The 109,596-nt window shown below is 40.2% G+C and overlaps 7 protein-coding genes across 9 annotated transcripts in view; 4 read left to right on the top strand and 3 right to left on the bottom strand.

Moving 5' to 3' along the window:
• Window positions 1–4,484: 4,484 nt before the first annotated feature.
• Window positions 4,485–14,233, bottom strand: LOC137276637 (cytochrome P450 2C3-like). Its single transcript, XM_067808248.1, has 4 exons — window positions 13,782–14,233; window positions 8,414–8,929; window positions 7,766–8,206; window positions 4,485–5,617 (listed from the first exon to the last, which is right to left on the bottom strand). The coding sequence occupies exons 1-4, from the start codon at window positions 14,170–14,172 to the stop codon at window positions 5,436–5,438; spliced, it is 1,530 nt and encodes a 509-aa protein (XP_067664349.1). The 5' UTR covers window positions 14,173–14,233; the 3' UTR covers window positions 4,485–5,435.
• Window positions 14,234–20,819: 6,586 nt separating this feature from the next.
• LOC137276636 (iduronate 2-sulfatase-like) lies at window positions 20,820–22,370 on the top strand. Its single transcript, XM_067808247.1, has one exon. The coding sequence runs from the start codon at window positions 20,874–20,876 to the stop codon at window positions 22,368–22,370; it is 1,497 nt and encodes a 498-aa protein (XP_067664348.1). The 5' UTR covers window positions 20,820–20,873.
• A 6,521-nt stretch (window positions 22,371–28,891) lies between these two features.
• On the top strand, window positions 28,892–62,882 carry LOC137277635 (uncharacterized). Of its 2 annotated transcripts, XM_067809464.1 has the most exons (20): window positions 28,905–28,945; window positions 29,731–29,881; window positions 31,046–31,157; window positions 32,422–32,507; window positions 32,804–32,892; window positions 35,340–35,451; window positions 44,318–44,424; window positions 45,249–45,375; window positions 46,205–46,325; window positions 49,868–49,953; window positions 50,354–50,499; window positions 50,865–50,924; window positions 51,171–51,332; window positions 52,422–52,550; window positions 53,062–53,176; window positions 53,879–54,022; window positions 54,754–54,926; window positions 57,590–57,684; window positions 59,164–59,219; window positions 61,100–62,882. In XM_067809464.1, the coding sequence occupies exons 2-19, from the start codon at window positions 29,752–29,754 to the stop codon at window positions 59,171–59,173; spliced, it is 2,004 nt and encodes a 667-aa protein (XP_067665565.1). In that variant the 5' UTR covers window positions 28,905–28,945; window positions 29,731–29,751; the 3' UTR covers window positions 59,174–59,219; window positions 61,100–62,882. The 2 variants fall into 2 exon arrangements, with proteins under 2 accessions (XP_067665563.1, XP_067665565.1); XM_067809462.1 differs by lacking the exon at window positions 59,164–59,219 and having other exon boundaries at window positions 28,892–28,945.
• A 3,666-nt stretch (window positions 62,883–66,548) lies between these two features.
• LOC137277634 (uncharacterized) lies at window positions 66,549–72,460 on the bottom strand. The gene is made up of 6 exons (XM_067809461.1): window positions 71,867–72,460; window positions 70,966–71,130; window positions 70,278–70,525; window positions 69,230–69,542; window positions 67,959–68,133; window positions 66,549–67,519 (listed from the first exon to the last, which is right to left on the bottom strand). The coding sequence occupies exons 1-5, from the start codon at window positions 72,120–72,122 to the stop codon at window positions 67,988–67,990; spliced, it is 1,128 nt and encodes a 375-aa protein (XP_067665562.1). The 5' UTR covers window positions 72,123–72,460; the 3' UTR covers window positions 66,549–67,519; window positions 67,959–67,987.
• A 788-nt stretch (window positions 72,461–73,248) lies between these two features.
• LOC137277633 (uncharacterized) lies at window positions 73,249–85,066 on the top strand. Of its 2 annotated transcripts, none has more exons than XM_067809459.1 (3): window positions 73,249–73,680; window positions 82,259–82,411; window positions 83,124–85,066. In XM_067809459.1, exons 1-3 carry the CDS (start codon window positions 73,383–73,385, stop codon window positions 83,366–83,368), a joined length of 696 nt encoding a protein of 231 aa, XP_067665560.1. In that variant the 5' UTR covers window positions 73,249–73,382; the 3' UTR covers window positions 83,369–85,066. The 2 variants fall into 2 exon arrangements, with proteins under 2 accessions (XP_067665560.1, XP_067665561.1); XM_067809460.1 differs by lacking the exon at window positions 73,249–73,680 and adding an exon at window positions 78,346–78,672.
• Window positions 85,067–87,016: 1,950 nt separating this feature from the next.
• On the bottom strand, window positions 87,017–92,937 carry LOC137276635 (uncharacterized). The gene is made up of 3 exons (XM_067808245.1): window positions 92,634–92,937; window positions 91,491–91,628; window positions 87,017–90,833 (listed from the first exon to the last, which is right to left on the bottom strand). The coding sequence occupies exons 1-3, from the start codon at window positions 92,899–92,901 to the stop codon at window positions 90,628–90,630; spliced, it is 612 nt and encodes a 203-aa protein (XP_067664346.1). The 5' UTR covers window positions 92,902–92,937; the 3' UTR covers window positions 87,017–90,627.
• A 13,445-nt stretch (window positions 92,938–106,382) lies between these two features.
• LOC137276634 (uncharacterized) overlaps window positions 106,383–109,596 on the top strand; it is an 8,956-nt gene continuing 5,742 nt past the window's right edge. The window contains exons 1-2 of the mRNA XM_067808244.1: window positions 106,383–106,528; window positions 109,266–109,340. Coding sequence (XP_067664345.1) covers window positions 106,489–106,528; window positions 109,266–109,340 — 115 coding nt within the window. The 5' untranslated portion in view covers window positions 106,383–106,488. The remainder of the gene's footprint in view (window positions 106,529–109,265; window positions 109,341–109,596) is intronic.

The raw sequence follows: 109,596 nt of genomic DNA, 5'->3' as shown, positions 1-109,596 counted from the left end.
TAAGTATGTTTTGTAAATATGTTTTGCAAATGCAGCTCCTTGCATGAAGCATACGTACCGTAAATCCCCATGGTGATGTACCTTCGGTTGTTGGCGATCTGTGGCATGGTAGATATTTTATTTTTAGTTTATTAAAATCTGTAGTTTTAGACGTTCAGGCTGCTTTTACTTCTGTATCTATGATATTTTGTTGTTGTTGTTGTTGCTGCTGCTGTTGTTGTTTTTTGTTCTGTTTTTTTCTAAGCGTCCTCGTGCTATAAGTATAATAGTTCAGGATGAAAGTGTGCTTTATTTTATTACACTATACATAGTGGTAGAACGAACTGTATATCTTAACTGACCCGTGAATGTCAGGGTTAGAACATTGCCCTTCAGTAACCCATGCTTGTCGTAAGAGGCGTCTACCGAGATCGGGTGGTCATGCTTGCTGACTTGGTTGACATGGCATCGGTACCCAGTTGCGTAGATCGATGCTCATGCTGTTGATCACTGGATCGTCGATTATTTACAGACCACCGCAATATTGCTGACTGAGTGCGGCGGATAACTAAACTCACTCCCTCCCTTAATTATTGGTGGACCATGTATAGTGTAATAATACGAAAGTGTGCTTTATTACACTATACATGGTGGTAGAACAAACTGTATTTCTTTTCTAAGATTTCTAAACCTAATTTCAATGAATCTATGGCAGAAAACAAACGACTGTGTCTGTGACCTAAATTATGAATCCTCACACATGGCTAACTGACGCGCTGTTCCTTTGACGTGTCAACCCCCTACGTTAAGACAAACGTTACTAGAAAAACAAATGATGAACAGTTTGGTGAAGGTTTATGTTCGGGTTAAATATTCTCTAGATATTTTTAATTGCATCTGTGATTCTCTTAAACCATACAAGGCAATATGACCATCTCATTTCTACTACCAACGAAAGTTTAGATCAGTACATTCAGCTGAAGCTGACTCGTCATGCGACATTCCACGATTGCATTGTGGGAATGTAAACATTGCAAAAATGACCGTGTCTCTGTAAAGTTTTGAGTCGAACTATGAGACATTTATCTTTCGGAAAACATAAACGTAATGTTTCCACCAGTGATGTTAGCTGTTTGATGCAAATGCAAACCAAGAAACGGGATGCGACGAAGCAGTTTGCTGTGGGAGGCTGTACGAGGCGATGGCAACTGACATCCATCGTGACGACGATTACATTGTGACGTAATGCAAAATGGTTCGATTACGAGGGGGCAGACGGGATATCGCAGCGACGTCAACACATTGTGACGTAATGCAAAAGGTGCACATTATGTCTGATAAAGTATTGTCGACGCCTTTGGTCTTTCACCGAAGCATCTTAGAATAAGCATTTCAGTAGTGAATTTAGTTTTACGCCGCACTCAGCAATATTTCGGCTATATGGAGGCGGTCTGTAAATAATCGCGTCTGGACCAGACAATCCTGGGACCAACAGCATAAACGTCGATCTACGCAACTGGAATACGATGAGATGACAGCCAGCAGGTCTGGCTTGCCGACCCCGTTAGTCGCCTCTTACGGCAAGCATGGGTTCCTGAAGATCAATTCTAACCCGGACCTTAAACACAAGAGGAGTGATAGCTGAATGCATTCTGGAAATATGCATTCTATGTATATACAGATGGACAAGTTTATAATATCGAAATGTATGGTGGATTTCAAGACATCTGAAAAGACGAATTTGAAAAACACTAATAATAAAAAGTTCAGCGCCACCCAGTATATTTTGCCCGTGTACGTTGTCTAATTGGTTTTGTGTGTGTGTGAGGGGTTTTATTGTTTGCTTTATTTATTTATTTATTTATTTATTTATTTATTTATTTATTTATTTATTTATTTATTTATTTATTTATTTATTTATTTATTTATTTATTTTACTTTCCTATATTTATCTATATATTTATTTCTATTTATTTTTTTTATATTTTTTTCATGGGGTGGGTGGGGTTGTTTTTTTTTATTTGTTTGGTTGGGGTCTGTTGACAGTCATTTTGGACAAGTGAAATCTAAGTTTAATAGTGATGTATAAGCAGGTAGTCTCGTTCCCGCTACCTCCAAGCTCGCTGGATTACTAGCCTGGTACCTTGGACAACTTTCCCACCAAGATCCATCTTATTTATTAAAAAGGCTGGCGCTTAACTTTTTTTTCTGGGAATATAGTTGATGCGTGTGTTCTTGTGTACATTTGGCTGGATCCCAGTAGTATATCACAACAGACCATCACAAAACGAGTTCTGCACATTTTACTTATGCGCTGTATACACAGAAACTGTGGTGCCGACACTAGGAGGTAACTTTCCACCCTTTCAATAAAATTAATTATACAAATACCTCGTATACACGGGCAATACATATTTCATCGATATAAGAAAAGCAATAAAACAAATCAGAAACATCAGTCTTCATAACTGCTGAGAGATATATGTATTTAGGTATGCGTGCACCTGTAATAATACACATGTCAAAATACGAGCAAATGTTTCATGTTACTTTATCTGTAAACTTGGCACTGTCTACATGAATCTGAGCAGCAGAACCCTTTCAAGAGTCCATTGTACTGCTGCAAGCATGTAATAACTGTGGTTTTATTGCTGTCTGATCATGTAAGTAAGCCTACTGAGGTAAAAGGAAGTAAGGTATAAGCTGGTGACATAAATCTCTAATTTTGAAAAATACAAACCCCCCAAAAACCATAAACACATTGCTTGCTATAGAAGTCGAGCATGGAACAATCAGTCAGTGTTTATAATGCCAAGATTAACGCCTTGGTGTTGACACGCTCATGTATCAGTTTATACTAGATCAAGATGAAACACTGTCTCTTCCAGGCCTCTGTGATCTTGTCATGCACGTTCAGGACGTTGCGGTGTAAACCTAGAGCCTCTTGTATGTGTATTTGTGTGTCATTTAAGACTGTATGGTTTTGAAGTTAAAGTTCATTTCAACACTGGCGGCATGGTGAATACAATCTGGAAATATGCATTGAATTTCTATGCAGAGGAATAATGATGAATAGAATATACCGACGAGTCGATGTGAATTTTCTGTTGTAGCTGGAGGCGGCAGTCGGTACGCGGGGTTTACCAAGACCCAGCCAGTCGTTTCTGATTACAGCTGCATGCTCTATGACCTCAACCCCGCAAAAACTGGCAATATGTAAAGACTTGCAGAGTTAAAGTAGGCCAAACACGCTAGTTAGTTGGCTCAAAGTCCATACCCAATAGCCAGTGTATTTACGCTTTGCAAATAGGAGAGCTGGGAGATTCGCTTGGGATTTCAAATGTCAAATTTAAGTGTAGAGTCCCAGTAACAAAAATGGAAAACCGACTCACCTGCCTAACAGTTTAGACATGAGAAAGAATGTCGGGGTAGCATAGTGGTTAATGCGTTCTCTCTTCACCGCGAATACCCGGTTCGATTCTATACTGAGGTGCAATGTGTGAAGCCAATTTCTGGTGTCCACTGCTGCGATATTACTTAAGTAATGCTAAAAGTGGCATACCAATTATTTATACATGATCTACGTTATGACATATCTACATGTTTAGCATACGTGTGATTTGGATTGCAACAGGAGGTTCGCTGAATTATTATATCACATGGCACACAAGATGAAAATACGAAGAATATCGACTACAGTCTGTTTTCATTTGAGATCGATGAGTTGCTCACTAGCACAATATCTTATTATTGCAAGTTACCCAAATTTTGCACATTCACGTGAAATCAACAGACCATCCCCGATACCTTGTCTCATAATTTTGGACACCCGAATAAAAAAATGTGTAGTGATTTTTCAATTTCACATGTGCAACTTGCACGCCTGGCTGCTCTGTCACCAAGTGGTCCACCCTTGTAAATTATTGTAACGTGTGGACACAACCAAACGAGCCTGTCTTAGAATCTAAAGCGGACATGTTTTTTTCATTTATGATATCAAACAGAATACTTTAAACACTCAAATTCAAGATATCTGAGTTAGGTATAGTTCACGAGTAGTCTTCACGTGCACTAAAAAGTACCAACTAGTCTAAAGAGGGAGTAAACGGGGCAATATCCCAGCAGTCCATTACGGGCTTTACAGACTATATTATCCAGGCAAGGAATAGGTGAGGTGAAACAGGGTCTAACGTCGCACTTAAGATTATTTCGTTCATATGACGACATGTGCGTGGTGCCATCTTGTGCTAGCCAAGCCTTAAGCTCATTGGCTACCATGCCGCAGTTAAGCATGAACACCCCACTCACAATATACTGACTCTGTGTCGGCCAGTCCTTGATGTACCCATTAATTAATGTCGAGCGCCAGACAGAGGTAAACAATACTATAGTTTAACGTCTTTTGGTACAACGCAGCGTGGGATCGAATCCGTGACCCCCCGTTCACTGGGCGGAGGCTCTAATCACAACTACTATGACAAAAACAATGACACAACTCAGAAACATGAGTTTTTACAAGTATTTAAGCACGAATAAATGTACATTTGACAAGACAAATCAATTTTATATACACTTCCTATGTATCTATGTGTGTGTGTGTGTGTGTGTGTGTGTGTGTGTGTGTGTGTGTGTGTGTGTGTGTGTGTGTGTGTGTGTGTGTGTGTATGTCCCTATCTACGAGGATGTACGCTAAAATAAACCTCTTCAGCATCCATTCTACGATTACAACATATAATAAGCAGGGACTCTGACTATGTCAATAAAGCTAAGGGAGTAATCTACATGTAAAATACTGATCCAAATTTTGGAAAATTATGTTCCTATATAAGTCAGACATAAAACTAAAAAATAATACAGATGAAAGATACTCGTTGTTGGTGATAGGCTCATGTATCAGATTAGGCTGGATCAAGAAGAAATATTGTCTCTTCTATGCCTTTGTAGTCTTAAAGTGCATATCCTGGTGGGCACTACGTTAATCTAAAACCTAAAATCTAAAATCCTCGCTTGTAGTCTGGGACGAGGCTAAACGTTCTGAGTCTCAAAGTATATGTCCCACAACGAGTACATTGATATTTAGCAAAAAGGAATCCGTTTCACAAAACTCTCGTAAGCCTAAGATCTAAGATAGTTGAAAAGATTATCGACATGAGTTCAAATCATGACACAAATTCGCGAATTCGCAACAAAACTTTATACCAAGACGCAGCTGTTTGCGTGCATGACATTTGCACATGCGTTTCAGCAATCAGACGCATGATCCTCGCGCAGTTCATCTGCACAAGGTTTGCAGTTGCTTCCTCAAAGTGAGTATAGCAGTCAATCTTCGATGTAATTAAAATATTGAAAAAACAAACACAAAAATCCCCCATATGTATGTACATAACATATAGCAAGTGCTTGAAAAAGAGTTAGAACTTTTGATGGGGAGTATATAAAGATTCTGATAGAGCCTCTCAAACGTTCCTTGGTATGGCTTTGCACTTGAAAGGGGGAGCATTGTTGGCAATACCCATTATTCCTATCAGGGGCTGCAGCGTTCCACTTGGAGGGACGAACTTGAACCTCTGAAGTAAGGTGGTGAGAATCAGGAACAGTTCCATACGAGCCAGGGGCTGTCCCAAACACGCTCGACGTCCTGCCAAACAGTAAGTATAAGAATGATTACTGCATGATATAATGAATGACATATCGTGATCTGACTGCAACAAGAGGTTCTTAAAAACATTATGTCATGTGGAATACAACAAGAAAACGCACGATTATTGACTATTCTACATCAAGGGGATCAGCGTTATGTAATTATACACGAGGATAGCTCTCTACATTAAAAGGCCAGGTTAAATTTTACGGCTATAATTCTAGCAACAGTACGTCACCATTTAGTGTGAACAGATACATGGACAGTTAAGCCAGATCCCTCTTACTATCTACAGATTAAAATACACGAATGCATCAAAGAGGATTCAGGTGATTCTGATGGTCAGTCCCGGGTTAAGCTCATCAATTCACGGAGCCTGACCACTGAACACGCAGCATAGTCAGAGAAAGGGGCATCTCCTAGAACTCACTGCCCAGCCAAAGCCAAAACGAACCTTTCGGAATATGTGCAGACACACCTGCATTGCGTGCAGTGGCACACGGTAGCTCTTATTAGCAACAAACCAGGGTATTCTCCCAATGTCAGTCAAGAGATTGTGACGAACCAAACGTACATGGTAAAGAACAGTTTCTTGCGAAGCCCATAAATTTGTTTCCCTATGTTAGTCAATATATTGGGAGGTACCGATCATACGTGAAAAAGAAGAGTTTCCTCAATCTTGAAGGTCACTGGAGTGTCAAAAGGAACATAAACTTCTCCAAGCATGAAGAAGACGGTCATGAAAGAACAGAGACATCATGTCGTTTAAGATACGGTGTTTGTTCCAGCGATGGCACTTAGCTTTAAATTCATTACCTAAAACAAATATATTATAAACCGCAAAATCACACAATGCCGATGCGATTAAGAAGCGATCGTCCACAGCAGCTAACAGAATGCCCCCGTGCCACCTTTTGCCGACTTCATTCAAGCGAACAAATCAGCAAAATTACTCTGTACGCGGCGCATAGGTCGTTCAGAGAGCCTTCTCAGTCTATATACATTTACAAGATTATTTTGTTCAAAGAAAGCTGAAACTGTTAAAGATTTGTCAAAATGTATGTAATATATCCAGAGAGGTTTACAATAAATACATGTACTTAAATGTCTGTATCACTCTCCAGTGGCATCTGTGTATATGTTATGTGATGTGCATTGCATTGCATCGTATTGTGTTGTACTTTATTCTGTCTCATATGTATATATCTTGCCAATGCCATCCTGGTGTACAAGCGTATATCAGTGGTACTTCCATTCACTCATGTACCACCGTTGGTGGAAGCTGAGAAAATAAAAACCTTCGAACCTTCGGAACTTGAAAACCTATGTCTGTGCTGTTTGATATGGTACTTCGAACACTTGGTTAACACTCATTCTACCATGACTGTTAGAATGGAGATAAACATACCGTGTTGGAAAATCATTTGTATAGAACGAAATTCTGGTATGATTCTTCAAAGGCATTTAGAAGTTGGCATAGTAATACATGACAATTTTATGGATAGCTCATCAACCTGATGAGGGGACTAGGATAAGCCCCGAAATGTCGTGAAAATAAACCCAAGAAGTTGATATCCATAAAATTGTCATGTATTAGAAATTCTGGTAGTTCTAAATTTGATTTACAACTGAACGTGTAGCGTTATATCAAAGATATATAACGAAATAATTGGTCTAAATTTGATTTAAAACTAAACTCACTCACTCACCCTTGGCTCGTTTATAATCACTATGCAAAGTTTCTGATCATGAGCTCAGGCGTGCTTCACAAGAGGATTATCAATGATTGAAGGAAGAGCAAGTTGTGGTTGCATGCGTTGTCTGACATGAATCTTGTCAAAACTACAGTTGTATATGAAAATGCTTAAGTACTGATTTCTTCCCGAATCGTCCCCGTCCACGGTTCTAGCTAGTTAGTTCAGTGAGCATCATCATGAACAATGAACAGCGCTCATGGGATACAATACATAATGTGAACCAAGATAGTCAGCCTGACCACCTGATCCCCTAAGTCGCCTCTTACGACAGGAATGGGTTGTTGAAGATCAACGGGTGCAGCAGTAGCAGCAGTAATAGTAGCAGTAGTAGTAAACTACGATGGAAATGAAAAAACGTTTTATATTATATATTCAATCAATGTCTTACCAAGGGAAAAGGCCACGAATTCGTCTCTCTTTTGGAATTTCCCTTTATCATCCAGAAAACGCTCAGGTCTGAAATTTTGAGGATCCCCCCACGTCGCCTGATCGTGAAGCACTGAATTTAGAACGGGGATAACAGTGACACCCTTGGGAAACGTATAGCCCATGAACTGGACATCGCTGGTGACAGTGTACGGCACAGCCGTGGGCACCATGTCTGCGTGTCGCAACACTTCTGTATATGTAGCCTCAACGTAAGGAAGTTTGCTTTTGTCCATCATCGTGGGTCGTCTCTCCAGACCAATCTGTTCTTTGATCTCCTGGAAACACTTCTCCTGGACTTCCGGGTAGTGGAGTAGATGTAGAAGTGACCATTTGATGCTGTTGGCGTTATCATACGTTCCGGGAGTAAAGATGTCAAGCAGAACCATATGTAGGTGACTTTCTAAACAGAAATGATTATCCTTATTTCAGACAGAGCAAAAATAAAAGTAAATTGTCTTTCTTCCGTTAACGCTTAGTATTAGGGTAACTAAGGAGGTTTTACATTAAGCATCAAGGACAGGCTTCCTTTACACTATAAGGTGTTCCCAGTTGCATACAAGTGTGTCATCTAACACAGACATGAGTCCTAACATATAATTATCTTTACCATCAAACGTCTCGCCTCCCTTCTTGCTGCGTCGCACCTCTTTGATGAAAGCCGTGGCAAAGTCTTCAACGTTGTCTTCGTCATAGTTGTCGAGGCGCTCCTCAACGAGTCGAGCTACCTCTTTATGCAGTACCTCTATGTTTCTTACAAGACTTTTATAGTTAAAGAAATCTCCAGGTAGGTATCTCACGGCTGGGAACACATCGAGAATGTTTGAAGCTCCGATGATGCTGAAAATCTCTTCCACTGCGGCTATCAGCTTTATTAATCGTGGGTCATTGTAATCATAATGCTTTCCAAAGCAAAGATCACAGACGATGTTGGATGTAGCAAAGTGGATCGCTCGTTTGCAATCAAATTCCTCTGAACCCTCTTCCTCGATTACTTCCAAAAGTTTATTCAACTCTTGCTGTATTTTCTCTTCAAGGATTGACCTTCCGAAACCAAACTCTCTTAGAGTAGTGACAGCGAACTTTCTCATGTCCTTCCATGCGTCCCCGTTGGTGCTTAATATTCCTGCAATATAAAACACAATGATATATGTTCTTTGTTGAAGTCACCATGGAACATGTGCGGAACTTCTGTGTTTGAGATTTGTGGTATAAACGCAGTCAGTCTACACACTGTACCACTATGCACACTGGACTGCACCATACTGTGCAGAGGCCAGATACATGTCAAAAGATCTGGGTTAGAATTGCCATTCAGCGTCCAATCCATTTCTTACCAGACAGGTTGGGTCAGTAGGGAAAGCTCGTTACATACCCGGGATATTGCGGAGTGTGGCGTTAAAATATATCACTGGCTCAAATCACCTTGTACAGACATTCTTCAACACACAAACAAAACATGTGCAGAGCATTACGTGGCGAGCTTGCACTTGATGACTCACAAAGATGATATGACAATAACTTCAGTTGATAACATGTCAAGATTCACACCTGTTTACATGTAAATCAATGAAAGCAGTACAACAATTTCCATTACCACGTAAACCGTTTCATGAATCGTTATGAAAGGTGTACTAAAGGCCAAACTTTGGTCGTATGCTGTATTTACCAAGTCCATATACTGCCTAACGAAGCTTCCATTAAGGCTCCCGTCAACATACGGCGGTACGGCGGTGTGACGGGTAAGCGTACTGTTCGGAAACTACCCTCCCATACTATCCCCCCCCCCCCCCCCCCCACACACACACACATATATATATACACATATAAGGGGTCCGTCTAGTGGTCTAGTGGTTAAAGCGTTCGGGTGTCACGCCGAAGTCCCGGGTCGATTCCCAGCACTACTACAATGTTTGAGGCCTATTTCCGGTCCCGATATTACTGGAATATTGCTAAAACGGCGTTAAACTAAACTCACTCTCTTGATGGCGTATGTAGTACGAGCCAAAGATTCAGATAAAAAACGTTCCCCTGTAGTGAATGTGGTGTTGTCCATGAACCCAATAATCCCAGAGTATCGCCACACCTGCTTATTTATTTATCATTTGGAGATTAACGCTGTTTTTTAAATCTAACCATTGATGTCAAACACATTTTACTCGCATATGAAATCTGGTCCGTTCAGTTAAACCGCAACGTTAACGGGATGTCATACTTCCATTAAATATATCTAAAAGGTCTCATGAATCACTGTTCTTATTAAGTTTGTCACGTTATTCTGTCACTTGGCCTTTCCAAGCATTTGACGATATGTGTGTCCTCTGTGTTTATCTAACACCAAACCTCATTGGATGTATTACCTCCTTTGACCTTTCATTTGTGGCCTGGTTCACAAAGTGTGCCGCGAGGAGTTCCACTAAGCCCAGCCACGACATTACAATGACGGTCTTTCTGGGGACCTTACACGAATTATCGACCCACGTGTCGTTACAGAAAAGTGTGTGTGTGTCATTGTTTACATTTCGCCTCTCTAACCACAGAATGTCTTAAAGAACCACTAAACTCAATTTTTGGTACTCTTTTTATCACTGCACATGAAAAACTTTTGGTTAGTCATAAACGAAACACCATTTTCTTTAAAATAAACTTGTGGTCAATTAATACCAATAACTCTGTCGCCAGAGCCCTACAGTGACGTCATAGAAGGAACGGTTTCCAGTTAAATATATGGAAAATATGTAGGAAGCTCGTCATTTTGCTGATTTCTCGACGTCACCAAAGACATGCCGAATTGTTGTGTTGCCGTCAATTGTTCCTTGGGGTCGGGTGATGGTGTCACTATGCACAGATTTCCACCAGACTCCGTAGTTTGTGCTTAAATTGGTAGTTAGTGTGTGCGAAGTGAGCCTTGTGGAAGCCTGTGGTATATACTAAATCGGATGGTTCGCCCCCTACCATGCTTCCAGGATAGAAAATGGGGTTCAAGTTTCATCGAGTTTATAAAATCAAGACTGCTTACTACACATTGCTGATCAAAAGAATTTTGCATGGATATACCGCTTTCTTCCTAGGAAACGAGGTTGTGGTCGAAGTGACAATATTATCGTAAGTAATATTATATTGAACCCTTATATTGACCGATTCCAAGACTGAAATTGTTATGTTATAAGCAATGTCATGTAAAATCCTAATGTCCGTCAAGAAAATACATATTTTACTACCAGTAGAAAGTAATTTTGATTTTGTAAGTCGGTGAAAACAAACTTAAATAGCATTCATCCTCAGACAGGGCGCCGCCATTTTTGAAAATCGTGAAGTCACGGGCTAAAGTCCGTTAGAATTATTGAGATTATGATTTGTTCTCATCAAGTTAGAAAATCAAAACTAGTTTTACTGGTAGTTAAGTATGCATTTGATTCATGGCCAAAAGGATTTTGCATGACACAACTTTTAACATAAGGACTTCTTCCAAAGGAAGCAAGGTGGGGGTCGAAGTGACATTTATATTGCAAGCAATGTTATATTGACCTCCACCTCACTTCCAAGAGTGAAATTGTTATGTTATAAGCAATGTCATGTAAATTCCTAATGTCTATCAATAAAATACATATTTTACTACCAGTAGAAAGTAATTGTCCTTTTGTAAGTCGGTGAAAACAAACTTAAATAGCATTCATTCCAAGACCGGGCGCCGCCATTTTTGAAAATCGTGAAGTCAAATCCATTTGAATTAATGAGATTATGTATGGTTTGTTCTCATCAAGGCAGAAAATCAAAACTACATAAATATGTATTTGAATCAATACCAAAAGGAGTTTGCATGACACAGCCTGTAACATAACCTAAGCGAGGTCGGGGTCGAAGTGAAGATACTGCGTGATAAATTTCTTCACTTGCTACATTTACTTGGTTTGTAGCGTTCACTCACCAGTATGTAGACACTTGTCAATATACGTCTTTATACTTAGTCTCATAACCCTAATTACTTTATAATCATACTTGTATGCATTTTGAAACTTAATAAAAAGAAGCGATCTGCGAATGTATAACAGGAATGTAATATGTAGACATTTCATAGTTTTCCTATATGAATCATACTTCGCACCCACGGCCTAGTGTATGTCGTCTGCACCATTACACTTAACGACGAAAACAATGATTCTGTTGAAAGCTACGACAACGTATTAAAAACAAAAAAATGCAAATATTAAAATTAAAGTTATAGGAGCAATGTCATGCTATTACCTTCTTCGAGGAATGTATCCATCAATATCCACAAAAGCAAGTGATATATAATTCATCTGCAGATTTCCCGAGTGATGTGTCTTTTAACAGTCTGATATACCAAAACGTGAAGTATCGTTTCAGGTTTTTCACATTGCTGTATAGTTTCATTGGTTAAACAAGGTAGCACACCTGGCAACTAATTGCATAATGTGCGTCATTCTTTTTAAAAAGTTAGGCAATAATGAGCAATCAATGTATTGGCGGATAATCCTTTGAAGGAAGGGCGTTGTTTTACATAGACACAGACACGACAGAGTGTATTCAGTATAGATTAGTAAATGTACATACATAAACACTACCTTTTGACAAATCCCCTATTTAAATCCCCATAAAACTAACTAATCAATCAGCGCGTTATCGGGTAATCCTTTGATCGATCCAGACAAAAGAAATGCCAAATGGGGGCCTTTGTCGGATAATCTAAGTGGCGTTACCACTAATTATACCAGTTATAAATTCATTAACTGAGCATCAAGTGAATGATGACAAATAACGTGTAGGTTTATACCACCTAACACGGATTACAACCTAGCGACACCAAATGATTTTGACAGAATTGTCTATGAAAACAAGGGTTGTAACTCGAAAACTAGGCAAAGCAGGAGACAAAACTAAATGATAGTAGATTGTGAGAACATATAGCTTTCATTTTTCCCAACAGCTTTCGCGATTTCAGGTTTGTACAAACCTGTAAACGAAACAGTTCAACCCCTGAAATGTAGATGAATACTGCACAGACCCTCATTTCTATACCCACTATTACGTCACGGAGACGCGCCGCTCTGATTGGTTGAAATTTCGTTTGCGGCTGAGAATTTTGCACTGTTAACAAAAAGGTCGATTTGAGGTAATTAAAGATCGAAATGAGCATTTTTAATGACGGAGTTTCATTTATAACGATGTCAGCAAGAGATTTTGCGTTTGTACCCAATTAGAGTATATGTGACCTTTAAAGCTGCCAATATAACGTTTTCTTTCTTTGAATGGAACGGGCGTTATTCTGGTGACGTAATTTTGCTCTAGATTCGACAAAAATGCTAAGAAATAATTCTAAGTACCCTTTCCCGGTTTTCTTGTGTAAATATAAGGCGCGTCGCCCAGCAGCTAGTGTATAGGCCGCCATTGTGCAGGCCTTGCTGGGATCAGAGGAATGCCAGCGTAGAAAACCCCAGGAACCAGTTTGTGACATTTTTTTCTGGAAAAAGGAGGCATCAGACATGATCGTATTATGGATTTCCGGATGATGTTCCGATAATCAAATAGAAATCTGGATATCCTCTTACTCAGTTAATAAAAACAACTTTATAAAGCCAACACCTGAGTATTTATACCACATGTTTGACACACTTCGTTATAGCGCGAGCAAACGCCCCGTCCGAAAACATGTGATGTCTAAAATCATAAACTGAATATCCAAAAGCACATCCATTTATGCATGCTGGATATACTGGAAGACCTGAGGGAATGTTCATGAAGCTATAAACCATGAAGATGTATTTTCGTTGTTATATTTTCTTGTTATATATTAACCAATTCTGCTTTGAAATCCTTCATTTACTTCGGGTGTGCTAGAATTTGAGAAGTACATATTATCTAAGTAATACCGACGAGGTATTTCTAAAGTTGTGCCACAGGTTGCGCATAGATACACACAATGACAGCTTCTTAATGCATGCTAACCAATCACCTACCTTTGCCCTTACTGAAAACAACTGTAAGGAAGGAATGAGGGCGGTCAGAAAAAATGTCGGCGTTCTTGACCAGAGCTTCCTTGATAACATCGTAGCCGTTAAGGACGATGACCGGCTTGTGGAAGAGGTACACGTTGAAGATGTCGCCGTACTGACGTCGTAGATTGCTGAAAGTAACTCGGGGGTCGTCTCCCATTTGAAAAATATTGCCAACCAGTGGCAGAAGAGGGGGTCCGGGGGGTAATCCATCTGGACGCCGTGTTGACAGCCATAGTATTAATAATACTACGACAAACACCAGTATCAGAGATGCATTAAACATCAACATCCCCACTAGCAGTGCGATAGAAGCCACTAGGGCAGCAGTGCTTGAGGTTAAGAAGGCTGCCATTTCGATGTCTACTCGTCAGATACAGGACTGGTTAGATTGCTTGTGAGTGACTCCGGACAATGCGCATCTGTGGCCTCTCGGCAACACATGACGCCCACACGTAACCGGATGATTGAATGATTACTTAAACACTTGAAAAAACCCAATTTAGGGGCTTTATGCGTTGAGAGAGCAAATGTGGGAAGACCGATATCCATTGGGGAAATGTACAAATCCAACTGTTACCCTATTACTAGTCAGACATAATGGACAACTGACATTTTAAAAAATCAGTTTTATTATCTCTTATGGCATATCTTTCATATTTTATATAAGGCTTATAATGCCCTTATTATTCAAAGCAAATACCTTATTATGCTAGTCACTTAGTCCTTAATGAACTAATTAGGACTGATCTGTTGTCAATGTAGGTTTGAGCTTCCTCCACCCTCACTCAAGTGTCTGACAACTGGGGTATCTCACTAATGGGGCGTCTCACTAATGGACATCACCGATTGATCTAGGACAATGTACAGTATCAAATTCATGTATGGTATGTATGGTTCCTCGGTTTTTTGTTAATTCTAACCATTTACGAATACGGTAACGACATCTGGATCTGTTATTAGCAGTCCAAGTTGGATAGTAAATTTGGAACTGCATATCCATTCGCTATATTTGCTATATTTGTTTGTTTGATCATAATGTTTTTCAACCTGTGGTCACACATCTCCTAACAAGATCACGCATCTCCTTTCGCATAGTAGTTCTTACCATAATATTATATATGACACATGTGCTGTAGTGTCATCTTAGTGGATTCAGATGGGTCCAAACTAAACCAAGTTTACATGCACATGCAAGTTTATATACACACATATAAAGAGTTTTTCTTGGCTGAATTAAACTATATTCATCACTATATGTGTTCGAATAATGTGTAATGCTGCAATGCATCCACCAGTAAGGTTCTGATCTTCGTTTTTTAGACATTTAAAGGAGATGTTTCTTTCATTAGGGTAAATAGAAGAGACAAAACCCGTCCAGGGCCCGTTTCACAAAACTCTCGTAAGCCAAAGATCTCGTACCTTTTCTCGTAGCATTTGCACCTCCTATGTTACAGTATGCCAGGTACAAATGCTACGAGAAAAGTTACGAAATCTTAGGCTTACGAGAGTTTTGTGAAACGGGCCCCAGGTCCACATGAAAGATCTGCTAAAGGCATTCACCTTCCATGATTAAACTGGAACAAAAGTTTGTAAAATCACAACAAATGTGTAAAAACAAACTCATACGTTCGCCTATTAAAGACACACCCAACAGTTAATGAACTGTAGTGGGTATCACTTGACCCCTATGCTTTTAATGTCGATGGATTCCCCTTGACTTTACCAAACAACTTGACACTGACCATGGGTTCTGAAGCGCTAATTGATGTTCCCGATTTTAGTTTAACATATAAAATCCCCGAGAAAGAAATAGAGCTGGTAATCTTCCTCTATTATGAACATTCAACAACGAAAGTAGTACCGTAGAAGTGCCTACGTATTAATGTGCGCTTATTAGGCCATCGTTTTCAGGCAGATCGAACTCGATAAGGGTAATTAACCAATAAGATTACCCAAAACACTCACTATTGGTCTACAATTTACCACGATGACCGCATCAATACGAGGTTTTTACATCTTGCATGAAAAGAAAAAAAATCCAGTGAAGATGACGAACAAGAAGAAGAAGTACTTGATAACTAAGTAAGTCAATAAGTGGAAACGTTAAGGCAAATCGGATGTGAAAATTAATCCGTGAAAGACAGAGATGGCACCAGGTCTTGAGCAAGGGAAAGCATGTTTCCCATGATACATACTTTATTTTGAGGGAAACATCTACCTCATGTTCTACTCAATGTATTCCACACTGATTGACAGCATCTACATTACACACCAACGAGGAGTGTATGGAATTTCCCATCAAAAGTCTGGCATCCCTGCTTGTTCTGCTGAAAACGCAAATCACCATTTTAGTTGAGACCGTTATATCAAACAGGAAACTCGCTTATGTTTTGCCAAAGCAGAATGTTTAAGAGGTTGGATACAAACTGTCAGTATGTCAGATACTGCTAAGTTTGATATCATTTTGTAGACAAATGTGTCCCGAATCTAATTATGTAATAAAAATAGCAAGTCACTATTAATTATATTTGTTTGACATGTGGCATCCCCTTGTACAGTCTGTAAAAGTAATATGTGAATTAAAGTTCTCTTAAGAATGAACTGTTTACTTGTATTATTTAAATTTTCAAGGCAGTATGCGGGATCTGACACATTAAATGAAATAAATTTGTTAAGATTCAGATAACGCTTCTCTGGGTATACCTCGGGATAAATACTGGGGCATTTCGAAGCAAGATAAAGGGAAATAACTGCGTAATATAAATAAGCGCTCCTGCAGTCACATCTCGTCGCATACGGTATTTGCACAACCAACGGTTTCCAACCTCTTTTATGCCCAGTGCAATTTCAAGCTATACATGTTCTGAATTTTCGGATATGTAGGTCAAAATAGAGACTTGTATTATGAGCAAACATACGCCCATGCAGGCTGTCCCCGCGTGATATCATGCAGTCACCGAGACCAATGACCCTGACCTCGCGTTTCTGATGGTCTCATCATGGCAATGCACATTTGAGCTAATGTGTTTGTTCCGAATCCCAGTGGGTACAATGGACAAGGACCTCGTATTTAACTGGTTAGATTCTGACCTAGATTTTATAGACACCGGTGATGAGCCTGTCTGTGTTTCGTAGGTACATTTACTGATGTTAAAGTTCTGTTACATTTCTTCACAGTTCTAACTGCTCTGTTAATTGCACTGTATCGTCACAATATGTGAAGACTGCCCAGATTAGTGGGTGGCTTTAATTTAACGCCTTTTTTTATCAATATTCCAGCAATATCACTATGGGGGCTTCACTCATAGTACCGATCATGGGAATCGAACCCCAGTCTTCGTCTTGACGGGTTAATGCTTTAACGACAAGGCTACCCAAGCGCCCCTACTACTTAATTAAATCTAGATGTAGGCGCAAGAATTCGGAAATTTTCTGTTTTTCCTTACTCCTATGTTTTATTTTATTATTTGACTGCAAATGTCAGACATGCTTCAATAAAGGCTGTACACGTGTAAGAGTTCATTGTGAGTCAGTGTTGTTTTACGCCGCATTTAGAAATATTCCAGCAATATCGTGCAGGGTATACCGGAAATATCGCATATGACTTATGAAACATAATAAGGACCAAAGAGGATCCATGTCAAAGATATATTCAGAAGAATGCAGCGGTCTGTTATATGATATTATACACTATTACAAGATACCCGGGTATCATTCTTTTAAAAGGTTGAATCCTGATTCTGTTGAATGGAAAATCATTTCTTCAGTTTCGGACAATCAGTTGAAAATGTTGAAACAAGTATGAAAACATCATCAACCTGAAGATTATATTTTGAAAATTGTGTGCTTGGGTGTGTGTGCGCGCGCTCGTGTGTGTGTGTGTGTGTGTGTGTGTGTGTGTGTGTGTGTGTGTGTGTGTGTGTGTGTGTGTGTGTGTGTGTGTGTGTGTGTGTGTGTATTGATGATTTGAAATTATCAACCTGAAGATTATATTTTGAAAATTGTGAACATAACAATCCAAGCTATCAAAGGTACTTCTTTTTAAGTTTTAGATATTTATTGAACATAATACTTTAATCTTGGAAACATGCTTTAAAGCACTGTCGCTCTATTCAAGTCAGTAACTTGAATGTTAACCAATATGAGATAAAATTAGTGAAAGCACCAAAAGGATTGCAGATGCAGATTTGTTTATGATAAACTTATTTGTAATGATAAACATTTATTTATTCTATTTTGTGAACTGACTTTAATTGGAAAATATATTTACAATATACAGGAAGGGAATGCAAGATACAAGGCATATAAACTTTCAGTATAGATTTCAATAGGGTATTATTTACAAATAAAAAGGAATTGGTCAAAATGAAAAAAAGGTGCTAAGAGTTTGTGTTGTTTTTGCAAAGATGTAAATTAGAATGTGTGTCATGTGTACGGGGAATGTCAGGAGACACGAAACCTTTTGGATAAGCCTACACTTTTCATCCATACCCACTGAAATTATCAAAAAAAGAACATGATTTGCTTTGACAGTCAACGTGAAAATAGACTACTAAATCAACACTGCTGCGAAGAGGCATGTTCACATATGCCTTTCTAAACTTTTTCTTCCAAACCTAACTTAATATATGAAAAAAAACTCTAAAAGATATATCCTTTATGGAAAGTCAGATATCAACAAAAACAATAAAATAGTTATTTTCCACGATAAATCGAGCCTTCTCTGCCCAGTAGATGACTCAAACTGTTTAGATTTGTACCTGACATTTTGTATACACAATCCATTCAATGACGATGCATGAAAATATTAATAAATCATGTAGAGATATCTCACCTGCTCATCATATAGCTGTATTGCTTTAAGCCCGTATCATGGCTCTGTATATCTGTGATACTATAATCTTGGGAACCAATAAAGAAAAAGTATTATATAACAAAATAGTTCTTCTAGGATGTTAGTGAATAGTTTTCCAACAGAATTATTCAGTCTAACAAGAGGCTCAAGACAAGATTTGTTATCGCCGTACATTTTCTTATTATGTGCAGAAATCTTGAATATTACGGTCAACTCTCAAAACAACCATCTACCAAACCCTGGACCTTCCACAATTCACCCCCTCACTCACCCATCCACAATTCACCCCCTCACTCACTCATTCACAATTCACCCCCTCACTCACCCATCCACAATTCACCGCCTCACTCACCCATCCACGATTCAACCCCTCACTCACCCATCCACGATTCAACCCCTCACTCACCCATCCACGATTCAACCCCTCACTCATTCACAATTCACCCCCTCACTCACCCATCCACGATTCAACCCCTCACTCACCCATCCACGATTCAACCCCTCACTCACCCATCCACGATTCAACCCCTCACTCACCCATCCACGATTCACTTGCCCATCCAACATCTCAAAGTTGAATGTTGGGGAGGAAAAGTTCTCGGAGGAAAGGTCTCGGAGAGCACACGAGATAATTTGTTGTTGGGAGCGGGCAGCTGTTGAAGGTTACAGGATGTCAACCACATATAATGCGAAAATTATGGGTCGTTATGCCCAAATAAAACTTTAAGCCTTCTAAAGAACATTCACATACCATGTGCATTGCAATCATGTGACAAGGGGCTTCAGGGTGATCATGAAATTTGAAAGACGATTCAAATGGTTATGTCTTGAGTCTTTGCATTTATTTGTAGAGAGCTGAATGGTTCAGCCATATAATCATTCAGGTGTCAAATATTTGTACTGAGCCTGGCATTCATGTAAACACCTGTCAGTTCCAGCCAGGGCAAACAAGTAACCAATGGAGAGAGTGTACAAAGGGACTGCTTTGTCAGTGTTTGCGGAGGGATGTTTTACAGGTAACTGTGGTGTCTCGTACAGAGTACGCGAGACGAACTGTACATGTACATGTCACGTGTATAGTCTATACGAGGAGGGAGACTAGCTACTGCTATTGTTGCTGTTCAGGTACATGTCTCTTTCAAGTTAGGATATACTGCAACGTGGAAAGTCGAGATATCGTCAAGATGATGATCTTATGGAAATAAGGATCCTTAAAAAGCAGCGAAGAACTGTTATGCTGTAAACATGATTGTTTGTCACATCAAAGGTTCTGATTCGATCCCCCTATGTAGACATAATGGATTTCAGGTTGCGTCCATCATCTCATTAATGACATATTGTTAAACAGTGTAATATTCTATACACCTATGTACCTGACATAAGCCTATGACATATGACGCGTACAGATATCTGTCAGATTATACCTGGTACATGGGACGACGTGTACAATATGTCCTGGATATGATATAGGACTGTATAGAAGTCTGACACAATATGTCATGTACATCTGATAAGGCTTGTATAGATATGGCTTAGATATCATATTGGACTGCATAGATATCTTACACACTATATCATGTACATCTGATAAGGCTTGTATAGATATGGCCTGGGTATGATATATGACTCTATAGATATGTCCTAAACATGAAACAGGACTGTACACATATCTGACACATTGTGTCATGTTCATTCGATAAGGTTTGTAGAGATATGTCCTGAATAGGACATATAAGACTGTACAGATATCCGACACACTATGTCTTGTACATCAAATAAGACTTGTATAGATATGTCCTAAAAACACTGTCAGACAACTTCATGCTATAAGGCTAAGTCACATATGTTGTGAACCTGAATGCATTGGTTTTACATTTTTGTCACGTTCCTTGTAAATATACACTCCAGGCTCCTCCATGTACATATTTCCTTTCTTCTTTCTATTACTTAGAGTGTTAACTAGCCAAGGTTTCGTGTGTCATATATCTAACACAATTGTCATACCTGCGCCCATTCCCCTCAAGGAATGTCGTTATAGCTTTCCGCTTAGACTAAAGTAAACAACCATCCCAGCTGTGATTCGCCACACCCTTACATCAGCCTAGGACACTAGGACACATTTCATTCTTGTCACAGGTGGAAGGACGACGCACATTTTCGATCGTTCTTGAACAGAATTAGTTATTCAACTTTAAGAAATGTTCCGTCTCGTATTCTTGGTATTTCTGTGCCAGTCTGTAGCAGGACGACGAAACGTCTTATTTCTGGTAGCAGACGACATGCGTCCGGACATCGAAGCGTTCGGGCAGGCGGATGGCATTGTGCGTCCCAAGATGCACACCCCTAATTTGGACAGATTAGCAGGCAGAAGTCTGCTTCTAAAACAAGCACATGTCCAGCAAGCCTTGTGTGGACCAAGCAGGACATCTCTTCTGACCAGCAGACGACCAGACACGACTCGGGTGTACGACTGTAAAACATACTGGAGATCCTCAGGTGGTAACTTCACCACTCTACCGCAGTATTTTAAGGAGAATGGATACAGAACAATTGGAGTCGGGAAAATATACCATGGAGGCAAAGCATCAAACAATAATGACCCCATGTCCTGGACAGATCCCTATTTGGATTCACCGGATAAATACAAGAAGGACAAACTGTTGATGAATGCTGTAAGTCAGAAACGGTTAGACAAACAACCACTACAAGATACTTTGATAGCGGATCAGGCCATTGAGGTATTACGTGATGCTGCGCCAAAGGCCAAAGCTGGTAAGCAACCATTTTTCCTTGCTGTTGGCTTTCGAAAGCCCCACATACCCTGGACCTTTCCAGACAGATTTCTGAAACATTACCCACTCGAGGACATTCCTATCCCGGATAATTATTATGCATCGCCTGATATGTCTAAAATTGCATGGCACACTTACAGGAACATGGGTAATTTTAAGGACGTTAAGGCTTATAAACTGACGGGTGTTGGATCATTCAATTTCACGTTCCCCCCAATGCTAACTCGACGCCTGCGTCAAGCGTACTACAGTGCGGTCACCGCCACAGACTTCGAGCTTGGTCGTGTTATCAGTGAGCTTGACAGACTAGGTTTATCCAAGGATACTGTCATCTCTTTCTGGGGGGACCATGGTTGGCAGCTGGGAGAACACGCCGAGTGGCAGAAACAGACCAACTTCGACCTGTCGACTCATGCGCCAATGATGCTTAGTATTCCAGGGAAGACCGATCGTGGAATTGTGTCAGAGGAGCTGGTGGAGTTTGTGGACCTGTTCCCCACGCTTGTTGATGCTGTGGGCATTCCAAAGCTTAAAACATGTCCCCAAAGTTCTAAAAAGGTCCGACTGTGTACTGAAGGTACTAGTTTCCTGTCTCTGGTTGATAATCCCAAACAATGGTTGAAGAATGCCGTGTTTTCCCAGTATCCAAGTCAAGTCAAAGGGTTGATGGGGTATACACTGAGAACCAAGAGGCACCGGTATACAGAATGGGTGCCGTTCGTTGGGAAATCACGCAACTCTCGCAGACCAATGTTTGGAAAAGTTAAGACAGCGGAATTGTATGATCATCAGGTGGATCCAGCAGAGAATGTGAATCTAGCTTACAAGCAATCGATGAAAAACTTGCGGCAGAGACTAAAAATGAAGCTGAGAAAGGGATGGCGGGCAGCCACACGTCAGTGAAACAGGACTTTCTTCGGGAAAACGATATGTGACTGAGTATTTGTAAACTTTTATTTCGAGTATTTCAAACATTCTAAATATTAAACTGAATGGTTGCATAACATTCAAGCAGTATGTCATCTGTATGAAATGATTTCTAATGGTTCGATTCGGAACCAGACAATCCAGTGATTCACATGTGACATGTGAGTGAGTGAGTTGAGTTTTACGCCGCCTTTTAGAATTCAGCCTTACACATTGTGCCCATGGGAATGGAACCCGGACATCCGGCCTTATCCACTAGGATGCCCCGTCGCCCGGATTTGCATATGACCAACGGTCTATACATTTGGGAGCATATAGCTTGTCGGGCCATCATATCCTGAAAGTCACCTCTTACGACAAGCATGTACTTAGTCTAACGACATTTCGTACGCGCATCAACATGGGGTAAATGATATTGTAGGATCTAAATCCTACTTTGATTGTTCTTAACACCTAAATAATGGATAGTGTCACCACATGTTCACTGTCATCTAATTTATGTTGCGACACATGCAAATATAGGACTTCTTTATTATGTCACTGTGCTATTACCCACGCCTCAGACTCATACGGAATGCGACTTTTCGCTCGCTGATAACGTAATAAGTATATAAGTGGATTCCTGCAAGGCACACATACTGAGGGAAAAAAGAAGGAATCAAATGATGGCACAAGTGTCCATTTATTTATTTATTTATTTATTTATTTATTTATTTATTTATTTATTTATTTATTTATTTATTTATTTATTTATTTATTTATTTATTTATTTATTTATTTATTTATTTATTTATTTACAAGTTGTGTATCATACAACTTGTAAAGAAACCTGGGAAGAATATAACGGAATACTTGAGCTTACATGTGATCCCTTACCCTTTCCCCTCCGCATACCTGTATATATGATTTTCCCATAAATCGTTTCGTGTCCCGAAAAAGTATCCCTCTCTGGTAAAGGGTCCTGCTGAGAGGGTATCTAATTCCCAACACATTTAAAGTAAATTTAAACTTACCACCTGTTTAATCGTAGAATAATTGTACCGTTATGGCCAGATATGTCTTCTGTCACCATTTGCTGAAGGGAATGTGTAAATCCAACTATTTTTATTTTGAACTGCCTATAGTGATTTAATTTTACGATAGCGTACTAGTTTTACATTTATATAGTATTTTTTACTGTCGATGGCAGGTTTTACGTTCTAAGTTATTGATTTTCATACTGATATAAACAAGATTGTTCCCGTCACGAAGTGGCTGAAATATGACGCCAAATAATAAGTCACTCATTCTGCAAAAGGTCCATGTGGTGATGCCCTCAACATATAGATCGCCATTGCCCCATGTCTGTGGTTAACGACAACGCCTGGGAGTCGATAGGTGGCTATATGGGTAACTGACTGGTGGACTGTATATCATCGCGCCCTGACGTAGTAGATAGCTTCCAGATATCAACCATCGTTCTAGTATCTTCGGTTCTATTAATTCCGTTTTCTATGGAAGCTTTAGGCGTAACTGCGACCGAGTAGAGCCCACAAGCACGGACATTTTGCCTACTAACTAAGAAGCTTAATGAAGAATATTATGGGGTTCGAACCAGCGATGATACAATAGTGCCACACCATGGTAACCTTACATCTGCTAGCGCAGTGTGGCCACTCAAGAGATCTGTTGCGATACCGTTGACGTTCACTACAATAGCTGGAATATTGCTGAGTGCGGCGTAAAACTAAACTAAGTCACTCACCCCTCATTCTGCACCACACCTCATTCGAGTTGCGGACATTCATTAAAATTCACTTTGAACACGTTTTCGGTATACAACGCACGTGGTTCAGGTCACATAACGGAAACACAGATAAGCCTCAGACAAACAGGCCTAATGTTGTGTTAACTTTCTACAGTGTGTGGCATGAATGTTTTTACAATGGATCAAAGCATTCCTTCAAAACTTGAATTTCATTATACAGGGTACACTCGAAACTGGGTCAGACGAACAGTCCGTACCTTCCTGGAAAACAATTGTGTGACTGGTTGAGGTTATGACATAAATCCCCCTATCCTAACCTGCTGTGTCATGTTGTTTCAGATATATACAGCAGTAAATTATATGTGCACCATGTACCAACTATGTCGAGAAGACACCAAATTTAAACATACATGAGAATTTGTTTCTAAAAATCATGAGACCTACCAACTCTCTCGATAAGTTACGTGTGGACAAGATGGGCATCCAGATGGACCGTTTTCTAAGCTTATCCTTAAAGTCACTGCTATCCCAAGCACCGTAAATGAGCCCCATGCCCATTCGGTTTCCATTTAGGAACGTTTCCAACGGTTTGTTTTTCGAGCCCATCCATCTAACTTTCGTTCGGTCTATTGTTTACTATGATTTCTGAAAATCTGGCAAAGAAGGTCACTTACAAAACTCTCTGTGGAAAACATCCTTAATCCTCTTACGTGCAAGTAATACTGTCTGCTCACTGAACCAACTTGCTTTATGTAGAGTCTTAGCACTGCAGGGAGGGCTCAACGTACTAAAAGATCAGGCTGTTCAATGTCAAGTCAGTCCTACTATACGGAGCAGAGACATGGGGGGGGGGGGGGGGGGGGGGGGGGCACAAAACTGGCCATCCCCAGAGTGCAGACATTCATCAACAGCTGCCTCAGAAGAATCCTCCAGATCCGCTGGCCTGATACCACCAGCAACACCACCTTTGACAGGAAGCCCGCCAGTCACCAACAGAAGAGGAAATCTGGAAGGAACGGGACAGGACTAACATGGAATCCTCAGGGAAAGGAAGGAGAGGCAGGTCTAAAAAAGCACCTGGCGACGCAACTTCGATGGTGATAAAATGAAAAGTGGATTCACTTGGAACCAGGGCCTAGATTTTCGAAGCTCTCTTAGCACGAAGATAGTCGTAAGAGCCATACATTAACATTAACTTACGACTGTCTTTGCGCTATGAGAGCTTCGAAAATCAAGGCCCAGGACAGGGTGCTCCCAAGACAGGCCTAAGTAGGTAAGTGATCAATGGATGATTATTCCTTTGATGTTACCGTTATTACCTAACAAAATGTCAATATACAGTGTGAATAAGTAAAGAGAGAGTAGGTCACCACAGACTCTTCAAAGTTAAAACGCGCGATGTTTCATGATGAAATGTCGAGTCACCTGTGACAAAGGTATTTTCAATGTCTCCTTGGAGCCGAAGTTCTGGAATTGGATATGTATCGGTATATTAAAAAAGGTATTGCGAGATATAGTAAGTGGTGCACTTTTAAAAGACTGACAGTAGTAAGATAGGACGTCAATTGTATTTAATATTGTGTCAGTTTGGGCCGTTTTTAATTCAAGTAATTAGCCCCAGTGTTAGAATCCCTGGTAGTTCGCCCTCTCGGGATACGTCATTCCAAAAACAATCAGAATCTACAAAGTAAATCTATGCTTTTCTCACGTTTTTAAACATCGAAGTCGTTAGAACTTCATAACATGTTAGTTTCAGTTCTTCATAACCGCAGTTCCTTATACGTGGTTTAGAGTCCTTGTTATCACCAAGTCGGGACAGCAAGCTGCACTGCCATCATATAGCTTGAATATTAATTGCTGAGCGCGGCGTAACCTCATGTACTCACCGTACTCACCGACTCGCGTGTGTATATGTGTGTATATATGTACCACATATCGTTCACGCTGAGCATATAGTTTCTTGATGCCCAAAAGTCGATGACAGTCATAAACCTAATCTGTTCCCCAGACCCCCAAGTCTGAACTGAATAGGAGACCTACACAAGTCTAGATTGTTTCAGCTCCAGTTATTAAAGATGTTTCTGTTCTCCATTTTGAATTGTTTTGTAGGCATAAATATTTTGAAACAAATATATCCAAGAACGTCCGTGCAGGTCAAGAATATGAAGAAAGTCCCTATGCCCCTTTTCATAATGTTTTATTATTATAATTTATGAAAAGTATTTTTTTTAAAAATATGTTCGTTTGAGAGACTAGATGCTAGTCTAACTTAAACTCTAAAACAGCCTCTGCTTTTCTCCAGAAGTCAAAGTCTGGTTTCCTTCCCTGCACCATCTGTCAGCGGAGATATTACGTGAACTAGTAATGTGAGCTGCACAAGGCCAATACTGGTGTTTGGATACACTGGTTACAGCCCTCAGCCGTATTCTTGGCCCAAGGCTGTACTGAATGCTGGGCCCATAGATGTATAGTACTTGGATTCAAGTCTAACAGCGTTCGAAATACAATGTAATCGCCAGCGCCGGTTGTTGTTGTATCGGGCCGGCAGTTTCAGATATCTGCAAGCTCTTATGGCCAGTGAATTATGTGTCATTATGTTTTTCATCCAGAATCTTTCCCGTGTTTTAATAACATTCGAGAATCATCCATGATCTATCAAGGGAAACACCAGTCTCGACTAAAATACAAACTTTCCCTGCGCCATAGTCTTCGCTGATCGACTTTGTGTGAAACTGTACAATGTAGTGCACTTTGTTTGTATTGGTTTGACTTTAACAAAAAGGGTCTGCAGATTTCATTCAGGGTCTGTACAGTGGATTTTAAAGCCACGAAGCGACAACAGGTCCCGATGGCCAACTGGTAAATTTAAGCATTACAAACGCTGCATTGGAGCATATATGTAGCCTGCCTCACAGTCCCTGCTTGAACCATATTATTTTCCCTACTGCCAAGTTCTCCCAGCAGTGCTAATGAAGCAAGTATATATTTCCCCAGGTTCTGAATCTCGGGCCTCCGTCGGGCTTCTTTTCAATTTAAATGGGCCGGGTTATTTACACAAAGAGTATTTATGTGTAGATCTATGGTCTGTGTTAAGCTCCACAGCGATAACAGGTTCCTGTGTATACTTGTTACAGTAAACATGATATACATTGTATAGTCACAGGGTAAGAGTTAATCTAATTGTATCCTAACGAGCCAAGTTGCTATTGAAAGGAGATGGAGCGATCCTGAACAACAGCACAGCAACAGTGTCCCTACTTCCCGTGGGTTGGGCTGCTGTCCAAACAATCACAATGTGTTGTGCACGTGAAATCTCGAACTGCGACCAGCCGCTAATCTGTCGAAACAGAAGGTATTCCTGTGCAAAAGAATTTAAATAGTCAAAATTTAAACAACGCAGAATGCGATGTATGTACACCTTGGTAGTAAATTGTGCACTGACTTCCCTTTGCTAAGTTCCCATATAAGAACATGTATCACTTTTTATACCATGTACACGTTATCTAGATCCTATATCATATCACAGGTACTGGCACAAATAAGCATATAAATCCAACTCGTTGCCAGGCAATATGAGGATGTTACATGTAAATGTGAGATATAAATTATGATACATGACAAATATGTGAATACATGTTGCAGACACGCCGCACATTAGAGCTTTCTTTCTTTTTTCATTTGTTTGTTTGTTGTTTTTGTTTTGTTTTTTGTTCTTTTTTTTGGGGGGGGGGTGTTCGTTTTTTTGGGTGGAGTGGGGTGGGAGGTGGTCGTTGTTGTCGTTGTTGTTGTTTGTTGTTTGTAAGCCACATTCAGCAATACTATAGCTCTAAATAATCGAGTCTGGACCAGACAATCCAGTGACCAACGGCACGAGCATCGATCAGCACAACTGGGATACGATAATTTTTCAACCAAGTCAGCGAGCCTGACCACCCGATTCCCTTAGCATACTGTAGTGAAGAAAAACAATTAAAGTTTGCACATTTCTAGTCCGCCAATACATGAGTACACTTTAGTACACTAATACAAGTATACGTTTAGAATCGTTTGATGATATGTGTTCCTTAAGTACATATAGCTATAACGACAATGACAACTACGTAGTGAAATACAACATAAAATTAAACTTTGAATAGTTCAACTCCTCAGAATACCATGTTATATTTTGGTTATTATTGTTTTGTTTGGGGACTTAGTATTTGTTTTCAAAAACTGTTTGGAGAGGCAAAAGCGGCATCATCATTCTCCCACTGGTGACATAATCGTGAGCAAATATAATTACTTCGATGAACAAGAAGATGATATTATTCACTCAGTATTTTTCACGTTAACATGAAAATCTCTGATTAATGTTCTTGAAAAACAATCATACAAATTTATTAATGTGTTCTTTAAATCCATATGACGTAATGTATCACCAACAGACGAAAAAAACCCATAAATTCACTGGATCAAATACAGTTTAAGTCACATGCCTCAATGACATAGTTTTTTTATGAATAAATAAAGCAACGACGTCTGTCTATATCTGTAGTTTTATTAAATTAGTTTATTGTTATGAAATCCAACCACAAACACAACGCTTAACACTTGAAATTAGTAGGTAAATCGATAAAAAAAATACATGTAAACAATCAGACAGAATGTTTATGGCGATTTCAAACTTGAATCTTGAGCATTTACAAACTCCCATGGGATTTTAAAAGTACCCTTTAAATTGAGCGGGGAAGACCGTGACAGCCAATCAGCGGCAGTTTTCCTTTGAACCCTCGATCTCGCTGCTCCGGAAGTTGATCCACCGAAGGTAACTGCAGAATGTTTGCGTTCTAACCTGTGGTTCTTAATTATGTGTCTATTTAGCTTGAAATACTTATGACAGTTCATTGTTCAAACATGTTACGTTATTATTATGATGTTGCAATAACAGAAACAATGTTTAGTTCAGTAATGTTCCGCCACGTTGCACATTCGGGAAATACAATAGGAAGGGGCATGCAACTCTTACCGTCTTAACTCTCCCCTCAATTTTTTACTATTGACTTGCAAATTTGCAACTTAAAGATTCTGTTTCTAGTACATGTTCGAAATTGTTTTTGAATTTTCAAATGATTGTTGGATGAAAGTCAAACTTTTAAGTGTTTGAAAACACGTTTTAGTTTTATCTAGGGACATTTAAATATATCTTTAGGTGCTTTTTAAGAGTCATTATTAAAGATGCTAGTGTTGTAACAAATGCCTTAGTAATATTTGTTATGAATTGTGCAGTTTTGCTCTTTACTGTACTTAAATAAAAAAACAAACAATCATTTTGTTCAGCTGGGACTGGGTAGTCAGGCTCTCTCACTGGGCTGACACGTCATCGGTTCAAAATTCTCAGATTGATGCTCATGCTGTCAATCACTGGATTATCCTTTTGAGACTCGATTATTTACAGGCTGCTGCCATATAACAAAACTTGCTCACGTAGCATGACCTGTTGTCAAATGTTAAATAGACAATTGATGGCTGTGAAATTTCTTTCATTTTGTCATTTCTTTCTCTATTTTTGGTGATGGCTCATAAAACTGTAAAATGGCAATTTCTGTACAGGTCTGATGGGAAGGTAAAGTGATGTCCTTGATCACCTGCACCAGAGGACAGTACTTGTCACAGCTGATTTTCAGGAAAATATCAGAAAACAAAAGCAGCATATTTTCCTCCATACATAAATACACACATGGATCAGCTGTTAATAAAAATGGTATGTGTATATGTGACATTTATTACTTACCATTGCTGTGGCAGTAAATATGTAATAACTTTTTAGGTAAGATATATGCACTTCTTTATGCATTATTATCATATGCTTCATCAGGTCGCACTGGATGGCGTCACCCTGTCATCCATAAGTTATTTCCTTTTGACATGCCCAGTTTCGAACTCAGAATTCAGAATTCTGAGAACAGTACAGATTTTAAAATTGTTTTTCAGCAACCCATGCATATCTTAAGAGGCGACTAATGGGGTCAGGTGATCAGGTTCGCTGATTCAGTTGACACAAGTCATTGTATCCCAATTGTGTATATCAGTGCTTATGATGCTGATCACTGGATTGTCTGGTCCAGACTTGATTATTTACAGATGACTGTGACATAGCAGGAATATTGCTCTGTGCAGGGTTGAGCAACAAAAAGACATATAGTGATAACTAGAACACTGTTTAGAGGAGTGTTGAACCCAGCTTGTTTACTCACTTATTAAGTACAGTGGTCGTAAACTGCCTGTGTGGTGTACTGGCTATAGCATTCGCCTAGAAAACAGAAGGTCATGGGTTCAATATTAAAATCTGGTCCCTTCCTGGCATTTGGCATAAATGGGTACAACAAAAACTGGTCGGCTTGGCGTTTAATGTTTGAGTAGGGTATTCATGCTTAACTGCGGCATGGTATCTCAGTGAGTATCTCTAGATAAGACTGGCTAAAGTCAGGGTATGTACAAGCAGCCACACATACACATGCACACACATCGTCATATGAGAAATTTTTCAAGTATGATCTTGAGATGTCAATCTGCCCGAAAGTAACACAGTATAGTCCATCTGAATTTACATTGAAGACATGTAGTAAATAGTGAATGAGTTTAGTTTTACGTCGCACTCAGCAATATTCCAGCTATATGGCGGTGGTATGTAAATAATTGAGTCTGGACCAAACAATCCAGTGATCAACAGCATTAGCATCAATCTGCACACCAGGGAACCGATGACATGACAACCAAGTCAGCAAGGCTGACCGCCCAATCCCATTAGTCGCCTCTTACAACAAGCATAGTCTTCTGTTATAGCAAGCATTGTTTGCTAAAGGCTTGTTCTACGCTGGTACTTCATGGGTCCATAATGTGAATAAACCTTTTATGTTCCTCTCAGGCCTGTTGCAAATATCACAAGAAGTGGAAGATGCAATGCATTCTAGGAAACCTATTGTTGCACTGGAGAGCACTATCACAACCCATGGCATGCCTTACCCTGATAACGTAACGTAAGTTGTGGACTGTTTGGGACCTGAGAGAGGAAGTGTAACGAAAGTTGTGGACTGTTTGGGACCTGAGAGAGGAAGTGTAACGTAAGTTGTGGACTGTTTGGGACCTGAGTGAGGAAGTGTAACGTAAGTTGTGGACTGTTTGGGACCTGAGTGAGGAAGTGTAACGTAAGTTGTGGACTGTTTGGGACCTGAGTGAGGAAGTATTGGACAAACGATGACCTGAATGTTATTGTATATCTCTGACACACTTCTCAAGGTGTGTCCTTGCCCTCCAAGTCCAGGCATCATCATCACTATGTGTACTGGCAAATTACTGACACATTGATTTTGTACATTCAGTGCACTTCGTGTATATGACAGCTGTTCATTGCACACAACATGTGAAGGTAGTAGATGAAGTTGTATAATGTCGTTGGGACAAGCATTTTTCATGGGTTGATGTTAAAATGAGTATCATTATAAGTACAACTACTTATTATTCAGCTTATTTTTTTGCAAAGTAAGTCAACCAATTTGATAAATTTGTCAGGAAATTATTATTCTTTTTTAAGGTTTATTCCAAAGTCCGTCCAAATCATCCTCGATATCTTCAGGGTATATGTTCCGATAAATCTCCACTTTACCCTGGATGCATCTACGGCGCTGCCCGATAAATTTATTAGCTCGCTTTGCTCACACCGCCTTCTCACAGTAGCCAATCAGCTAGGCCGCCGTTATAACTGAGGTTGCCAGTGTCAACAGAGGTAGCGGTCGCAACTGCAAAGGTTTGCTCGCAGTGCATCCCAGATTTTAGGGAAATCATACAAACAAATTGACAGGTCCGAAACTTTAAAACAACATATGCAAGAAAGCCTTCTACCTCTTCCAGAGAACCTCTGCATGGTTTCTGTTAACAAGTATAATCGGTTAGATAATTCAAAAAACGAAAGTGAGTTGATTGGTTCGCTCAACTTCCCAGCGTAGACACCTGACTGGATCAAAAGACAGTCAAGGGAGGAAATAAATTTATCGGGCAGAGCCGTAGATGCGTCCAGGGTATAGTGGAGACTTATCGGAACGTATACCCTGGAGATATCGAGGATGCATCCAAATATGCTTAAGAATTCTCTAGAACATTTTGAAAAATACATTTTGTGTACCTGCATTTCCAATACAGCTGTAGCTGAGCTGGGCAGTACACATGCTGGAACATAGTTGATCTGCACAGTACATCAGTGGTATGTGATGTGTACATTTCATGGTCCAATTTAATTATTTACAGAACGGCAAAGGCAGTGGAAGATATCATTCGACAAAATGGCAGTGTTCCTGCGACAGTGGCTGTTATTAAAGGAAAGGTGTATGTGGGTGAGTTCGGAGTAGTTTCTAGTGGTGGTCCAATTAACTGAAATCATTGAAGGTTGCAATAACTAAACGACCAAGCAGTTGATCATGTTTTCTCATAATTGAACACAAACAATTTTAGAACACTGGTTTGCATGGAATCATTTTTCACAAGGCTGGTTTTCTGTGATACATTAAACTCGTCCCCGCTTTACGACATGCATTGGTTACAGAAGACATCGTTTTGATATGAATATTTAATAGAGGATTTAAGGGGAGAAAGATGAGGAATATTTGAAAAGTGTTAATTTCACCTCCAGGGCTGACTAGTAGTGAACTTGAATGGCTGGGATCGCGGGATGGACTAGTGAAAATATCACGCAGAGACTTCCCAATTGTCCTTTCTCAGGTAGGTGTCTGTTAAGGCATCATTATTAAGACTGGAACACACCTGTTTGGATGACTGGTATGGGTATTATGTATAGGAGAAACACGCCACCGAGGTTTTGGTAGACAATGTAAAACCGGAGGGGGAAGGGGGAGAAGCCCAAGGGGTGGAGCCCCCATGATTTCCTGACCCCGATGGTTTTACTAAAAACCAAGAAGTGTTTTCCCTAACATACTGAAACTGGAAATTCTACGCCTTGAAAATTTTGTGTCAGTGTACCCCAAGTCTGTTCTGCGATGTATTGATTTTGCGAGAGTAGGAGGCTTTGCTTACTTAAACTACATCGCTTCTTGTTAATCCCTTTGATCTCAACAGCATCTACTTAGGGTCAGTGAGCACTGAGATTGATAACTCAGTGTCAGTCAGCATGTAACTATAAATGGCAGAATGGTCAGTCTCGCACAAAAACAAAATGTGGAGGTTTGTAACTATACAGAAGCGTGGAGAGATAGGCCGACCAGATCCCTCGAAGGCCTCGACATCTAAGGCCAAGAGGATGGCAGCTGTTAACCAGACCATTGAACAAAGTATAAAAAGTGGTAGCCATGACACAACCATTACTAAACGTGGTGTCAAACGAAAACGAGAAAATTACAATTTCTCTCCAACCACAAGAGCCAAGATAGCAAAGTATGTGATTGATAATGGCAATACCAGGGCCACCAGACACTTCAGTACTGTTCTTAAAATGAACATTGGTGAAAGCTGTGTCAGATTCATGAAGAAAGCTTACCTTGCTAAGAAGAAAGAAGACAAGACTGCTGATATAGAAGAATTAGTACCCAAACAACGCGTCCGCCCCTTTATGTTGGGGGGAGAATTAGACAAACCTGTGAAAGAACACATGTGTCGATGGGGGTATTGTCAATTACAATATTGTCTTGGCTACTTGACTCACTCCACAAACCACTGGAGCAACGAATCGACCATGTTCGAGTATAGTGGCTGTGTGCTGGTACCTTACACGAATACTGTGAAAAGAAGTTGCCATTGAGATCTCTGCTGATCTTTGATGTTTTTGCAGCACATTGTTGAGAATTATTCTTGAGTATTTGTAATATGTTAAGGTCCAGAAGGTATGCTCACAGCACTATGTATTTGACTTGTCCACTAGTCATAACACATCAGCAAGGTCGTTATGTCTGACATGAAAACATCAAGACTTGGTGCTCTTTTCAACTCTTCTGTAAGACAATATTCCAGAGGATTGCTGCTTGAGTGATTGATGAATAGGGGTAGGCCACAGAAACATTTGATGTGTTTGTAGTTTGTTCAATCAGTACATCACTACAATGTGGAAAGTATTTGACTACCCACTGGCCCTCAGCTAGTAAATATTTTGTTGGGCTAGGGAAACCTGACATATCTCTAGCTGCTTCCATGTTTCTGAAGTTAAGCTACAGTTTATCAACAGTTGTCGGCCTTAGCCATGTTGACTTTACTTTGTTTATATGTTGTTTATTCTGACTTTGGGTTATTAGAGTCAATTTCTTCTCCTATATGGTTGCACCATTTACACATGAGTTATGGTTAATATGTCTTTGTATGGTACAGCTATGTTAACATAATAACGTTGATGAAACAACCTTTGGTTATTAATATTTTATGATGTCAGTAACTTTTAATAGCAGTAGCACCTTATCCAGTAATTGATGCTATTTCACTCATTGTATCCCTACCTTCTGGTATTCACAGATAATATTAATTGTTGCACTTCGTAAGATAACAGACTTGATAGTTTGACTTCTTCTATTTACCTGACAATTACTGACATTTTGTGTGTGTTGGATTGTTACATAATTGTTGATGTAGTGGAATGAGGTGATTATGTTTCCCTCAGGGTCTTGTATCACTTAGAAACAGTGTTAGAAAGACACATATATAGACCCTACCCTAGTACTATATGAAAGGAAAGGGATGTAGTGAGGAAACCACCCTTCCTCAATCTCAAATTTCACCACATACCATATCTTTAAGGGCCCAATGAGGCCTGCGGATCAAAAGCTAGATAATTTCCCTACAAAATGAAGCTAAAACAGCTACCTCCACAATTTCATGTCCAAATGATGGATCACCCAAGACAGCAAAAACTCACCTTTTAAATTCGTGTATTAATTCCTGTCACATTGACAGGACCAAAGTAGGGCTAGATTTGTGCAGCATTCCTCGGGTCGTGCAACATGTACATATCATTTCCTCTACAGTAATCGGGCGTTTTCTCCAAAATCATCAGCTGTCTTGGGTGATCCATCATTTTGGCGTGGAACCTGCAGAGGAGGGCTTTGTCGGTACATCCCTTTCCTTTTATATAGTTCTAGGGTAGGGTCTATACACCTACCCACCTACCCACTGTTTCTAAGCGATACAAGACCTTGTGTGATTCACAACAGGTAGTTGTTGTTTTTCAGGGACTGAGTGGTGGGACGACAGTATCGGGGACAATGCTGGTTGCTCACAAGATGGGCATTCCCATTTTTGTTACAGGTGGGATAGGTGGAGTTCACAGGGGAGCTGAAACATGTAAGTTATCATCACTTGTATCCTTTTGTCAGCAGCTGCATATTTCAAGACAATCATTTTGAGCATCATCCATTCCTCTTCAATCTCCTTCTTTAGTACTTTTCCGAATGTCTATCCCAATATTTCACTGCAGAAATGCAGTTTTATGAGCTGACCCAACTTCAAGCAAGGTTCTTGTTGCGATGATGTTGTGATTATAATGTTTTGTTCAATTTGTTATCGCTGAGTCTTTGTTTGGTGTTTTTGTGCAGCAAATGTTTGAATATAATGACAGTCATTTTGAGTTTTGTCTCTCTTTTTAAAATGTGAACATTTTTTACTGTTTTTTGCTTTGATATAGCTGGAATAATGATGAAAGCTGTGTAAAACTGTTCTCACTCACTCACTCACTCACTCACTCACTCACTCACTCACTATCTGAAGCCACAAATACCTGGATCACTGGGCTTTCCAACTACATCAAACAATCATATCATAATATAATTGATAAACTATTTCAAGTGGCACTGATGCAGAGCAATTTCTGTGGACTGGTGTAAACTTTTGTTATTGTTTTTCTCCCGTGAGTATCCGGATGATATCCCAGAATTCGTGACTGGTTCGTGACGCAGTCCGTATGCGCAATTGATAGTTTAATTGTAGACAGATCAACTTATACTTACAGTAAATTTCTAACATGAGTCATTGACAGCAACATTTATACATTGTATAGATTGCCAATGTGGATCCTGTTTCACACACATACGTGATCTAGTGTGTGTTTGCTGTCATATAGATTCTGCTGAATGCTACAAGAAAGAAATTAAAACAAAATGCAAATAATGAATGTAAAACAGCCTAATTTTATAGCAACAATGTCAGGCTACTACCTTGTTCAGGAATGTATCCATCAATATCCACATAAAAACGATATTCCATTCATCTGCAGCTGGCAAATAATCCTGCTCGGTGTCGTGTGTCTTACAACAGTCTAATTTGGGAAAAAGTAACACATCGTTTCACATCTTTCACATTGGTGAAAACTTGATAAACCTCTCATTGGTCACCCAGGATAGCACACCTGGCAACTGATTGTATGATGTCCGCCATTCTAATTAATTTAGTTAACCAATAATGAGCAATCAATCAATAAGGGTGGTTAATTCTTTGAAGGGAGGATGTTGTTTTTACACTCGCACTTTACGACAGGGTGTACATCTACACACACTGCCTTTTTACAAATCCGCTAGAAGATAAAAGTAATTAATCAATCAGTGTGTTATCGGTTAATCCTTTGATCAATGTTTGTTTTTGTAACTCAGCTGATAAACCCTCTTGCATCACTTACATGCACATATTACATAACATACAATACATTTGCCATTACAGACCTTAATTTATAATGTTGAGTATTTACTCCAGACAGGAGAAATGCCAAACTGGAACCTTTGTTGAGTAACTGAAGTGGTGTTACTACTAATTATACCTGTTATAAATTCATTGACTGACCATCCAGAGAATGATGACAAATAACACATGCAGGTTTACACCATCAAACACGAGTTACAACAAGGAAGATGTAATTTTTAAACTTATCCTATCTCACGATTTGCACTTCTCTCTCTTGCTTCGACGCTGAGTGGAACGAATTAGAACTTTCCTGTAGGCCTCTCTTGTCCATATGCCCGTGTTCCCCAGGCTGCTCTCCTTACAGGACGGGTCCCTTCGCCCATGCAGAGCATGCAGCATGCTCCCCTATCTACCCACGTGACTACCTCAGAGAGATCATTCTTCTTCTTGTCGCACGACAGAGTGGACGTATCTTAGTTCTTGTATAGAGTTTGAGTTGTTTTGTATTATGAGGAAAACAGATCCTCCAAACAAGAAGCGTAAGTTTTGCGCTCAGTGTAAAACTATGTTTTCGACTTTGGACCCACACATATCGTGTGTTGATTGTGTGGGTCAATGTTCTTGGGAGAAACGTTGTGAGAAGTGTGCAGGTTTATCAACAGAAGATTTCAAGGCTTATAAGCGGGTTTGGCTCGTAGGATTGCAGATAGAGCTAGGAATGCATCTGCTGACCAAGGCCCCACTCCTACCAAGAAACCATGCCAGGATCGTCCTACCATCCCCGCTCTCCGAGATTCTTACCTTTCGGAAGATGTTCGGAAGCTTTTGGGGACGCATTCTTCACCTGGCTCAACGTCTCAGGCCGGCTCTAGGGTAGTTGTTATGGATAAACCTTTAGTATCTACTGTCTCCTCCGATCTGAGGTCTACTCTCTTGGTTTCTAGGGCATCTGGTTCATCTCAAAACGTGAGAACAGTCGCTTTGGTTCACCGATCTGCATCACCTGCATTACCAAAAAATCCCGTTCTCCAAGTCATTCAAGGCGAATCCATCTCGGAGATCGACTGAGCGGTCATGTTCACCATAGCAGAGTGGCGTTGGTCGTCAGTCTGTTTCTATTGATCATACTAAAACACGTATTGATTCAAATGGTGGTATCGGAACTTCCTCCCGTTTGGATTCACGTCGCCAAATTGATTCACCAGGCCGAATCAATTCACCAGATCGAATCAATTCACCAGGCCGAATCAATTCACCAGATCGAATCAGTTCACATGGCCGAATCAATTCACCAGATAGAATCAATTCAAATGGCCGTTTCAATTCACCATGTACAGGTTTGCGTGAACGGGTTCACCAGTTCAGTGCACCGTTCGGCTTCACTTAATCATACTGAGGCAGTTTCTCGAACCACGGCTTCTAGACAAAGTGAGTGATGGAATCGAATTGATTTCGAGTACACGAACTGGTTTGCCTCATCAATTTGATTCGTCAGCTCATCCCGATTCATGCCACTTATGTGATTCGCATCAGCGTTCTGGGGTTGTTTCCCGGACTAGATCACTTCAGCGTTCAGGTTCACCTGCTCGCTCAAGATCATCCCATCGGGATGGTAGGCCAGGCTCTACTAATCGATCCAGATCGCCAGATGGAGTTAGGTCCATCCTTCTGTCTCCCCGACTTGTCAACATGCTATGGTTCGTTTGATTTCACCAGTTCGCTCCCCATCCAGACGCTGGTATAGTTCCAGGGACCGTCGCTCTCCTTCACGTCAAACGGATTCGTATCATATGACGGGGGGCGACAATTCTGCCTGAATCATGGAATCCTAATCAGGATTCCTCTCAAGGGCCAAATTTAAATACAATGCTTCGGGCTATTACAGTAGCTTGGAATCAATGTCAACCTTCGACTACGTCAAGTTCAGTTCCAGTTGCATCAACTGGTAACCTGTCTTCCACTGGTGTATCTCATCAACCCTCATCCCGCTCTCCAAATAATTCGGATATTTCTACCCCAGAGGGTAGTTTTGATTTAGTAGAACCTTCGCATGTACTTGCCTGGATTGTTGAAAAGCTTCAGCTGTCGGTGAGCAGATCTCCGGATGACCTTAATGTGTCTTATGACCTATCGACCATTACCTTGGCACCACGACTGTGCATTCTGCAAATGAAAAGTTTAAGAAATTGAAACGCGTGAAGGATTGTTTGTCTTCACCCAAGTTTATGCCATCCATTGCTCACGGCCATGGGTTTTCTGGTTTGGCTTCGTCTCCATCAGTTGACGAGGATATTTCTACCCTATGTGGCAAACGAGCTGCTTCATCTTTCTTTGTGGAAGATAGGGAATTGGCACATATGGATATGACTATTCGTCGCACACTACCCTTTATCAATTGTGCTATTTCGGCAGTGGATGCCGTTGCTGTAGCTGTTGATCACGGATATACTGACCAAGATGCTTATATCAGGGGATGCATGGCGTTTGTCTTAGACCAGCTTCAGGTCATTCTAGACCAATTATCCCATTTTTTCGGGTACGTACTTGCAGTGCGCAGGAGAGGCCCCTCAATATTTCATCTTTGGATGAACGCTTCAAGGCTGAATTGTTTAGACAGCCTTTTTCCTCAGATATGCTTTTTGGTGGTAACATTGGAGAAGTTTCAAACAAGGTGCATCAGGACACTCATTTTCAGGTCTCTGTTGAATTACTGAAAATGCAGAAATCTCAGCTGCAAAGTTCATTGAAACAACGCAGAACGCCTCGTTTCTCTCCAACCAACCCAGATTTGAAAGACTGCTTTCGTGACAGACCCTTTATCCAAACACGGAACAGGGGTAGAAAACATTCCCAGGGTGGCGCCTCTCGTCCTCCCACCAAGACAGGTCCCGACACTGGAAGTGGCACCTCTAAGCAGTGACTCACAGAGATTGCTGCCCGACTTGGTCCTACCGTCCCCAATCATACCGATCTTCGACTCACCGGTGGGCGGAAGATTAGGAAAGTTTGCACCCAACTGGGAGATTCTCCGAGATCCATATGTTTCGGCGATTCTCACTCACAGATATCAGATGCCGCTTGTCGGGAATCCCCATCTCACAGTCACTCCTCTTCAACGCACTTATCCTCCTGATCTAAATTTGTTTCTTCAGGCCACCATAGAGACACTTCTGGCAAGCATGCTGTAGAACAGCTCCACCCACTCATTGTTACTCCAGGGTTCTACCCCCCAATATTTCTGGTCCCAAAAAAGAATTCAAACAAACTTCGTTTGATATTCAACATGAAACAGTTCAATGCCCGGTTTCTGTCACCACCACCCCACTTTCGGATGGTGTCAGTCAACCTGCCATTTTGAAGAAAGGGGACTATCTGATTTCCCTCGACCTGCAAGATGCCTATTTTCACATACCAATACATCCAGATCACCGGAAGTATCTTCGGTTCACGTTCCAAGGACGTCATTACCAGTGGATGGTACTACCATTTGGAATATCTACGGACCCATGGCTTTTTACTCGGGTAACCAAACCGATAACAAGCTACCTGCATTGTCGGGGAATCACTTTCGAGAGCTACATCAACGACTGTGTTTAAGCTCAGCAGGGTCCAGTTGTCCTTCATCTCCACAGGCAGTTCACCATCAAGTTGCTACCGCAATTAGGGTGGCTCCTGAATTACGAGAAGTCGGAATTAATACCGACTCGGAGATTACAATTCATAGGGGCGATATTGGACCTGCAACATTCAGGGCATGTTATTTGTACCTCAGGACAGATGGGACAAGATTCAGCGCAGTCTACCCCTAGCACTGAATTCACCCAGAACCCTACGCCAATGGCAAGAGTTACTAGGGTTGTTAATGTCGGCACAAGCACTGACTTACAGGGGCCAACTACAACTTTGCCCTCTCCAAATGTTTTTGTGCCCATTCATCCGGAACGACATCCGGAACGACAACCCCAGGGAGAACAGAGTGTTTGAGAGTCTCTATGGTGCCATTCACACCGACTCTTCACCTGTTCGTCGACGCATCCCTCGAGGGTTCTCTTCACATTGTGGCAAGAGCCCGACACTTTCCCGGAGTGAGGAATGTCATAGCCGACGCCTTGTCTCGTCCCAAACGGCCGTCACCAACAGAGTGGATGTTACTACCTCTGATGTTTCAGTCAATGATCTACCCCATATCTCAACCAGAAGTAGATCTATTCGCCACTCGGTACAACCATCAGCTTCCAAGGTTCGTATCACCTATTCCGGATCCTCAGGCGTGGGACGACGATGCAATAGCAATATCTTGGGAGGGACTGAACGCCTACGCGTTTCCTCCCCCGGCTCTACTTCCCAAAGTTGTTCAGAAGTTACTTACAACCAGCAAGATTCGTCTGGTCTTGGTTGCACCCTTTTGGCCAGCAAGAAGTTGGTTCGTCTATCTAAAGGAATTAGCAGAACCGAATCCAGTACCGCTACCCGCCCGCAACGACTTACTTCGTCATCCTCATTCAGACGTGTACCACGGGTCACCTCAGACCCTGGATCTGCACGTATGGCGCATTTACAGAAATCTCTGAGAGCCAAGGGTTACTCTCAGAGAGTAGCTACAGCTATAACTTCTGCACACAGGACTTCAACTCGATCATTGTATGACAATAAATGGACGAAATTTGAACATTATTTGGTATTAGGGGAATAATTTCTCCCACCACTGCATCACCTCAAGTCGTTGCAGAATTTCTACAGCATTTACGAACTACGAGGAAGCTTAAAGGTACTACATTGTCAACCTGTTTGGCTGCCATTAATTCGGTTCTTGCTACAACTACTGGAACAAAGGTATCTACTACTCCCGAGCTCCAGTCGTTCAGGCTTGCTGACCAGTCCAGGAAGTTCAGACCTCCTGCATGGGATTTGTCAGTTGTCCTCCGTCATTTAGTGTCCACTGACTATGAACCATTACATGATAAGGCGTTTGAACAGATAACGTTCAAAACTTTCTTCTTAGTAGCATTGGCTACTGCGGCTCGTATTTCAGAGTTGCATGCACTTGATGTGAATCGTGTGCAGTTTGAACGAAAACGGCATGGCAGAGTATTTCTGGGATTGCGTTGGGACTTTGTCGCAACAAACCAGTTACCAAGACAACCAGATAGACGTTTTACTATCCCTCCTTTGTCAACGATTCTTGGGCCTGATGATGTGGAAGATTCATCTCTCTGCCCTGTCAGAGCTCTACGGTCTTCGTAAGAGGCTATTCATCCCGCTGTCATCTACACCCAAGGCTGAGGTTTCACGGACAACCTTATCTTTTCGGATGCGTGCTACTATACTGAGTGCTTTTGCTGCACTGCCACCCCCAGCAGCCTCTACGATGGCCCTACACAGCAACTGTTCCTTGTCGTCCATCATGGAGGGTTGCTTTTGGCGCTCTGATACAGTGTTTTCTTCGCATTATCTGAGGGATTTGTCGGTCACTGATGCCCAAGGTCTTCACCAGTTCGGACCCCTTGTCTTGGCCCAGCTGCTGTCATTGGCCAGTCAACGCAGATGAGGAAGAGTGCGTTTATGGTTTCTTTCTCGTGTACATACTGAATAAAAGTTTGAACTTTGTTTCTGAGTTTTGTTCTGAATTCGTCTGGGAATTGAACTCTTTACTCAATTTATTGGGTGATTGCTATTAGTGTCTATACGGATCTACAGTAGCTAGATCCTGTTTTTTCGATGTAGAAGAGTTCAACAATCTCGCTTGCTGACCTCTACTCCTCAGAGCAATCACGTCAGTGTAGTGAGTCCTTCCCGATTTCCTTTACGGATTTCGTAGCGTTCATAGCTCCTAAGTTCCTTAGCACACCTTTGTGGTCTTACTGTGGTAAGTAGTGGAAGCCATGTGGTGTTGCTTTGGTACTGAACGTTAAACTTGTGAGCTTTCCGATTCAGTTTCCTTTTCCCCTCTTTGTGATGGGGTCTGGGGGGCTGCCTCGAAGCAGGTACGGGCCCGATTACTAGTCATAAGACTTTAATTACGGGGGTACTCTGATAAATCGCAACGAAGTGACATGACTCGCCTAGTTGCGTCTCCTTGCATATGCGAGGGTTGCAGCCGAACACCACATTACTCAGGAGTACCCACTCCTTGGGAGCGATGGCGCCTAGTAAGCTAAGGGGTTCAGGAGAACCCACCACTAGTATAGGTTCTATGCTAGTTGGATGCGACCTCTCTTGTTCATTGCTACCTATGGTTGTCATTAGCCTATACAGTAATACTGTCAGTGCTTTGAGACATAGGGTAATCTGCTACCCGCCGTCCAACCGTGGGATAAGTGCAAATCGTGAGATAGGATAAGTTTAAAAATTTGGAAATTTTAACTATAAATTGTATATTTATATACTTATCCTATCTCACGCGATGTATGCCCACCCAGCCTCCCCACTACACAGATTTAGACGTGGGCTCCAAGAAAGAATGATCTCTCTGAGGTAGTCACGTGGGTAGATAGGGGAGCATGCTGCATGCTCTGCATGGGCGAAGGGACCCGTCCTGTAAGGAGAGCAGCCTGGGGAACACGGGCATATGGACAAGAGAGGCCTACAGGAAAGTTCTAATTCGTTCCACTCAGCGTCGAAGCAAGAGAGAGAAGTGCAAATCGTGAGATAGGATAAGTATATAAATATACAATTTATAGTTAAAATTTCCAAATCTCTGTTTCGCATGCAGCCTGAAAACACTTATGGGCCAAAACTGTTTTGAGGATACCACCGGAACTTCGTTACATAAGGACTACATGCAGGCATTTGCTGTGTACTTGGGTAAATAGGTGTAATAAGGGGTTTTTTTTACGTAAGAAACTTTTCAGATTTCTCTACCAAAGGCAAGGTCATTGGTTTTTTTTGTTTACGAATTCAAATAAATCAACTGTGTGTTTTGATTATCATAAATAATAATCCATTGTAGTTACCATAGCTACCAAAATTGGATATTTGCTATCACAGCTGAACCAACACTCAAAACTACCTAAATATAAAGCTTTGCAATCTTTCGGACTGAAACAAATGGCTTGCTGCGTGCCTGTAGACATCATATTTTCACGTAACATGATTAAATATCGAGGTTAAAAACACAGAAATAGGATCAAATTGGATCAGTCACTATAGCACCCACGCATCCGAAAAAAATACACTGCTGGGATATTTTGTTATGATCAGACAAGGAATACCATGGATATTTTTTAAATAATGGCATGTGATGGGCATCTGGCCTCCTGACTGTTTAGGTGAAGAAACTCTGCTAATATGGACAGGAGCCCAGTCCCTTTGTCCGTCACGGTTGAGGGAGCAGGTGCTGACCAATTTGCAGTTTGGTTTCGTAATTAGACAGTTGGCGAGAAACATTCGCTCTGCATCAGTGCCCCTTTAAGGTGTTATCAGACCAAACTCACTCACACAACCTCTCACTCACTCAACCTCTCGCTCTCTCAATATCTCACTCAACCACTCACTCAACCTCTCTCAGTCACTTGCTTAACCACTCCTTGTGTTCCAGCCATGGACATCAGCGCTGACCTGACTGAGCTGGGCCGCACACCAGTGACTGTTGTGTCTGCTGGGGTCAAGTCAATACTTGACATAGGACGTACCCTTGAGTACCTGGTCAGATACTCTTCTATCATACCTTCATCACTTTAAAGCTTTCAGTGAACGTCTCCGTGGTCTAGTGGGTAGAGACAGAAAGGTAGGGTTTGATTCCCTGGGTGTGTCATACTAAGATACATTAAAAGATGGGATTTGTTGGTACCCTGCCCGGTAGTCTGTTTGCTGTGTCTGACATGCATGTATGTTGCTATACAGGCCTTGTGATCTTCTTACTGCCAGCATTAAACCCCATTTTACCTCATTCACTCACTAAATACAGACTTCCCTTTGCAAAAGTAAATGTCTTGCTATTCAAAGTGTTGGTGGGATGAATGTATGAAAGTTTTATCACAGTTCTGTTTTGGGATATAAGCATTACACATTTGTGATAGAGTGTTCCTGGATAGAGGTTAGGTGAAATTTAGTTTAATGTCGTACTTGAGAATATTTCACTCATATGATGACATGCATGTGTGTGTATGTGTAGAGGCTGTTACTGACTTAAGCTGGCTCTATAAGGCAAGCTCACTGAGATACCATGCCACAGTTGAGCATGAATTACCAACTCCAAGGCAGCCACTATTTGTTGTACCAATTGATGCCGAGCAACAGACAGGAATCAACAAGTACTGTATTTTAATGTCATTTGGTATGACTGAGCCAGGGATCAAACCGTTGACCTTCCACTCTGTGGGTGGATACTCTAACCACTAAACCACAGAGGCAGTCTCCTCAGTAGAGCATTCTGAAACCAAATGTATCAGTCGGAGGAATAAAGTCTAAACTTTCCTTGTATTTAGTATTAAGAAGTAAAGGAAATTTTATATATATTTTTGTTTCAGGAAACCCAAGGAGTTTGTGTAGCTACATTTGGATGTTCAAGAGATTTCCCAGCATTCTTCACATCAAAGAGTGGTTTCCAGTCTCCCTATAATGTACAAACAGTAACATCTGCTGCTGGTCTTATAGGTAGGTAGTCATAATGACAACTGAATTTATCAAATTGTAGACCTACCACAAACACAGCTTTAGCTGTCCCCTGCCTCAACGCGGAATGGAGGTCTGTGTATTCATCCGTACGTATTTCTACCCATGTGGATATTCTGATACTTGTTAACACACTATCTCATGAACTGTTGTGCCCATTGTCTTCAAATTTGGTGACAGCCTACGTTGAGGGATTACCAAGACACCAGTCCATTTAGATGATCTTGACGCTATTTTTAAGGTCACCACAACACCCTGACCACTTTTCAAACTCTTGTGAATGGGATATCTCAAGCACTCTTGTACCCCATATCCTCAAATTTGGTGACAGTTTACTTTGAGGAAGTACCGAGATACCAGTTGGTTTTGGCGATCTTGACCTTATCTTCAAGGTCACCATAAAATTTTGACCACCTTTCGAATTCAAGTTAACACAATATCTCATGAACTGTTGTGCCTAAAGTTTTCAAATTTGGTGATTCTGCAGAGATTTTGCAGACACCCTTTGATCTGGGTGACCTTGACCTTATTGTCATGGTCATCATGACACTTTGATAACTTTCCAAACTCATGTAAATGCAATATCTAATAAAAAATTGCAACCAGTGTCTTCAATTACGTGAACAGCCTACATTTGCTGATTATGCAGACACCGGTCCTTTCAGACATTTGTACGTGACCGAAAAATAGTCAATATGTTATGAATATTACATTCTCCTTCAGTGATGGGGGCCATACTAGTGGCAAACAATTGTTCAGTATAATTTGGAACCCGCAATTTCATGTAAAAAGATACCTCTTTTTCCATTAGAATCAAATCTACAGATGAAAACAGGGAGTGGGATCTTAATAGCTGTACCCATCCCAGAATCCTTTGCTGCATCAGGGGAGATAATTGAGTCAGCAATACAGCAGGCAGTATGTGAGGCAAGGTAAGGATTTTCACCAAGTATAACTAACATTAGTGTTGAGAATTGACCTCTAAAACTATAATTGATTATTGATGTCTTTTGTCGATTAATTATCAGTAAAAGATCAGCTACAAGTATGGATTTATGAACACAAGAAGACCAGCCTATGAGACGATTGCTACACGATGGCTTGTTTCAAGGACAAGTCATATGACACAAGATCGTAACCCATTCTTAAGAAATGGATTTAAAAAACACTTTGACCAAAAATATTGAAATAATGGTGTATTTGACAACTAATATGAATTTAGATCACTATTTTTACAGTTAAGCGATACATACGTCAGTTATTTGTGTGTCTGAAAATTGAGAAACATTGAATTCAAGATCTATGTGTCTAATTTGATGCTGAAATCAGAACTGAAATCAGAACAGAATGGCTGTACATCTAAGTCTGTAGATGTAACAAATATCAATAAAACTATCCATTTCCAACCTTGTTAATGAATTCGACAAGAATTGAGCCTTTTGCAAATTGACTATGTTTTCTCAAAGCAACCATGTGCAGGAGAGCAGGCATTTTGTTTGACAGGCTGTCCCGCCAGTCTTATTGCTTGTTTTGATCACATGTTATATTTTCAGGAGTATCCATTGGAACCACGTTGTCATAACATATTACATTTACAAACCTTAATCAATACTTGCATATTCAATCTTATAATTAAGTTTTGGCTTCTTGCTGACATGTTCATTGCTACTGATGCCTTCTTTAGCATGATTATCATAATTAGTTAATGTCTCTGATTTTTTTATCAGTTCTTTTCGAAACATCGGGAAACCATTACAACCTTGGCTGCCTTTTGACAGACATCAAATCAAGGTTTCCAGGAGTTTATTTTGAAATGATTCACTCTAGGCAGCAGTGAGCTGACTATCTATGTAAACTTTTGGCCATTTTGCGTTTGATTGGATGGTTATAGGTCGCTCCAAGGGTACCTAATGCAATAGGTCGCTTCAAGGGTACCTAATGCAATAGGTCGCTCCAAGGGTACCTAATGTGATAGGTCGCTCCAAGGGTACCTAATGCAATAGGTCGCTCCATGGGTACCTAATGTGATAGGTCACTCTAAGGGTACCAAATTCGATTGGTCACTCCAAAGGTACCTAATGCGATTGGTCACTCCAAAGGTACCTAATGCGATTGGTCACTCCAAAGGTACCTAATGTGATAGGTCACTCCAAAGGTACCTAATGCAATAGGTCGCTCCATGGGTACCTAATGTGATAGGTCACTCTAAGGGTACCAAATTCGATTGGTCACTCCAAAGGTACCTAATGCGATTGGTCACTCCAAAGGTACCTAATGCGATTGGTCACTCCAAAGGTACCTAATGTGAAAGGTCGCTCCAAAGGTACCAAATGTGAAAGGTCGCTCCAAGGGTACCAAATGCGATAGGTCACTCCAAAGGTACCTAATGTGATAGGTCGCTCCAAGGGTACCTAATGTGATAGGTCGCTCCAAAGGCACCTAATGTGATTGGTCACTCCAAAGGTACCTAATGTGATAGGTCACTCCAAAGGTACCTAATGTGATTGGTCACTCCAAAGGTACCTAATGTGATAGGTCACTCCAAGGGTACCTAATGTGATTGGTCACTCCAAAGGTACCTAATGTGATTGGTCACTCCAAAGGTACCTAATGTGATTGGTCACTCCAAGGGTACCTAATGCGATAGGTAACTCCAAGGGTACGAGGGTTGGCTGAAAAGTTCTAAGCCTCACTGTGAAAGAAAGTTACAAAGTCCACGTTTGTAATTTATTTTTCTACATAGTCCCCTTCCAAGTTCACACACTTGCTGCAAGGCCCGAATCCCGGTCAGGAAGAAATCTTCTTCAGCTACCCTAAAAAAATCAGTCACAGTGGAAATGACATCATCATTTGTGAACAGGCGCAGGGTCTTGGTGGAAGAGGACACCTTTAGCGATCATCCCTCGTCGTTTGGCTTTGATTGCTTCTCGCAACTGGTTCAGTAGATCAACATAGTATCTGCCGTTGATAGTTTGACCATTTTCAAGATAATCAATGAGCAGAATACCCCGGGAATCCCAAAAGACTGATGCCATCACCTTTCCAGCTGAAGGAACAGACTTGGCGTTCTTCGGAGCTGGTGAATCAGGATGCTTCCACTGTTTTGACTGTAGTTTTGTTTCTGGTTGAAAGTGACGTATCCAGGTCTCATCCATGGTTACAAATCGTGCCACAAAATCATCGGGATCTGCTTCAAAACGACGCAAATTGTCAAGGGACGTCTGGAACCTGACACGTTTCTGTTCTGCTGTCAAGAGCATTGGCACCCATCTTGCAGAAACTTTAGTCATTCCTAATTTGTTGGTGATAATATGCTCAACCCTCTCATGAGAGATGCCCACTACACTAGCAATATGTCGAGTAGTCAATCGTCAATCATCCATCAACATATCGAGCACTCGCGTGATGTTTTCTAGAGTGGTTGCTGTTGTAGGCCTTCCTGAGCGTGGGTCATCATCAAGGCTTTGTCTGCCACGCTTAAATTCTGCAGCCCACTTCTTTACTGTGGAAGATAAAGGAGCATCATCCCCTAGAGTGGAGACCATGTCAGCATGTATCTGTTTTGGGAACATCCCTTTCTTTTGCAAGTACTTGATGACTACCCTGTATTCAGTTTTGTCCATTTCTGATGATTTCAGAGGGTAGGTTTACCAAAAGAGCTGTAGTTGAGATAAAACTATTAGTACGTTTGTAGTTCATTCCAAGGGTACCTAATGCGATAGGTCACTCGAAGGGTACCTAATGCGACCTCCTACTCAGTAAAGGAGTAACAAATAATACTGAGACTAAGTTTGCTTTAACTGCTGTGAGCTGATTGCCTGAACTATCGGATATCTGGGTCTATATTTAAACAGAATGGTATTCCCTGATCACAACCAAAAAGATCTAACTTTCGTTTCCACAGCGTTTAATTACAAAATATTTTTACCAATGATCTAACACATCAACAGTTGATAAGTCCATAATCCATGATATTGTGAATAGTTACTTACATCATTTGTGACACAGTAATTTTGTTTGTCCCTATATTTTAATCTGAATATTATATCAAATATGCAGGATTTGCATGTCAAGGCGAACCCAGCCTAAAGTGGATAGTCTCAGTAACAAGTTATTATTCTGCAGGTACTTCATTGAACAGGTCCCTGAGGTTTGGGTACTTCTCGTTTGAACAAGTCCCAAGTAATACTTGTTGTGACAGGTCACTTGTTTTTGTATCATCATATATGGAGGACAGTACGGTAGTCCAGTGGTTAAAGCGATTGTATGTCAGACGAAGGAACAATGTTGAAGCCCGTTTTTGTTGCCGTCTGCTGTGATATTGTTGAAATATTGCTAACAAGGGCGTAAAACCTAGCACTGTCACTCATTCACCTTGATACCTGGATGGTTAGATTCTTGTTCAGATTATCAACCCGTTTTTGGTTTTTTTCTGATTGCAGAAAAAGTTAACTGGACCATGTATGTGTTTCAGAGACCAGGGTATTAGTGGAAAAGATGTCACCCCTTTCATTCTGAGTCGTGTGAATGTACTGACGAAGGGAATTTCACTACAAGCCAGTATCCTTCTGTAAAACTGCGTGAGGGTTTGCTGCAAATGGGTATCAGGATCAGAAAGAAAACTTTTGATTTTAACATATAATGTATTTGTGATAAGGTACTGACTTTATCTAAAACATGTGAAACAACGTGACACTGGAACTATTTCCTGTCTGCTTCACTCATGTGTTTCTTTGGTTGTCAGACAAGGATCAAGAAGAAATACATGCATAGACTGTCAGCCTATGAAACACCTAATCGTAAACAGCACCGTAAATCAACATAGCATTTTCAGCTATTGAATAATTGTGTAGAAATTATCATTTACCTTTTATAGTGACTATTTCCTTTGGTAAGTTTGGTTTTTGTTTCTTTTCGTCGTTTATTATCTGTCATGGGTAATTATCCTGATGAAATCCAGACATTGCACTGATAAAGAACAATGCTGAAGTTGGCAGCAAGATAGCCTCTGCACTAAATGAGATACAGTTGAGGGGAGATAACTCTAAAGCATCAACTGTGAGGCCTCAACATGAAGAAAGAGGTGAAGAAAAGCAGTCAAGACCAGTGAGTATAGTAGCTGATACTTAGTAAGTACCTGAACCACATGCTCTGAGACAGCCTTATAGTTCATTATAAAATTAAAACCCTTAATTTGAATGTAGTTATTTGAACATAATTGTACAGAATACGTTTGACTGAATGTTCTCAGATAACCCTCAAAGGCTTTATTACTGGATATTTTGCAAGCTAGGTGTTTTTGTACAATTATTTTTTCAGTACATTAATGTCGTTAAGCTGAAGAGGTGGCAGGGAAAAGAAAATGTTTACTTTTGATGCATGTACATATTTTTATGCATGTGACAGTTGATTTTGTTGATGAAGGGTTAACCTGATGTACACCTCTTGTTGACCTCAGATGATGTTAACAGGTTGTGGTAGGCGGTGTAGTGGTTGACTTCTATGCTCAGCTGGGACAGAAATGTGTACAGGTAAGTGTATTGTCGTGCATAGTGTGTGTTACACTGAGATTTATGTGAGTGTGTTAAATCTTTCACCACTATTTCCTATATTTCTGTTCTGAGTGAGTTCAGGAAAATAAGGTGACCCATTTACCCCATGTCAACCTTTGGTTCCCAACATGAACGCAAAGTGCACTATGATGGTAGAACTGCTTGATGTGTATAAGAATGTTCTGTGTAATGATGCTGATGACTAATTTTGTGACAAATTTTCAGTCTAATGGTGCAACATATCCTGGAAGTTTGAGGCAGTCAATTGGTGGTGTCGGCCGCAACATTGCAGACTGCCTTTCCCATCTTGGATCACGTCCACTGCTTGTATCAGCTGTAGGGAGGGGCTCCCACATAGGTGCACTACATGATAACTGTCAGCACATGGTGAGTGTCAGGCTGCAAGGGTTAACAAGGTGGAGAGGGTTAACATGGTGTCAGGGTGGAGAGAGTTAACATGGAGTAAGGTTGGGAGGGTTAACATGGTGTCAGGGTGGAGAGAGTTAACATGGAGTAAAGTGGGGAGGGTTAACATGGTATCAGGGAGAGGAGGGTTAACATTCAGAGGTAACATGGTGTCAGGGTGGAGAGGATTAACAGGGTGGAGAGGATTAACAGGGTGCAGAGGGTTATCATGGTGTCAGGATGGAAAGATTACCATGGGGTCAGGATGGTGAGGGTTAGCATGATGATCGTCAGGGAGGAAAGTGTTAACATGATAAGTGTTAGGGTAAAGATCCTGGAGAAAGAGGCTTCCCCACATGGGCCAGCAGGTTTACTGCAAACTCAGGATCTCAGGGTGTAGTGGCAGTGTATGATGGTATACACTGCATCTTAGTTGTCCTTTTGTTGCAGGATCTGTCTTGGGTGTAATGGCGGCGTACGATGGTATACAGTGCCACTGACTTGTCCTTGTGTTGTAGGATCTGTCTTGGGTGTAATGGCGGCGTACGATGGTATACAGTGCCACTGACTTGTCCTTGTGTTGTAGGATCTGTCTTTGGTGTAATGGCAGCGTACGATGGTATACAGTGCCACTGACTTGTCCTTGTGTTGTAGGATCTGTCTTTGGTGTAATGGCAGCGTACGATGGTATACAGTGCCACTGACTTGTCCTTGTGTTGTAGGATCTGTCTTGGGTGTAATGGCAGCGTACGATGGTATACAGTGCCACTGACTTGTCCTTGTGTTGTAGGATCTGTCTTGGGAGTAATGGCGGCGTACGATGGTATACAGAGCCACTGACTTGTCCTTGTGTTGTATGATCTGTCTTTGGTGTAATGGCGGCGTACGATGGTATACAGTGCCACTGACTTGTCCTTGTGATCTGTCTGGGGTGGAGGAGCTGGATAGTGGTTTACGGTGGCACACATTGCAACCAAGTTGTTCTTGTGTTGTAGGATCTGTCTGGGGTGGAGGAGCTGGATAGTGGTGTACAGTGGCATACATTTCAACTAAGTTGCTCTTGTGTTGTAGGATCTGTCTGGGGTGGAGGAGCTGGATGGGCGTAGTACCGCGGTGTACTGTGGGGTGCTGCAGCAGTGTGGCGAGATGATGTTTGGGGTTGGGGACATGGAGATCATGTCTCACATCACACCAAGCCTGGTGAGTCTCCAACAGTCACTCATGATTCATGTGTCTAGCAATATGAGAATAACCGTATCAGTGACAATGCTTCAGATTGTCTATGCAGTGAAACATGATATGATCCACATTTTCCAGTTGCCAGTGTTGGATGTTACAGTGAGTGAAAGAGAATGGTTTTATGATGATTTAAGCAATATTCCAGATTAAATGGGCATCACACATTGTACCCATGAGCGACAGTTTATCATCAAGGCTACCCCACTGCCGCTGGTTGTTTTAAGGCAACCATATCAATTGAATCATTAATTACTTGAATGTCTTTCTCCTATAAACTGTTTGCATTGATGGATGGTCACAAAGTTGATCACTGGATTGTCTGGTCCAGAGTCAATTATTTACAGGCCACCTTCTTCTAGCTGGAATATTGATATTAGTGTGGTGTTCAGCAGCAAACAAATAGACAAATACACATACAAATGTCGAATGGTCTTTCAGCGATAGATGATACTTATTGATTTTCGTGTTACAGGTGTCCCGGTACAGTGAAAGTCTCTCTCAAGCTCCATTAGTGTGTGTTGATGGCAACATTCCCGCTGAGACAATAGAATACATCTGTGATATCTGTAGTCAAAACAAGGTGCCGGGTAAGGAGTGTCTGTATGACATGCAGATCTGTTTTATGACAAAACTCAGTTCTATCTCTGGATCATAAAAATACTACGGTCATGTCTTACAAGGGAGTGTCTGATATTACCACACCATCAAGACAATGGTGTTGGGTAATTTCAGTATGGATGATTCCAGATCTGCCTAAATTTGTTGTAAGAGGTGACTAGGTGGATCTAAGAGGATTTGTTCAATGCTTGCCATAGTATCTCAGTGGCATGGCACACTGACTTTCACATCAACTACTGTCTCACTTTCAAGCACCTCAGGGGTGGTGGGGTAGCCTAGTAGTTCAAGCATTTGCTTATCATGCCGAAGACCTGGTTTCAATTCCCCACATGGGTACAATGTGTGAAGCCCATTTCTGGTGTCCTACTGCTGTGATATTGCTGGAATATTGCTAAAAGTGGCATTAAAGTACACTCATCACTCACTCACTCACTCACTCACTCACTCACTCACTCCTTTCTTATAGCTATGATTCACCTGGGTCCTGTACTACAGTTCTTGTAACTCGTAATTAATATGAGAGTTACCATGGTCATAGCAAGATGATCACTGTTTGCAGTGACCTCTTGATTTAATCAAATCACAAACAAGATGATGGAATTGAACCTAACAGTGCCTCTATGTAGTGATGTTATCACCAACTGTTACTGTATATCATCCTTCTTATCCAGTGTGGTTTGAGCCGGCAGACATCCACAAGGCGTTGAAACCATACTCTACTTCAGCCCGAGATCACATGACATACACATCGCCAAATGTAGCAGAGTTGATGCAAATGTGGGCAGCGTTTAGAGGGAAAAGCCCAGCTGATGTCGGTAAGGTAGTGACCCAGGTGAGGTTGAAGGTATGAACATCACAATATGGCTGAAATATTGCTGAGTTGACGATAAATGATAACTCACTAAATTGAAGATGGGAAGATAAGCTGGAAGAGATCATGGGTGGCTGTACAGAAAGGGGCATATTATCTCATATTTAATCTTCATATTTGGGAATTTGGCTACTTTCCCCAAGTTGACTGTAATTTGTATTGTCCCCAATATTTGACTGTAATTTGTATTGTCCCCAATATTTTCTATGTGGTATTATTTGATCATGACTGACAGGGGCATAACAACAGTTAAAGCATCAGCACTTCAGACTGAAGACCCACTTGGGTACATTTTTTTAAGGCAATTTCTGGTATCCTGCTGCTGTGATATTGCTGGAATATTGCTAAAGCCACTGAGAGAGTTAAAAGTTATGCTGCTTTTGCAATATTCCAGCAATATCACAGCTAGGAAACAAATGAGCTTCACACATTACACCCTCTAAAAGCAATGTTAAATAATACTCACTTGCTCTGAATAAAGAAAAGGGCAAGTAGTAGGTATATTCAGACAGTCAGTCAATGAAAAGGTTTATTGTACATAAGGCCAGCAGCCCATATACAAGAGAGTTGTAACATAAAGTTACACACAGGGAGAAGCACGTTCTTTAAGCGATTCATTCCTTTTATCCATTATCTTTATTTCTGTCGTTCTTAATTTTCCCTTCTTTATTTCAGAGACAGTCTCACTTGACACTTCCTGTGTGGATGATGTTATAGATGCATGTCTTCCATACTGCTGTGAACTCTCTGACAGCATACCTGTTGTCATGGTAACACTTGGTTGTCATGGGGTTTTGCTGTGTCACAGACTTGGAGACAAACCTGTATTCCCTACCAAACACAAGCAGGTGAGTATTAATGTTACAATTCCGATACCCATTAATGTGTCTTTTTCAGAGTCAATCCTTTAGAGCCTGTGATGTTAACCAAATAGCCGTCTCATTTTATTGACTGGAGATGCAGCATGGAACACCTGGTGTCTACCTCATCTCAGTGCTGGTTTCAGCAGTAGGGATGGACATTATAAATGTCTTGCCAGGATTGCTTGTGTAGTCTATACCAGTGTTTGCCCGAGGCATACAGATTTAGGAGTCATCATGACTCTCTCATGTCATGAGAATAAAAAAATAACAAAATCAATGTACATCTTTATATTTTGTCTTATAATCCTACGTTATTGTGTGTGTATGCATTTTGAAAGTTAATAAAAAGCACTGCTTATACTTATAGTGGATTTATAACATGACTGTAATATCTAAACATTGTATAATTTCACACACAACCTATGTGCAGCCTGCAGTCTGTTTGATTCCATTTGAGACCAGTGAATTGCTCACTAACAAAAAATCTAATAATTGCAATAAAACCAAATTTTGCACAGCCACATGAAATCGACAGACCAACTCTGATGATGTGTCTCAAAATATGGGACACCCGAATAAAAATGTTGAACAATTTTCTAGTCATATTTCGCTATTTTGTACTAAAGTTATAGCAATAATGTCAGGCTATTACCTTGTTCAGGGATGTATCCATCAATATCCTCTTAAAGGAATGATATGCCATTCATCTGCAGCTGGTAAATAATCCTCCTCCATGTCATGTGTCTCCTGCTCCATGTCATCTAGTAAATCTACACACATAAATCCTGCCTTTTGACAAATACCGGTAAGCTATGGGACAAAAAAAGAAATTAATCAATGAGTGTGTTATTGGTTAATCCCTTGATCAGTGATTGTTTTTGTAACTCAGTTGATAAACCTTTCTTCACTTACAAGCACCTATTACATAACATGTAATACATTTACCACATCACACCTTAATTTATAATGTTGAATAGTTACTCCAGACGTGAGAAATGCCAAATGATACCCTTTGTTGAGTAATCTGAGTTGTGTTAACTCTAATTATACCTGTTAAAAATTCATTAACTGACCATTAAGTGAATGGTGACAAATATTGTGTAGGTTTATAGCAACAAGCATGGGTTACAGCTAGGGAGAAGTAATTGCTGTATTTGCAGCCTGAAAACACTTAAGGGTCGAAACTGTATTGAGGATACCAAGCATTTGCTGTGTAATTGGGTAAATAGGTAAAATCAGTTTTTAACCTGAGAAAATTTTCAGATTTTTCTACAGGTAGGGTATCCAGGTAAAAAATTTAGACCTGTCCCAGCCCGAATATATACTTCCATCATGCTATTGTTGTCTATTGATTATGTTCATAAGCATTGTCGTCTTATGTGGCAAGCACGGACCTATTCTACCCTGGATAGGCACCTGATTGCTGAGGACCTATTCTACCCTGGATTGGCACCTGATTGCTGAAGACCTATTCTACCCTGGATAGGCACCTCATTGCTGAAGACCTATTCTACTCTGGATTGGCACCTGATTGCTGAAGACCTATTCTACCCTGGATTGGCACCTCATTGCTGAAGACCTATTCTACCCTGGATTGGCACCTGATTGCTGAAGACCTATTCTACCCTGGATTGGCACCTCATTGCTGAAGACCTATTCTACCCTGGATTGGCACCTCATTGCTGAAGACCTATTCTACTCTGGATTGGCACCTGATTGCTGAAGACCTATTCTACTCTGGATTGGCACCTGATTGCTGAAGACCTATTCTACCCTGGATTGGCACCTGATTGCTGTAGACCTATTCTACCCCTGATCCTCATGGGACTCGGCTTTTGGTTTAGCGCTTAAGAAATACAGTTCGTTCTACCACCACGTATAGTGTAATAAAGCAGACTTTCGCCCTGAACTATTATAGTGATGTCAGCTGTGGGATGAAACTGAGAACCAAGAAATGGGATGCGACGAAGCAGTTTACTGTGGAAGGATGTAGAAGGCGATGGCAGCTGACATCCGTCGTGACGTCGGTTACATTGTGATGTAATGCAAGAAAGTTCCATTAAGAGGGGGCAGTCTGGAATGGCACAGTGACGTCAACACACTGCGACGTAATGCAAAAAGTGCACATTATCGTCTGATAAAGTATTGTCGGTGCCTTTGATCTTTCACCGAAGCATCTTAGAATACTGTATAAGGGAGAGGTCATGAAGAAGAAATTGTTTATGGTTTGGTCATTTGTATTGTGGGGAGGAATGGGCATGAATTTCTGTTTTGACATAGAATCAGCCAGCACAGAAATCATAGTCTTATGACCGATCTTACTAACCCCTCTCTAATAATAACTTATCTTGGCCTCTTGATAATTTATCATTGTTAACTGAAAAACTCTTTAAAATTTTATATACCATTCTAACTGTAGTAACAAATACATCCCTCTTCTGACCCATGAAGGTCCCGGGTAGAATAGGCCTTCAGCAACCCATGCTTGCTGTAAAAAGGTGACAATGCTTGTGGTAAGAGGCAGTATCAGGTGGTCAGACTCACAGACTTGTTTGACACGTCATCAGTTCCCAGTTGCGCAGATTGATGCTTCTTCTACTTTCTTCCCCACACTCATCTCCTCACAACCCACAATGTTTCTGTTTTAGAGTTACAGTGATGATGTGAGCGTTCTTCACTACCCTGCCTGCAGCCCCGCCCAGATGCCTACCACCACTGTCAGTGTGTCAGGAGCCGGGGATTGGTAGGCACATTACTCATTTATTTGTGCTCTTACAGGCTTTCCACAGGTGCAAGTTGGTCTTGAAATCTTATCCTACCAAATGAAAGTCAAGTTGGCATATTTCATGTCCTGCTTGGCTTGTGTTAGAATCAGCATCTGCAAACATCATTCCTGAGTGTCCATTTGGGCAGTGAACTATATAAACTTCACCTACCAGTACCACCCAAATATGGCACCTGGATTGTTCATTAGGTTCCAATTCTGACACTCCATCTGTACACTCCAGTAGACCTTTGGGTTTTCATTTATGCTTAACTAAGCATTTTGTTTCTTTATAAGGTTGAATAACATTATCCAGTTGATTTTTATCCCCCTTTCATGTAATGTGGGAGGATACAGTCGATCCCTCATCGGTCTGTCCGTCCGTCTGCCCGTCCATAATCATTTTGTTTCCGGAGCATAACTCAACAACCATTCAAAATTTTTAGACCAAAATTGATAGATATAATAATCTGAAACTATGGTTGTGCTTTTTGCTATTTACAGATTTTTGGCTTTTTTCTTTTTTTTGTTTGTTTGTTTGTTTTTTGTTTTACCATGGAACATTTTGGTGTTAGTCTAATGGTGGTGTGAGCTTCGTTTCCAGTGCAGAACTCAAAAGCCGTTCTATATTTTTATCCCCCCGGCATGATATTGTCGATGCCTCGTCTCTCCGGCAGTTTGTCCATACGTCTGTAATCATTTTGTTTATATCTTTATTTATATCTTTTTTGTTTTTCCATGGAACATTTTGGGATTAGTCTTATGGTGGGATGGGCTTCGTTTCCGGAGCAGAACTCAAAAACCGTTAAATATTTTTCTGCAAAACTTGGTAGATATATCAGTCAGAAGCTGAAGTGGTGCCATTTGCTATGTGCAGGTTTTAGTGATTTATTATTTTCTCGGTTCCCATGGAAACGTTTTTGACTTGCTCTCAAAAGTTTTCAGAGCACATCAGAAAAACTTCTAAATATCTGTCAGCAAAACTTGGTAGATATGTGTGGCAGACCCCAAAGTGGTACCTTTTGGTTTTTAAAGATTTTGTGATGTATTATTTTCTAGGTTTCCATGGAAACGGATGGGCTTTGTTCCCAGAGCACGATGCGAAAAACATTTCATATCTTTCAACCGATCTTGGCAGATATATGTGACAGATCTTGAAATTGTGACTTCAGTTCAAACTTAGTCTAAGAAAACAATGAGTAACTGTCAGATGATTTGTCCTTTCAAACATATTGGGGGCTGGGGGGGATGTGTCATCTTCTGATGACTCTTGTGCTATTTATAGGTTTTTGTGATGTATTATTTTCTCAGTTTCCATGGAAATGTTTCTCAATGTCTCTCAATAGTGAGAGGTGTGTTTCGTTTCCAGAGCAGAATCAAAAACTGTTCAATATTGTTCTGCAAAACTTGGTTAATATATCAATCCGAACCTAAAGTGGTGCCTTTTGCTATTTACAGGTTTTTCTGATGTCTTATTTTCCTGGTTTCCATGGAAATGTTTCGGACAGTGAGAGGTGTGTTTCGTTTCCAGAGCACATCTGAAAACCTTTGTATATCTGTCAGCAAAACTTGGTAGATATGTGTGGCAGATCCCAAAGTGATGCCTTTTGCTCTTTACAGGTTTTTGCGATTTATCATTTTCTCGATTTCCATGGAAATGTTTCGGACTTCGTCTCAAATTGGAGGGATGGGCTTCGTTTCCGGAGCAGAACTCAAAAACCGTTCAATATTTTTCTGCAAAACTTGTTACATACATCAGTAGGAACCTAAAGTGGTGCCTTTTGGTACTTACAGGTTTTTGTGATTTCTTAGTTTCTGAATTTCCATGGAAACAATTTGGACTTTGTCTCAAAAGTGAGAAGTGTGTTTCGTTTTTCAAGAGCACATCTCAAAAAGTTCCTAATGTCTGTGAGCAAAAATTGGTAGTTATATGTGGCAGACCCCAGTGTGGTGCCTTTTGCAATTTACAAGTTTTTGTGATTTATAATTTTCTGAGTTTCCATGGAAACGTTTCAGATTTAGTCTTAAATTGGAGGGATGGGCTTTGTTTGCGGAGCACAACTCAAAACCTTCTAAATATCTTTCTGCAAAACTTGGCAGATATGTACGGGAGACCCTGAAGTGGTACCTTTTGCTATTTACAGGTTTTTGTGATTTATTATTTTCGTTTCCATGGAAATGTTTTGGACATAGTCTCAAAAGTGAGAGATGTGGTGCCTTTTGCTATTTATAGTGTTTTGGCATTTTTATTTTTCCTGGTTTCCATGGAAACAATTCTGACTTAGTCCCAAAATGGAGGGATAGGCCTCGTTTCTGGAGAAAACCATTTCATATCTTCAACAGATCTTGGAGGATATATGAGACAAATCTTGAAGATATATGGCATTTCTGTTTTTCATGATTTCCATGGAAACAATTTGAACTTAATCTAAGAAAACATCAAGTAGCTGTCAGGTGATTCGTCCTTTCAAATATTTTTGGGGCCAGGGGGATCTTCTGATGACTCTTGTTCTGCAAATCTTGATAGGTATATGAATGAAAACCTGAAGTGGTGCCTTTTGCTATGTACAGGTTTTGGGGATTTCTTATTTTCTTGGTTTAGGACTTAGTCTCAAAATAAAGGGATGGGCTTTGTTTCCAGAGCAGAACTCAAAAACTTCTAAATATTTGTCAGTAATGCTCGATAGATATGTGTTGCAGACCCCAAAGTGGTGCCTTTTGCTCTTTACAGGTTTTCATGATTTATTATTTTCTAAGTTTCCATGGAAACAGTTCTGACTTCATCTCAAAAAGAAGGGATGGGCTTCGTTTGCGGAGCAGAACTCAAAAACCGTTCAATATTTTTCTGCAAGACTTAGTGGATATATCAATCAGAACCTAAAATGGTGCCTTTTGCTATGTACAGGTTTTTGTGATTTATTATTTTCCCGGTTTCCATGGAAACGTTTTGGACTTAGTTTGAAAATGGAGGAATGGGCTTTGTTTCCGGAGCACAGCTCGAATACCATTTCATATCTTTCAACAGATTTGGGGAGATATATGAGACAGATCTTGAAATGGTGACTTTTGCTGATTACAGATATATGGCATTTATATTTTTCTTTAATTTCATGGAAACAATTCAAACTTGTCTAAAAAAACAATAAGTAACTGTCAGATGATTTGTCCTTTCAAACATTTTGGGGGCCGGGGAGATATGTCGTCTTCTGATGACTCTTGTTTTCAATAGATTCACTAAACAACATAACAACAAACATGATTACCACTTTTTACTTCATGTGTCAACCATACAAGCTGTATCTATCACTGAGTGAACACATGTCAAATATTACTTGAAAAACCTGAAAAATGCTTACCAGAATGCTGTTTAACCCTCACCTACTTTGGGTTTCAGCTTCGCAGCTGGAGTGATAGATGCTATTGTTAAAGGTCATGACCTTGACCTTTGCATAAAGGCTGGTTTAATGGCAGCCCAGTACTCCCTTCAGTCCCATCATGCAGTACCAACCACGATACTACCTGAAGCCTTCTCCTCTGACAGAGTCAAAACGTGGGCACCATGGAAACCAAGACCTATTAAACTAGGCAGTGAGAAAAAAATGAGATATTGATTTTAAGGTTTATTACACTGGGGACAAATCACAGAAGCAGTTTACACTTCTTTGGTTACAGAGATACCCGTGCAAGTCATTGCTCATCACACGTCGAGACGTGACACTTCACCTCATGAATATATAAACAATGTCTTTGTCTAGTTTAAGCATAGCATTATCAAACAAGCAAAAGTATTAGTGATTGTCTGGACCAAAGTGCTAAATTTTTGTGATTTCCATAGGAGGAATATTTATATGTTCTGAAATTGGAGCTGATTCGATGGTGCCTTTGATATTCATCTAACCTATAGTGGTATGTGGTTATGGTGCATGCTGTCCTTAGTCCAAGTGGTGTATACATTGAAATCCAGTGTGCTTGTACTCCCAGCACTAACATTACTGTGGATTCAATTGTAATACATGTGTATCTGTGAACAATGTTTTGAGTATGTTCATGAATATGTTAATATATCCTAGTCATGTGTAAAACTATTGTTTGATGATGTCTGAAAGTTTTTCCTGATATGCATCAGTGATCATTCTGATACGTGTGTTTAAATAACAAGAGCATTTGACTTAAATACATTTTAAAAGTCATTTCTAGCTTTAATCATTTGTCATATATTTTTTGCAGTTTTATTGACCAAATATTTATTATATATACTGTATCTGTGTCCAGATATTGTGCAGTCTCATTACATTCAGACCAAAATGTTTGTGTAGAATAGCAAGCATGGAGGTCTGATGAAAATGAAATGGCATATTGTGATACAGATTGTATTGTGATTTGTATGTACTTTTTTAACTCAGTCTGTATACAAGAACATTATTGTACAACTTCAAATCCAAAATCTTGGTGACAATCCATTTTTCGAGAATTTTTATTGCAACACAGTTCTACAGGTACTCATACCATGTTTCATATGTAATGGCCTAGTGACTGAATTTAGTTTTACGCCACAATATTCTAGCAATATGACAGCAGGGCGTCACATATTGTACCCATGTGGGGAATTGAACTCACGCCTTTGGTGTGACAAGGGAATGCTTTAACACTGGACCACCCTACCACTCCAAGTAATGGTTGACCCTATCATGTTGATAAGGTGCAGTGTGCACACACATGGTAGTACTGTGTCTGTGGGCTAATGCTGCACTCACTACTCCATTTGTATTTTAGACAATATCTGTGTTAGAAAATCCAGAGGTTGATGCTGTGAGCATCAATCCGCATCATCAGGTCACAATGACATACCATCATCCATGTCCCTGTGATTGATCACCCAATCCAACTATCATCAGTTAATGTGGACGATTTCAAACTCTGATTCCCCTCAGTGAGTGAGCGAAAGCATGGTGGGTGTGCGGTTGGGTGGATGGAGGTTCCATTCTGTTCTGACAATCATGTTACATCATTAGTCAACTTGTGAATGCAAATATCATACAATTGTGCTATTTTTTCACAGTCAAGGGACCAGAATGCTATATTTTTCTCTACAATGTATAATTTCATAAGACATGAGACGGATGTACATTTTATTCAGTTCAAACTGATTCTTTAATAAACCATGATTTTCATTTACAGTCATTGTTTTCATTAAGTCAATACAATGACTTGATACTGTCAATACAATGACTTGATACTGTTATTGTTGCAGCTGATTCCAATCCAGAAATTTACTGGCCATTCTCATGAAAAAATAGTGCAGCCACATATCAATAAAGTGGCACTGATGCAGAGCAGTTTCCGTGGACTGGTGTAAGCTTTTGTTATTGTTTTTCTCCCGTGAGTACCCGGATGATATCCCAGAGTTCATGACTGGTTCGTGACCTCTGCTGCACAGTCTGTATGCACAATTGATATTTAATTATAGACAGATCAACTAAGGTGAAGTCATTTTGACTCCATTACAAATGTATTATGAAAACAAATGAAACACTTTGAAGGTTAATCATCTGCCAGTGGTAGAAATGGTTAAAAACTATTAGGACGGAAAAATAACGAGACCAATGTATGTCTCAATACTTTGTCTCATAACCCTAATTAGTTTATTGTCATACTTGTATGATTTTGAAAATTAATAAAAGAACACACCGTCTGCTTATACTTATAGTAAATTTCTAACATGACGGCAACATTTATACATTGTATAGATTGCCATTGTGGATCCTATTTCACACACATTCGCGATCTAGTGTGTGTTGTCTGTCATATAGATTCTGCTAAATGCTACAAGAAATAAATTAAAACAAAATGCAAATAATGAATGTAAAACAGCCTAATTTTATAGCAACAATGTCATGCTACTACCTTGTTCAGGAATGTATCCATCAATATCCACATAAAAACGATATTCCATTCATCTGCAGCTGGTAAATAATCCTGCTCTGTGCTGTGTGTCTTACAACAGTCTAATTTGCGAAAAAGTAGCGCATTGTTTTACGTCTTTCACATTCGTGAAAACCTGATAAACCTCTCATTGGTCACCCAAGATGCCACACCTGGCAACTAATTGTATGATGTCCACCATTCTAAGTAGTTTTTTTAACCAATAATGAGCAATCAATCAAAGCAAGGGTGCTTAATATTTTGAAGGGAGGATGTTGTTTTTACACTCACACTTTGCAACAGGGTGTAGTCAGTATAAATTAGTACATCTACACACCCTGCCTTTTGACAAATCCGCAAGAAGATAAAAGTAATTAATCAATCAGTGTGTTTTCGGTTAATCCTTTGATCGATGTTTTTTTTTGTAACTCAGCTGATAAACCTTGCATCACTTACATGCACATATTACATAACATGCAATACATTTGCCATTACAGACAATCTAACCAAGGTGAGCTGATGGCATAGGATGGAATTGTCAAAATTTCTTCAAATATTCAAATTTACTCCTTTCATAATAGACAGTGTTGACACTGAACTTGATCTTCAAGTCCCAGAGAAACAGCATGTTAGGGGACAGTGCCAGGATTACATAAAAGCCAGTCTCATAAGATGGAATAATTTGATTTGAAAACCTATGTTATTAAACACAGACAGTGATACCTAGTTGAAAACTGAAATCATATTTGAAACTATATCATATATGCAGTACATCCAGCCATAAACTTGTGCAACATACTAACAATAAGCATTTATTATATCAGCCTGTACAGTGATAATCATTATGAAATGTATGAATGGACAAAACAGGAGTGATTATTTTCAGTTTCGTATCTCGGGGCTGTGTTTATAACTACTGTCAGATGTAACCGTGTTTTGATAACCAGATCACTGCATAGAGCGGATATCCAGTTGAGAACAACACAGGTCTGATATTTAAATGTATGCTTCACAAAAGTGGGGAGTAACCACTTACAAAATGCCAGTTTATGCTTCTTCAGTTGTTTGTTGTTACACAACACTTGGCAGTTGGTAAATAATTGGGGCGGTGGGGTAGCCTAGTGGTTAAGGCGTTCGCTCGTCACGCCGAAGACCCGAGTTCGATTCCCCACATGGGTACAATGTGTGAAGCCCATTTTCTGGTGTCCCCTGCCGTGATATTGCTGGAATATTGCTAAAAGCGGCGTAAAACTTAACTCACTCACTCACTCACTGGTAAGTAATTGAGCTTGTCAACCATGTCATCAAAGCCAGACCAAGTAGGAGTTGAAGATCTGTTCTAACGTGGATCTTGTTTTTATGCTTCTGTCACTGGGAGTATTCTAGCACTGTCTCAGGAGGTGAAAGAGCTTCTCTCAGATTTCCATATTTGTGGGGATTATGTGAAATGTGACTGAAGGTCATGATGAATATTGTTTCACTTACTGTGAGTGAGTGAGTTTAATTTTATGCCAATATTTCAGTTATATGGTGGCGGTCTAGAAATAATCACATCTGGACCAGACAATTTGGTGATTAGCAGCATGACCGTCCATCTGCGCAACCGATGACATGTCAACCAAGTCACCGGGCCTGACCACCCGATCCCATTAGTCACCTCTTATGACAAGCATATTCGCCTTTTGTGGCAAGCATGGGTTGCTGAAGACCTATTCTACAATCTGAACAGGTCACATGCATGTTAGTGTCAATGAGTGTGGTTTTCACTCCACTTCTATTAACATTGCAGTATCACACCAGAAATGGGTTTCACACATTGTATCCATCTTGGCAATAAACCTCTGAAAGAGACAGACTTCGTGCTTTCTTGTAGTACTTGAGCACAAGGTTCCCCCTCACCCCTGCATGTCAAAGTTAATGAGTGTTTAACAGGGCAAGCTCTCTTGGATGCCAAGCAGCTGTTGATACCCCATTCAAGACAGTCTGTGAACCCACCAGTCCTAGTCTCTCTCACTTTATTTCAAACTCAAGACATTAATATGGATTGTACCATCTCGTTATCTATTTGGCTGACGGGTTCATTGTTGGCCAAGGTACTACAGATTCAGAAATGTACACAAAGTCAAAATACAGAAACAGTCTGGTCCTCTGCAATCCAAAACTGTATGTGAGCCTAGTTGTTCCTGTTGAAGTGATCATAACTGGTGATTATGCATCGCGAAATATACCTTACTGTGTATATTCATTACTTATATAAAGCAATTAAATGTATCTAATACAACAGTGTCACAGTTCTAATCAAGAAAATGACAGTGTTGAATGGAATCAGTCTAGAGCACGTTTCCAGATTCTAAGTTTGGCTAGGGTATGCCTCTGTATACAGAAACGTACCTGGGGTACACATCTGTAGTACCCTAGCCGACAATGTCCCCCCTTAGCTGTATTTTGGTACGACATGGCTGGGACGGAATCACATGCAAACCTCCGTACTAACCATATTGATGCTCCCATCATGAGTATATACATTAACTATGAGAGTAGCACCACCCAACCTCACCCCAACAGTGATCAGTGAGAGTTCCTGGCTCAGTAATGAGAATAATATTTGGTGAATCATCCAATGCTTCATTCATTATTCAGTAACAAGTGACTCCTATAAATGTTAAAGCGGGCTGTCTCAGTCAATGTCAACCAAGAACCATTCTAAGTCCAGTCTAAGGAGTGAGTATACTATGACTTTCTACTGCTTTTAGCAAGATTCCCACAATATTATTGCACGGCCACCACCAATGGATTTCAGTCACTGTATACATGTACATGTTAACTGAACCTGGGGCTTAAGAAAGACAAGCAAAAGCTTTATCTATGGGGTTACCCAAATACCCTTTCTCTGTCTTAAACAGAATAACTAAAACACAGAGTGACTATTTTTTGCAAATTTTATTATGCAAAAATATACAGTCATACACAAAGAAATTTTTATGTTGTACAAAACAAAAAACATTGCTAGCTAGAGTTTTCAAAGGAAAATGTAGCCAATTTACATAATGATTAAAAAGTAGTGATATTTACAATGCATGTTACCATGTTTTTTTACATCCTGTTGCAATCTTTCCATTTAAGCAGTTTAACAGTCATGAGTACACAGGTTTGTTTTACTAGTTCCAGTAATTTAACCCAGTTGACAATACTGTCAAGTATTGGCCCATGATGACTATAAGCAAGATTCCAGCAACATCAGGGCAGGGGGACTCAAGAAATGGTCTTCACATACTGTATGCATGTGTGAACTCGGCTGCAGTGAATAAGTCACATGTTCAACATATCATTTACTTCAACCCTTACACACATCAACTTTAGATGGTGATGTGACATTCGACTGACTTGTAACAAGATTAACTACTCAATGGGTCAAAAACCTATCTGGAGCCCTCAAATAAAGCTGAATCAGTTTTCACATTGAGATTTCTGGTTAGACACAAAGAATTTCCTAATATTTTCACATCACTTAAGAGATTCACAGCTGGGTTGAAGGGGCAAGAATACCTGACATGTACCAATACCTGCACATGAAACATTCTCTTTCTTGCATGTGCAGTACAAAGACCATTGCTAAAGATGAAACTATGGACAAAATCTGCTGCAACACCTATTTGATTTTTACATTTTGTACATTTATTTTACTAAAAGCAGTATGTAGTCACAACTAGTCGAGGAGAATTATTTTTACATCATATACATTGGACTTGCTAAACTTATGATAGAGCATTTAATTGATCATGTCTATGAATCATGTTGGTTTATTTTTTATGTAATGATGAGCTATGTACAATGGCAACCTGTCCTCATGACTTGCAGCCTCTTGTGGACACTACAGACTTTCTTCAGGACACTGAAAGCACAAAAACAAAACCATTCTCAGTGAATGAGTGAGTGGACTTAATTTTACTATGCCTTTTCAAGCAAATATAACAGTGATTCGTGTGAAGGAAACCAGAAATGGGCTTCACATATTGAAAACATGGGGAATAGAACCCGGGATTTGGCCATAATGACCATGTTTTAAACATTAGGCCACCCCACTGACTCACCTATATGATTTAACAATATTTATATAGCATCATGTCAAAAATACCACAGCCCTCTATTAATGAATATATCAAAGAGTTACTGAATAAATATGGAATTACCCAGATTTTAGCAATACTTCAGCTACATCATGGCAGGGGACACCAGAATCATGTCAAAGATGAGGCGGAACAAATGCATTTCCAATACTAATACGAGTTTGTGATTCAAATCGTCTACAATGATCTGGGTTTCTTGCTTACCAGATCCAGCACCAGAGGCTTGATCCTCTCTACACAACAGATTCGTCCACTTTCCCACGGCTACCCATGTTACTGCTATCACTTCCTGTCCGCGGCTGGTAGCCTTGGTCGATCCTGGGCGGTCCATGGCGGTAGTGAGCCCCTCTTGGCTGACCGTAGGCCATTCTCTGGTGAGCTGAAGACAAGATGGTTACCACTCAAACAAGCGTGTTAAGTATCTACAAGCCTGCTCCCTCCTCAACACATTTCATTAGTTACCTTAACTTTGTAAGTCTAACAAACCGTGCATCTTTATCTATCACAAATGTCACTTATGGTCGATGCTGTCTATTGGAATGAATGGTATGATTTGTTACAATGAATGTGATGTTTCACCCAATAATTTAATGTCAGTTATACATTGATTTAATTGCACAAAGATTCAGCAAGTAACACAAGGTTCCGGCCCAAACTACAATGTTTTCAGCAAGTTGTTCTGTGTTCTGGCTAATACAATTGTTCATCAGAAAATAATACATTAGGTAAGGATGCTGGGCAATAATATACTGAAATCAAAATATATGCAAGTGCATGTAAAACACATAAATCAAGGCGAAGTGGTGTGTGTTTATGCTCCAAACACAACACAGTGAGTTGGCATTTCCCATGGCTCAATCTAACGATGACTTGCCATTATGACAAAACATGTCTGGTCATGAATGCAGACCATTTGTGTCTTTCAGTTTGCATGATGCTCGGAAGATCCAGGTTAGATTTGGTCTTCAGCAACAGATGCTAGGCGTAGGTGACTCACGGGATCAGGTGGTCAGAATTACTGACTTGGTTCACAGATATCATGCTATCCTATTTGCTGTTGAATATTGAGAGCGCCATTAAACAACAAACCAACCAAAGACACCAAATCAGTTTTCATGAGAGGGCTAATCAGTGAGTAACACACTTAGCAATATTCAGTTCTATGCTGAGAACTGGTACATAATCAAGTCAGTAACCAGCAGATCTAGTAATTTACATCTTGTCTGGCATCAGGGCATATGATGACATGCATCAAGCAAGTCTGTGAACCTGGCAGCGACCAGATCTAGAAAGGTAATGGGAACATGAACATAAAGGAAATGCTAGCAATGGTCCACAAGATCAGGCAGGGTATGATGACACACTATCAGAATCACAACGTCGATCTGATCCATCTTGTCCCCAATACCAATCATCTTGAACTAAGGTTGCATGACCTATTTTAATCATAATAATTTGGTTCCTCCATGTCTCACCTTCAGGGTAGGGCCTGGGTTTCTCATCACGATAACTACTGGCCATGGAACCACTGTCATATTCTTTTTGTTGATCTTTGTAACCACCAACGCTTGGTGGACCTCCAACACTGTGGTCACGGTAACCGCCAACACTGGGCGGACCCATCACACCGTGGTCACGGTAACCCATAGATGGATATCCAGTCGATGGATATCCTGTTGATGGGTAACCACTTGATGGGTAGCCCATGCTGGGGTCACGGTATCCTTGACCCACAGGCTCAGCGCCACTATAAGATGGAGGAGGACCATGCATCCTTCGATTCTTAGCCTGAAGAGAGAGGGTATTGCAAAAAGGTCAACAAAAAAATATAAATACCTCATGAATAGATTAAATAATCAAGTGTAAAAATCAGAATATTGTTAATTAAAAAAGTACAATGTTTACTTTCTTCAGTGAAGTTCTCGATATTTTAAAAATATTTTAAAGGTTTGCAAAAATTCCAGGTTTCATCAAAGACAGAATTTAACGTCTGTTGATGAGTCAGTGTATAGACCACCATGATGTAAAGTATTAATACTTAAGAAAATAACATTTTAGTCTTATTTATCATAAGCATTGTATGAACGCTTGAAATAACTTCAATTAAAATCTTTGGCAAAAAAAATACCATACACAAACATGCAGATTATAATGAGACTGAATCTTATATTCAAGCAATTTGAGGAAGTGGCTATTAAACAATATTTCACTAATTTCCAAAATTCAACCCTATGCCAGTATACCACTGCATGAACAAAGGACTGTCACTGCAAATTGAAGAATCTCTTTCAGAAATGACCTTAGTCCCTAGTATGCTTGTCCTTATAGTTTTAAACAATGTAGTCAGCAATATTCAAGTTATGCAATAACAGCTTGTATATAACCATGTTTGGATCAGACAAACAAGTCAGTAATACAGCTGATCACTCCATTCAGTTACATAACACAACAAGCACAGGATAATACTGGAGACATATTATTATTAGGGGAATATAAACTGTGAATGGTGAATCCTGGCAATACCTCCAGCTCCTTCTGCTTCATGCGCTCCAGTCGAGTGTCCAGAGTGTCACTGCCAATGATACCACGCTCCTTGTCCCTGAAGATCAGGCCCATGATGAAGGTGAACATGCCAGCGAAGGCTGAGAAGAAGCCTGACAAGACACACAAACCGTAGCTCCAAGACAAATAGTTCATCCAGGGCCGTGGCATCCAGGTGGGGTCATTTGCCATCTCCGCAAACACAAGGGCAATGATGAACACCAGGAAAGCTGCAAAGGGAGACTTGAGCTTCTGAAGGCGTCATTGGAGGCAACATAACGAAGCAAAAGCATCATTGGGATGTGGGGATAACGGTTACAACATGAATACTAGTATTGCCATTATTTGACATAACAAACACCCTTTTATAATTGTTGAACAATTAATGATTAGGCTCAGTAGCCTCATATTTGAATAAAGAACTGACTGATGATAGGAAATGAGACCCCAAATATCCATAAACACTGTCTAGTGCTGCCAAACAAAAAATGATGATGTTGTGATGTTGAATCTGGGATTTGAACTCTTGTTCTAGGTTTCTTGTAGCCTTAGATATGTAACTCCACACATTTAACTATTACGCCATAGATGATTCCATAGCAAAATCAAATGCCCTCAAACCATCAGTCCTTGTTTAGACAGAGCACAATGAAAAATGAAGAGTATTTACCTGCAACCAACTCCATAATGCTCCCAGCAAAGAGGATGGCAACTCTACGCCCAGCATACAACTTCTTGTACATCATGTCTGGCAAGTAGAACAATAGCAGGATACCTCCTGCCAGGTTTGCCAGCAGAGTGAAGATGGACAGAGCTTGGATACCCCGAAACCATGCTGCATTAGAAGAAAGAGTGTCCTAAATTGTCGCAGTTCCTTTATGTACCACAAGACGTACTGTTGTAAAGTATGTGTGAAAAAATTACAGAAGCAAAGTTTACATTTATTCAACTGAACCTAACATCTTCCTTTAACCTGCGTGAGTGAGTGATAAAATAATAATTCAATAGTTTATTACGAGAATGAGAGTGATTCACTTAGTGAGTGAGTTTAGCTACTGACTTACTGATGTTTACTTTGAAAATATATCCTTCTTACATTGTTGGGAAAGAGCTCCTTCAATTCTGCCATATTTTTCCGCAGATTAACAGGTGTAACGCAACATGGATAGGGGAGAGGGGGCAAATCTCACCTATTGTTGTTCGACATAATCATGATAATGTCAAGAATTAGGGACACAAAACATTTGGGTGGTGGTAAGTGAAACGTACTAAGATGATTACCTAATATTGAAATAATGTCCCTCTTGTCTGTCAGACTGTTGACACTATGCAATAATAATACATTACATCTGCAAATGGTCACATAACTACTATTCTAAAATATCGTTGATATCCTTTCGGTCAACAGCGTCTGTTGAATTTAGACTGCCAATAGTTCAAAACCGGAAGTTACCTGCACAGGTAAACATAAAGCAAAATCCCCTTATCGACATTGACTATTTGTGTACTTATAGGACCCCCACTGACCACTGTTACACGAAAAAGCACACATCGTTTTAAATTATACTTACGTGGTTGAATTTGATCAGAAACAAGGCGAAACTCAGAGGAGTGTATCCACCAACAACCCACATAGGACTTCATGTTGGGGTCCTTAGGCTGTATGTAGCCCGCCAGGCAAACATGCCATAACCCTATATTGGAGAACGGGCTGTGGACACGGGTCCATGACTTGTACCAATACGGTGTTGCAAAAGCCAGAAACATCAACAGAAAGGCTGCAATAGCGCAGAAGAAGCCAAGTTTGAAAAGCTGTTGGGTCGCCATCTTGGCGAGTGTGTCTCACCTGGACGAGTCTATTGCGACAGGTGCGCGGGGGTGTCACATTCTGATCTGTATGACAAGACTTGTTCCCGTAAATTGACAAATTGATACTAACATGACCGTCACGGTGGAGTTTATTCAGTTGTCGATTATGCTATTTGCATGCAGTCTCTGGAATTGTAAACTGTTGCCGTCGTTGTTGTTTTAAGTAGTTGTTAGACAACTTTACCACACATTCCATTTGCGTTGCTAATCGCGGATGACCTCATTTGGTCAAAATAGCATTTACAATCCTTCACAGTCGTGCACTGCGTTGTGACATGTATGGTTCAGACAGTATTCCCCTAATCCATATCTGCAAGAATAGTATTTGTGTTTCAGCGTTTTGCCGTTAAGATGTTTATGGCGTTCAAGGAAATATCCAATCCCAACTCGCTGTAATTATTAATATCATAATATCAATTTAATTTTGTAATAAACTATTTCTCCACACAAAGTTATACAAGGTTGTCTATAGGAGAAATCATACTGGTGATGTGCATCTGTGTGCATAAGATACACTGTCGTGTGAAAGAAACAAAATGTAAAGTAAGTCCAATAAGGATACTGTAATTTTAACTGATAAAAAATTTTAAAATGACATAATGTCAACTTTGTTTATGAACGTGTGTGAAGACACCTGTTTGGATAATATGTATGTTTTACTTATAAAACGTATATAGACCCGTGAAGGCCCGGGGTAGAACAGGCCTTCAGCAACCCATGCTTGCCACAAAAGGCGACTGTGATTGTCGTAAGAGGCGACTAACGGGATCGGGTGGTCAGGCTCACTGACTTGTTTCTGGCACATGCCATCGGTTTCCAACTGCACAGATGTTCATGCTATTGACCACTGGATTGTCAGGTCCAGATTCGATTATTTACAGACAACCGCCATATAGCTGGGATATATTGATGAATGCGGCGTAAAACTAAACTCACTCACTCATTCTAAAATGCGTATACCTAAAACAGATGACATACGCCCACATTTAATTACGTTTCGCATAAATATACCATGCATGTTTAATAGTCTTTTAGTATTGGATAATCAATACACGTAGTTGAAAATCCCTCCCCCACATACATGGACTGTCCCGTCGCCATTGGTCAGAAGAAAGTTACATACCTTTAACCTGACATCCCTATTGTAAATAATCGACTCTTCTCCTCACCTTGATTAGAGTGTCACCGCTTTGAAATTCCTACCAAGCGTCCAACAAAATGGCGGACGAAGAGAAGGCGAAGAAATCGGCGACACACAGGGTGAAATCCTTGGTGTCGCTTTTCGGGCTGATATTCACAGTCATCACCTTTGTATGCTTCATGGTCGGTTTCTCCAGCCCAAACTGGATCGAGCATTTTAACAAATATACCGAACGCCAGTTTGTCAAAATGGGCCTGTGGGAAGTTTGTTTCAAACAGTGGAGCTATTACAAGGACTATCTCGGCAAGAAATACAACGGCTGCTGGTGGATATTCTCTTTTGAATATCGCCCCGTGTGGTCCTGGTTGAACCCACGTAAGTATACATATCTAGGTAATGCTGTGGGGTTAATTACAGGTGTTTGTTATTGTCAGGTGTGGAGCAGGTTAATATAACATGGCGAACCGGAAGTAGGGAACAGGCACCCTTGTATACAAGTTTTCTTGTTTACTGAAATATTTTTTAACATGTTATATGCTATAATGAGGGTGCCTATCCATCGCCCCATGGAGAACCTGATTTTCAATGCTTAACCCAAATAACACCTGAAAACCTTTTGACACTAGCCTCAAGTGAGTCTACTAAATGAAAGGTGCAATCTGAAGTTAAATTTCTGTCTCCTATTTCCTAAAACGCATAAGAGCTCCCCCCGTTCACCCATCCCAGATAACATTTATGTATTGATACGTACTAGAATTAATAACAAAACCTAACACAACAGTTACTAGTGAACTGACAATAATAATTAAAGGCCCTCAAATGTAGAACAATACATAGGCTTGAACCACTTAGTAATAGTATTGCCCCTGTTTACCTGTGGAAGAAAGAATATGGGAACGGAAGGATTCTCATTCTCCAAAACATCAAATGTATGAAAGAGTTCCTTCTGTCTCATTTACAACACTGAGTATACCCAAATACCCTGTAGACCATGAAAGTGGATCATCCTTTTACTTCATGTTTACTAAACAACATTGAATATCGCTGATTTACTCAGGTTGATAAGTCTGTTCACTTGGTCACAGCATTTCTGCATTAAATCAAGAGTGAACCAATTATCCCTATAGGGGTGGTGGGATAGCCTAAACGGTTGGGTAAGAGCCCCCCCTATTTATTTGGATTATTTCAATGTTTTAGAGTTAGGTAATGATCTTAGGGTTAGAGTTGGGATGTGGTTTAGGGTTAGGGTATTGGTTAGTGTTAGGGTTTTTTGACAAATGAATGTTTGTTCTTATTTGTAGAATGATAATATTAAACGGGGGCTACTGACGGAAATCTTCGGTTGCAGCAACTGCTCATTACCCGGAAGATGCCCTAGTTGGTAGGGTGTGTAACACCAATTTCTGGTGTCCCAGAGTTGCTGGTATTTTGCTACAAGTTGCATAAACACACACACTTTACTCTCATACACTTCCTGGTTACTGTTTTGCAAATTTTACATACAACATACTGTGTAGGTTATATTTATGCATCTCGTATATCAAAAGTAGGGAGCAATGCTTCCAGCCACATTTGGTTGTGTGATTTGAAAATGTTCAAACATGTAAGTTTCAGTAAGCAAGAAAAGAAAAGTTCCACTTTCAAAGTCAGTTTACATGAATAATGCATGTAATGACCCTTAAACATGTGAAGGTAGCCATGCCCCTACTGTCATGTTAAGTGATCTGTTTGGCGGACATTTTCGGAATTGGTAAGCAACAATGAGGGCAAGATGATTTATCATGTTTATGGGTGTCCTTTCTCTGGAGTAATACTTCACTATTGCTTGACAACCATACAAGAATCCATTTCTTATCATGATATTGGCTGATTAGTAATATCTGTGGTGACATTTCTATAGGGATGTTTCTTTGATACACAGACAGACACACCTGTCAGTTGCTGTCACATGTGTGTTTACCATGTTTACAGACAAACATATATGAGTGAAACTACTGAGAATAGTAAACCCTGCCATAACAGATATGAAGGTTATACAATATCATGACCTGATCAAAACATACCCCAAGTGAGATTGCTAGAAGTTGGCAGTTTACTTGTATTTTTGCTGTTATTTTCCAGTTCCCACAACTGACGTAAATATGGATTTGGTAGGTGTATGAAAGTTGTTTTTGGTTGGCACTTGAGGTTCATAGCATGATCCATGTCATTGAGATAGGTTGGTGCTGAATGACAAAAGGTAATCCAACACATTGCTCATTTAGTCAGCTCTGCATAAAGATGTATGTGGCACCTAAATGTCTAAGAATCCCCTCAGGGAGACCAGCAAGATGTACAGGGCAATTATCATCACTCAGAATCTCTACATGGAGAACAGCAAAATCTCACATGGGACCAACAAGATGAACAGGGCGGTTATCAAGTAGAATAACAGCAGGATACCTCCCGCCAGGTTTGCTAGCAGAGTGAAGATGGACAGAGCTTGGATCCCCCGAAACCATGCTGCATTAGAAGAAAGGGTGTACTAAATTGTCGCAGTTCCTTTATGTACTACAAGCCATACTGTTGTAAACTATGTTTGAAAACATTACAGATGCAAAGTTTACATATATTCCTAGGGTTCTCAGGGGAGAACAGCAAAATCTTGCAGGAAGACCAGCAAGATCTACTGGGCAATTATCGTTGTTCAGAATCCCCATATTAAGACCAGTAAGGGGTGCTGGTGCCAAGATGCCCTCGAATATCATGTAAGAAATATTTTCTACCTTCCAAGACTCCCAAGCAAGATACTGAGAATCAATTCTGACAAGAAGTGTCAATATGGGTGATGAAGGTTCTTTTTCGTTCTCAAAAGAAACAGAATAATTTAGGATTCCAACGGTTTAGTTGTTGCAAATTATCTTGAAGACAAATGCCTGGAGCAAAAATGCTTGTTCATGTTCCAATGAACCAATTGAAATATTCTACGCTATATTTTACAGTTTCTATGAAGACATGACAGTCCAGAGTCGACAAATTCTATGGATAACAACTTCTTTATAATGAGAGAGCAACATTTTGATATAGGTTCTTCTACAGTTGTAAGACAGGAATGTAACATACAGTGGTGCCAACGTATATATGTTGAGTATAACAAAGAGAACAAGGTAGTTAACACAATAGAGCAGGCATTTGGGTGATGAAGCCACTGCGTAGATAATAGGGGAAAGCAATGTACAAATAAAGAGGAGTGATTTAAAAGGTGGTGATGATTATACAGCTGATTGGGCTGGGTGGAGGAGTCCACCATGAGCTGATGAAATGTGAAATCATTGATCTTGGTTGACGGTAGGCTTTTGGCATTTGATATGAATGGCTGTGTTGAGGATTTGGTTGTTGGTCAGAATGGTGTTGTCAATCCAGTTTATGTGGTGATGAGGGTTGGATTGGCTGTAATCGCAAGCCCAATCACCTGTATCTACATCTCCGCCTTGTCAAACCACCCATTTTCATTGTTTAAATCTGCCAGTGCATTACCAAAACACTATTACGTCTCTTGTCAAAAAGTTACAGCAAGCACGGTGAAGACTGAACGAAACATACCACACTATGCACTAGGTATGGATGTAGAACTTGGTTGGGAGTGTGTCTTGCGTTTCTTTTGCACCTGTGATTGAAACACTTGCAAGCTGTTCGATTTCTGGGTCACAGACGACTGTGCTAAGTCCAGAGACCATCGGTATATGGACCATCAGTATATGGTCTCTCTCTCTGGCTTAGTCCAACCCCAAGTCGAAATAATTTTATTCACAATATATCGTTGCTATTGCCAAATATCGTCATGATTTAACTAACTGCAAACTGAGGGTTATGGCATCAGTAAAGGTACACGATTATGAAGTGCAAAGAATAGCTAACACTATCCGTCTTTTCTAAGCAGTTTGTGAACATAGCATAATTGTTTGTGACATCTTCGCCGTTTGCCATTTACATGTGTGCATGTAAACTTCCCTCTGTAAACACGGGGAGCATTCCATGGTGACGTCCAGGTGTTCCAACTGACACAAACACACCTGACGTGATGGCGCGCTCCCACATCAGCTCTTGCATAACGTGGAATGCTGTTTACAATGCTAATCGTTGCTGAAGTGTTCACAGGCATACACACTTGTATTTACGACATTGCGTGCGAGTGAACTGAAAAGTGCCCATAATAAAGTGTTGCAAACCAACCTAAGGTAACAGTTAAGGAAGCCGTCTGTTTGGAACTCGTGATTTTCTCTTGGTTTCGTCTGTGACAAATATGCGATCACAATCATGAAGTTATTTTGTTATTGATTTTATCAGTCTCTATCATATCTGTATCTATTGTTCTAATGTAATGTGGAATGATTTATCCCTGGATGTTTACATAGATAGAAGCATAGTTTTACATAATTGTATAAAGGGATTTTATACGGATTTCGAGCGGAAGGCTTTGACGAAACACAAACGAGTGGGCTTGGCTTTACGCAAAGGGTCTCCCGCCCCACGTCCATGGAATATATATCTCTCCCTCTCATGTAAGGCCCATTTCTGATGTCCCTCGCGGTGATCTGGCGGGAATATTTGTGCAAAGCGGCGTAAAACCATTCTTACTCGTCATAAACGCGGCGTATAGGAATACTTTGACGTACAGCGGCATCTTGGCACTGTAGGTCCAGTCTCAATTATTTACAGGTCACCGCCATATAGCTTAAAGATTGATGAATGCGAAACTCACTACTGTACGTGAAGACAATGCGTATTAATTACAAAGAATAAGTGGAAGATTAGGTTTCGCGATCTCGAAAATTAAATTGTTTATGTCGATTTCCCTTTTTATTGTCAGCTGTTGAAATTGACTTAATTGAATTGGAAAGGACCGTTCAGGTGACGACACACGTTTACCTGTATTTGTTCTGGTGTAAGCTCAAGTCATGTCTACATGTAATAAAACGTTCGCCATATTCAATTTACAACCGCGGAGTCGCATTGAGTAATGTCGACATGGCTGCTGAGTCATACCTGCCCCACCTGAGCGCCCCTAAATAGCAGTGGTTTCGCCCAGGTAGGTTGTCGCCATCACGTTTGAACTGATCAAAATGGCGTCGCGAGGCCGGACGAAAATAGCGATTATTGGATTAATACTGACAAGTCTTGGACTTCTGTTTTTGATCATTTCTATGTGTACCCCGAACTGGTTAGAATCGTTACAGGAAAGAAGGACGGGTTTCGGGAAATTGGGAATATGGGAGGCGTGCTTCAACAACTATGTCAATGAAAAAGACAGTCTCGGGAAACGATACAACGGTTGCCACAGTTTACTGTCGTTCGAATACAGAAGTATATACGAATGGCTAAATCCGAGTAAGTAATGCATGCTGATGACACTGTATTTGTCGTTTGTTTGGGCACCTCCACCTTCCTGACCACACCTGGTGCGTGTGTCTTTTCTTAAAGACACAGGTAATGTAGGCGAGCTACAGGTAATAGCAAACAAAATGGCGATACTGACAGTTCACGTCTTGACGGAAGAACTCAAAGGATTCTAATCGATATCGGAGAGCTACTAGCCGATGTGTTTTAAATATGGTAACGGATATAATATGTATTTAAATGCCCCGCGCTTCATGCAGTTTTAAACAATGCCGAGCACCTCAGTTGTATCGATCGCGTAATGCAAGCCATTTCCGGTTTTAGAATAAAGAAATCCACGTCTTGTTAAGACAAAATCCAAGTAAGGTAATAATTATTATTAGGGATTGGTTACATGCATGCATGTCCGTGTGCATCAAATTGTTGTAAAATTGGTGAAGAAGAAACGTATCAAGAGCTTCTTGAATTTCTGTTTTTTACAGTTTTTCAAATCATTTTTCTGGATACTCAAGTACCGTTCTGTATACATGATATATATCCGTTGTATTATTAGCATCATCCATGGCTCTGATATTGCGTATAAATGACTGTACTAGTAATTACTGTAATTGTGCATTTCCCCAGCTGTATATATATTTTACATGTGAGTGGTAAATGTCAAATGGAAGAGAATGCCTCCATCTAGGTTGTTCAGGTAAGAACGTTAGACTCCTGAGACTCTTGATGATTGTTATAAAGCACCTTAGGGCAGTAGTGGAGCCTGACAAGACGCCAGAGATTTTACTTAGGACAGATCAGGCATTTTTATGTTATGTTGGGAACACAATTTGTTGCATCTAAACCTTGCAGGCAAAGACAGTAGGGGCAGACTGTAACGAGAACATGTAGTGATTAAATTCTCACAGCATTCAGTCTATTTCAGACATTTTTTGTGAAGAAAACAAAACTGTATGTTAACTGAAAGTCTGAAGAAACTGGAATGTGTTTTGATATACTAGTAATCAAATTAGTGTTTCGACATCCTGTCAAACAAGAGTAAATATAACATTATTTAATATGATTTTCCAATTTCAAATTTAATCTGAAAACTTATGAAACATTAGATAATGATGAAGCTACACATATTTGAAACTGGAATGATTGCTTTTGTTTTGTTTAATAAATTGCTGAAATGTTAAGGCAAAAGTTCAAAGTCCAGTAAACCAACGCAAGAAAAGATCTGTCAAGAAGTTACAAGCTTTAAAGTTAAGTGAGCATAACAAATTAAGTCCAGCCCTCAAACTGGGAACATTTGTTTTTTCTTTCTCAGAAGATTTGAATTCCTGTGTTACTAATGTGTTTTTGCCACCATTTTGTGGAGATTTAGCATGTACAAGTATGTCAAGATGCAATCAATTTCAGACTCAATCTGCAGAAGTTCCTTCAATGATTAGGAAATATACACCTTATGAACCATTCAGATAGTGAATCAAGACACCATGTTGATGTGATCTACTATCATCTAGGTCAGACAATTGATAGGACTTGTTATATAGTGTCGGTAATGGGAAACTGGAACAAGGTCACTTCAACATGAAAGAAAGAGAAGGTTTAACTAATTTTATCTAAAAAATTCAGTTCAGATGTGCATGCTACTCTTGCTAGTCGTTAGAGGTGACTAGCATGATTGTGTGCTCAGGATCGTTGACTGTTGGCACACATTGTCTCCAAGTTGCATCGATTGCAGTTGTGTAATCTATATACAAACTTCTCCATGCATATATTTAAGATTCAAGAGTGGGCCATGGATATTTATGTACCGCAGGGACAGGTTCACGACAGTGTGGTAACTAGAACAACCATGCTTTGACTCTGAGTCGATAAGCTGAGTGTGAAAACTGCAGATTGTCTGTATAAACTGTTCAAGTCGGGCTCTGAATCATTAAAAGGCTCTCAGATGATGGCCTTATGTAAAATACATAAGAAGGTCATGGTTAGAATTGGTCTACAAGCAACCCTTGCTTGTAAACTGACAAACAAATGAAAATTCACAGTGTTTTTTCCAATAAGATCAGAAATTTAGAATAACAAACCATCTAATGAAATGGAAAGTGTATGTTTAAGGACACTGCAATACACATGCTTTATCAGCAAAAAGACATTGTAACAATAAACAGCAAGGTATTGATGACCCAGTGATATGTCTGCATCAACATCTGCTTGTGTAGCTAAATAACCCTCAGATTGTGATCCTCTTCGGGTGTTGTGACTGCAGGAGGTCCACTTCTGGGTTGATGACATGACTGGCCTGTCATTGTGCAACAGTTAAACAGTCAAATTATGGTTTGTCTTGTGCAGCCCTATATCTTTGTAGTTGTTGGAAGCACCCATTTGTGACATTCCTGTGGCCTTTTCTCATTGCACCAATGCCATTCTTGGCATTTTCTCTTGAGATTTGTCAGGTGAGCAGTTTTCATGACCAAACAGGTTTTATGCCCTTTGTGCGAAAAGTGCTCGTACATGGGACAATAATCACAATGTTGAGTGCTCTGTTAAGGAACAAACCAGGTCTTTTAAAAAATTCAACCCTTGTAGTTAAATGTTTGCTAAGGTAACACAACCTATTAATTGAAAGTTTCTCCACAAAAATACCTACAAATATCCGGGTTTGAATTTGGCTTTCAGTAACCCATGCTTGTGGTTAGAGACGAATAACAGGATCATTGTTTCCCACTCGCTCATATTGTTATCACTGGATTGTCTGGTCCAGACTTCATTATTTACAGACAACAGTCATATAGCTGGAATATTTCTGTGTGCTGTGGAAAGCTAAACTCACTCAATCACTCCACAATTCAACCTTTGTTTTGAGGTAGATCTTAACAAAGCCCCAAAGACACAAAACAAAGCAGCCTTAGCATAACATTACTATGATAAGTCAATGCTTAATTATTTAAAGTAGTTTTGTTTAGATGCAGCAGGTTGTTCGGGAGCTGTGGCCCGATAATGGAAGAACATCAAATCTTTGAAGGGCATTGAAAAGTGGAGTACATCAGGAAAGCAAGATTTATGGTCGTCAACTTCTGCATTGTGTGTAAGAAAACATTTTGGAGTGAATGCTTGCTCCTTCATCAGGTCATGCTGCCTACAATTCATCTGATCAAGGAGCAAGCATACACTCTGGAATGTTGTTTTATTCATAATAAGGAGGTTCACATCCATGAATCTTGCTTTTCAAATGGAAGAAGGTGATGTATCGCCTTTGAGCGAAATGATAGGGTATTCTCAGGGACGGGTACAGCTGTTTGAGAAAAGGGGATGCACACTATTGAGAAAAGCAGGGTGCAAACTTCATTTTTGTCCTAGTTTCAATGGTCATTTAACAAAATTTCAGGACAAAAGTGGGATGGGTGGTGCGTGCTCCTGCACCACCCTCTGGATCCACCTATGGTACTTGTGTTGAAATTCTACGCCAGTATTTGGCAGCAGTCATATTATTGAGTTCTGTGTGTCAGCATGTTTGTAGTCATATATTCATGTGAAGTAGTCATTGTTTTGTAAGTAGATACCAGTATTAACCTACATTCCTCTGTTTCAGCATGGCTCCTTGCCATCCAAGTGCTGATGGTGTTGACACTGATGATAATGATGGTATGTCTCATCTTTGTCATCATGTACTTCGTCAAGTGCTGCCCAGCAAACAAGGAGAAACATTATGTCATGTTCAGCTACATCCTCAACTTCACAGCAGGTGGGTATTAGGCATCAGTGCTGAACGAGGCTTGAATCAAAGGTTGGTCGGAGTTAGAAAACCTAGTCATAAACTCCATGCCATATTGGTGCAAGGTAAAAACCCCTTCATGGTCATAAATACTTGGAGAGAACTATTTCACTGAATATCCATGGAGTTACTGTGACTAAACTCAATCAGTCAACAATGTTGCAGAGTCGGGAATGGCCCCCTCAAAGAATGCCACAGTAATCCAGATGCTACTTATAGTTACAGGTATTTGATGAGATACTTGCAGCATATTTCAGTAACTTGCATTAGTTAACCATGAAGGTTTGGGATAGAATTGTTCTTCAGTAACCCATATTTGTCAAAAGAGTTGACTAACGGGAATGGGTGGTCAGACTGACTAATATTTGGTTGACACATCATCATGATGTCCCATTTGTGTAGATTGGAGTGGATGCTCTTCATCAGTGGATTGTCTGGTCCAGACTTAATTATTTGCAGACTGCCACCATTTAGCTGGAATAGGGCAGAAACAACAACTTTCATGTACATACATTGATATTCTTAGTCTCTTGCGCTAGTGTATAAAAAGTATGTGATGTCTCCAAAAGAAGTATGTATAAGAGGTAGTAAAATATTCAAGAATAAGAAGTTACCTATGCGTCATGTGATAATGCAGGAATGTGAAGTTTAATGCTTTTATAATGTTTTTGTCCTCTTTCAGGTGCCTTTATTGGAATCAGTGTCATCATGTTCGGCATCAAGGCAGATACTGACCGTCAGTGGCTGCCTCACCCAGATTCAAACTACCTCTCCTGGTCGTTTGGTTTTGCCGTCCTGTCTGCGTTTTTCGCCCTGTTTGCTGGAATGTGTCTGCTGGTGGAGTGGATGAGACTGAATCAGGAAGAAAACAACAGAGCCCGAAGACAGAACATGTCTCTCACGTCCAAACCTGCAACTAGATACTAAAGAAGCAGACAACACAAAGTGCAGGCACAGACGACAGGAACTGCCTGAGCAGACGTTGACTGTTAGAACTGTTGAATCAGATACATGCAACAATAACCCTGCACCATGTCATTGTAGTCTGTTGTTTTGGGTGTGACCAATAAGCTAATCCACACTCTTGTACAGATTGCATATTTTTGTCAACTTGAGTGATGTCTGCTTTCACTGGAATCAAAGACTGAGATAGAAATGGAAGATTCAGTCGTTTCCCTATATTTTGATTGTTCTTGATCTGATATCAGGGCCTTTGAAATCATATTACCCATAAAGGCAGCTCATTTCAACAAATCATATCGGTGAATGTTTTGAAGTAATGCTTTTCATATTCCAAGATCCGTTTTTTGACAATTTATTTCATAAATATTTGGGATGCAAAAATATGAATCTTTGTTAAGAAAATCTTTTTCAGATGTGATGTCAGTGAACTTTTTATTTAGTTAATATGGCAATTAGCATCACAGTACAGTTTATACTTTTAAAAACTGACTGACACTTGGGACATAAAGTGTAGCACCCATTCCGAGAGATTTCATTTTGTAAGCAGAAGCATCAGTTAAAATAGTATTGTATTAGCAAAAGGAAGCAACTCTGCCAAGCCCCCTGTACACAGAGTTATGCACCTTGGCTTTCCAAGTGAGCAGATGTATGGGTGAATGATACGGCAGTATCCACGAGAAATTTAAAAATTACATCATTACATTAAGTAGATTGTAAGGTTGTAAGTATATTGTTTAGGAGGATTTTTTATGATTACGGATTTACATTATAGTTTATACGCTTTTCCATGTATTTGTGGATCATTTTGTAACATTGTATAATATCTCATCATTCATTGCAGAATAGAATATGTATCATTGTACATACCATTCCTACAAATTGTCATTTTTTTAGTTTTAGTTACAAATAGCTGAACTTCAATTGTGTAACATTGATTATATCACTGTTTTTAATTATTCTGTAAGGCTCTCTTTAATCTGAGATAAAAATACTAATGTTATGGATGAGTGTCGTCACTACTACCTTGTACATGAGGACGAATTGATCTGTTCAAGACTAAGACTCTGACAATAGAGGAAGCCTGGCCTGAAACAAGGGAGCCTACTGGTGTCAATCAGCATAATCCATCTGCCCTTTACCTCAATGCTTCAGGTTTGTAATTCAGAGTCACAGAAGTTGCAATATTCAGCTTCTGTAAACAAGAAAAATGTTTCACAGTAATATATTGTTTGGATGTTCTGAAAGTTAATGTTACATTTTCACACAAGTATGTTCAATGATATCTTCAGTTCAAAAGATTAGATGAAGTAACTCCTTCCTAATTAACCGCTGTATTGTGAAATAATTTCCAGGAACTTTGTAAATAGTACATAATGATCTTTGTGAATAATTTATGAACATACTTGTTATGCCCTTTGTATGTTATACAGTACTGTGGAACAATGGTGATTATGCCCTAATTGATAATGCCACTTTGAAGTTTAAGAGGACCATTTCTTCCCCGAAATTCCAAGGAGCATTTCAAGATTCTGATCTGCATGCCTACCCTTTCGTGCTTCACCCCATACCCTGTCTGTGTATATATCATTTCGTTATTTCTGTAATCATACCTATTTTTGTAACATGAAAATCCTTTACAATAAAATATTAAATGGATCATTATTTCGTTCGTGTTTGTTTTTTGAAGCGAGTGTCAATAAAAGCTGAAAAGTACTGACAAGACAATCAGCAGTATTTACTTACTGACAGTTGACCGCAACGTTCTTTCGTTTATAGAGGTACAATGTTGAACACAGTCCGTTGTACCTTCCAGAACGATCGGAGTTACCGCCCTTGGTCGTTTCGGGATCATCACGTGGATGATGCTGTATTCGACCCAACTGCTAATGGAACCACGGGCCTGGTATACAATGAGGCTTTATATGTAGCATAGCTTTTCTGACGGTAGCGCCAGTCAGACGTTTTAGGGCGTTTTTGTGCAAGAAGTTTGTATCTTTTTCTTTAATACAAGTTGCATAAATTCACGCTACATTAGCCTTGGAGAGTTGGACATGGAACTTGTGTAACGTTGGTTAATGACAACAGGTTTCCTGAGGACTTCGTAAAGAGGGCATTCCATACAGAAGTGATATTCTGACTCAATTGTTGGATTAATACAAAGAGAGCAGAGTCTTTCTTCGCGTCTAATAACCAGTCGTCTCCCTTCCTGTATGATCCGGCTATAACCAGAGCACCTCATGGAAGACGTTGCCAGTCTATATACACTCTAACAGTTATTTTGGATAAATAAATTTCAAAGAATGTACGAGCTCTTACTGACCTGTAGAGTTCTAGTTTAGAGTACTGTGACAATCTATACAGCCATATTCGCTGGTCAGTATCAATACATCTCGGTTTATAAAGAGGAGCTAAAATGTATGGACACGATACCAACATTATTGTCAATCCTGCCAGTGCAAAATCCATACTGAAATAAAAGTATCATCACATTCACATTATAGGCCCAGCACTTGATTCAACTGATTTCACACACAGCGCAATACATACTTGTGAAGATACCCGAATAAGAATATAATCACACTTGTACTTTCATGTGTTCCCTCATTCTTTTTTATATATAATGAATAAGTTGGTTACGTTGAGGTTGCCTTGTTATGGTAAAAAGCGTCCACTCGTCACGGCACAGACCCGGATTCGATTCCCCTCTTGAGCACACAGTGTGAAGCCCATTTCTAAAACAACTCATTAGCAGTGCACGTGTAGGATAGACGTAGAAAATCTAGTCTGTCCAAAGGACTGGCTGATCACATTTTTCACCAGTCCTGCCAAAATCTAGCCTGTCCTCCAAATATGAATTAAACACCAGGTCAAGTCTTAAAACTGGTTTGTTTTATTTGAAGCTATCATGTAATATGCACACACAGAGCCTGGACTGTTAAATCTCTCCAAGTGGAATCATCAGGTTACAACATTACGGAACTAGTCTCCAGACAAGTCATCAACATCTCCATCAAGATCTGAAAACTGACCCGGCACGGGGACGGACTAGATTTCTTTAACCTGTCCTCCACAAAATTCACCCGTCTCAGACGTTGGGACAGGTTATCTTTCCTGCACTGTCATTAGAGCGGAAACCAAGATTTCGTCATCCCACCGAAATATTCAACACCTATGGCACTCGTCTCTTGGGATTCTCCGACAGCCAACTGACGCCGATAAATCATGGATGTAGCCAGACTCACTCAGATACAACTGATACAGAGCGGACAATGGTAGCCAACATGGTGATGTCATAGTGCCTCGCTTACAACATTGTCTACTGATAACGATGCTGAATAGAATGAGTGAGTATAGGTTTACATCACACTCTGCAATATTACAGCTATATGGCGGCAGTCTGTAAATAATCGTGTCTGGACCAGACAAACCAGTGATCAACACCTGAGCATCCATCTACGCATCGTTCATCGATCTTGGAATACGATGACACACGTCAACGAACCTGACCACCCGATCCCGTTAGTTGCCTTTCACGACAAACATGGGTCACTGAAGATCAATTCTAAGCAGGATATGAACGTGAACGTCTGAAAAGAAACTTGGACCAGATGATGTTTGTAGACAAATTTATTTATTGACTGACGATAGTGATATATTTACAAATGGAAATTGATCAAAATGTTACACAACCATTAACTACAGTATAGATGTGCATATCAGCAGATGGTCTTAATGTTATCACGTTTTTCCAGATGGGCGGTGGGGTAATCTTGTGGTTAAAGCGTTCGCTTGTCACCCCGAAAACCCGGGTTAGATTCTCCAAAAGGGAGCAATGTGTGAGGCCCATTTCCATGTCCCGCCGCTGGAATATTGATAAAAGCGGCATAAAACTAATCCCTCACTCTTGCTCTCAGAAACGTATTTTCTCATCATAAGCGATCATCACATTTTCATTGGTGACACAACTGGCATGTTTAAAGCTTGTCTCCAGTTTCAGTTCTCACTTTAACATATAATAATACAAACCAACAATGTTTCTACCACAACAATATGTATAGTCATTCTTAGCAAGAACCAAATCAAATCACATCGACGTTAACAGAACAACACACGTGAAGTGCTAGTCGATGTCCTTACACCAAATAATGATGGCATACCAAAACAAACAAGAAAAGTTGTGTAACTGTTAGTCTGTTAAGTAGTGCACCAGTCTCTCTTTAGTAAACAAACATGTATGGGTTTTTTATTTTCAAGACATAACAACTGTGACGCATAAGACACTATATACACACATCAAAGTGTAAATATTGTAATAAACACATTGTAAAACCGACAATATTCGTACAACATCTAACTTTCTATACTATCTTTTATAGCAGTATTTTTTTTCAAATACACTTTGATAAGTTTCAGTTGATATCATCTATAATACACTTCAGTGCAGTCGTTTACGTCCATTTTGGACCGATGACTTGCTCACGAACACAAAATCTAATGATTTCTTCAAACCAAACCATGTAGAGTCGCATGAAATAAGCAGAACAAACTGTCTCAAAATATTGGACACCTGAATAAAAAAGTTGCTTTGCAAACGATCATTATTTTGTTGTCACTTATGGTTATTTTGCACGAGGGCTGGGAGGTTGTAGGTTGGGCAGGTAGAACAGCCTGGTAATCAACAGGCGTACCTGGTGAAATTCAATCATACACAAGCAGCTCGCACACTTTGCTGTTTTATTGGGTCAGGCATCGCCATTATCGTGTTGGTGATCTTCTTTTTCTCTTAAATCAAATCTTAAAGTCACTGGAAACTTTGAAATGTATTGGCAAATCTTGACATTTGTGTTTAAAGTATCAACACAGAGGTGATCAACACATTTCATGAAATATATGTGTTTTGTAATAGATCGTTACATTGAATGCCATGTGACCACAGAACGAAGAAGTTACGGACCGCTACATTGAGGGTAATGTCTAAGTAACTCTCCATTCCTTAAAATAATGGAGCTGAGGCACATTACGTTTATGGAATGAAGAGTTACGAAGACATTACCCTACTTAAATTACAGTCAAAGTATAGGGAATATTTCTGTTATCAAAATTAAACGTCAAAATTACAAAATGAAGTCTTTAATTTGAAACTGGTACATACATTCCTGAAAAATAATGGAGCGAACAGACTATGGAATAACGTCACAAAGGTAATTTTAGGATAACCCATGTAAGCATACATTGTCTCAGTTTTATCTCTACAAACATATTTTCACTTTACAAGACACTCGTTGGTGATAACGGTCGAGTTTGTCAAAATGTGTTTGTGTTACATAGAGTAATTGAATCAGGGTTCTTAATATACAATATGTATGTCATTTTAGTAAACCAAAAACAAATACCAAACAATCACATATTTTTATAAACAATGTGATCAAATGATGGCGAGCAGTATCTGGACTAGATGTGGGCGTGATATAATCAGTCACCCTCATACCCTTTATGAACATATATAAAATAGCCACAATCGTAACTACTTGCTTCATTTGATGTAAGTCACGGACAGACACGAATTAAATGGCCACACAGATCAGGTTGTTAAAAAGATTATGCAATTCCCGTTTCCCTGTCCTAGGGGTTTAAATATTCCTGAAGCCACTGACGGGGGTAACGTTGTATTAACACTTGTATTAACTATGGCACTGGTATCAATTCAGTAGACACCTGAGTTTTCCTTGAGAGAACCCATGTTTTCATTGTGATATACAGTGTGATCCGTTGATCATTTGACTGGATTCGACAACTGTAATTGATTTGAATACATTCGGCAACCAATTGGATTCAAAGGGGTATTGTTGATTAATAGATCCATAAGGTGGAAACATGATCAATGGGGAAATTCGTGATAAACGATAGGAAAATTGTCAATACACAGAGTGAACGTTGATGGTGTTGTTGAATTACAAATGACACAGATATCAATAAGGTCCAGTTGATATTTCCGTGGAGTATAATTCTTAAGTATCATTATTCACAGAATCAATGCAATGTACATGTCATAAATGAAATTTCATGCGAAGTAAAAAAGAACAATGACAAGTCTGATGACAAAGGAACGCTTGTCCAAACCGCATGCAGAGAATTCGTTGAAAATTTCAGGCAATCCATCCACAATGCGTTCGTAGCGCTACGACATTCGTACGCCTGTGGTAAACTATAGAGTTACGACATTCGTAAGCCTGTGGTAAACTATAGAGTTACGACATTCGTAAGCCTGTGGTAAACTATAGAGTTACGACATTCGTAAGCCCGTGGTAAACTATGGAGTTACGACATTCGTAAGCCTGTGGTAAACTATAGAGTTTCGAAAAGTCGTAGCGTTACGAACGCTTTGTGGATCAGGACCCAGTAATGGCAGGTTTGCTACATTGCTATAATGGTCGTACCGTTTGGTATCTTTCTACTTGTGACCGTGGTTTACCCTTGAATCCCGCACACTTGTACCCGTGGCATGTACCCTTGCTGTGTATCATGTACCATTTTCATGACTACTTCCATACAGGCAATATATCCTTAAAGGTGAAGTTATGAAATCATGACTTGACAGAAATAAGTATGTTCGTAAATGAACCATCCTCGGGGGTATTCATGGTCTGGATGTGATGCCTCATTGGAGTTTGAACAAGCAGTGATGATTGTCACAAAGCGTTTCACAAAATGATCGCAACACTAAGGGGATCGCAACTCCCATACTTTAACATACACTTAAGATAAGCGTAGCAATCGGTTTGCGGAACGGCCCTTGGATTCTGGTCCATAAGGCTGTTGTAGTCACCATAACTGCCATATAACACAGGGTCTGTCATTGACTTGCGATCGCTTTTTTGAAACAGGACTCTCATTCTCGCAACGTTCGTACCCCAAAGAATTCTTTAGTTTGATTCCAGCCAATGTGTTAAATATAGGCTTAAGAAGTTCGTAGGGTTACGAACGTTGCGAGAATAGCTGCCCACTGCCTAGAGTTTCGAAGTTCTCTTAGCGCTAAGATAGTCGTAATGCTACACATTAACATTAACTTACTTACAACTATCTTAGCGCTAATAGAGCTTCGAAAATGTAGGTCCTGGACCCCGTTCCTCAAAGTGATCGTAATGCTACGATAATGTTAAATCTACGACAAAGTGTAGGAGTTTCGACCATCTTAGAGGTAATGATGTATGCTGGTGCACAAATTAGGATTTCACCATCGACCTTTCTCTGCCACAACACAGCATCATGGCCTGTATTCCGTGGATGCTGGACCCAATAACCATGATAAAGATAGTGACCACGCTAATATAGTAGGACCAATCCAACTGGTTGGAATCAGGAAGCGGAAGCCAGTAGGGGTCATTCGAACTGTATCTGTAGAGGGTCGTTCCACACGATATCAAAACATCTGAAAAAGACACCATGTGAAGAACCAAGATACCATATAAAGAATCAACGACATCCTTTGACTGCCCCACCGTAACCGTAATATTCGAATAGCATTATAAGGTTTCAAGAACATAATGATCTTTTTGGAAACTTTTCAGAGCTATCTGATCATCATGTTGTGTCAAATGCGCTTGTACTGGCATGTACTGATTAAAAGAAAACACATGCTTTCCTTGTCGGGGAGAGAAAATATGCACACAGTTTCTGGTATGTGTAAGTTTTATAAACGATCATATATCCTAGTGCATCCTAGTGTAAAATAGTTTCATTGTTGATCATGCATAAATACTATTACTCACTCAAAATACCTAATAATGAGTAAGATGTGTCAGAATGGTAGACCTTACATGATAAGGAGATGTGCCAATAGTAGACCTTACCTAATAAGGAGATGTGCCAGAATGGTAGACCTTACCTAATAATGAGATATGTCAGAATGGTAGACCTTACCTAATAATGAGATATGACAGAATGGTAGTCCTTACTTGATAAGGAGCTTTGTGAGAGTGATAGAACGTACTTGATATGTTGCCACGGACCTTAGGGGGTGTTTATAGTCATCTCAGAATAGTGGAACCTAGCTGATAAGAAGATGTAACAGAATGGTGAAACCTACATGATATGCTGCCCAGGACCGTGATCGGGATGAGGAGATATGTCCTCTGGGACATCAGATAGAAGGCCGAGGAGAACATGTTGAAGACATTGATGAACAGAGCCGACACTATCAGGGCCTTTACAGCCTTCAGCCAGACTGGAACAAAAGCACACGCTCCTGACTTAAAACAGTGGTAAAGCAAAGCATCGACAACAGTTTTATTGATCATTAGATAGTACGAACGCGGAAGAGTGCACCTATGAATATGTAGATGAAATAGGATCATATTTACAAGGATACAGAAAATATGAATGTGATAAATACACACTATCAATGCAACGTTCTGCCCATTATCGTAGTGCAATATTTAGAAGATACATATTATACATGTAGGCAAACTAAATATTACACATCAGACATATGAGAAAAGAATCAAACTGGATTCAATGACCATTCAAAAAAGACAGTTTTCTGTCTACCAGGCACCGTCAGAAAACAATAACATTTTGAGTAGTATTTATTTGTATCTTGCGAGATCTTTGAATGCATTGGGTGTTACCGGACGTCTCAAAACACTTCCGGGTTACATACACTCTGGGCAGGCAGAACCTCTCATGCTGGATGTTATCGACTATGGCCACATCACTCAGTATTTTCTGAACACGGTGTACAAAGATAATGGCACAGATATTCCCCTAACAGTATTATACGTGTAATGTGTTGATTGGATTGGCGTATTAAAGTCAATACAGCGCTAAACAAGTATGTCGTGATTATCCATTATGTAAACAAGCAAGGTCAGTGAGGGTCAGATGGCAACGGGTCAACAATGCTTGATTCAACATAATTCAGAAAAGAAGGGTATATGACGATACCTTAGATATACACCTGAAAATTACACACCAAAAAACTATTGTAAATGAATTATTTTTGTTCGGAAGACAAATTTAAATAATGCAAAGACTTTATAACCAGTGCCATCATGATAAAAGGTAAAAATTACTTTCCTTGGTGAGAATACCGGAAATAGAACTTAAGATAGGAGAAGTAGGTCACAATCACAACAACTGTCAATATTATAGTGTCTTTACTGCAAAATATTTCAATAATTAATGCAAAATTACACATAATTTACATTATGAAACATTCAGTTTTACTCACTTGGGTGTATCCAGTCCTGAACATCATTGAAAACTGGGTCGACGAAGCTATAACACCCATACAAGCTTTTTTGGGTTTGTGCATCTCTGTGAACGATATAGTCGACCAGGCAGATCTTCCACAGTCCGGCGTTCTGGAACCCAGACCCCCTTACCGGCGACTGTATCCAGTAGTCTGTGAACAAAGCGACCATTAAGGTAATCGTCGCGATCGCAATCAACAACGTTCCCAGCCCATGGAGCATGAGAATTGTCCTGTGGCCCGCCATTTTGAATTCTGTTGACTCACGCGAGATACTGTTATCGAGAACGCCGTCGTTTTGCTTGATAAGCGCCATCTAGGCAACGCTGGTATGTGTTGTCGTAAGTCGCCATTTTCGGCGTACACATGATAAAGCAATTGATTGAAGTAGGATTTTTGATTGAAAGTTGTCGTGTATATCAGAGAGTATGGGCGCAGCATTCATGACATATAGTTCGACAGATTCGATCATTACTTGATTCGATTAACGTTATTTGTTTAATATTTGATTCGATTACGAGTAGATTTAACCTGCATACTGTCATATAAGTAACTACTGTAAACATGATAATAACATGATTCTAAATTTAAAAGAATATTGCGCTTTGTTTGTACAGAAGGTGAGTGCAAATTGATTCGATTCTCCATGCTGCGTTTTGAACACGCAATGTCACTTAGGAAGTGATCAAATGTAACACATGTTACTCTGTCCCGGTAAAATACAGACTGAATTACTTTTGTTAGGTTCAGTCCAGTGGTGGATTCGAACGCACATTCTCAGAATCAAGCACGTAATCGCGAACACGCAAATCAGCTTGACTAACGCTTAGTCTCTGAAGATTTATAACGTCAACAGAAAGAAAGTCATTTTAGACTGAAATGAGCCCCAGTGAGAAGGAAGATTCAGAATCTGAACCTGAGGAGGTCTGGACTCGCTTCATCTACTTCAGCATTGCAGAAACGGCTGGACATAGGAGAAAATAATGCAGTTCAGGGACTTTGAGGCGGACGTGAAGTCAGCAGTCTAACTCCGACAATGATTGGAAGCCGGTAAGTGGGTGAGCGTGTTAAATTCAGTGGAAAACACGGGTTCGAATCTCTGTTTGGACAATCAATAAGTTTTAGAAATAAAACTCTAGACTTTTGTATACATTGTTTTTTATATATGATTAACACACATTTCAAATTTGATCGAAATCGGTGAGGAATTGAATATTTTAGAAAACTGAATATTGTAGAAAATTCTACCGCTTCACTCTAGAATATTCAGTTCCTCACCAACTTCGTTCAAACATCATTATTATGTCACTCACACTCTTTTAATGTAATTGCCATGGTCACATGCATAGCAAATTGGAAACGTTCTCTTCAAACATATTATAATCAACTGTGAATGTTCATTACCGAAACCAAACCTTTCATCATTAAAGGACATTTACCTAGTACACGCTCAAGGCGCTGGAGTGTTCCCTTGATCAACGGATGTCTTTAATTTGGCAATTATTTAACCTACTCAACTCCCTGGGGACCATTCACCAAATGCTGTCTGTTAGGCGCAGCGAGTTGTCACACAGCCTCATCCTCACAAGGTATACCTATTTGCAGCAGGATGGACCGAGACACATGGTCACAGTATTGTGTCCAGTGATACGCCATGTTACTATACCCGCAACTAAGTGTTTGCACGTGTTCGTATTATTCCACACATATGATCATCTTTGTTTCAAGTAACATAAGACAGCACACGAACGCCTGAGCTTAATGTACACTCACCTGCACTTTGTATGTCACGTCACAAATGGAAGTGTACGTTGTTGTTGTACTATATACAAGGTAAGGTATACTGACGATACAGAACTGTACAAGCAGTTTCAATAGAAGTTTGCATCTATGGTCAACATGACAATCTGGTGAAGAATCCTTCATTCGGGGAACATTTCTATCGCCATCACATGCAGTCCAAACTCGATAGGATCCCCATTCCCCAAACCTGACATTCAGATACCACTGCATACTTGAATTGGTTCTACCAGGGATAATCTACAACATATAGTTGTCTAAAGTCTCACTGGTTCTAACGGGTGATCAACAAACGGTTGGCCATAATCTTTGTTACGGCTTATCATAGGCGAACGTCACAAGGTCAAAGGATGCTTAGAATGGCGTGTACATGTAATAAGTAACAACGATTCAGTTGTGTCCCGACTTGCACTACTTAAGGCGCGACTTCATTCAGAGACTGCCCCGTGGTTCGTTCGACAGGTGGAATGTCCAGAAGTGTTAAGATCGATAAGATAAGATAATACTTTATTATCACGAAGGAAATTTGCTTTGCACTGTTAACACTGAAAACACGTACAACACAGGAAAACATACACATACATGAAACCACCAAAACACCAATACATATGCCAAACATGATTAAAACAGCTAGCAACAACGCCCAAAATATGAAGTATAAATTCTGAATAAATAATTACAAATGTGGCGATATTAAAATGTTTGCTGATGAACATTAACTCTAAAAGTATATTAAAATGTTTGAAACAGTTGATAAAGTAATATTAAATGATCAACAAGTATTAAAATAATTCATTTAAAACACTGATGCTTGCTGGGATGAAAGAATTTCGAGCCCTGTATGTTCTGAATATCGGCGTGCGGCCGTGCGCAGTGCATAGCCAGGGGGATAAGTTGAAATTCAGGAAATAGGACATGAGTGCTGTCTTTAAAATTGTACGTGCTATCTTTTAGTTCCCTGCTTAAAGGTCACAGCAACGTAAAACACAGCTTTGAAGATTCTGTTACCTTTCGGTATGCACATCAAAAATGCCGATTCAACCCATAAAGTTGAAAAAAAACACGATGAAAAAAAGCCCGCGAAATAGGAGTTCAAGTGATTCACTAATTTTTCCCCAGCGCTGGTGGAAAAAAAGGTTTCAACGACTATGTTGCGCTGCGCTCATAACACATGCGCAGTGAGTAGGTTCGCGGAGCTTGAAACAATATGCCTGCTCGGAGTATGAGATCTTGAGCGGTAGTCTAATCTTGGTTGTGTACAAAAAAACAAGCAAATAATTTACTCGTTACATAAAAAAAACCCAAAAAACATGCTGATTGTGATAAACAGACTCGGTGAGAGAGAAAACTCAATGTCTGGTTTATTGACACCTATATGTCTGTCTTCTAATGACAATATGCAATGCACAACTTCAATTGCTGACCATTTGCAGTTTCAAATTAACACCTATAGGGCATATAAGCTTTAAACAAAGAGCCGGCTAAGCGTATCGACAAATGAAGTAGTGGCCAATGGCAAGACGTGAGATAACACCCACCGGCCCTGACTGAGTTTGGTATCGCGGCTGCTTCGTTTCGAGTGAGGTAAAACCAAGTACAAGATTTGGGATTACACGCTTATCATTTTGTTTATTTGTTTTTTTCACAGTCACCAATACATTTTCCGTATCATGATCAAGTGATAACTGTGATCAAGTGATGATCAAGTTATCAAGTGATGATCAAGTTATCAAGTGATAATTTTAATTATGTTTCATCTTTTGGTTGCGCATATTGCCGATATATTGCATTTTACGTCCAGAAATTTTACTTTAATAATTTTGGAAAGTTACATCGATTTTGAACAGGTTCGATAGCTCTGTAGCTGTAGCTGTAGCTGTAGCTGTAGCTGTAGCGTCTGTGTAGTCATTAGGTACTTACTGCTTGATGCCCGGTCGATACGTGTTAATGGACACAGTCTGTCTGTAGAGGACGGGGGCTTTGTTTCCCAATTGAGTAGATCTCCCATGGTGCGTACATAAAATCGCTTTATATCGTTCAGCATACGTGACATAAATCCAGTCTGGGGCAAACGTCAGTACACATGCAGCAAAACTAAATAATTAAATTTGTAAACTGACGACATTTATTCTTTGTTTTTTTTTTTGTCTGTGAACTGACAGTATATATGTTGAAATTATTGTTATAATCTTTATTCGTAGTGTCTATCCCCGTGAAGATCCGGGTTAGACGTATAGGAGAAAACACGCCTCCGAGGCTTTTTAGGTAGACAATGTAAAACCGGAGTGGGAGGGAACACCGAGGAGAAGTGTTTTGACGAAGATATATACCGCCAATGATGGGTACTTACAATGTAGATGATCATTTAATGAAACTACGCAAAAAGAACTGAAGCGTGCGTAAAATATATTTAATGGCAGTAACTATAAGTAGATAATTTAACGCCGTCAGTTTCGTTGGTCCGATGACCGTGCGGTAGAGCGTCTGTTCGCGGATGAGAAACTTGTGGTTCCAGTCCCGTATAAGAGCACTTTTGCATTGTGAGTTTAATCTTGAACGATATTTTTCAACTGATTTCAAACACTAAAGTTAAGAAAAGTAAAATCTGGGAAGAGGTCGTAGTAACGAAAAGTAGAACCTGTTCCTCCAAAACAAACCTTTTTCTGGGGGAAAAAGAGATGACCTAATATGTAGATTGAGAAGCACACTTCAGGTTTATACTACTGGATCTCCAGTGTCAGGACTATTGCGTGAGGCAATTAACGGAACCAAGTAGTCTGGGTAGCTGATCCCGGGAGCAGGACAATTCCCACTCTGGTATTTTCACTAATAATCCCCACCATACCACATGAAGTTTTTATTTTGTGCAATATTCACTTTGATAAAATATAAACTTGATGAAATTGTAAGATCAAATGTTTATAGAACCAGTTTATTTGAGCATGTGTGCTACTGTTGTACAATATACATGTTCTGAGATGGTGCGAAAGAAGACATTGAGAAATGTATATTGTGAGCAAGTGCTTGGCAGATCAAGTGTTCTTAAAACCAATTTATTTGAGCTTGGGTGCTACTGTTTTAAGTATACATATTTTGAGATGAATCTTAGTGTGAATGTTCTTATAAGGTGAGCATACATACTTTTCTAGAAAAACAGCAGAATTCTACAGGTTTTATCCTTTTGTTTTTCAGCAGTAAATTAGAGAGTTGTACATAAAATCGTCTGTATTCCACATGCACCTCACTTCCACCACGGATAACCAAGTAGAGTATGTTATATCGCAGAGGGGTGTCAAGAAGGTTCATTTCAGGGGTATCGGTATGTAAGACACAAGGATCTGAAGAATGGAGTTGTCAGCTACCACTGTGAGCTGAGACGGAATGGACAGTGCAGTGTGTCCATCAAGGTTCTCGACGACCAGTGTGTTGGTGTCCTGCATGAACACACATATGCGCCTGACCAGATCTTATCAGAGGTATGTTTTATTGTGTACGCAAAAACGTAAGTGATATAAATTGATGAATAAAATACATACATCTTCAATTTTTATGGAAGTTAGATTTACAAAACAGTTATACTTTATCATTTTGGTATTTTAGGTGCAGAAAACCAGGGCTTTCATGAAGAAGCAGGCAGAGACTTCAGAGGAAACTGCACAATAGATCCTGACTGCAACAGCCATGTCAACATCAGACGGCGCCAGTGCCATGATGTCCCCGACCTGCTTCGGAATGTACGGAGACGGAGAGTTGATGCATCACTCTCCGAACCTGCGGCACCAGCCACTATGATCATCCCAGACTAGTACAAGTTGACTGGAGCGGGAGAAACCTTCCTTCAGTTTGACGGTGGAGAACAACCCCAACCGAATCTTGATCATCTCTACGGCACGAAATCTGGACCTTTTGTCCCGATCATCTCATTGGTTTGCTGATGGGACTTTTAAGACTGCACCTGAACTGTATTATCAGCTCTTCACGATCCACTGCCTGACAGCTGATGCTGTTACACCATGTGGGTTTGCGCTTTTGCCAAACAAGCAGGAGGTGACGTACAGGGAAGTGTTTTCCCGAGTGAAGGACCTGAGGGACTGTACTCCTGTTTCGTCCTTGCTGGACTATGAGAGAGCCATCTTGAATGCAACTGCGACAGAGTTTCCGAATGTTGACATCAAGGGATGTTTTTTCCATTTGAGCCAGAATGTCTACCGGAGTTCAGAGTTCAGGTCTACAAGCAGAGTATTCAACATCAACTGAACTCCAAACTGTCAAGAATGATTCCAGGCTTAGCGTTCATCCCAGAAGACGCATTTGTGTCGCTGACATAGCATCTGCCTGAAAGACTACAGCCCGCCATAGACTACTTTGAGGACACCTACATTGGCCGTCCACAGCGCCGAGGTCGACGTCCTCCAATGTTCCCCACTGGATCCTGGAACCGACACCAGAGGACACTGGACGGCCTGCCCAGAACTAGCAACCATCTGGAGGGGTGGCCAACATGTCCGACTCACCCCTCCATCTGGAGGTTCCTGGATGTTCTCAGACGAGAGCAGGCCCTCAACTACCAGGTCATAACCCAGATGCTATCTGGCTTGAACATTGCCCGATCGAGGCAACAGTATCGCGACTGCCAGCAGCGCCTGCAGTCAACCGCCACAGACTACCCAAACAGACGGTGTCTAGATTTCTTACGAAGCGTTGCCCACAATATCAGAATGTAGCGAACTTGAGCTCACGCTACATGCAAACATGGCAATATCATGCAAACATGGCAATATCATTAAAACTTACAATAGCCTTATATATGTCACAAAATAGTGTTTCCTTACTTACAAAATGCTGTCATTTGTTATGTATTAAATAGGATCAGTAAAAGTGATACTAAAGTATGTCAAGAAGAAGGCAATAGTTCATGTTTGTTTTATATGGAATATTGTTATATAGTACATATGTTAAAATGAATAATTGTTGACACTGATATGTTCTTCATGTTACTTTTATTTTGTGGTGTTTGTGCATTTGGTGATTAGAGATGACAAAACTTCATGGATCATGAACTTCTTTATTTTCACAACAGCGACGTTTCGATGGAAATTGTGATACCGATGCTAGAAAACGACATAATAATCCATACCGAAACGTCGCTATTGTGAAAATAAAGAAACTGACCATCTATAACGTTTTGTCATTTCTATAACACCAACTTCTAAAATGCTACTCAAACAAATAAGAGCAACATCCAGGCTCAAACTTCCTAGCTCAAGCTAGTACACGCTTTAAAAGATTTCAGCAAGGACACAGCTGTTGCCAAAAGTCTACGTAACTGAACGGCTGCCGATATACGGTACATTTGTTCTACCATACTCATTTCAAACACTTCGTCATTGGACATCCATTTCATCGGCCTCGACTACATCAACCATGGGCTGATGTTAGGTATAACATATATGCATTACACACGTGTGTGTGTGTGTGTGTGTGTGTGTGTGTGTGTGTGTGTGTGTGTGTGTGTGTGTGTGTGTGTGTGTGTGTGTGTGTGTGTGTGTGTGTGTGTGTGTGTGTGTGTGTGTGTGTGTGTGTGTGTGTGTGTGTGTGTGTGTGTGTGTGTGTGTGTGTGTGTGTGTGTGTGTGTGTGTGTGTGTAAAATAGTGCCAGTTCACTAACATGTGTCTCCCTCGGATACATCATACTGCCTTCAGCCCTTTAACAAGTGACGTCCTTGGACGTACTGTACTGCCTCCAGCCCTAGTTTTACCAAAGGCATGTTGACAATCATTCAGGGAAGCAACAAGTGACATCCTTGGACGTACTGTACTGCCTCCAGCCCTTGTTTTACCAAAGGCACGTTGACAATCATTCAGAGAAGCAACACGTGACATCCTTGGACGTACTGCACTGCCTCCAGCCCTTATTTTACCAAAGGCATGTTGACAATCATTCAGGGAAGCAACAAGTGACATCCTTGGACGTACTGTACTGCCTCCAGCCCTTGTTTTACCAAAGGCACGTTGACAATCATTCAGAGAAGCAACAAGTGACATCCTTGGACGTACCGTACTGACTCCAGCCCTTGTTTTACCAAAGGCATGTTGACAATCATTCAGAGAAGCAACAAGTGACATCCTTGGACGTACTGTACTGACTCCAGCCCTTGTTTTACCAAAGGCATGTTGACAATCATCCAGAGACGCAACAAGTGACATCCTTGGACGTACTGCACTGCCTCCAGCCCTTGTTTTACCAAAGGCACGTTGACAATCATTCAGAGAAGCAGCAAGTGACATCCTTGGACGTACCGTACTGCCTCCAGCCCTTGTTTTACCAAAGGCATGTTGACAATCATTCAGAGAAGCAACAAGTGACATCCTTGGACGTACTGTACTGCCTCCAGCCCTTGTTTTACCAAAGGCACGTTGACAATCATTCAGAGAAGCAACAAGTGACATCCTTGGACGTACTGTACTGCCTCCAGCCCTTGTTTTACCAAAGGCACGTTGCCAATCATTCAGAGAAGCAACAAGTGACATCCTTGGACGTACTGCACTGCCTCCAGCCCTTGTTTTACCAAAGGCACGTTGACAATCATCCAGAGAAGCAACATCCTTGGACGTACTGTACTGCCTCCAGTCTTTTCTTATCCCATGCTTGTCGAGAACAAGCCTGTGTAGCAACAAGTGACATCCTTGGACGTGCGCTTTGTGTAGGGAGACAATCATACAATATCTCTTCTAAAATAGACTTTTATATAATCATTTAATGAGGATGTACGCCACTGAAAGCTGTTCTTACATTTTTAAAGGTCACATGCAACGAGGAAAAACTAAACATAATTAAACACAATTATCACTTATTCGTGACATAATACAATACTAATTGTGAAAAAAAACCCAAATAAACAAAATAATAAGCGTACACTGGCGAATCAAAGTTGCAATATTTTGCACTTAGGGTTATTTCCCTCGAAACGAAGCACCCGGGAGACCGAATCCGATCAGAGCAGGTTGGTGTGCACTCAAGTGTATCCAAGTCTTTTCATTGGCTGGTTGATTTGCCGATACAGCGGGCTCATTGTGTGGATATAGGGATGATCTGAATGGATGGCATTTTAGAAGTATTGTGGATAGCAACTTCTTTTATTGTATGTGATGCGACGTTTCGGTATGGATTCATAAACCGATGTAAATCAAGACTGGCTATCCATACATATTTTTAATGAAGATGTTTGGTTTCTTAAATACATGCTCTCTGCATTTGCCTTCGATCCAATCAATCGGTCGTCAAAGTACAAAGCAGAACTTCAAACTGATAATCGGAGTTTGCGCTGGTTTCCGTCCGATTCAGTCATCCGGGAGAAATGGATGCAGTTTGTTTACACCCGCAGACATAACATGTCACGTGTACAAGTATCGCATCCGCCTGTCTGTGCAATTGCATAATGTTACAGAGAGAACCAGCGGTACGAGCCATAAATCAATGTATTATGTTTATGGTGTATAGTCTGATAGGTGTTACATTCAAATTGCAGGTGGTCAAAGATTGAAGTTGTGTACAGTCAGACCTCGTATAGTCGAACTTCAGATTGCATATTGTCATTAGCAGACAGGCGGGCAGACACATAGGTGTCAATAAAACAGACATTGAGTTTTGTCTGTGACAGAGACAGCTGGTAACAATCATCATATTTTTCCAAAGGCATGTATTAAAACATTTCAGTTTTCAAGCTGAGCAAAGAAATTAGTATTTCCAATGCTACGCCTTCTTGAAGGTTGCAAATCTGCAGGTATGGGAGCAGTGTATTTTTATTACAGCAGAACCAGCATGCTTGTAATCACGAGAAACAGCACTCGTCCTCCAACTTCGACCGCAGCGATAATCCTTGCACTCATCACTTGTTGTGTTTTTACCGCGTCGCCTTCCCGGTACAAGTCTCACAGGGATTGCAGAGAGATTACCCATAGTTTCCCCACCGAAGTGTCGTTCTCCTTCATCTGCCCCCAACTGGAGCAAATTTTCTAGACATCACAAACCGAGCTACCAGAATGCACTATTAACAGACGGTTCTTCCTTAGCCTCACCATGTCCAGATTCATCAAAAGGCGATGATATCACACTTCAAAGATTCACAGTCCGACAAAGAATGTATGAATGGCCATGGCCAACCAACATAAGTACCAGGGACCCGTTCCTCAAAGCGATCGTAGCGCTAAGATAGTCGTAACGACCTTACCTTAACATAGACTTACAACAGGCGTAGCTCTAGGATCACTTAGAGGAATGGGGCCCAGGTGTCTATCTGCGACCAAATCTAACTAGACAAGGAAGTATTGGCCAAATTGGGACCTTCTGGAGGACCCATCACAAAAACATTAAGAAATAAGTTTAGCATTCAGGTGAAAACGTCATTGCTTAACTCTGTCTTCCGTAGATACATTATGCAGAACCTCTACAACCCAAGCTCACACATTCGATACAGTCACTTCTATTCAAAGAAGCAACAGAAGTTATACACCAAGAGACACTCAACCCAAGATCCTGGTCTTGGTTCTCAAGAACAATTTATCAGAAAAGTCTAGACTACCAGGAAGAAGAAGTTCAGAATTCTCCACCGTCTACAGCTGAAACAGAGGATAAAACAGAAGAACTTTCTGGCAGGCATATATTTAAGGGATCGGCATATTCCAACCCCATCGGGGTCCAGGAAGTATCTACGATTCCTGTTCAAGCATCATAAATCTCAGTGGAGGGTTCTACAGTTTGGCATTTTCTTGGCCCGTAATTACTCATGCGAGTAACCGACCCTATCGTGAGCTTCCTGCACAACATGGTAATACCCCTTCTATCTAAACAATGGCATTAAATCACTATTTCAACAAGACGTTATACTCTAACGTCAGTTGGATTCACCCTACGATTGCTGCCCAACGACCGTCCAGTCACTCACGATGAGTTGCAGACAGCAGCAACCACCTACCCAGAGGTTTCTAACCTCACTCCTGGACCAGCAGGACTTCTACCACAACTATCACATCACCTACTACATTATCTCCAGTGTTGGATGATGAAATCAAAGGTATGTGCAGGGACCTCTTGAGCGAGCACACAACACATATCGACATAGATGTAACCTCAGGCTGTGGTCTTCAGAAGAGAAACTTCTTCACACAGTTCACCGAGGTTAGAGGGTTATCCGAGCCATCACGAGACAGAAGCATTAAAGTGTTTTGTTCAATCACTTCTATCTGAGATTATTTGTGAAGAAAACACAGTTCATGTCATCCCATCAACACATGCACCTGTTGTTCAGCATGTCAAACGCACTGCGTACCAGGCTGGTCATATACAGGGTCAATAATTCTTCCACAGCATCTGTTATCTCCCATCTCCGACTGAGTGGGACTGGATACAAAATGAAAGTGGACAGTATGTTCTCTCTGGACACTACACCAAGCGTCAGGAGTTGGTATCTTGCTTGTACAAAGGGGTGTATCACCCGATGCAAGTGCAAACAGTCCTCACTTGCATACAATGGTGCCTGAGCCAGTGTTCATAACACTGCCTCGACTGTGTTGTTAAGGTGTCTAACCAGTATTTTGGATGCTTTTTTAAAAAAATCCTTCAATTAGGGTATTGATGGTAGGCCCAAAGATATAACGGTAGCCGGTAAAGGCATAATATTGTTTATCTAACGCGCATGCGCAAAATGAAACTATTTTTAGTGCATACATATAGTAAAATGTTCACTATACACCATCTATAAATGTGCAAACTTTCATGCTTTTATTATTAAATGCACATTTTCTCAACCCAGCCGCTCCACTATTTGTAAAATTCGAGGATTAACAAATATCTTTACATGTCACACTGTTAATGGGATGTCCTGTAGAAGCCGCACGATGATCTGTGCAGATATGTGGACTTTCTGTATTTCGCTGCATATATATATATATATATATATGTATATGTATATGTATATATATATATGTGTGTGTGTGTGTGTGTGTGTGTGTGTGTGTGTGTGTGTGTGTGTTTGTTTGTTTGTTCGTAAAGTCACGTCACGTCACTCTTAATAGGGAATATCAACCCTTTTACAACACCACGAGTGTACACTTACATGCTCATGCAATATCACTAATATTCCATCGGGTCATCGTGACTAAATTCTACCCTTACCAGACTACAGCAGTTTATCTCGATAGAAACTTGCAAAAGAATACAAATCGTCAACACTAGTGTTGTATTGACGCAGCGCAGAGGGTACCGTATTAAACATAGCATATAACCATGCATGCTCAACAAAGAATAAATGAGGGTACTTCTTTGAAGGACAGTCCTTCAGTTAGTGTGACGTCATTGTAGTTTGAGTGAGTGAGTTTAGTTTTACGCCGCACTCAGCAATATTCCAGCTTCAGGGCCCAACACTCAGAATTTTTAAGTGTCATGAAGATCATAAAAAACAATTTCTGAGTTTTCTACAAGAATGTATATGTTTTTGTGTTTCCATTCTGTCATTGCAAGTTGAGTTTAACGTCCTGTTGGGAATAGACTTTGGACCCTTACAATTTACACAATTGCAAATAGCCTATGTCGAAATAACTCATGTCAGCCTATCTGGACATTGAGTGTTATGCGTATTAGGATATCCAGAAAAGCATGTTTACTCGTAAATTCGCGCAAGAATAATGAATAACTGCCGAAAACAACAGATCAGTCTGCAGTTGGCAATGGGGTCGCTCAGCCATGTATGACGACGGACCGTCGACTCACTTGGCATGAAATGCATGTGTTGCCTCCTGACACAGGGGTCCATTTCAAAGATATGCTATGTCTTGAATATGTTGAATATGTCTCATCTGCTGATTAACATCTTACGTGTCTTTTTTCACAAAGTTTATGTTGAGATACGTAAACGTGTCTGATATCTATAGAAAAGCTTAAATCAGCCACCTTATTACTAGTATATGTCTCAAAATATATACGTGACATGGCCACCCTATAATCAGCGGGACTGGATATTATTTGCAACTTGTTATGTCATGCCGTGTTCTTCCCCAGATTGATTCCCTAAAGGATTATCTTATCTCAGCTGATATCTCTATCCCCCAGCTCGACCCATAGCACAGTCTGTAGCACCCCATCCTGACACACCGTTTGAGACGACCCCTCCTAAGTGTTTCCTTTTATGGTGATAGTGAGAATTCATGGCAGCTACATCGTTAATAATTTCAGCATTAAAGTTATTATCTGTAAGCGAGCTATCGTTCATAATGAAGCTAAGTTTATTTTAGAAAGGACATTTAAAAAGTGTCATTTGTTTTACAATATCATCGCATACTAATTTGCATAAAGTCATGGTCTGTTCCAAATAAATCGCTTTGGACATTTCTGCACTAATCTCTCTTCCATAAAGTCTCTTTTCTATGTCTCCCTATCTCCCTGCTACTCAGGCTGAAGTTAGGCCGAACCTTATTTCACACTTTCATATATTACTACATAAATTGTACATATAAATGCGACACGGTATTTTTCTATTTCCGACAGTACTTTACTCTCATGCCGCCTTTATAAATATTACAGACATATCTCGGTAGGTGACACCAGAAAAAGGCTCCACACATTGTACCCATGTGGGGAATCGAACCCGTGTCTTCTTCGTGGCGACGTATTAACCACTAAGCTACCCCACCTACAGTCATTGCAAGAAGAGTTGAATCCTGGTTTAGCGTCTCTTCCACGTCACGTGAACAGTCTCTCGCCCAATAGAAAGGCCGTATACAGTGTATAGTTTTCATAATAAACTGAGGGGACACTTACTGCAACAGGGCGCTTATTACACGAATACGGTTCCTAATCATATACGGCGTTCGACAGCGTAAATCCGTGGGTGTACTGAAACTCCGATGCAGTGCGCTTTTGTAAACACTACAGACAATGGGTCCCCTACTGGATGATATTACACGGTAGATAGACCTTGTCCCTTGAGACAGGATTGTCGCAAGATACCTGAACTTGATTTGTCAATAGATATTTCAAAATGAGAACATGCCGTACAGTTCATCACAGGAAACCGACAGGCAAGTCCTTTCAGTTGATGTTTATTACTTCATCTTGATAGCAATTCAGTTATAGGAAATTGGCTTATGCCATTCGTTTTACAAATACACTGTACTTTGTAACAGTTCCATACAGATGGCCGGAAAACTAGCTAAGATAAACACGCTATCCTTTTGAGGCAGACTCATAGGCGAGTATTGTAAAACGAATGCCAGAGCAACGTGGTCTGTCTCACAGTCCCCGAGGCACATTATTTTCCCAACTGACTAACCCTCCCTGCAATGCTAAAACCTAAAAAAGCAAATCTGTATTTCCATTTCTTCAATCTCCCACATCACAAGAGCTCCTATTCAATTTAAACTGGTTTATTCGTTACTATCAAAATTATGTATATTCAGGGACTAAGCGTACTCTACGAGCAATATAGCACTGTATTGTTGGCTGATTACTTCGATACACCCGCCATGGGGATTTCAAGGCATAGTAGTTGCCCTGGAGGCCTGTTAAAATCCGGGATAGAAAAGGTCTTCAGCAACCGATGCTTGCCCCAAAGGGCGACTATGCTTGTCGTAAGATTAGGTGCGGTGAAATCCGTTCTGGTGTAGTGAGAGTGCTTGGGGCATCGTGTTGTCAGCGTTCTTCGGGTTGTAGTCGAGTCGTTGGGTTGGTTTCGGGTTGTAGTCGAGTCGTTGGGTTGGTTTCAGGTTGTAGTCGAGTCGTTGGGTTGGTTTCAGGTTGTAGTCGTTGGGTTGGTTTCAGGTTGTAGTAGAGTCGTTGGGTTGGTTTCGGGTTGTAGTCGAGTCGTTGGGTTGGTTTCGGGTTGTACAACATGTATCCGGCTCAGTAACTAATGTGCCACTTTTGAAGCATTTGAAATGTTTCTGGGCCAGGGTTTAGCTCGATATCACCTGAGCACAGAAGTTTCAGAGTTATCACGCCACAGGATACAGATAAGCAGCATTGGAGACACCGGAGCATGTGCTGAAAGTGGGGCCTAATTCCAAAGCTGTGACATCAGAGACAATATTACCTTGGAGATTTCCTTTCGATGAGAAAGAACTGATACTTAATATGATCAAGCATACAAATACTCGGAGATGAACGGGGTCGAATCCTTCTTCATTAGGGAATTAGAAAATGACATTATTCATAAAGGCAAACATGGTGTACAACTAAAACCTGATATGTTGGAGATTTTAATGTACTGTTTGCTGACGACGTGGTATTAGCATCGGACTCAGTGGTAGATTTACAGAACAAACTGGACATTTCGGATGAATGAATGTAAAACTTGTTAAGTCAAATATTGCTGTATTTAGAAGGGATGGGCAACGTGATAATAGCGAAAAATGATCATATAATGACAAGTTTTTGAATACAAATAGCTTGGAATACTTTTTAATTATACATTGAAACTGATGTTGCCTCATCAACAAAACAAGAAGCGAAAAAGGTCTGATGTATTTCCTTTAATCACTCTATCCATTAGCATCAATATCACTTTTCGATGCACACATTCAACAATGCTTTTGTGTGGGGCAGAATTATGGGGTTTCCAGACTTTTGAACCGATTGAAAATATACATCTATTGTCAAGTAAGAAGATCCTAAACACTACACTATATGATATATGGAGAATGTGCAAGATAGCCACTTTATATTAACTTGTTGAATAAAGTAATGGTTTAAAATACAAAAAATGCGTACAACGTCTACCCCCAAAGTCTTATAACATGCTGCTTAATTTAGACAATCTTGCTTATGTAACATGGGCATCAAAACTACGATACCTGTTATTTTCATATGGATTTTGATATGTATGGATTTTGCTAAGTGTTGGTAACGAGTGGCTTTTTATGAACGGATTTCGTCAGAGCGACGTTGGTATGTTTGGTCAAAATTGGATGAATACCCTTAGTTTAAATTCTAGATTGTATAAGGTCCTTTAAAACAATTATAAAACCTGAGAGATATCCATTAAAGATTACAAGCAATAAAGCAATAAACAGTTATTAGATTTATACTTGGTTTTACAGATATAATGATCAATACTGTCCGTAAACAGACACTGGCCCTGTTTGTACCGATGATATCGAAGAGGAATGCCATCTGTTATTTATATATGGTGCTTATGCCGAATATATTCCATGGAGATATTTCGGTCACCCTACAAAGGAAACACTTATGAAAAAAAATATTATCAGAGGATGAATCTGTTTATGTACAATTAGCTCTGTTTCAACACGTTCGCTGTCGTTTAATGAGATTTCTCCCTTCATTTCCCTTCTATTTCCATCTCCGCCCGTTTAAAACGTTGGCTGCCAACCACCAAACCAGTACTTCGGTGGTTTGGTGGCATTTTTTATATTTTGTGTTTTGTTGTTGTTGTGAATAGCGCACTCCCGTTATAATAAGACAGTCATGTTTCAATAGGAATTTGTGAGGACACCTTTGTGTAGCCGCCTCAGATGAGCTGTGTACGACATCGTGGCCAAAATAAATAATGTGTGGATACCAGTTTGTAGCCATTTGGGGAATCTTCCCCATGACAAGCCAATGTTTTAACCACTAGACACACACTTAAGACACACGTAAATGAGTAGTCACGCCGGAGACCCGGATTCGACTCCCCACATGGGCACAAGGTGTAAAGCCCAGTTCTGGTGTCCCCCGACATGATATTTCTGAAATGTTGTTAACGTGAAACTAAACTCCACGTACTCAATATTTTATCGTAATATCACGGTCTTGTTCCAGTGTTGATCATCGCTGTGTTCATCATTGTCCTTGTCTCCCAGACGAAGATCCCAGCTTATGTAACCAGACTGGTGTGTAAGTAGTAATGGAACTCGGGCATTGAAAGGATATGATATTCGTGATGTGTTCACCCACATTTCAAACACGGTTTAACAGAACTTCCTTCCCCTATCGCTTTCCCCTCGCTAGAGATAAAGCAGAATCGAGCATGAGATTTTAGATTGAAATGTAACCTTTGAAACTTAAGACGCCGAAAAGGGAGACGTTTTCTCATGGAGCTGACTTAACACCATGTCCTTATGAGGTTATTTATTGACAGGAGACACGGAGA

Source organism: Haliotis asinina, chromosome 3 (genome assembly GCF_037392515.1).
Source record: "Haliotis asinina isolate JCU_RB_2024 chromosome 3, JCU_Hal_asi_v2, whole genome shotgun sequence".
NCBI classification, from domain to species: domain Eukaryota; kingdom Metazoa; phylum Mollusca; class Gastropoda; order Lepetellida; family Haliotidae; genus Haliotis; species Haliotis asinina.
This window is presented reverse-complemented; position numbering and strand designations above follow the sequence as displayed.

Bases quoted from the DNA above. Each gene is read 5' to 3' on its own strand.
- LOC137276637 (XM_067808248.1), bottom strand. From the start codon at position 14,172: ATGGCAGCCTTCTTAACCTCAAGCACTGCTGCCCTAGTGGCTTCTATC. The intron at 8,930-13,781 runs GTAGGTGATTGG...TTTATATTGCAG, and splicing joins TGTTTTCAGTAAGGGCAAAG to GAATATTAAGCACCAACGGG. The intron at 5,618-7,765 runs GTAAGACATTGA...ACTGTTTGGCAG, and splicing joins ATTCGTGGCCTTTTCCCTTG to GACGTCGAGCGTGTTTGGGA.
- LOC137276636 (XM_067808247.1), top strand. From the start codon at position 20,874: ATGTTCCGTCTCGTATTCTTGGTATTTCTGTGCCAGTCTGTAGCAGGA.
- LOC137277635 (XM_067809462.1), top strand. From the start codon at position 29,752: ATGTCCTTGATCACCTGCACCAGAGGACAGTACTTGTCACAGCTGATT. The intron at 49,954-50,353 runs GTATCCTTCTGT...GATGAAATCCAG, and splicing joins GGGAATTTCACTACAAGCCA to ACATTGCACTGATAAAGAAC. The intron at 52,551-53,061 runs GTGAGTCTCCAA...TTCGTGTTACAG, and splicing joins CTCACATCACACCAAGCCTG to GTGTCCCGGTACAGTGAAAG.
- LOC137277634 (XM_067809461.1), bottom strand. From the start codon at position 72,122: ATGGCGACCCAACAGCTTTTCAAACTTGGCTTCTTCTGCGCTATTGCA. The intron at 71,131-71,866 runs GTAAGTATAATT...CTTCTAATGCAG, and splicing joins TTCTGATCAAATTCAACCAC to CATGGTTTCGGGGTATCCAA. The intron at 68,134-69,229 runs GTGAGACATGGA...TCTTGTCTTCAG, and splicing joins ACCCAGGCCCTACCCTGAAG to CTCACCAGAGAATGGCCTAC.
- LOC137277633 (XM_067809459.1), top strand. From the start codon at position 73,383: ATGGCGGACGAAGAGAAGGCGAAGAAATCGGCGACACACAGGGTGAAA. The intron at 73,681-82,258 runs GTAAGTATACAT...CCTCTGTTTCAG, and splicing joins GTGGTCCTGGTTGAACCCAC to CATGGCTCCTTGCCATCCAA. The intron at 82,412-83,123 runs GTGGGTATTAGG...GTCCTCTTTCAG, and splicing joins CATCCTCAACTTCACAGCAG to GTGCCTTTATTGGAATCAGT.
- LOC137276635 (XM_067808245.1), bottom strand. From the start codon at position 92,901: ATGGCGGGCCACAGGACAATTCTCATGCTCCATGGGCTGGGAACGTTG. The intron at 91,629-92,633 runs GTGAGTAAAACT...CTTTTGTTCCAG, and splicing joins TCAGGACTGGATACACCCAA to TCTGGCTGAAGGCTGTAAAG. The intron at 90,834-91,490 runs GTAGGTTTCACC...TGTCTTTTTCAG, and splicing joins GGTCCTGGGCAGCATATCAT to ATGTTTTGATATCGTGTGGA.